Source organism: Manihot esculenta, chromosome 5 (genome assembly GCF_001659605.2).
Source record: "Manihot esculenta cultivar AM560-2 chromosome 5, M.esculenta_v8, whole genome shotgun sequence".
Lineage (NCBI taxonomy): Eukaryota > Viridiplantae > Streptophyta > Magnoliopsida > Malpighiales > Euphorbiaceae > Manihot > Manihot esculenta.
In genome coordinates, this window is record NC_035165.2 from 31,881,551 (window position 1) to 32,016,821 (window position 135,271).

General features: G+C 32.3%; 12 protein-coding genes across 21 annotated transcripts; 10 read left to right on the forward strand and 2 right to left on the reverse strand.

Annotated features, from left to right (window-relative positions):
- The first annotated feature begins 4,505 nt into the window (after nt 1-4,505).
- On the forward strand, nt 4,506-7,562 carry LOC110616211 (putative phosphatidylinositol 4-phosphate 5-kinase 11). 2 transcript variants are annotated; one of them, XM_021758560.2, is made up of 9 exons: nt 4,506-4,880; nt 5,227-5,382; nt 5,486-5,651; nt 5,921-6,031; nt 6,176-6,363; nt 6,528-6,619; nt 6,707-6,869; nt 6,959-7,249; nt 7,348-7,562. In XM_021758560.2, the coding sequence occupies exons 2-8, from the start codon at nt 5,234-5,236 to the stop codon at nt 7,242-7,244; spliced, it is 1,155 nt and encodes a 384-aa protein (XP_021614252.1). In that variant the 5' UTR covers nt 4,506-4,880; nt 5,227-5,233; the 3' UTR covers nt 7,245-7,249; nt 7,348-7,562. The 2 variants fall into 2 exon arrangements, with proteins under 2 accessions (XP_021614252.1, XP_043812997.1); XM_043957062.1 differs by lacking the exon at nt 5,227-5,382.
- A 4,980-nt stretch (nt 7,563-12,542) lies between these two features.
- LOC110615776 (probably inactive leucine-rich repeat receptor-like protein kinase At3g28040) lies at nt 12,543-16,015 on the forward strand. Its single transcript, XM_021757871.2, has 2 exons — nt 12,543-14,304; nt 14,391-16,015. The coding sequence occupies exons 1-2, from the start codon at nt 12,764-12,766 to the stop codon at nt 15,868-15,870; spliced, it is 3,021 nt and encodes a 1,006-aa protein (XP_021613563.1). The 5' UTR covers nt 12,543-12,763; the 3' UTR covers nt 15,871-16,015.
- A 10,299-nt stretch (nt 16,016-26,314) lies between these two features.
- On the forward strand, nt 26,315-29,288 carry LOC122723623 (ATP synthase subunit epsilon, mitochondrial). Its single transcript, XM_043956363.1, has 2 exons — nt 26,315-26,616; nt 29,042-29,288. The coding sequence occupies exons 1-2, from the start codon at nt 26,433-26,435 to the stop codon at nt 29,068-29,070; spliced, it is 213 nt and encodes a 70-aa protein (XP_043812298.1). The 5' UTR covers nt 26,315-26,432; the 3' UTR covers nt 29,071-29,288.
- Nucleotides 29,289-31,551: 2,263 nt separating this feature from the next.
- LOC110615493 (chitinase-like protein 1) lies at nt 31,552-34,120 on the forward strand. The gene is made up of 3 exons (XM_021757350.2): nt 31,552-32,069; nt 32,387-32,546; nt 33,423-34,120. Exons 1-3 carry the CDS (start codon nt 31,682-31,684, stop codon nt 33,838-33,840), a joined length of 966 nt encoding a protein of 321 aa, XP_021613042.1. The 5' UTR covers nt 31,552-31,681; the 3' UTR covers nt 33,841-34,120.
- Nucleotides 34,121-34,264: 144 nt separating this feature from the next.
- LOC122723722 lies at nt 34,265-37,300 on the forward strand. Of its 2 annotated transcripts, none has more exons than XM_043956886.1 (6): nt 34,265-34,942; nt 35,043-35,179; nt 35,271-35,368; nt 35,996-36,372; nt 36,991-37,102; nt 37,276-37,300. In XM_043956886.1, the coding sequence occupies exons 1-4, from the start codon at nt 34,684-34,686 to the stop codon at nt 36,210-36,212; spliced, it is 711 nt and encodes a 236-aa protein (XP_043812821.1). In that variant the 5' UTR covers nt 34,265-34,683; the 3' UTR covers nt 36,213-36,372; nt 36,991-37,102; nt 37,276-37,300. The 2 variants fall into 2 exon arrangements, with proteins under 2 accessions (XP_043812821.1, XP_043812822.1); XM_043956887.1 differs by having other exon boundaries at nt 34,265-34,915.
- On the reverse strand, nt 37,090-40,093 carry LOC110615492 (amino acid transporter AVT1H). Its single transcript, XM_021757349.2, has 3 exons — nt 39,765-40,093; nt 38,980-39,587; nt 37,090-37,811 (listed from the first exon to the last, which is right to left on the reverse strand). Exons 1-3 carry the CDS (start codon nt 40,009-40,011, stop codon nt 37,272-37,274), a joined length of 1,395 nt encoding a protein of 464 aa, XP_021613041.1. The 5' UTR covers nt 40,012-40,093; the 3' UTR covers nt 37,090-37,271.
- A 12,859-nt stretch (nt 40,094-52,952) lies between these two features.
- Nucleotides 52,953-56,339, reverse strand: LOC110614796. 2 transcript variants are annotated; one of them, XM_021756459.2, is made up of 6 exons: nt 55,838-56,339; nt 55,553-55,703; nt 54,681-54,785; nt 53,756-54,011; nt 53,589-53,666; nt 52,953-53,508 (listed from the first exon to the last, which is right to left on the reverse strand). In XM_021756459.2, exons 4-6 carry the CDS (start codon nt 53,943-53,945, stop codon nt 53,372-53,374), a joined length of 405 nt encoding a protein of 134 aa, XP_021612151.1. In that variant the 5' UTR covers nt 53,946-54,011; nt 54,681-54,785; nt 55,553-55,703; nt 55,838-56,339; the 3' UTR covers nt 52,953-53,371. The 2 variants fall into 2 exon arrangements, with proteins under 2 accessions (XP_021612151.1, XP_021612150.1); XM_021756458.2 differs by having other exon boundaries at nt 53,756-54,038.
- A 4,237-nt stretch (nt 56,340-60,576) lies between these two features.
- On the forward strand, nt 60,577-70,930 carry LOC110615488 (uncharacterized WD repeat-containing protein C2A9.03). Of its 2 annotated transcripts, XM_021757343.2 has the most exons (10): nt 60,577-60,827; nt 61,194-61,348; nt 61,466-61,633; nt 61,743-61,829; nt 62,043-62,177; nt 62,360-62,470; nt 63,247-63,338; nt 63,409-63,514; nt 64,450-64,536; nt 70,270-70,930. In XM_021757343.2, exons 2-10 carry the CDS (start codon nt 61,214-61,216, stop codon nt 70,681-70,683), a joined length of 1,335 nt encoding a protein of 444 aa, XP_021613035.1. In that variant the 5' UTR covers nt 60,577-60,827; nt 61,194-61,213; the 3' UTR covers nt 70,684-70,930. The 2 variants fall into 2 exon arrangements, with proteins under 2 accessions (XP_021613035.1, XP_021613034.1); XM_021757342.2 differs by lacking the exon at nt 60,577-60,827 and having other exon boundaries at nt 60,864-61,348.
- Nucleotides 70,931-79,385: 8,455 nt separating this feature from the next.
- LOC110614599 (la-related protein 1A) lies at nt 79,386-99,890 on the forward strand. 3 transcript variants are annotated; one of them, XM_021756164.2, is made up of 15 exons: nt 79,387-79,951; nt 83,681-84,212; nt 84,398-84,560; nt 85,108-85,198; nt 85,274-85,345; nt 87,068-87,633; nt 90,818-90,887; nt 94,136-94,240; nt 94,370-94,710; nt 94,944-95,087; nt 95,186-95,249; nt 95,816-95,857; nt 96,218-96,363; nt 96,558-96,662; nt 99,491-99,890. In XM_021756164.2, exons 1-15 carry the CDS (start codon nt 79,748-79,750, stop codon nt 99,633-99,635), a joined length of 2,790 nt encoding a protein of 929 aa, XP_021611856.1. In that variant the 5' UTR covers nt 79,387-79,747; the 3' UTR covers nt 99,636-99,890. The 3 variants fall into 3 exon arrangements, 2 of the variants coding, with proteins under 2 accessions (XP_021611856.1, XP_021611857.1); XM_021756165.2 differs by lacking the exon at nt 95,816-95,857 and having other exon boundaries at nt 79,390-79,951; XR_002487810.2 differs by lacking the exons at nt 95,816-95,857; nt 96,218-96,363 and having other exon boundaries at nt 79,386-79,951.
- A 3,005-nt stretch (nt 99,891-102,895) lies between these two features.
- On the forward strand, nt 102,896-105,488 carry LOC110615175. Of its 4 annotated transcripts, none has more exons than XR_006350726.1 (3): nt 102,896-103,070; nt 103,540-103,637; nt 104,904-105,488. XR_006350726.1 is itself a non-coding variant. In XM_043956765.1 (2 exons), the coding sequence occupies exon 2, from the start codon at nt 103,632-103,634 to the stop codon at nt 104,067-104,069; it is 438 nt and encodes a 145-aa protein (XP_043812700.1). In that variant the 5' UTR covers nt 102,898-103,070; nt 103,548-103,631; the 3' UTR covers nt 104,070-105,488. The 4 variants fall into 4 exon arrangements, 2 of the variants coding, with proteins under 2 accessions (XP_043812700.1, XP_021612595.1); XR_006350725.1 differs by having other exon boundaries at nt 102,898-103,070; nt 105,044-105,488; XM_043956765.1 differs by having other exon boundaries at nt 102,898-103,070; nt 103,548-105,488.
- Nucleotides 105,489-106,004: 516 nt separating this feature from the next.
- On the forward strand, nt 106,005-110,178 carry LOC110615173 (nascent polypeptide-associated complex subunit alpha-like protein 2). Its single transcript, XM_021756899.2, is given in 5 exon segments — nt 106,005-106,897; nt 106,899-106,949; nt 107,036-107,126; nt 109,430-109,548; nt 109,634-110,178. Coding segments are annotated over 5 exon segments (657 nt in total). The 5' UTR covers nt 106,005-106,852; the 3' UTR covers nt 109,985-110,178.
- Nucleotides 110,179-113,629: 3,451 nt separating this feature from the next.
- Nucleotides 113,630-121,814, forward strand: LOC110615810 (stomatin-like protein 2, mitochondrial). Its single transcript, XM_021757937.2, has 9 exons — nt 113,630-113,989; nt 114,077-114,320; nt 114,397-114,546; nt 114,794-114,851; nt 114,937-115,029; nt 115,159-115,257; nt 115,677-115,768; nt 121,051-121,110; nt 121,213-121,814. Exons 1-9 carry the CDS (start codon nt 113,772-113,774, stop codon nt 121,465-121,467), a joined length of 1,269 nt encoding a protein of 422 aa, XP_021613629.1. The 5' UTR covers nt 113,630-113,771; the 3' UTR covers nt 121,468-121,814.
- The last annotated feature ends 13,457 nt before the right edge of the window (nt 121,815-135,271 follow it).

A 135,271-nucleotide genomic window follows, 5' to 3' on the forward strand; every position in this document is an offset into this window, starting at 1 on the left:
TGTTAGTTATCATTCCAAAAATCTCATAGTTTGGATTCCTTCTAAACCTGTACATAAGTTCATTAGTTATCCAATCTGATGCAGTAAGCCTATTAGTTAGGGTCCTATAACAGTAATGATTGCCATTATAGGTCTTAATTTGCAATGTCTTTTTCCCTTTAGGTTGAGATGCATAAATCATCCACGGACATGAACCTTTGCAACTTGCTTCCACTCTCAGCTCATTCATTCTTGTCCATTTGATATTGTAGTAATTACTTATGGCATACTTTCTTATGCATTCTTTGAATTGCTTGACATTTTCAAATAATATTTCTACTTCAAAAGTAAGTGTACTGTGATTGTACTTAGGGTTATAAACTAACTTCTGTTTCTTTTTCTTTTTAATAGGGTCAGTATTATTTTTATCACTGTTGTATGGTATATCAAACCCCTCGTCTTCAACATCATCATCACTGCCACACACAAGTTTCCTACTCTCTGCTTCCCTATCATCAGCTTTAGCATTATACTCATCGTCTCTATATAATCCTTTATTAAAGTCATTCTTATTTTGCAATGCATCAAGAAATTCATCATCATTTGTGTAATAGTCAGATACTAAACTCTTATCTAATGATCTATCTTCCTCATATTGCTTAGTAGGTTCATATTCAACACCATCAGAATTATCATCACTTTCATCAACACATGGAGCGTCATTGATTTGGACCTCTACTACTGCAGCTTCAAACAACTGTGAATGACTAGCCTAAATACTAATGGGTACATCAACAGTCCTTTCTACATCATCACCAACCCCCCCACTCCCCAAATATATATGCATTCAATAAATAGCGTTAGAAAACCAAATTCAACACCCTCCGGCCACATCTATTTCACTTCATCATCATTAAATACCAAAATTTGATACTCTCAATCACCCCTAAACTTGTAATACCCTATTTTTGTCATTTTATATTAGTCTAACTCTTTACATTTATTCACAATATCAGTATAAGTCAAGTTCTCACATTCCATCTAATAATCTGGTATACAAGTCTCTCCAGCATACTTAATATATTCCCCTTCACTGAACTTACCACCTCCACAAATAGACTATTCCAAATATTAAATACACCAAATCAATGTTGTTCAATAATTAAATACAAACAAAGAAAGCAAAATTTGTAATACCCAAACACCCATGATAGAAAAAAGAAATAGAATTAGTCTACTGTAAATCCATTAACCCCAATCGAAAATCACATAACAGTATAAAAATACACAATGTAGTACAATTCATCAATAAAAAAATGCAATCCACACATTTGTAGAAAATTATCATTATAATATTTACGTTAATATTTTTTATGGCAAGTTGACCAAATATACCTTGTTTACTTCTCCTTCAAATAACTCTTTCAACTTTTTCGCTTGCCACTCATTATCGAACAAAAATGACAAAGACAATGGACTACAACAATGCTTTGTTGAACTCTCAGTCTTGCAGAATCACGCTTTCTCTCACTTTTCGGTATGGACCACGACTTGTTGCAGAATCTCGCTTTTTCTCACTTTTAGTATAGACCACGATGTATTGTGCATATATGCGATAGAAATAAAAATTAAGGATTTGAACTCTTTTAATTTGAAATTTTAGCTAATTAGAGATTTGTGGGTAGTTAATCATGAATTAGAGTAGGATTAAGTGGGTTAAATAAATATTTATGTGTATTTTAAATAAATTAAAAAATAAAAATTATTGCCACTTGGCATGCCATGTATCGAATTTTATTTTTTAGTCAAAATTAAATTGAGAAGAATTTGAAAATTGAGGTTTCGTAATCTAAAATTGAAACTTTAGACTATAATCATAAAAATACGTAAAGTTTATATCTTTTCTATCCAATAGACCTTTATAAAATTAAGATAATGTATAGAAGAAAAAAAATTTTATATCTTTTTATTGTTTTAAATTTTGTTATATCTATAATTTATAATCATATACAAAAGTATGAAGGAATGGAATCGATAATTGAACTTCCATTAATATTCAGATTTTGTAATTATAATTTATTATTTGATTTGATTTGTTAAAAGATAATACATATATTTGTTATTGTTTATAGATATTGAATATTATTGATTAAATAGATTCATATTTAAATTTAAATTAGTTAAAAAATAGATTCTTATTTAAATTTAAATTGGTCAAAGAATTCTTTAAGTACTTAGAATATATTTAATTAAATTTTTATTATAATAATTTTATGATGGCTAATAATAAATTTTAGTGACAATATCTTAAACATAAATACATATATATTAATTGCGAAATAATTTTTAACAGTATAAATAATTAACTTAATAGAAAAAACTATACTAATAAAGAAAATATATGAAAATAATTTTTATTCAAATTTTATTAAAAACATAATTTAAATAATTTTTATAATATATTATAAATATAATAATAAGATATAAAATTTTTCAAATTACATGAAATAAAATAATATTTTGAATATAATGTGTATATATAATTAATAGAATATAATTTTCATATAAATTAAATTATTAATTTTCTTTATTAATAATTTTCGCATGATTTATTACAAGAAAAAAATTTAAATAAATTATTGTGATATTTCTTTTAAAATAATTTTTTAAATTAAAAAAAATTAAATTCCTTTCTTTCAAATAAAAAAATTATTAAAAAAATATTAAATTGAATTTTTATAAAAGAAAATATTCCAAACGGTGGAAATATGATAAGAATAAAGTATTTCATTTTTAATAAATAACTTATTAAAATAATTATTTAGGATAATATGGAAACCAATCCATTAGCATATATTATTAATAAATTATTATTATTATAATAATTATAATTATTAGTATACAAATAGCAGTAAATTGTTAAAAATAAAGATTTTATTGTTTATAGTTACAAAATTAAGACTAAAATTAAAATTAATTAAATCCTAACAAAATCTGACGCCAGTAACTCTTTTTACTATGCATGCTTGCCCCAACAACCACAATTTAACAAACATGTTACTTGTTGTAATCAGTTCATAATAATAAACATACACACCAAACTTGAAACTAACAACACAGCTGCTAAACTCTTCATTCTTATATATATATTAACCGGTGTAAATAATTAAATGGTTCGTGAGATATTCGAGACTCAATTCAATAAAAAATTAAAATTAGCAACACAACTGTTAATTTTTTTATGTTAATATATATATTAACGATCAAAGTGTATATGAATTAAATTATTCGTGAATTATTCGAAATTTGATTCGATAAAAAAATTTGATCGGACTCGACTCAAGTTGAGTTTAAACTCCACATAATTCCATTTGTTAAAACTCGCGATTTCAATTTGTTTTTAGTACACGAACAAACTCGCGAGTGTGCTCACGAACAAACTCATTATAAGATCATGAATATATTTAACAATAAGCTCTTATTTATAAAATTAATAAATGGACTCATTTTTCTAAAAATTTATATTGTTGGTATATTTTATAAATTTGTAGTTATATTTATTTAAATTTTATTTTTTAAAAATAATATATTATTCAAAATTATAAAATAATATATTTATAAAATATTTTTATTTATAATTTAAATCTAAATTATAATATGAAAACAACTTAATGTTATTATAATATAAAAAATAAATTTAGAGTCAAATAGTAAATGTATTCTTAAAATAAAATAATAATTGTTATGTAATATTATAAATACTCTTTCAATCATGATATAAATAATATTAGGTGATAAATATTATCAATTTTTAATATATACTTACATTATTTTTATATTTTTTCAATGTTAAACTTCAAAAGATCAAGTCATAGCAAATTTTATAATTATTACTATTACTCTATATATCTCTCTTCTTTTTTAATAATTTCCATTAAATTTTAAAATAATTAAAAATTAAATTTTATTTAGTTTAATTTTTAAATATTAAAAAATAAATTTTTTATTAATGTATAAAACATTTATTTATTTTTTTAAATGAGATTGGAGACTAGAATATGAGATCTTTCGGATTTACTCAGATACACTTACTACTAGTTAAGCACGTGAGTATAAGATATTTATTTAAAATGCTTTAAAATTATTTATACATATAACTTTGAATTAAGATATTTTTAAAAAAAATAGTTTATTTATTTAAAAAGTCTTAAAATCATGAGATGCTCTTATAATTAAATATTTTTTAAGTAAAACTTTAAAAGTATATTTAAAAAAAATTAAAAATGTTAAATAAAATCCACTTTTTATTATAAAATTTTACTAATTTTAATTATATATAACATATTAAGAAAAAATAATTGATATAAAATAAATTAAATAAATATTCTTAAAAAAATAAAATCCAACATCGAAAAAAGAGAATGAAGGAGGGTTCCAACATCGAAAAAAGAGAATGAAGGAGGGTTCTCCTTTCCTATAAAATGGGAAGCCTCTCCCTATTTTTCATTATTACATGTCTTGTGACATGTTTTGAGACCCATAGTAGTTGTGGGTCTCAAAAGAATTTAAAACATTTTCATTGTAGTAAAAAGTATATTTATTTAAATTTATTTTTAAGTCACTTTTGAGTTTGAGTTGATAATTTGAGTTTGAGGTTGAACTTTTTTGATTGAGTTCAAATACTAGCTTATTATGAGCAGAGTATAAAGCTCGGTTCAGCTCAGCTCAATTACAGCCAAGTGTAAAGTTCAACTCAACTCAATTACACCCTTGTTGAGCTCAGCTCAGTTACACCTTAAGTGTAAAGTTCAACTCAACTCAATTACACACCCGTCTCACGGCACATGCAACTTCTTTTTTCTTCTCAAGATTTTGATATCAACTTCTATCAGCACCAAAAGGTATTACCCTTTACCAAATTATTATTGTTTTTGTTTGATTTGATTTTTTTACTCTGAATATTCCTACTTTTATTACTAATTGCAATTAGCTATTGATGTTCTTACAATTTGAGAAATTATCACATATTAGTAAATGAGACTAGAGATAGAATTAGAGACTTGTAAGAGATATTTTAAAAAAAGCTTTGTTAGTTTGGTTAGTATCACTTGATTAGCACCTTACTCAAGGTTTTGGTGATTCTTGGTGACTACATTGTGTATCTATTGCTACTTGTGATGCCAAATAATAACCTACAGGGATCTCATTTTCTAACTTTTAATTTTGTCCATTATTGGCTCTTTGCAGTCTGGACATGGCAGAATCATGGGAGATGATGGCCGTCACTGCATTCAAAGATATTCAAACTAGAAGGATACAATATCAGCTACATGAATCTAGTTATAATGTTCCAGGCAAAGTCACTGAGTTAGAATGGAAAGATTATTGTCCTAATGTTTTTAGGTTATGTCTACTTAGTTTCTATATTGACCCATGTTAAAACTAACAAAATTGTAATGTTTGAAGAGAAATAGTGCTGACATATGTGCTAATTTTTTTCTCTCAGGAACATACAAGAGGCAGACAATGTTGATCTTACTGATTACATGATGTTGCTTTGTGAAAAAAACTTCCTAAGAGAGGTCTCTTCACCAGGAAAAGCTGGTCGTACGATTGCTTTATCAAATAATGAGCAGATGTTGATAAAAATCCTGAAGAAATCTGAAGTGAAGGTGAGAACTTTAATTTATGGTGATGTCCTGCTGCTAACCATATGAAATTTACCTACTGCATGAAAACATGTCTCCTGCTGGATAATGTAACTTGTATGATTTCGTTTTTCATTTAATCATGATCCTAGATGGATTAGTTTACCAATATGACTTGGGTAATTAATAAGAGTACTTTATAGCTAGCAAGTGAGAAAGCTAAGTATTACTTGGATTGTATTTGTTGGTTTATAAATATAAGCAATCAGACAATCTGACTAACTTCCATGCAGGTACTATTGGATGTTCTTCCAAAATACTATTTTCATCGGACAAAAAATCCAGCTTCTGTAATCACCACATTGTATGGACTTCACTCTGTGAGACAAGTTGGAGGTCTTAAGGTAAATAATGCTTCAACTTTTAAAATCAAAACAACATTATCATGCTAATTATTTTTGCTTCTAGTTAATTTAATCTCAAATTTGGACATAATCAAAAGTAACATGCTTCAACTCTGTGTAATACTGATTATTCCTCATAAACAGGTTTACTTCGTTGTTTGTTCAAAACATATTCCGAAATATGTGAGCGTCCATAATGTTTTTCATCTCAAAGGCTCATCAAAAGGCAGAAAGACACACAAACTTGTAGTTGAGGAGCATGTCTTACATAAGGATTCTGATTTTAATTATTGTTTTTATCTAAAGCCATCAATCCGAGCAAAATTGTTAGCGTAAGTCAATTACTCATTCTTGCTCTTCATAGTACTTCAAAATAAATACAAGGAAGATTGCAAATAGGAAATTAGAAAGGAAAATGAAATTTTTTAAGAAAGTTTAAAATTTTTTGTCTTATGGTGTGTCGTTTTCTAGTCAATGTTCTTCTTTTACTTTACAGGCAAATCAATTTGGATTGTGAATTTTTACTAGCAGAAGGTGTAATTGAATATAGTCTTTTGCTTGGTGTATCCATGCAAACTACATCTCCAGGTAATTCCTACGATTCCTGAAAGAAAATTTCAGAATAAAATAAAAATAGTTATGAGTTTTGTTATTTGCTTGTTTGTTCTTGTACAGGTTCAGTTGATAGCCAAAGTTCTTGTAGGAATACTGGTTATAGCAGTTCTATAGATTCAGTTGACAGCAACTATTCAAATAGTGACACTTCGTCTAGTTGCTCTTCACAAGAATTTGATGATACACAATTGATTTCTTTTAACAACTGTGGACTTCCTAACTGGTAAATAATTGCCTTCTCACTAAAATATACATAAATTTGTTATTTTAGATGCAAACACAAATATCATTTACACTGTTTTTTTGTTTCAGTGGTGAATGCAAACTTGGAGTAGGAACACCAGCACGTGCTGTGCAGAAGAAAATGGCAGAAAATGAAAATGGCAAAAATCCAAAAAGCTTTAAAGTTGTCTTATATTTTGCAATAGTTGATTTCAATCGGAGATACACTATGAAGAAGGGCTTTAAGCATCTTTACAAGTCATTACAGTATGATTCAAAGCACATCTCTGCTGTAAATACCAAAGAATATACATCTTGCTTCCTAAATTATATTGAACGAATATTTCTAGCAGAAAACTCAGATTCATCACTTTGATACACGTAAGGTTTTCTTTTTTTATTATATTTTTTCCAAGCCTTTACGTATTTGTTGATATAATTGTATATTCTTCTCAATTTCATTTTTTTTTTTCTGACAGGGACATGGATCAATCCCATAAAAGTTTGTGATTGTTTTTTCATACAGTGAACAAAAAAGGTGAAAATTATGTGATTATTTAGAATCATTTGAGAAAATAAGAATGATGATTGTGTTTGGAGAACAAATGTAATTTTGCAAGCTTTATAATCTTGATAAGCTATTGTACTGATTGGATATGAATACAACATTAGCCTATCAAGGTGAGACTTTTGCATTTTTTTTTTTTATAAATTGAAAATTGAGAATCGAAGGAGTAGAATATTAAATCTCTCAGATTCTCTCCGTACTTATCACGAAACTAAACTTGTGAGTGCTTCACACTATTTCATAAGTCACATAGTTCAAAACTTAATTGCTAGATTATCTAATAGACAATTACTTGAATATTTTTTTATTAAATTGCTTTTTTACTATTTTATGTTATGGATTTTATTATATTAAATAATAATGATTTTAAAAATATTTTTTATTTTTTAGTAAATAATATAATTTAAATGAAATGATAATTTTGAGTTATTATATTTTTGTTATTTTAAAATAGTATTTTAATTTTATGAATTTTAATGAATCTATAAATTTTTGTATAATATATATTTATTGGATTATAATAGTATATCATAATATTTTGATTTAAATTAAAGAGCTTTAATATTTTTATAAGGTCGTAAGTGTAATTTTACATTAAAAAGTATAAAAATGTTAAAACATAAAAAATTCTTCCATACTTGAGTATATACACCCATTCAATATAATTTTGACATGTAATTTAAAATTTAAAAAAATAAAAATAAATTATTTAAAATATAGTGAAATCCAAATATTAATCTAAAATTTTAATTTTTCATTAATTAAATGTGTAAATCAATTTGTATACCAAAAGTAGCAACTACTTTCTTTAGGAGGCAGTTGCCTCTATCACTCCCACTCATCTCCCTTTCCCTCCCTTTTCTCCATGTTTCCCTCTAACTCACTTAGACCCATGGACATAGGCGACATGAAGGGGATTTAAGCGGTGGTAGACGACAACGACAACCACAACATCAATGCCAACAACAACAAGAAGTTTGCAAGAAGAGAGAAAGAACATGGCTAGAACTTCTAAGGCTATTTCAATGACTCAATCCAATGCTATTTCAACGACTCCTATTTCCATTATATATTTACATGTATGATTAATGGCTCATCGAGGTGACTAGAAAAGGTGGATCTTTAGAGGCATTTGAAGTTGTTTTCACTTGGATGATTTAAGACCATCAATAAATTTTTTTCATTACATGATTTAGTTGGACATCTAATATGATGATATTAGATAGATTGTCGAGATTAATCATATTAGATAGATTGTCGAGATTAAATCGGTCGATATAGACAATCATGGAGGATTTTTCATGAACCATCCTCATATTTGTGACCAACAAGTATTAGTTATTCTGGTAATGCATTCTAATAAGGAATAGCTAATTTTACAATCATTTTTACTATTTCATAGGCTTTAAATATAGTTTAGGTATTCATTTTTGTAAAAACTCACGTTGTATAATTTTGAAATAAAGTTAAGATTTAAAATTATTTTAATAAAATATTGTTATGATAAATAACTAGAATAAATTTCTTCACTTAATTAGAATAAATAACTAGAGTTTAGCTATCTAAATTGATATCCTGGAATTTAATAGTGGTTAGACTCAGGGTGTATTTCGGTAAGTTTGGTTTGGTTGGCTCATGCCTTTTTTTCTTTTATTTTTTTTTATTCTTCAGTCACTATAAAAAAAATTATCAGCGATGGATTTAGCGACGAAAATTCTTTCTGTCGGAAAAAAAATTTAGCGATGAAATTAGCGACGGATCAGTGACGAATACTTTATCCTTATATTTCCGACGGATTTTTAAAATATTAGCGACGGAATTTATTCCGTCGCTAATCTGTCAGAAATTATTTTTGTTTATGATCGAATTTTAACAGATTAGCAACGGATTTGTGAGAATATTCGTTAAAATGTGTTAATATTTCCGACGGAAATTTTTCGTCGCTAATTATTTCTGACAGATTAGCGACGGATTGTTAATATATAAATTTGGAATTTCCAACGGATTTAGCGACGAATAGGGTTCGTCGCAAAAATTTCCGACGGAATGCTAATCCGTCGGAAAAAATTAGCGACATGACTTTAAGCGACAGACTTGAGTCCGTCGGAAATTCGTCGCTGAAAGTTTTAGCGACAGATTTTTGACTATCAGCGACGGAAAAATCCGTCGCTGATAGCTTGTTTTTTTGTAGTGAGTGATGCATGACCGTCGTCCTGCATCTGTACATCCTGTTATTATCACGCGGGGTCGTACGTACGATCGTACTGTATCCTTTTCCATCGTCAAATGTCATTTAATTTCCTCTGGTGCCATGCTGATACGATCCTAGATGTCTAGGGGTTTGTTGCCCCACAAATCCATCAAGTCGATTGGGCTAGACTTTCTTCGCTTGGGCCTAATTTCTACCCTGTTCGGTCTGTCCGAGCGAGATCTGGGCTGCATACTGGAGAATATACATATGTTTTAGGTTTTGATGGGATTACAGCCTAGCCTTCCAATGTGGGCTCAGTCATAACATGGTATCCAAGACCCAGTAGTCATCAAATGCCCCTTTACTCGCTCATTAATTATACCATGATTAATGAGGGGGTAAATTCCAAAGTTTCAATTATTACTGCGCGGTTCTAGGAGTGTTTTTGTCAAATGTCTTCTCTTTTCCTTTATCCATTTCAAGTTCGTACTTTTGATTTCACTTACAGTTCTACCTTTTGTTTTGCTTCTGCTACTTTGCTCTCCTTCTTCTTTGTAATTCCTGCTTTCTCAATTCGAGGTACATCTTACTCTTCTCATGGCTTCCGTTAGAGTCCCTGATGTTGTAGGTTTGGTGTCTTCTATTACCCCTTCTTTCATTTATAATTACTTTTACAGCGAATACGCTAATACCACCATTTATAGGGTTAGGGTTTTCCTTCCTAATGAAAGGATTGTCCTTCCCAATCCACCTCCTGCGGGCTTAATAGGCGCTTAGCAGGGGTGCAACTTGGTCTTCTTTGTCAAGCAGCGCGATTTAGGACTGACATTTTCTTTTATCCCTTTCTTTATCAAAGTCTTCCGTTACTCCGAGGTGACTTCCCGTATGTTGTCTCCTAATTCCATCCTATTCATGTGCTGCTTTGAGTTCGTCTGTCTGTGCTGGGGTTTTGCCCCCTCTGTTGCATTATCTTGTACCTTCTTTCGCCTCATCAGGTTCAACCACGGGTTCTACTATTTTAGTTCTCGGACAAAGTTGTCCATTTTCACTAGGTATAAGGACTCAATAAAAAGGCTGAGTTGAGACCTTTGTGGTAGTTAAGCTGAAAGAGAGCTCGGGGATCAACTGGGATGTTGATCTCTCTAAGGGGGAAGTCCCTCAAGGCTGCAATGACTTCCCTAGGTTTACCCTTTTGGACCAAGTATGTCTTCTTCGACTGACCTCTATAAAAAAGAAGTATAACATTGAGAAATGCATGTTCTTGTCCAACTTTCGGGACTACCGGAAAGCTGATATTACTATTTTTCTGTTTCTATTTCTTGTTGTATTTTTCTCTTGTTCCTTTGAGTTTTAACTAGATTAGTATTTTCTTTTCAGCTTCTACCGCATTTATGGACACTATCAAGCTTCCAAAGAATTTCACCATGTCTCAAGAAAGCATAAAGGCAGCTCTAGCAGCCTTTAAGGCCAACAAGACGGTGGCCGACGTAACTCATGAGGTCTCTTAGGTAGTGAACTCAGCAACTGCGAACCGTTCTATTACCCCTACCCCTACTTTAGCATTGGTGCCTGCAGCAGGCGGTTCTCGGTCTGTAGTCTCGAGGACGTCCGTTTCTGCTAAAGCACCGGCTCCAGCCAAAACTCCGGTTGCTCCTAAACATACTTCCAAGTAGCTTATCGCACTCAGCGAGTCTACCAAGAGCAGTTCAGAGGAGAGTACTGGAGTTGCCCCTTTGGACGTCCCACCTCTCCAGGCTATAAACTATAAGGTCTTAAGTGTAATTTTACATGAAAAAAATATAAAAATGGTTAAAATATAGAAAAATCTTTCACATTCCAATATATATACCCATTCAATATAATCTTGATATAATTTAAATTTTAAAAAAATTTATTTAAAATATAATAAAATCCACATATTAATCTAAAATTCTAATTTTTTATTGATTGAAGGTACAAATCAATTTGTACTCCTGCCTCTATCACTCCCACTCATCTCCCTTTCCCTCCCTTTTCTCCATGTTTCCCTGTAACTCACTTAGACCCATTGACATAAGCAACATGAAGGAGATTTAAGCGGTGGTAGAAGACGACAACAACAACAAGAAGTTTGCAAGAAGAGACAAAGAACATGGCTAGAACTTCTAAGGCTATTCCAATGACTCCTCTTTCCATTATATATTTATATGTATGATTAATGGCTCATCTGGAGCTGACTAGAAAAGGTGGATCGATCGGATGAGATTAAATAGCATAATTACCAATATATATTAAATAATAATATTTGTTTTTGTTATTTTATTTTCAAACGTGAGGGCTAAAGTGATTGAGGGAATAATAAAAGGGATAGCATGGGAGAGGCAGGGCCTCACGGGCAGGAAGAGAGTGAGAGATGGGACAAATTACGTCCCAGCTAAGAACGTAAGGGTTGATGGGTTAGGACAAAAGAAAGTCCTTCATGTGCGGTGGGAATATGTCTCCTTAATACACTTTTAAATTTGTCTAATTATGAATCTACGTGATTTATTCTGGCCATGAGATTTATTAAATAAATATATTTTAATTATTGTAAATTTAAATATATAAAATTTATTTACTTAAAATGAGATTGTATGAGGAATTTAAAAAAAAATAATTTAGTTAGTCTCTTTTTAATATATATTTTTAAATTTAAAAATAATTTAGAAAATAATATTAATAGGGAGTACATTAAAAAATAATGTAAAATTTATTGATATAGTTATATTAATTATATTTTTTAATTTATATGAAAATAATTATATATTAATTTTTATGGGAAGGAGTGATTTGAAATTGTTTATGTAGTATGATTTTCTTTTAAAAAAAAAAATTCTTTTTTGTTTTCTGAAAAAGCAAATTAGAAAAAGGACAAAGAAAAGACAGAGGGTGCTATCCCTCTCGTGATTTCTCTTGCCCGTGATCACGATTATGCGACATCACTTTCCCTCTGAGCAGCGAAACATCCAACGCTGTCTTCACACACTCACATGGTTTTCCTTATCGATTCCAGAATGAGAATATCTTCTCCTTCATCACTCTCTTGCATGATTCCGCAGCTAAATTAATCAGCAGAAAGAAAAAAACGGAAAAGAAAGATACTTTGTGCCTGTTAATCATGGGCTTTGTTCAATTCCTCTTATATTTTCTTCTTTCAGCAGCTTCTCTCAAAGCTTGCATGGGCAATGATGATGTACCTATCCAGCTCAACGATGATGTTTTGGGTCTCATCGTTTTCAAGTCAGACCTCATCGACCCATCTTCCTTTCTCAGCTCATGGAACGAAGATGATAATTCCCCATGTTCATGGAAGTTCATAGAATGTAATCCGCTTACTGGTCGAGTTGCTCAGGTTTCCCTCGATGGCTTGGGCTTATCAGGAAAATTGGGCAAAGGACTTCAAAAGTTGCAGCATTTGAAGGTATTATCACTTTCGCACAACAACTTTAGTGGCGATATTAGTCCTGACTTTGCTTTCATTACCAGCCTTGAAAGGCTTAATCTCAGTCACAACAGTCTCTCAGGCCTCATTCCTTCTTCTATTGTCAATATGACTTCCATTAGATTTCTCGATCTCTCTGAAAATTCTTTCTCCGAACCACTCCCTGATAATTTCTTTCACAACTGTTTATCCCTCCGGTATCTTTCTCTAGCTGGAAATTCGCTTGCAGGCCCATTACCCAGTACTCTAGCAAGCTGCTCTTCTTTGAATACTCTCAATCTCTCCAACAATCATTTTTCTGGTAACCCAGATTTTTCTACTGGGATTTGGTCATTGAAACGTCTTAGAAATTTAGATCTTTCAAACAATGAGTTCTCAGGCTCCGTTCCACCAGGAGCGTCTACCCTCCACAACTTGAAAGATTTAAGACTTGCTGGCAACCAGTTCTCAGGATTAGTACCTGTAGATATCGGGCTATGCCCTCACTTGTCGAAATTGGATTTGAGCAATAATCTCTTCACTGGCGCATTGCCGGAGTCTTTCCGCCAGCTGAGCTCTTTGACTTATTTCAGTTTATTAAATAACATGTTCACCGGCGATTTCCCTCAGTGGATTGGGAACTTGACCAATCTTGAATACTTGGACTTTTCTAGTAATGGTTTTACTGGAAGCCTCCCTTCATCCATCAGTGATTTGAAATCTCTCAACTACATGAGTTTGTCCAATAACAAACTCAGTGGCAACGTTCCCACCTCAATGGTTGACTGTAGCAGGTTATCGGTGATTCGGTTGAGAGGCAACAGCTTTAACGGTAGCATACCAGAGGGCTTGTTTGATCTTGCGCTAGAGGAAGTAGATTTTTCAAACAATAAACTAACTGGTTCAATCCCTCCTGGGTCAAGTAAATTCTATGGATCTCTTCATACACTTGACCTTTCAAGAAACAATCTCTCAGGAAATATTACAGCAGAAATGGGTCTCTCTTCCAATTTGAGATACTTGAATTTATCATGGAATAATCTTCAATCAACAATGGCCCCAGAGCTTGGCTACTTCCAGAACCTAACAGTTCTGGATCTTCGAAACAGTGCCATATTTGGTTCAATCCCCGCGGATTTATGCGAGTCTGGAAAGTTGAGCATTCTTCAACTCGATGGAAATTCATTGATAGGCACGATTCCTGAAGAGATTGGAAATTGTTCGTCTCTGTACCTGCTGTGAGTCTTGCATTGGCTATTTTGATTTTTTCCCCCTTTTGATTTCTCAGTGTGTAATGTTTGTTTACATGTGCATACTTCTGCAGGAGCTTGTCTCACAATAAGTTAAGTGGTCCCATTCCCAAGTCCATTTCAATGCTAAGCAAGCTCAAGATCCTGAAATTGGAATTCAATGAACTCAGTGGAGAGATACCTCAGGAGCTTGGTAAATTGGAGAATCTGCTTGCTGTCAACATATCATATAACAAGCTCGTAGGTAGGCTTCCTTCAGGGGGCATATTTCCAAGCCTGGATCAAAGTTCTTTGCAGGGAAATTTGGGAATTTGCTCACCCTTGCTCAAGGGACCCTGTAAGATGAATGTCTCGAAGCCTCTAGTTCTTGATCCTTTTGCCTATGGTAACCCAATGGAAGGTCATCAGCCAAGGAATGCATCCTCTGATTCCACAGGGCCTCGTCACCACATGCTGCTTAGTGTTTCTGCTATAATTGCTATTTCAGCAGCTGTATTCATTGTGTTAGGAGTGATAGTCATAAGCCTTGCCAATATATCTGCACGGAAGAGGCTAGCTTTTGTAGACCATGCCTTGGAAAGCATGTTCTCTAGCTCTTCAAGGTCTGGAGCTATGGCCACAGGCAAGCTGGTTCTGTTCGATTCAAGATCTTCCCCAGATTGGATCAGCAATCCAGAATCACTCCTTAATAAGGCTAATGAAATTGGAGAAGGTGTATATGGAACAGTTTACAAGGTCTCGTTGGGAGGTGCAGAGGGAAGAATGGCAGCAATTAAAAAGCTGGTTACTTCCAATATAATCCAGTACCCAGAAGACTTTGATAGAGAAGTTCGAATATTAGGAAAAGCAAGTCACCCAAATCTCATATCACTTAGAGGATACTACTGGACACCTCAATTGCAGTTACTGGTATCAGAATTTGCACCCAATGGTAGCTTACAAGCGAAACTCCATGGCAGGCTACCTTCCACTCCACCACTTTCTTGGGCTAACAGATTCAAAATTGTACTTGGAACAGCCAAGGGTCTTGCTTACTTGCATCATTCCTTCCGTCCACCAATCATTCACTACAGCATAAAACCCAGCAATATCCTTCTTGATCAGAATAACGACCCAAAAATTTCAGATTTTGGACTGGCCAGGCTTTTGACAAAGCTTGACAAGCATGTGATAAGCAATAGATTCCAGAGCGCATTGGGATATGTGGCACCAGAACTAGCATGCCAGAGCTTGAGGGTGAATGAGAAATGTGATGTATATGGTTTTGGAATTTTAATCCTTGAGCTTGTGACTGGTAGAAGGCCAGTTGAATATAGTGAAGACAACGTGATGATACTAAACGATCATGTGAGAGTTTTGGTTGAGCAAGGGAAAGCCCTGGATTGTGTTGATCCTAGCATGGGTGATTATCCAGATTGTGAGGTTCTGCCAGTGCTGAAATTGGCCCTGGTTTGTACCTCTCAAATTCCATCAAGCAGGCCTTCAATGGCAGAAGTGGTGCAAATATTGCAGGTCATCAAGACCCCAGTTCAGCAGAGAATGGAAATCTTCTAGTTAAAGATGCCAATTATTTCCTTTTTCAGTTTCCTTTTGATTGATGATAATTTGGTAACCTGGCTTTCTGTTTGTTCATTTCTGTGATATTATAAGCAATTCTCTCCCCCCATCAAAATTTGGATGCTCATCATTCAGTTAATTAGTTTTCATTTTTGGTGTAGCGAACAAACAATGGTGTAGCACGTAGAAGAGGAAAGTTCTTGATTCCTTCTTCTCAATTTATCTTAATTACATTATTAACCCAAAATTTTTATTCATTTTCAAAAATATCCTTATTATTTGTTTGTCTTTACTAAAAATTTCGTTTAAAGTGATTTATTTTGTAAAAAGGATTATATCAATTTTTGTAGAATTATACATAATTTTAATTTATTTTAAAATAAATTTTTATACTAAAAGCCAATTTTTTATTATAAATAAAAAAAATAATTAAATTAAAATTTTCTGAAATTTTTTATTCTAAAGAGAAATGATTGTGTCCGTTCCGAATTAAGCTCTTTCTATATAAAGGAGCTCATGGTTACTGTTCACTCAATAATTTATACATGGCTTTATAATATTGGAAGTTACATTATTATGACCTTATGATATATTTGTAGAAAGAAGGCCCCACCACTTGCTTCCTACTAGCTGGTGGTCGGACCTATTTAGAAATTGAAATTCAACTAAAATTTAAGTTCTTTTAATTTTTATTTATTTTATTTTTTGTATATATTAAAAAATTAATTTTTTATTATACTTATTTTAAAATATTAAATTTTATTAAATATTTAAAATATTTTGAAAATTTTTTTAAAAATAAAATAAAATTATAATTATTAATTTATATATTATTATAATAAAAAAATTAATAATAATTTTGAAATTAAAAAAGGATAAACTGCAATTTAGTCCCCCTAGTTTAGTGAAATATAACTTTTCGTCCCTCTATTTTAAAAAATCGTCAATTTAGTCACTCTGATTTTTAAAAATTATGTCATTAGTCCCTCTCGTTAGATTTTCAGTTAAATCACTGTTAATCTTAGTTAAAAGACTAAAATACCCATTTTCTCACCCATTCACTCATTTCTATTCGACAAATTTGGATATTTGAATCTCCGGCAAGGTCCTTCGTCGCCAACGCCACCGCAACCGCAGCGAGTTCTCAGATACAGATCCTTTAATTTACTTTGATTTGTATGTAATATATGTGCGATTTGTTTACGATTACAACACTCTCCGTTGAGCTATGGATTGAGTTTTTCTGGTGGGTGGATCATCAAAGGACGATTCGTTTGAGGGTTGGATGATTAGATCATGCATCTATCCTTTGAAAGAAAAAAAACAAAGAATAAAAAATTCAGGAATTTTGTATCAGGGTTCACAACTACGAGATTTGCAGAATTTCAAGTCATGCCGTAAGTTTTTTCCTTTCGTTTCTTTTTTTACATATGTAAAAAAGGCAGTAGATGTAGATCTACATGATCTAAATGGGTTTGCATTATTCCACCAAATCCCTTCATTTTCGTCCCATTTTCTCATCCATTTAATGGTTATTGTTACCATTGCTTGATTTGTCGCTTAAAACACTCTCTACTGCCATTGTTGACGATGAGGTGGGTTAGATAATGAGTATTTTAGTCTTTTAACTAAAACTAACAGTGATTTAACTGAAAATCTAACGAGAGGGACCAATTGCATAATTTTTAAAAATCACAGTGACTAAATTGATGATTTTTTAAAATATAAGGACGAAAGGTTATATTTTACTAAACTAGAGGGACTAAATTGTAGTTTACCTAAAAAAAATATGATTTTAATCAAATTTTTTATTGTTTTGATTTTAATTTTTTAATTGGCCAATTTTAATTTAGTTTGATAGAATTTTCGTTCCATTATTAATTTTTTAAAATAAATTTATACAAATTTTTCATTAAAATTCAAGCTTAAATTATACTTTAAATATATTATAATACAGTAACATGTACTTAAAAATAATAAAGCAATTTAGTATTTTTATAATTAAAATTACTAAGAAAAAGTGGATGAATAAAAAATAACAATAGCATTTAAATGTCTATAATTATACTTTCATTTCATAATTTTTATATATTTTTTAACTGGCTATTAAAATTATATTTAATTTTATCCTATTTTCAATATAATTCTTTATATAATTTTCTCAAAATAAAAATTCAAACTATCTTTTAATATTTAATTCAAATCATATGCGATTAATAATAATTTTATTGTTTAAAAAAAAGTTAAACTAACTAACTTAAATAATTTAAATATTTTCATATTTATATTTTACACTTTTAAATTTAAATAATTAAGTCAAACTTTTAAAATTTGTTATACTATTAATGACGAGCTCAAATCAAATTTGAGTAGAATTTGAGATTTCCACCAATCATCTTATTTTGCATTCTTATTGTTTTTTAATTAATTATATTTTTTTAAAAAATAATTCAAATCAATTTATAAATTCACATTTATATTTTAACCTTTTTAATATATTAATTAAAATAATTTAATATTTTTTTGCAAATTCCTGTTTATATTTCAATTATTCAAGAATATAGTTATCAACACGCCCAAAATATTAGGCACATATTCTTGACCAAAATACCGATATATAGAAAAAAAAAGTTCCAAATTGATTAGCAGTTTTCTTTGCAAATCTGGTTGATTTCCTTTGCAAATCTGGTTGCTAGAGGGATAATAGAATTTAAATGAATAGAATGACAATCAACGAAAAAGTAATAGGTAAGGGAGGTTAGTTTGGAAAAGAAAATAATTTTATTTTTTTTTTTTTCTGGCGGTGCCTAGGCTAAGAATATAATCAATTATTAAAAAATAGAATAAAAATAATAAAATCTGAATAAATATTGGACACTGTTTTTAAGGATTTATTTTATAATTTATAGAATTAAATAGATTTTTTTAAAATTTAATTTTTAAAATTAAAATAACAAAAATTTATCTCTAATTTATAATTTAGAAAACATAGAGAAGAAAAATAATAAAGTAGAATTTAGGAAATATAGAGAAGAGAAATAATAAAGTAGAAAAAATGAAAGTGTTTCTCTTTATAATGATGAAAGCTATTTATAGTGAAAAAAATAATTATTATAAATCATTATAAATATTTTGAGATAATATAATAAAATCATAATAATCAGATTTAATATTAGATTTAAATGTTAAATTTACAATAATAAAAAAATCTCATATTTTTTATGTATTTTGATAATTTTATTTTTAATTATCTAAAAATTGAAATATAAACTGTAAAAAAATTTAAATTATTATATTCAATAGATAAAAATATTCGATGTAAATATAAATTTATAAAAGATTTAAATTATTTTATTTAATAAATTAAAAATACAAATAAAAATAATAAAAATACAACTAGGATGACAAGTAGTAGATCTCTCGTTTTAGTTAAAATTATAACAAATTTTAACTTTTTAAACTTGAAAATTTAGAATATTAACGTAAATTAGACAAAATTTTAGATTATTCGGATTAATAATAGGACTAAAACTTAATATTTTTGTATTAAAAATGAGTATAATTAAAAAGTCAATGAAAAAAAATTATTTTTCAACTAAAATGTATATTTATGTGAAAAATAAAATGAAAAAAAAATTATAAATAGAAAGAGCAATGCATAATATAATAATTAAAATATAAATATATTATAATGGTAGTGCGTATAAATATATATAAGTACATTGAAAGTATATAATATAAAATTATAAAAAACCATGAAAAAAAAATGACCGATTTGAGATATTTTAGTTAGGCTTTTAGTAAAAATCAAAAATTAAAATTCAAACAGTAAAATAAGTTAATATGTAGGGGTGAGCATTCGGTCGGTTCGGTTCAAAACTGAACCGAACCGAATAAACCGAAAACCGAAATTTTAGTGTTTATGAAAACCGAACCGAACCGAACCGATTTTGGTCAGAAACCGAGTCGAACCGAACCGGTCTGATTCGGTTCGATTCGGTTCGGTTTGATCGGTTTCGATTTTTAATAATTTTTTTATTTTTTATCCTTTATTTTTAATATTTTAAAATTTAATTAAAATATTTTAATTTTAATATGATTTAATTTCTCTATATTATTAAAAAAATATATTATTATCACTAATCGGTTCGGTTTGGTTTTTTCAGTTTTTTTCTGATCAAAACCGAACCGAACCGAAATAACCGAAATTTCTAAAATTAAAAACTGAACCGAATCGAAATATATAAAAAATCGAACTAAATTTTTAAATCAATTCGGTTCGATTAATTTTTTCGATTTCAACCGAGTACTGCTTACCCTATTAATATGGCTTTTGGTTGGGTATGGGACCTCAAACAGTAGCAATCATGTACCCATTATCATGCCTTCATCACCCATTACGGTGGATGGATTATCTACATCCCTATCCAGAATATCAGGTTCTGAGTAAAATGGATCCCACTTCATTTGAAAGTTTTAATTTCTTTTCAGTAGTATTCTCCAGCATCTACCATTTTAGTTTATTCACCTATTAGTCTAAAAGATTGATAAGCTAGGTGAGGTGAACATGCAAAAGTTGTTGTCCCATCATGAAATTTGAACATGCTTTAGCTATGGACAAAGAAAGATGCCTATGTTAAATAACCCAATGTCTCTAGTTTGTGGAAAAAGTGTGTGATTCCATGTAAATATAGAAAAAAAATAACATGTGATGAGCCATTCTGTCTTTCTCTAAGTTTTAGAAAAAGACTTTTCTCCTTCTTGTTTTGTTTTTTCAGTGACGTTTCATACCTTTGTTTTGCGGATTTTCCGGAATGAGTTTTTCTCTCCTACTCTTGAGGGTGTAAATAGTTTTCATTGTTTAGTTTAACCAATTATTTTTTAAATGTGAGGGAATTTTTTTAAATTTTGTCTTACTTTTATTGGTTATCTTTGTCTTTTTTTTTATTATTTTCATAGATGGAGTTTTTCAAATTCACCGTTGAAATTTCTTCATTGGCACGGAAATTTTTTTTTTTTTTGACATGAAAATTAAAGATAGAAGAATAAAATCTATTCAAATACACTTATCGCTGGACTATATCTATGATTGTAGATTTATCTTTTTATTATTCAGTTTACTTGTTAGCTTATATATATATATATATATATATAAAGTCAAAATAATGTTATTTTCATTACGTTTGAGTGTTTGAGTGATATAAATTAAGTTTAATTTACATGATATTAATTATAAAATTACTTAATTAAATTAAAATTAATTTATTTTATGTCAATTATAAAGTAAATTAATTAAATTAAGATAAATTTATTTTATGTACACTATATATATATGATTAAGTTGAATTAAAAATAATTATTTTATGTACATCATATATGTTAAGATTAAAATCATCAAACATAAATATTAATTTAATTAAATTAAAATTAAAATAATATTGCATCACAATTTTTTTTTTGTTTCTCTATAAATCAACATAATTGTTTTAAGTAATTGAAGAGGATTTTTCAAATAATTCAAAATTATATTTCAATCTTCAAATATTTCCATCAATAAATATGGACAAAAAAAATATTAAAATAAAATAATAACATGATAATCCTAAAGTAATTACATTAGCCTCACATATAATATATATTAAATAAAGTTAATTTAATTTAAAAACATATGTCATGTGATCATAAATTAATTATTATCTATATTATATAATGCATATTATGTAATAATTTAATTTATAAGTATGATATAAAAAATAAGACATAAACTAAGGTTTACATATAGTATATACAAGTAATTTACTTGCATAATTTATAGAGTTAATTTAATTTAAAAATATATAGCTTAGAATAAATAATCAATTTATGATTGTTAAGTCTCAGTGAAGTTTCTCTTTGTGGTTCTTTTGTGACTCCATACTCTCGCTTTTTTCTCTTTCTTAAACCTAACTTTTTATTTCTCATTTCACATGAAAGACGATCTGCATCAATTGATTATGGATGAAAAAAAAGATGTTGTTATCCCTATTAAGAACTTCAGAGATATTATGATCATCACTTATGATTTCTGTATGATGGGGATGTTTCTCACATATAATCCAATCAATTTTCAGAATATGCAGACCTCTTTGGTAAATTTATGGCGGCAATCCTCGGACAGTTAATGCATTGAAGGATTTGATTTCTAGTTACAAGCCGTACATTTTATTTTTGATGGAAACAAAAGCTATTAGTTCTCGTATAAAATTTTTTCGTAATTTTTTACATTTTAATGGTTGCTTCTCAGTTAATAGATAAGGATTGGGAGGAGGCTTTTCGTTAATATGGAAGAGTTATGGATCTGTTTCTGTGGTTGGCTTTTCTTCAAATTTTATTGATTCGGTTATTTCGGAAGGTAATATTCAATGGAGGTTTACTAGTTATTATGGGTTTCCGGAATCGCAACGACGACGTCAGTCTTAGAATTTTATTCGAGTTTTATCTCGTAGAAGCTCTCTTCCGTAACTTTGTTCGGAAAACTTTAATGATTTATGCTCGAGAGATGAGAAAGAATGATGAATATCTTTGCCAAATTATCTTATGCAAGGGTTTACACATGCACTTGAGGAGTATTTTTGCCAAATTATCTTATGTAGGAGTTTGATTTTGAATGATTATAAATCTTTATTAGACTTTAGAACTAATATTTCTGTTAAATGGGTTTGTCGTAATGCTACTCTAACTGCTCATATTTTGGCCAGAGAATCTATCACGCATAATTGTCTCTTGTTTGGAATGATATTCCTCTTTATTTGATAGAATTTTAGCTTTGCTTTCGAAAAAAAAAAATCTCATATATAGTGTATAATGCATTCCATTTCTTGCAATTTTATTATGAATTAGACTGAATCAAAATTTTGTTTTAGATAAATTAATCTAACCGGTTGGTTTGAATTGACTGATCAATTTAATTTGAGTGGACAATCTAATTTGATGGATGAGTAAACGATTAGATCTGATATATAAATGTGATTTAATTCAATTTAGTTGACTGATCTTATTTGAGAGAACAGTTTTAGAGGTGAACATTCGGTCAGTTTGGTTTAAAATCGAATTGAATTGAATAAACTGAAAACTAAAATTTTAGTATTTATGAAATCGAATCGATTTTGATCAAAAATTGAATCGAACTAATATGATTCAATTCGATTCAGTTCGATTTGATCAGTTTAAATTTTTAATAAATTTTTTACTTTTTACACTTTATTTTTAATATTTTAAAATTTAATTAAAATATTTTAATTTTAATAGGATCTAATCTCTTTATATTATTATAAATAATATACTATTATCACTAATCGGTTCGGTTCGATTTTTTATTTTTTTAATCAAAACTGAACTGAATCGAAATAATTAAAATTTTTCAAATTAAAAATTCAATCGAGCCGAAATGAATAAAACAGAATTTTCAAATTAATTCAGTTTGGTCGATTTTTTCGATTTAAATAAAATAATGCTGATCCTAAACAGTTTAATATGATTTATCGATCTGATTCGAGTGAATTGAGCTATTTGATATAATTGTTTGATATAATTCAAATAAAGACCCGATTTGAATTTTAGATTATAATCTTTTTAAAAACTATTGTAGATAAAAGTTAATTATAAAAAAAATATGGTATGCATAAATTAATTAATATGAACATAAAAAAAGTAGTTTGTAATGTTTAATAAATTAGAGAGAATTTGTAATCTAAATTTAAATTTTACATATTATTTAAAAAATCTTAAAAAGAAATAATGTAAAGTATAACATTTTTAATAAATAAAATTATATAAATAACTGTATTGATCCGCAATGAATGCAGATGAAATTCATCCTCAAGTCCTTTCCTTATAAATCTAACCTTGTACATCAAGATAAGAAAGCGGCACTGAAATTTTTCCAATATTTACATTTCCAACTAAGAATTTATTGCTTTTCCTTTTTTAAAAAGAAATAAAATTTTTTATTTTTTAATAAAAATAAAATAAAAAAATATTTTCTCTATCTCATAATTTTTATTTATCTTTTCTTTAAATTATTATTTAATTTCTTTTTTAAATTATAATAATATATAAATTGACATTAAAATTATGGGTATGGTGATGTGAGTTTTCTTCCATGTTTTCCATACAATGGAAGCTCTAAGATGGTGATGGTGATGTTGTGGTGGAAAGAGGGGAGGACGGTGGTTGTCAGATGTGCTTATTGCAATGACAATTAGGGAGGGAGGAGAAGGCGAGGTTTATTGTTAATTAAAAGTAATTTGGGTATAAAAATTTTTATGAAAATAAATTTAATTAAACTTTTATACTTTGAATATTGTTATTTAATTTTTAGCCAATTAAATTTTTATATTTTTTATACGGACTAAAATAAATTACGATCTAATATAATATTATTTTTTATAATTTAAAATATTAAAAATAAAGTATTTTATTTAATATAAAATTTTAAAAATACATAAAAATAGTAAATGATTTTTAAAATTATAAAAATAAAATTTATTATTAAAAAATATTTTATTTTATTAAAAAATAATATTATATTAAATCAATACTTGTAATTTAAAAAGTGGTCAATTGATATAAAAAAAAATCCGAAATTTTTTATTATTTTACTATTTAATTCAAAATTTTAACGTTGATAAACTTATAAAAAAAATTATAAAATTTATTGTAATTATATTTAATCTCATAATTTAAAATGAGGCAATATCACTTGAATTATTTTATCATATTCATATAATATATCGATAAAAGTTATTAATAAAAATTTACTATTTGAGTACTCACAGTTTTAGTCTGATGATAAATATATCCGAGTAAATTTGAAAAATATAAGATTTTACATTTAACAAATTTTCGATCTTATTGAAAAAAAAAATTACTATTTGAATTAAACGTCTCTAAAATTATTATTCTTCTTCACCACTAAACTCTAGGGGTGAGCATTCAGTCGGTTCGGTTCAAAATCGAATCGAACCAAATAAATCGAAAACTGAAATTTTAGTGTTTATAAAAATCGAATCGAACTGATTTTGATCAGAAACCAAACCGAACTGAATCGGTCTGATTCGGTTCGGTTTGATCGGTTTCGAATTTTAATAATTTTTTTATTTTTTACACTTTATTTTTGGTATTTTAAAATTTAATTAAAATATTTTAATTTTAATATGATTTAATTTCTCTATATTATTGAAAAAATATATTATTATTACTAATCGGTTCGGTTCGGTTTTTTTGGTTTTTTTCTGATCAAAACCGAACTGAACCAAAATCACCGAAATTTTTAAAACTAAAAACCGAACCGAACCAAAATATATAAAAAACCGAACCAAAATTTTAAATCGATTCAGTTTGATTAATTTTTTCGATTTGAACCAAATACTGCTCACCCCTATTAAACTCTGCAAACTCCATTATTATCCTTGAACTCAATCTGGTTTGGTGCAAGAGACTAAAGCATGGTTTAAATATTTTGAGTGAAATTATATATATTAATTTTTAAAAATTTAAATTAAATTATAAAATAGGAAAAAATTTAGAGCATATTTAGTTATTGAAAATACTCTTTTTATTAAATATTTCATTGTTTTTCAAAAAATTTAAAAAGTGAACATTTTAATTTTTTTTCTTAAATTGGAAAAAAATAAAATTTTATATTTTTAAATTTTATAAAAAAATTAAAAAACACTGAAATTATTTTTTTATTTTTTTCATTATATTAAAAAATTAAAAAAAAATATTAATTTTCAAAATAAAAAATATGAAACTCAGTCTACGGATATATTTTATATAAAGAAAACACAGTTTTTAATATTATATTTATATATGCATAAAGTTTTTTTTATTTTAAATTAACATAAAAATTAAAACAGAAATATTATGAAAATATACATATTTTCTAAAAAAATGATAATTAAATATATTTTTTTAACATTTTAAATTGAAAATAATTTTTAATATTACTTAAAATAAACACATTTTTTTTCCAATTTTTCATAGGAAATAAAATAAAAAAAAAATTTATGTAACTAAACACATTTTTAAATTTTTTATATAAATAACTATCAAGTCATATAGAATTACTAAATCTATAAAATATATTTCTCTTAGTTTAATTTTTAAAATTGAATAAAATTTATAATTTTCAACCATTTAATTAATTTTTAATTATTTGAATTAAATAATAAAATAGTAAAAAAATTTAGAATTTTAGTGTAAATAAACCTTATAAAATACATCAACCTATAGCAGCCCTACAGTAATTGCATCAATAAAAAATCGAAATAAAGCAATTTAGATTTTTGTTTTTCAATTATAACTATTTTTTATTCTTAATATCGACTTAAATTTCCTACTGGGCCGGATGGAGGATAAATTGATATTCGCCCAGAGCCCTGCAGCCCATTTGTAACTCTTCAGTCCCAATACGCTGAAAAACTAGGTTTCACATCTAAAACTCACTTTTGTCGCAGGTTGTTCCAGAGCCGAATAGCACTAGGGAAGGAGATCGCCGAGAACTAGAGTGTTGGAAAATGGCCTCCAATGCAGCAGTGCCGTTCTGGAGAGCAGCGGGTATGACATACATAACTTACTCAAACATATGTGCAAATCTGGTGAGGAACTGTCTCAAAGAGCCTTATAAGACCGAAGCCCTCACTCGCGAGAAGGTCCATTTTTCCGTCTCCAAGTGGGTCGATAGCAAGCCCCAGAAACCCAGTATGATTCGGATCTTACTCTCTCGATCTGGGATTTTTTATATGTGTTTTGATTCTTCGGTTATTTTGTTTAGTTGATCATCTGCTAGTCTTTGTTGATTGATTTCTGGCATCTTGATCGTTTTTGTTTATAGCTGTGTGATTGATTTTTGGATTGATCGTATTTTTCCTCGATTGAAAATTTATACTCATCTCGTAACTCCCAAGGAGAGAACTAATTTTCTTAATTATAGGGAGGATATATTTTTAGATTAATTTTGGATCTTTTAATTATAATATCTCTATTGTTGTGTGTTCATCGAATGGTTTTTGAAGTTTTTGGGAGAGCTGATATATAACATGTTCAGTTGAAATCTGTTAAACTTATATTGCTAATGTTTTTTAAGTCCATGTTAGAAACTTACAGTCCGGTTCCATTACATTGCAACTGTCATTACTGACAATGTCATTACTTTTATTTAAAACTCTATTTAGGAGAAAAAGAGAACTAGAGTTGTGCATAAATGCTATGTAGTTGACAGTTTTCCTGTAGTTTATTTGGTTTAACGATTTGAATTGATTAATGACATGCCTAATCATGACAATCACCAAAGATTTATTTGCATGAGATCAAAGTTATAGAAATATTTCTAGAATCAGATCTACAGGTTGTGTAGTTATATTTATCAGACTACTTATAGTTAGGGAGAATAGCAATTTGATACGTAGTTGATAAATGACATCATATTCTTTTTTGGTCCTATCTTCCTCCTATTATATACATGTTGCTTTGAATGATGTCTGTATTGGTATAAGGCTTTAAGCCTCTTCTCCTCCTATCATCCCCATCCTACCCCCTCTCCCATTTTCTTCTTCTTTTTTTCTTTTTCCCTGAAGTTCTTTGACAACTCCTATTGGACTCAGTCCCTTCAATTAGAAGATTTTACAAATATGCTCTATAATACATCCTTTCTTTTCCAATCACCTTGTAGGATATGTGATTTTGGGTAGGTCATTTTGAGTTTCGAGAAGATTCCACTTGCCGCTTGGTGTTAATCGTCACACTGTAGTTTGCATTGTCTTTGCTTAATTGGTAACACTAATGTAGAGAGGAACCAATTGCTGCTTGGTGTTAATTCCCACACTGTAGTTAACTTTGTCTTGGCTTAATTAGTAACACTAGTCTAGGGAGTATCTACATTTTAAAGTTTCAGGATTTGGATATCATACACATGAAGGATTTCTTGTGACTAGGAAAGAAGAAAACCAGCTAAAAGAATTCTAGAATAAAAGGAAAAGAAAAGCAAAGGTGCTACATTATTCCTGTATGTATTTAGACAGAATACTTTGATCTAAATTTAAAATTAAATTATTGATAAAGTTATACATGACTTGGCCTGTGAACTTATGCACAAACCTACTCATAGTCCAAATGAATTGAACTTTATGCAACTCAAACTTGGGTCATTGGTTAAATGAATCTTAAAAGTAAGCGTCCAGCTTGTTAATTATAATGAATGATTTGGACTAAGCTTTTAACAACTCAAGCTCTTATTGATGAGCAATTACTTATTTACAAGACTAGAAAGATTCTAGTTTTCCTTCTTGTGTTGGGGCCTAAAATTACAAGACTTTACCTGTATTTGGGGGTTAAGAAATAGAACAGAGAGGAGAACATGAGAAACAAAATTAGAGAAGGGGAGGAGAGAATGGAGTGTTTAGATAAAGATAATTTTATGTAGTGATAATGATTACAATTTACTATTTGCTATTTATGCTAGCTAGCTCTTAGAAAATAATAATTCGTGGGAGTCTGGGAATATTAATATTATCATTAGGATTTGCCATTATTTATCGCCTACTCCCCTGTAGTTTAATCTCATTAATCAAATGGTTCTTCCATTCAAATTTTGGGCAACTAACTGCTATTGCTAGAAGAAAAGATTAATATCCTTGTTTAAACTAGGGCAAAAATGGGACCACAGTGTAAAGAGTGCTTTGACTTCAATCTTCTAAAGTATAAACCTTGGTTGCTGGGAGTTTCTCTCATGTTTTACTTGACTTTTCTCCATTGGCTAATTGCAAATTTTGGATTGGTTGACCATTTGGTTAATAGAATACCTTCAATTAGCTTACTTCCAGCTGAGCTTGTTTGGCAGCCTGGATTCCAACTCACCTTGATCTAGTGTGGCAACTATTAGTGATAATGATTTCAGTCCTAACATTATAAAATAACATCCTTGGGGAGCAACTATTCATGCAATGCTTTGTTGAATTGTTTCTGGTGTATTTGTATGAAATAGAGAGTACCTTCTTGTCAGTGGCATCCTAGCTTCCTCAATGTATTGGTTATTACATATAAATAATACATTCATGCATTCTGAGCTTACTGTTGTGACTTCTGAACATGATTCCTTCTGATGAAATTTTCTCTTGGCTTGTAACAGCTCTTCGTTCAGATACACCTGAAGCATGATTGCTGATGTTTCATATTTTTAATGCATAAATGTGGAATGGTCTTCTGCAATAGTGTTCTCATCTGCTTGTCTATTTTGACAGATTGAAATTTGTTGGGCATGTAACTTAATTAAGACAATGATTAGGTTTCAGGGTATTGATCTTGTAATAATGGGAGCGCTATTGGTCTACTCTTGATCTGTTGCTCAATCTACAGTGGTCATTTCTCTTTCTCAATTGTTGATTGTTCATGGTTTTGCAATGGCTCTCTCTTTCCCATGGAAAATCACACGCACACATCTTATGTGTTCATATGAGAAGCTCTCATTTTATCTGTCTTCAGATAATGTTTTCTTTCCCATCTCCTTTTCTGTATGTTTGCGTTTCACAAATCCTCTTTTCTTTCTTTTTTTTACCCTTTTCTTTTTCTCGTTATACTTTAAATTTAGATATTCAAATTTCTCGTTATACTTAAAAAGAAATATTCAAATACTCAAAATTAGAGCATACATTATTTTCCAACAAGTAGAACTACATCAATATTTTATTCCTACCATAACCAATAAAATATGTAAATATAACCAAATAAAGTATTTAAATAAAACTTATATATCATTTAAATTAAATTTATTTACAGATTCATAAAAACTTAAACGTGTATATGAGAGAGACCAAATTTATCAAAGGATCTTTGCTGCTAACACACCTTTACTATTCATACAAGTATACAGCCAAAGAATCAAGAAGAGGAAAATGAGTTTGGAACTTTAGTAGAATAGTAGGTGGACCTTAAAAATAAAGGTGAAAGTGTGCTGCAAGTCACAATACCTGTTGTAAGAACACAAAGCTAGAACTATCCAACAGGAACTTTTACAAGGAGTATCTACATTTGGAAAACACCAGGTAAAGAAAAATGGAACTTATCAAATTCTCTTTTTCTTTTTCAGATAAAATACCCATTTACTTCAAGAAACCAACCTCCTATATATTGCAAATGTAGGCTAATTTTTTAGCCATTATTCCCACTGCAATTTCTTCAAATTAAAGAGTTTTTTTACGGTATTTTTTTTTATGGATAATTAAATCCTTCTTTTTCTTGTTTTTAACTGAGAATTTCTAGTTATTTTCGTAAGTTATGGTTGTGATAATTAATTATTTATTTGTGATTTGGGAGACGAAATTGAAATTGAATGAGAAAAAAAATTAGAAATAAGAGATGAGAGGATATTATCAAAATTAAAAAATATTCTTTCTTTTAATCATATTCAAACGATTGTCTAATAAATTTTATGGGTAAAAGGATTTTTAATTTGAATGAATATAAAATTTATAATTAAAGTGTTTGATTTTGAAAATAAATCGATTGATCCGATTATTATGTTGAAATTTATAAATTAATGTATAATTTAATTTAATAATAAAATTATTTTTGAAAAAATAAAAATAGGTAAATAAAATATAATTAAAGAAATACAAAGGAACAATTAATTAATTAAAGAGAGAAAGAATTAAAACACAAAAAAAAAAAAAAAGTATTTCTGTGCCTTTACCCATTTGCAATCAAAATTCTAGTTTCGCTGCATATGTGGGCTAATGTGTAGATCAAGGAAAAGATTAAAGAGAATCTCAGGATTTCTTGAGCAAAACCCAACATAGTCCTCAAGAATCCTGGAAAATTCGATAGTGATACTCTAATTAAGGAGTGCAGCAGGAATCAGAATCAAAACTAGAATTAGAACCGAAAATCAATTTTTTTGAAGTTTTTCCAACTGTAAATGAAATTCGATACAATTTTAATATAATTTTATGTATTATAAATTCTAGTTTGATTATAATATAGATTCTCATTTCAATTTCTATTTTGATATGTTTTTTGATTTTTATAAATTTAAATTTTATTGAAATAATTAAATATTTTTAATATAACATTAATATTATTTATATTTATAAATAATATTAATAAGTCTTACATTTCAATTTTAAAATAATTTTAAATATTTACAATATCATGTATTATAGTATTTTCATTTAAAATATATTAAATAATTAAATATAAAATAATAATTTTTTTAAATAAAAATTAAAGATTAAAAATTAAGGAGTAAAATCTAAGATGTTTTGAATCTATTTATTATCATACTCAATTTGTGAGTGAGAGATAATAAGTTAAAAGTTATAATTATTTTAGGACTATAAAAATTAATTTAATTTAATTAAATTTCGTTTAGAAACTAAGGGAAAACTATACTTTCAAGTCGGAAAATGAAAAATATTTTGACGGATTTCTGCGATTACATTCTACACACAAGTAAAAACGCGAATATCAGTTGTCGGTGGAAGACTTGGGTGGGTCCTGCTCAATGCTTGCACTCCAGCCTGTATATGCGTAATTATCGAGCATCTATTCCACCAACGACAAATAATCGTCGTTGATCTTTGACATAGTTGCACGCCATTTAAGCATACATGACATTACTGGTTTACGAGAACTGAAAAGGACGGTCGATCTGCCACTCGTAAGTTCTCTTTTAGTTTCGGCAGTCTGTTGCTCGATTCCTTTCTCCTCCAGCCCAAGGAAAACTGCAACCAGATCTAGAAACCCTCATTCTCCTGTGGCGGAAGATTGAAGAATGGAGAAGAAGAGTAGGCGCATTTTGGTAGTTGGAGCTCTGTTGTTGGCGATTTGGGCGCTGTCAGTGAATGCCGATGATTCTGAGAAGACTATTGTGAAGACGGTGAAGGGGAAGAAGATGTGTACCAGAGGATGGGAGTGCAAAGATTGGTCTATATACTGTTGCAATCAGACAATATCAGATTTCTTCCAGACTTACCAGTTTGAGAATCTCTTCTCAAAGAGAAATTCCCCAGTTGCTCACGCTGTCGGTTTTTGGGATTACCAATCTTTCATTATGGCTTCAGCCCTTTTCCAGCCTCTCGGATTTGGCACCACCGGTGGAAAGCTTATGCAGATGAAGGAAATAGCTGCCTTCTTCGGTCATGTTGGAAGCAAAACCACTTGTTAGTACTTGATTTCTCCTCTTTTGCATTCTTTCTTTCTATGGTATCAATGAATATGAATGTGGATATATGATGATGGCTTTTGTGGTTTCTTATGGTTGAATGAAAATCTTATTTGAGCATATTTATTTATTTTTGAATTTTTATTTTTATTTTTTGAGTCCCTCTTATTGAAAATTGATAACAAATCGGATGTTTGTTAATTTTGTTTTTAATTCCTCCACAGGTTAATTAGACTTGTTTATTTGTTTAATTATTTTTTGGGGGCTTTGGGAAGGTTGGGTTGTTGATATCTAACGTTGCTGTTGATAGTTCAGGTGGTTATGGAGTGGCCACAGGAGGACCATTGGCCTGGGGTCTTTGCTACAACAAGGAAATGAGTCCTAGCCAGTCATACTGTGATGACTTTTACAAGTACACTTATCCTTGTTCTCCTGGTGCTGAATATTACGGCCGTGGAGCCTTGCCAATCTACTGGTATGTTTTGTGCTATTTAAATATCTATGATTGAACCATTTTTCTTGAATTTTTCTTATCTCTGTTAGACTTGATTCTATTGGTATACATGACTCAGAAGAGAAGTAATAGTGCAAAAGTTACATTGATGTTGTTTCATTAATTCATGATAGAAAAGACGAATGATAACTATAATATACAAGAGGAAAGACCTGCAACTAATTGATTACACCATGGAGAAGGACTTGCAGCTAATTTTAAAATGAAAAATACTCCATGATCATTTTAAATTAAAGGAAAAAATGATTTTAGTGAAGGAATTGCAAGTGATTTTAACTGGCTTTAGGGTATATTTTAACCTCTGAGCTTTGCCTGAAAATTAGAAAGTCTAATTGCACCCTGACTTTTAAAAACTGTCGAATCTCACACATTGACTTCTAAAAAATGAAACTAATTGAAACTTGTGATCTTAGTGAGAATCAAAATTCAATGAGAAATTAGACTAGTTTGAGGGTGCCACTAGGCTTTGTGATTGAAGTCAAGGGTTAAGTTATGCGTTCAACTTCTTAAATTTGTAAAAGTATGAATTTCAGGGGTGATGGGAGATGTCTTTGTAGTTGAGGTTGCTATTAGCCTCTTGTAATTAAGTCCAGGGTTAATTTATGTGTTCTACCATTTTTTACTATTAATTTTATTCAAATTAGTAATAAAATATTATTTTTTATATTGCAAGTTTGCAACTATGTATATTAAAAGGTTCGAGTTCATATGATGAATTTCACATGGTGGAGTTTGTTGAACTATGTAGCAGGAAATAGAGATCACAATTTTGTTGTGTTGTTATGAACATCTTATCTATGACGATGCGGAGGATGATGTTTCCTTATATTGTGATAGGAACTATAACTATGGAGCTATTGGAGAAGGTATAAAGGCAGATTTGTTGAACCATCCTGAATACATAGAGCAAAATGCCACCCTTGCATTCCAGGCTGCAATTTGGAGGTGGATGACCCCAATAAAGAAATCACAGCCCTCAGCCCATGATGCCTTTGTTGGCAATTGGAAACCCACCAAGAACGATACTTTGGCTAAGCGGGTTCCTGGCTTTGGTGCGACAATGAATATTCTCTATGGTGATCTTGTTTGTGGCCAGGGCGATATTGATGCCATGAACAACATCATTTCACATTATCAATATTACCTGGACTTGATGGGAGTAGGTCGAGAAGAGGCAGGGCCCCATGATGTTCTTACTTGTGCTGAGCAGATCCCATTCAATCCATCCAATTCCAATCCTACTGCATCTTCTTGAGCTTTTGCATGCTGCTGTAGACAGCCCGTGGCATCCATATAGTAGTGCTCTAAATAAAATGTGCGTCAGCTAAGATCATAATGTTGTTTTCAACTTCGTGTCGTTTGTGATAGCTAAATTGTTTGGAGTAATTACAATATGGATTGGATGTATGATTCTTGTAGATTTTCATATTCATTTAATCCATAATTTGCTTTGTAAGTGGTTTTGCATCTGTCATAAGACGATATTATACCATTTGTTGTTCTGTATTTAATTGAATACATTCTGTTTCCTGTAAGCTCTATTGGTTTCTATATTTGCAGAATCTTTAGTTCAGACTCTTCTTTGGAGCATTAGCATTGCAATTTTCGCCAGTGAAGGCTCTCCCACCCTTCTTTTCCACAAATTTTCAATCTATTTTTTATTTTGTCGCGTTTGGAAACGACAATATGCGGCACGAAAATGCAATTTCAGGCATGTTTTGTGAGCATCTTGAAGGTATCGGCCAGGCCAATGACTCAAGTTTACCCAATTATCTCTTATACAGACTGGCCATCTTATTTCTTGTATTTGAACACTACTATGCTTATCCATTCTTGTAATCACCATCCAATGCTAAGTTTCCATACTAGATATTTCCAATAACAATGAGATGGCTCCTATTATTTATAAGTAACAAGGTCCTGCAGACAACTTCTCCCCTTTCGTTCTTTCTGAACTTTGAGATCTTTCTCCTCATCTCCTCCTGAGCCAGCCCTCCCCCTCAACCTCGCACGCACAACAAAGTATACATAGGCTGCGTGCGTTCGTGGCCATACACAAACAATAATTTTGTATCCTAAGATCTTTTAGAGGCAGGAAATGATTGTTTGTATTAGAGGAGAAGAAGGTGAGAGTGACACAACAACACGAAGGATTTCCACTGCAAACAATACTTTGGCCGAGGTGTTTGTACCACAGGGATCACCCAACTCAGTCAACATGGTTAAGCACGTGGTGATAGTAATGGATGCACTCAAGGGGTTCTCCCGAGAGCCACTCCAGTGGGCACTTGATCATGTCATTCGAACTCGCTGCAGCCTCACCCTCCTTGGTGTGATGCCGTGGCTCCCACTCCCTTGTAATTTTGCTATTCTTCTTCTTATACCATCAACTACTACTGCTACTGTGCTTATTAATTTCTTATTCTTTATTTTTTTTTCCTTTCTTCTTTGGGCTAGTGTCTTGCAAGACAATGTTAGATGTCTGGACATCTGATATTGAGGATTTATCAGCACTGAAAAGCAGAAGTGACTGGAAGAATGAATACAAGTATCAGAAGTTTCGGGGGATAATAGAACTCTGCGAGCAAAAAGGGGTTGTTAATCTCTCTTCAAATCTTATTACAAATTCTTCACTAGAGAAAATATTTGCATGACAATACCAACAGCTATATGGACTGCTTGTAGGTGTTTCCTTGCATTAAAGTGGCAATGGGGCATCCTTTGAGGCTAGTCGTTCTTGAGCAGACCACAAATCTTCATGCTACCTTTGTAGTTCTTGATAGGTACAGACACATTTCTACCGAGGAAATATATTTCAAGAAGAATTAGTTTTGGAGAGGCAAATGCTTCTTTTTTATTCATAACCGAGGTTTCTTTTTGCTTTGCCTAACTAGAGTGTGAAATAGAATTTTAAAAAGAAAAAATTACTATTTGGTCATATGTAAAACTATTAATTAATTTATCGATTTTAAAAAATATAATAAAATACTTTTAAAATTTTAAAAAATTTACTAATTAATTGTTTTGTTAATTTTACTCGTTAAATATTTTATTATTTAGTTTTTATAGTATAAAAAATTTTATTAATTAATTTTTTAGTTTTATAAAAATATTTATTAATTAATCGTTTGAGGATGATTTAATTTTTTATAGAACATTTAAGATTTAAAATTAATGAAAAGATTAGTTAGTAAATTTTTTAAAATTTTTAAAATTTTTTATGTATTTTTTAAAATCCAATCATTGGCCAATGAATTTGCTGTGGAACAAAATAATAAATTTTCCTTTTAGAACCGCTTCTTTTAATTCAAAACCAACTTTCTTTTTGCATTGTAAAAGTAGACTTTTAATTATCCAATCTATTTAGCTGCAAGATGAAGGCTATTGAAAAGGATTGGTTTGAATTATAGGCATCTGAGAAAGAACAAAGCATTCTTTGCGGAGAGATTGCCGAGCAGTGTGGTGATAATGAAGAGTGATGGAGAAGTTGACATGCTCAGAGTCCAATCAAACATCAATCATTCTGATCTTACGCCTCAAGAATCTCCGATAACTGTAATACCAACTCCTGAGGTTATCCTTTCTGAAGCTTTGTCGTCTAAGATGAAAATCCCTAAACCAGGCTAAGAAGGTTGCAAGTATGAGGATGACGGCGAATCTTTTTCTGAAAGCGGATGCACATAATTTTTTATATTTACTTGCTAGTTGTGTGGATGAAAAAGTCTTGTTCTATTTACTGCTCCATCAATTGCCTAATAAGAAGAAAAGAATACCAATTTCTGAATTGGTATTTTTTTTTGTTTCGATTTATTTTATTTAATAGAGTGAAATTTCATTCATGAAAGTCTTTGAATAGGTTAATTTTATTTTCTTTAATATATTTTCATTCATCTTAATTTTTTACGCATCGTATACATAAAAGCCAAGTAAAATAGCATGTGGATCATGTCTTCCAAAGCAAGGTTGAAATCCAAACACATCAATTGGGAAAGGGGAGGAGCAGAGCATGGAGTAAGAAGCAAAACAGGAGGAGAGATTTTGGTTTCTAAATGAACCACACTGTTTAAAACAAAAACCAAAACTTCCTGTTTTTTGAAACTCTGTTTTTTTATTTCTTTTGTGAATTGAAGTCTAATTGTCCTTCCCATTCCGATTGACTGGATGTACTGTGTTGATCTCTCTTAGTCGACGGAAGCACAGGCTTTGGTTGCTGAAGTTTGTGGTTGACTGGATGTATTGTGTTGATCTTTCCCAGTTGATTGAGTCATGAATTTTTGTCCTTTGGTTGCTCTGTTTTGATTGATTGGGTTTCATGATTTTCTTCTGCACATACTGCAGTATGATCTCCAAGTATTCTGATTGCTCTGATTTGGTTATGCGTTTTTTTTTTTTTGGTACTCTTCAGGTTGTTTTACTTGGGCATACTATTGTGTTTACATCAAGTGTAAAGATGTTACAGTGAACTTCTAACATCACAAGAAAATTTTTAGATGCCATACGCCTTGATTTAATTTAGGGTAAGTTATGAACATTCATCATTTTCAAAGTAAGCTTCGAACATGAGCACCCACTCCTTATCATACACGCCTTGCTAAAATTTATTTGTGCATTACATATGGTATAAGATGAAATGGGGAAGGTAAAAATCTATAAAATTACAATCACTAATACAACTTGGCTTCATCTTCAGGTTGAGTGAGCTCTGATTAGAGTTGCTATGAGCAACTTTGAAGAGGATATGGTGCCAACTGTTCCAAGAAGAAATCCAAATGCAATAAGTGTAATATTAAGGATTAAGAGACGTTTAGATATGTGAGGCCAGCAAATCTTGGTGTAAAACGCACAAGGGAAGACTATGCAAATGCTGATACTGACTAGTGACCCAGTAAGTCCAAGAACATGCTCGAAATATGGCACACACAGTGCAAGGGCTAGTATGAGAAGTAACACAATTGAACCCACAACTCCTCGTATGATCATCTTCATCCTTGGACTCATCGAATTGGGAAGGCTGTGCTCAAGCTGGATTGCAAATGGTGCAAATTCTAGGGCATACTTTGTCATGGGTGTTAAGATTGTAGCCCATAGAGCAATCTTTGTGACAATAAGATGTGGAGGCATGCTGAGTGTTATCTGAGAACTAACTTCTGGGCCAAACAATTTTGCACCCATAAATGCTAGAGCTGTATAAAGTGTGGTTACTGAGGCAAAGCTCACGATAGATGCCTGAAATCAAACAATTGATGTTAGATTATATCTAATGCATATATTAATTCATCTCAGGGTATATGCAAAAATAATTGAAGTATATTCATATCATGCGTGCAAGAATTTATGTACAAATATTTGATATAGATATGCTTGATTTTCTTTGTTTCAGTATTACTCATTTGCTATCCGGAGCCTATTAATCTAACTCAAATTCATGTCGATCAATCCCACAATGAATGGCAATACCTTTCTCCAAATATTTTAAAGGTGGAGTATGTTAAGATTTGAACTCAAAACCATTGGTTAAAAGTGAAAACTCTACCCTTACTTCTTACCTCTTATCGATAATAGCTTGAATTTTTAAATGTGAAACTTTACGCATCCACGTCCATTCAAAGGGCTGTGGACTACTAAAATACAAGTTTAAAATAAGGGTATAAATTATTATTTTAAATACTTTAATTGTAATTATAGATTAATCGTAGCGTTCAGTTTAAAATAGCGATTTAATTATTTTTTATAACGGACAAAAAATATTATAAAAATTATAATTATATTAAATATAAAAATATATTATTATATATAATAAAAAATGTAAATTTTTTTATAACATTTTTAAAAATAACAGTTTTAATTTGTTGTCAAATTATTGTCTTAATAATATTAAAATTACAATTTTATAACCGTTGCGAGAACACTGTTATCTAAACCATAAAATGTAGCATTTGATAAACAACACTCCATCCAATCAAAATTTAAGATACTCCAGTTAGCCAACACCATGATTCTAAGATTAAATGTAGGTTTGTTTGCAGAAAATAATTGAAAAAGTTATTTTTAATAAATTAATTTTAATTTAAAAATAAAAAATATTATTAAATTTATCTGTAATGATATTAATAAAATTTTTAAATATGAGAAATGACTTCCAGAGAGTTATTTTATTTAAAATTGGATTAATTTTTTTTTTTAATGAGAATAATATTTTTCCTTAATCAGTTTTCTTGAATTTCCTAGACATAAAAAAATTATGCATATTCCTATGGGAGAATAATTTTTTTTTTTTTTTAATGAAAATACCCTTTTTTTTTTAACTCCAAATGCATATGCAGACAAGTCTTTTTCATATTTAATGATTTATCTACTTTAAAAACCAAATCAACATTGGAGAAATGAGAAGTACCTTGGTAAACTTGGATGGATCTTTCATGGATTTATACAAGTTGGGGAAAACAATATGGCCGGCGTAACTGAAGATATAGAGGCCAGAAATGGCAGGAATCTTGCGGAGGCGAAGCACTGGTATACTATGATTAGCTTTGATACCTTCAAAGACAGGAGTGCAAGCCACAGAAATGAAAATAACAAGAGACATTAGGATGCCGCCGGTTGAAAGGAAAGAGATAGACGAGAGATTTCTAATCCACAAGCTGGGAAGTGCTACAAGCACAGCCATTATCGTCAGCAACTGGGAAGTAGATAATTTAAGGCATGGTAAACTGAGTCTAGCCCCTGAAAATACAATGGTAATGTTATCATGGAGAGAGATAGTGTAGGAGACGAGGGCCATGAAAATCTCCATGTAGATGAAGGTTAAAACTAAAACTCTTCCTTTGCTTCCAAATGATTCTTGTCCAATATCAGCATAGCTTCTTGACTTGGGATTCTTGTCAAGACATTTTCCAAGCAGATGAGAACTATATGCACAGATTATCCCTAGCCCAATAAGCAACACTGCAGAACTCCACCCCCCATTTTCTAATGCGTATGGCGTTGATAACTGCCCAAGACCTGTAATATTAATTTAGGAAATTTAGAACAATGAAATATTAATAGTGCTTGATAGAAGCCAGTATTCACTAACAAAACCCTTGACCTATAGTGCAAACATTCATTCCAACAACCATGGCTACTAGTTTAGTTATAAAGGTTATATCCATGGATATTAGAAAGAGGGACGTTGTTTACCTATTAGCATTCCGATCATGTTGATGACTGCATGAGCAAAAGAATCATTACCCTCAGCCTGGACGCCATCAACTGGGCTTTTTACATCTCCTAGTCGATGACAGTTACAGTCTTTATTTTCCTCTACACATGCATCACATGAAGTAATCCATTTCGCGGCCAAGTTCTTACCATGCACCGACTCACTAGCCACTTGATTCCGACGTGATTCAAAGCATAGTAACTTCTTGATGGACTTTCCCGACATAACTCAAAACTGATTTGGTTTAGGCAAACAAAAATATCCGTAATATTCTAACCTAGCTAGCCACTCAACCTTGCAGTTAAGAATGCAAGAGAACTAACATATTTATAGCCGGAGAAAAGGGCTACATGCAATGATGCTGGCCAAGGTTGTCAGAATCTTTCTGTAAGAGTGGAGATTCTTTATTAGGCAATGTAAGAAAAAAGAGAGAGGTAGGTACTTCTACAAGAGCAAAAGGAAATAGATGCACGTAATTCTATCTACCATTTGAAAGAATAATCTACTACTCCGGCCCCAGATGTGAATATTGATTTGTGGTATCCACAAGTTCCTATGAAATTTGCCTCAAGTTCCTGCTGGGGCATTTGGCAAATGGCACAAGTTGCTTTCCGTCTAGTGTCTCAGGGAATTGTCATTTTAGACATACATTCTGTCCGGTTCCATACAAAATGGGAATCAATTGGTGACGTCAAAATGTGGAAACTGCTAACATACAAATATAATTATTATACTGGACTTAACTAAATTCAAAAGTAACTTCGTATATATATGGAGAATTGCCCAAATTTTAAATATTCCAAGATGGGTTATCATAACGTTCAAATTTGCAGGATTGGTTTTTTATTTTATATTTATTAATAAGAAAAAAAAAAGAAAAAAAGAAAAAGAAAAGGTAAACTGAGATGATAATGAGAAGATCCAATTTGGAATGCATGAATGTGAAGGCGAGCATGCAGAAAAGAATGCTTCAGGCACACGAATTGTCTATACCCTTACTGATATGATATGAAATTATCTTTTGGGTATCTTTGGGAGAATTGCCTTAACTAGATTTTGGAGGAAAGTGATTCCAAACGAACCCAACAGCCCACTGCTGACTTATTGGAGATACCCATGCAGCCAAATATTATAGATTGAAAATGTGACGTACCACTGTATCAACCAGGGAAACATATGCCAAAAGAATATGTGAACAAATCGTCATACGCACCTCATTCTCATTTGATTTGTGAACTGATACGCATTCCAATCTTGTGGGTAGAATTTATTCTATTTTGCATTAAATAATAATATGACATCCACATTTTTAGGAGATGAAAAGGATGACACAGATAGCTTCTCCTTTAAAAATAAATTATGAGTTTGAATTTTAAATACGAAACAACTTTTGAAAGAAAGTTTTCTCGTCGTAAATTTAAATTAATCGAATGCTATATAAAAAAAAATAAAAATATGGTATACACTCGCGGATTGAGTTTGATGCAAATAGCTTGCATGATTTTTCAATACTAATAAAAGGATTTTTTTAAGGTAGTCGGGGTTTTTAAGAGAAAATACTCTCAATCTATCATTTTTTTGTCCAAATATACATATACCGGAATCATCGGATCTAAGTTATAATTTTAAAAAGACATTCGGTGGTATATAAATTCATACACACAACCCACCAATTTACTCTATAGTTAGTGATACCGTAAATAACGAATAGATCTATTTAAAAAAATAAAAGTAATACAGTAAATAATAAATAGATCTATTTAAAAAAAATAAGAGTATGGAGTATAATTGTAAAATTATAATTTTGATTTTTTCTGTTATTTTTCTTAAAGTCATAAACTTACTATAATTTTTATATTTCATTTATTTTCAATATTTTTTTTAAAAATAATTTTATTATTATTATAAAAAAAGAATATATTTGAAATGAAATGTTTAAATAAATATTAAAATAAAATCAAATGATAAAAATTTATGAACCAACTTTTTAATAACATACCATAATTTGTTATTAATCTATAGATAAATTTTTTACCAACGAATTGTTATTGAATTACCAATGGAAAAATATGTTAATAATTCAAAAAATTTTTGTAGTAAATAAATTGCTACTACATTATATGTCTAGCAATTCAGTATTATTTTCAATACAATATTTGTATTGGAATTAAGACAATCTTTAAAGTTTACTATATGTTCATAAATTTTCTATTCAATTTATTTGTACCTTGGACGTATGATGCAGCGTAAACGCGTTTAAAAGTAAATTCTAAATAGATTTGGAGAAAAGTGTATAATTCTAAATAAAAAGCAAACTCTCACAAAATATGATGTTTGCCTTAAATAGGTGTACAAAAAAAATCAAAAAACTCTAAAATACTGGAAAAAAAAAACTTTAGAGAGCATTTTGAGGCCATAAATAGTGTTTTTAGGACTTGTGATGGGTCGTTACATAGCCAAAGGCAGGTAATAAATATCTCTGAATGAGCTTTCCAAATTGGAGTCTTAATAGCAATTCTGACACCTATAGCAAAAGTTATGGTCAAAATGCTTTTTACCGCTCAGTGGGCGCGTTTGGGCCGATCTGTCCATTCTAAATATTTCAGCCTATCTCGTCCACATCATTCTCCTCCACTGAAAAAAAACTCGATGTCGAGTAAAGCAGAAGATTTGGATACAAAGGAGCATCAAAGTCGTAGTACATGGATATGTTTGCCACATTAAATATCTTGAAAATATCTATGGTGTCTCGAAGATCTATCACATAAGCATTGTTATTGATGCACCTAAGTACTGAATAGGGCCTATACTTCTTGAGCTGTAACTTGTTGTATGTACCAACCAGGAGTAGGAACACCTTCATTGAATCTCTAACCTACAAGACTTCTTGTCGCCTATGCTTATCTGCAGCTTGCTTGTACTTTAAGTTCGCTTGCTCCAACTTTTGCTTGATTTCCTTCTGCACATCCACAATTTGCTAAGCCATCTGCTTTGCTGGAACACTAGTATCTGTATCTTTTGGCAGCTTGATCAAATCTAACGTATGTTGTGGCACCTTGGTGTAGACAACAGAAAAAGGTGAGCGAGTAAGGGCACTACGGACCGCACTATTGTAAGCAAATTCAGCTTGAGGAAGAACAAGGTCCCACTACTGCGATTTATCTCCACAAAGATTGCGAATCAGGTTGCCCAAGGTTCGGTTGTCTGCTTTTGTTTGCCCATCAGTCTGCGGGTGAGCAGTACTGCTAAACTGCAAGGAAGAATCAAACAGGTTCCATAGTGCCCTTTAGAAATAGCTAAGGAACTTGCTGTCACAATTTGAGGTAAATAGATTTTGAAACCCCATGAAGATGGACAACCTCTTTGAAGAATAGCCTAGCAACAATGGCTACATTATAGGTTTTCCTGTAAGAAATAAAGTGTGACATCTTAAAAAACCTATCAACCATAAAAACAAAATCAACGCTCTTTGTGTGCGAGGCAGTCCCAGCACAAAGTCCATAGATATATCTTCCCAAATATTTTTTGAAACTAGCAAAGGCATAGCCTAGTGTTCTTGGACTGGCCCTTATCTCTTTAGTAAGTGTAACACTTCTCTACAAATCTGCAGACATTCCTTCTTAGGTGTAGCCAATAAAACCTTTCCTTGACGGTTGCCAGAGTCTTACCTCTCCTAAAGTGACTTGCTAATCCGCCTCCATATAAGTCACTAATCACCTTCTCTCTTAAGGAGGTCTTCGGAATGCATAACGGGTTCTCATGCATCAAGTAACCGTCAAATAAATAAAATAAAGAAACTAGGTGATTAGTAGATACCTGCGATCATATCTCTGCAAAATCATCATCCTGTGCATACTCCCCTTTCAACTGCTCAAACCCAATTATCTCTTGGCTCAAGGTCGACAGTAGTGTCACCCTCCGGCTTAAAGCATCAGTTACTCGATTTCGTACACCCGATTTATGCTTCAAAATAAAATGAAACTTCTACAGGTATTGACACCATCGTGCATGCTTATTAGTATTAATCCGTTTCTAACTGTTCAAGTACTTCAAGACCTCATGGTCTGAATAAAGCACAAAGTCCTTTGCAAATAGGTAATGTTCCCATGTTTTAAGAGCATGAAATACAGAATAGAATTCCTTATCATAAGTGCTACATTTGTGTCTTGCATCACTGAGCTTCTCGCTGAAAAATGCAACTGACCTCTTTTCTTGAGACAAAACAGCTTCTATACCCACTCTACTAACATCACAATCTACTTTGAATAGCTTGTCAAAATCTGGGAGTGCAAGTACTGGTGCTATGCAGAGCTTATCTTTAAGGATGGCAAAGCTATTGGCTCCCTCTTCTCCCCACTGGAACTTCTCTTTCTTCAGACACTCTATCATTAGGGCAGCAATAGTACTGAAGTTTTTTATTAACCTCCTGTAAAATGTAGCTAACCCATGGAAGATACTTAATTCAAAAACATTTTTGGATGGGGCTAGTCTCTGATTGCTGTAATCTTTGTCTCATCAACATGAACACCCTCATCCGAAATCACAAATCTCAAGAACACTAATCTTTGGGTCAGAAAACTGCACTTCTTGAGATTAACATACAAAATATTATCTTTCAATGCAACTAGTATAGCTCTCAAGTGGGACATATAGTCCTCTTCACTACTACTATATATGAAAATATCATCAAAATAAATCACAACAAATTTGTCAATAAATAGTTTAAGTACCTGATTCATCAGTCTCATGAATGTACTAGGAGCATTTGACAACTTGAAGGGCATAACTAGCCACTCATAAAGTCCCTCTTTGGTTTTGAACATTGTCTTCCATTCGTCATCTAGTTTGATTCGAATTTGATAATACCCATTCTTGAAAACCACTTCGCCCCATGCAATTTGTCCAGCGTATCATCCAACCTTGAAATTGGAAACGTATAGTCCATTGTAATTCAGTTGATTGTCCGACTGTTAACACACATTCTCCAGTTTCTATCCTTCTTCGGTGTCAACAAAGTTGGCACTACGTAAGGATTCAAACTTTCTCAAATCAACCCCTTCCGCAGTAGTTCTTCTACCTTTCCCTTCAGAATATCGCTCTCCCTCGGATTCATCCTGTAGTGAGGTAAATTAGGAAGGCTAGCACCAGGAATAGATCAATTTGGTGCTGAATGTCTCTCATAGGTGGTAATCCATCTGGTGCGTCCTCTCCTATTAATTCTTTGAACTCTTGTAATAGAGGACAGACCAATTCTGGTTACTCCTCCACTTACTTTTCAGGCTTATTCATTAAAATTCGCTTCACAATCAAAACATACACCTACCTTATTTTCTTAACTTCGGCAACAAAATTTTCTATCAAAGTCAAGAACGTGCTCTTATTTGGGATGTCAGGTTTGCTCTTCAAAGGAAGCAGTGAAAACTTCACACCATCTTTCTCTACTTTGTAAACGTAACTTCTTCCAGAATGTTGCGCATCAACATCATAGTGCCAAGGCCTGCCAAACAAAAGTTGACACACATTCATGTTTACCACATCACAATACACAGTATCGTGGTATTTGCCTGTAGAGAAAGGCACTTTATAGCGTTTTGTCACGTTTGTTTTTCCAATATTAGATTTAATCCACTCTAACGAATAAGGCTCTGGGTGCTTCTCAACAGGCAGCTTTAACTTCTTCACAGTCTTCTTCCCGATGATATTTTCGCAGCTTCCACTATCAATGATAACACCAAACACCTTATCGCCAATTGTACAGCGAGTTCTGAACAACTGATATCGTTGTATTTCCTTTATACGCTTAAGGACCAACATCATCCTCCGTACAATATAAGTTTGTCCTTCATCTAATTTATATTCCTTCCCTTCTCTGTCAGACCCATCTGATTTACAGTTTATCTCATCTTCTTCCTCTCGATCTAATACGTTAACTGTCTTCTGATTAGGATACTCATTTGATTTATGACCTTTTTTATTAAACCGAAAACACTTTTCAACATAAGGTCTTGCATAGGGATTATCGGCCTTCTTCGCTTCTTTATCTCAGCCCACATTCAAAGGTTCCTTGTCTGCCGCTTTATCAACCACAGGCTGCTTGTTAAAGTTTCTAAAATTACTATGCTCTGGCTGATTTGTAGTAGTTTTATTCACACCCTCTGATCCCGTACTATCTCTGAATCTACCAAAATTCCTCTCGACTCTCTCCTGTTGCATTAATTTAGCCTTTAGAGCTAAATTCTTTGCTTCACTCAAGGATCGAATTACCTGCACTCCAATCCTATCCTTCAAATTCACCCGCAACCCTTCTAAATATTGAGCCACTTGTTGCCCTTCAAAATCTAGCAAATTATTTCGCTCAGCCAGCCGCATAAATTCAGCTGTATACTCATGAACTGTCCTGTAACGATCCGAAAATCGGACCGCTACCGGCGCTAGGATCCAGGTCAACTTAAGGTCGCCGGGACCCATAGCAAGCCTGCTATACTCTCTGTGCACCTGTAAAATCCCATACATGATCATACTTTTTCTGTAAAAACATAAAACTGATGCTCTGAACCAAGGCTCAACCTGTGCATGCACTATCTCTGTACTATAAAACCCCTTCCGAGAGCTTGCTCTAGACGGGTTCAACTCATACTCTGTTAAGCCTGGTCTTTCACATACTGATAAAAACAGTCACAGCACATAAAGAGACCATGTATACAAAAAGGATTTACAACATAGGTCAAGCACAATACGCTACACTATACAATACTAAACCATTTCTTTACAATATTACATGTCCACACTATGCTATTACAAAATTCTTTACTCTTCCTGTACCCTGCTGACTTCCCTCTGACTTTGATCCTGCAAGACTGGGGTTAAAGGAGAGGGATGAGCTATACTAGTCCAGTGAGTAGAACAATAAAAACATGTTAATAAAACATGCTCACATGGAATGCATCACATCACAAGTAAATCACCCATCTCAGACGGACAGATTCAAAATTCCCTCTGTTCTGTGCCCGGCCCGCGAAGGAGCTACTCAAGACTTCTCTACGCACCCTATGGTGCTCTGTGCCCGGCCCTCTCAGGGCTCCTCAGGACTTTACTCGGAGGGCTAGTGAATCCAAAACTATGTCTGATCCGTACAAGCATAGAATAATGCAATGCGTCACATTAGTGTATTCTAGTGCACTCAACCTATTACATATCATGATGCATGGAACATGCTAAAAGCATTTAATTTCTCAATTTACAACATTAAGTTTAGTTCCACTCACCTCTGGCTGACTCTGAGCTGACTCTGACTACTCTGAAGCAGTGCTCACTGTTGCTCTCTTCGGTTCCTCTGGTCTGTTCCTACATAAATGGACTCAAATGAGGGACCAAACTAGCTCAAGAACAACTCTAAAATACTCCCCAAAACCCCCCTAAAACATCCTAAAAGAATCAAGAAAAACATGCAAAAGAAGGCTGGACAGGGCACTTTCGGCGGCAGGTTCGGCGGCCGAAAGTCCCTTCCAGAGCCGAACCTCAAGCACTTTCGGCGGCACTTCGGCTGCCGAAAGTCCTCTCCAGAGATGAAAGTCCTTAATCTTCGGCGGCCGAAACCCTCCTCCAGAGCCGAAAGTCCAAACTTTCGAGGGCAAGCTTGGGCAAGCGATGCCGGACTCTAGCCGGGTATTACATGTCCTACTACCTTGTTGACACCTCTGATACTATTGAAATAGAATCTGTTCATAATTAGGTGGCAAAAATTCTAACTTCAGCAGATGTTTCATCCTATACCAGGTTCGGATAGGAAATTTTTGTTCTCTCTCGCGTAGATTGTACTTGCTCCCACCAAGCCAAAGCCATCCCTTTCAAATGATAGGCAACTAGTTTTACTCCTTTCTGCTAGAGTCTCCGTATATTCGAAGTACCTTTCTATCTCAACAATCTAATCTAAAAACTCCTCAATCTCCAAGCTACCATTAAAGTAAGAAACATCTACCTTTAATCGAAAATCTTCACTATCTCAAGCTTTGTACCACCTCTGTTCATAGCTAGCCCTTCGTTGATTTCGATCGAACCGAGATAGTTTTGGATCAAATTCTTCTTTCGAATCATCCTCCTTGTAAGTAGGTTGCCTACATGTTGGGTTTAGTCTGTTGATAGGTTCACCACGAGTCGCATATCTTGGCTATCTGCTATCATAATTCCTTCCCCTGTTTGGTTTGACTCTCAAAGCATCCACACGATATTCAAGCTCCTAGAAGCATTCCTCGGAATGCCTAGACAAGTGCTCTATCTATTGCTCAAAGCATTGCTCCAATTATTGCAACATCCTATCCCCCCTGTGGGGCTCCATCCTCCTTATCACTGTCACGGAGAGCACCACCATTGCCGCTGGTCACCATGCTCTGATACCACCTGACGCAGCGTAAACGCATTTAAAAGTAAACCCTAGATAGGTTTAGAGAAAAGTGTATAATTCTGAATAGAAAATAAGTTGTCTCACAAAATATGATGTGTGCCTTAAATAGGCGTACAAAAAAATTTGAAAAACCCTAAAATACTAATTAAAAAAAACTTCAAAGGCCATTTTAAGGCCATAAACAGCGTTTTTGGGCCTCGTGATGGGCCGTTACATAGCCAAAGGTAGGTAATAAACGTAGATATTTGAATGAGCTTTCTGAATTAGAGTCTTAATACTGATTTTGACATCCGTAGTAAAAGTTATGGCCAAAACGCTTTTTGCCACTCAATAGGCACATTTGAGCTGGTCTGTCCATTCAAAATATTTCGGTCCATCTCGTCCACATCAATGCAACTTTGGTTGGTTAATCCCCTCAGTTAATTGATGGTAGGCAAGTATAATGGTTTTAATGATGATCCTGCTCGTATTTCATGTGTATCTCACTGGTGGCTTTAAAAAACCTCGTGAATTGACTTGGATTACGGGCGTGGTTCTTGGTGTATTGACTACATCTTTTGGTGTAAATGGTTATTCCTTATCTTGAGACCAAATTTGTAACGACCCCAAAATGGACCGTCACCGGCGCTAGGATTCAGGTCAGCTTAAGGCCGCCAAAACCCGTAGCAAGCCTACTATACTCTCTGTGTACCTGTAAATCTCATACATGATCATACATTTTCTGTGAAAATAAAAACTCTTTTCTCTGTACCAAGGCTTAACCTGTGCATGCACTATCTCTGTACTCTGTACTCTGTACTCTGTACCCCTGACTAGAGCTTGCTCTAGATGGGTTAACTCATACCTGTTAAGCCTGGTAGTAAAACATATATACATATACAGATTATGTACATAACAAAAGATTGACAACATAAAATAACTAAGTCAAGCACAACTCTAACTTTATACACAACTATTACATCTCTTTAAAATGTACATGTCCACTCTATACTATTACAAGCTCTTTTATTCTTTCTGTACTCTGCTGGACTGTCCCTGTACACTGTATACTGAACCTGCAAAACTGGGGTTAAGGGAGTGGGATGAGCTCTATAGCCCAGTGAGTAGAACAGGAAAACATCTCAGTAAAATATGATCTCATGGAATGCATCATAACACAGACAATCCACATCAAGAGTAAACTTGTCACCACATAGTCCCAGTAACTCTGTGCCAGGGCGTAGAATCGAGCACCTGGTCTTCCTGTCATATATGTATATGTGTATATAACACCTCTGTACTTACCATTGCCAGGGCGTAGTCAAAGGCTCCTGGTCTTTACTATAACTGCCAGGGCGTAGTCAAAGGCTCCTGGACTTCTCTATACCTGCCAGGGCGTAGTCAAAGGCTCCTGGACTTCCTGTCTGAGACTATTGGATCATTCAGCATTCACTCACATCACCAAATAACTATGCAATGCAACATATTCGTGAATGCTAATGCACACAACCTGCTGTATATTCATGATGCATGAATTATGCTGAAAGCAGTTTATATCTCAATTAAAAAGTATTCAGTTTAGTTCCACTCACCTCTGGCTAACTGGACTGACTCTGCAGGCTCTGACAAACTCTAGAGCAGGACTCACTGCTGCTCTCTCTGGTTCCTCTGGTCTGTACCTATACAGATAGACTTAAATGAGGGACCAAACTAGCGTATGAACAACTCTATGAAACTCTCCAAGAATCCCCTTAATCTCACTCTACTATCCATGCAAAGCATGCAAAGAAAAGCTGGACAGGACACTTTCGGCGGCAGGTTCGGCGGCCGAAAGTCCTCTCCAGAGACGAAACTCAAGCACCTTCGGTGGCCGAATCTCTACTTTCGGCAGCCGAACCCTTTCGGAGGCCAAAAGGCACTCCAGAGACGAAAGTCTCTAACCTTCGGCAGCACCTTCGGCGGCCGAACTTCCCTCCAGAGCCGAAAGTCCAAAAGCTCGGGGGCAAGCTTGGGCAGCCGAAGCCACCTCCTCATGGGTTCGGCGGCCAAATGTACCTTCGGCGGCCGAACCTGAGTTCATCAGCAGGGCAAAAACTTGCCCTGCTTCTCGCCAAAAGCACCAAAACCCTCTCAAGCTCAACCACCTCAATTCCTCAACTTGCATACACTCATGTATATGCTCAAAGGGGTCAAAAACTACCTAAAAACCCCAACAACACATAACATACAACACATATACAAGCTTTTCTTCCAAAATCATCAAAAACTCTCTTTTTAACCTTATTCATGCAACTCTCCCCCAAAACCCCATAAAACCTTCAGAAAACATAAAAACAAACTCAGGATCTTCACTTACCTCTTGAAACCAAGAAGATGAACGATCCTAACGTGGAGTTTTGGAGCAACTCTCTTTCAAACTCTCTAAACTTCACAACTTTGAGTTTTTTGCTTAAAACCTTCAAAATACCATCAAAACTAATCAAATCTGTGCATGATTTAATGAAAACATGAAGAAAACTCTACTAAGGATAGGGTCTCACCTCAGAAGACAAAAGAAACGGTGATCTTACCGCTTCAACCGACTGAGGGCCGTTTTATAGGTGGCTGGCCAGACCACCTTCGGCGGCCTATCGTGAAACCGAAAGCCATGCATGTTCGGCGGCCGAACCTCAACTTCGGCGGCCGAACCTGGCTTTTCTGTCTTGGTTCAATTCATTCAAAAACTCATTTTCTTAGGCTTTAAAACTATAAAACATACCAAAACATGTTAGAAAAACATCACTCTCACCCTTCTAGAGACTTCCGACATCCGAAACTCCATCGGAAAGTAGAATTCCGATGCCGGACTCTAGCCGGGTATTACAAAATTGGTTATTGGACGGTAAAAATTATAGCAGGCATGTCGGAAGCTATTCCTGTAATAGGATCACATTTAGTAGAGTTATTATACAACAATATATATTTATGCTAAATTCTTCCATTCGTTGCCCCTTCAATCAAGGAACTAGAAAGCATGTAGTCCTAAACACATTGTATGTGTTTAAGTTTAAAATATCTTTTTAAACTTATAGCCAATTTAGAAATTAATGTTTAGTAAACTTATATAACTTTTAGCTTATTAGTATGAATAATGGTTGATGACTGTTTTATTAAAGGAGAAAGTAAGTGTTGTTAGTGTAATATGATTTATAATCTTAAAAAAATATAATTATGTTCTTTTAATTTTATATACCTTTCACTATTATTTCTTTGGATCTTATACATCTAGATAGGAAATGGAAATCTTAGTTGGATGGATTTTTAATAGGCGATTGAATTCCTATAAGCTACCACGAACTTTCAAGTACATCTAACATTGGATCCATGATACTTATGAGTAAGCATTTCCTTGCTCATCACATTTTATGCGAGGCTCAGTCAATAAACTTAGCTCCCAATACTCAAGACCTCCTCATAGTGTAATATGATTTATAATCTTAAAAAAATATAATTATGGTATTTTAATTATATATACCTTTCACTATTATTTCTTTGGATCTTATACATCTAGATAGGAAATGGAAATCCTAGTTTGATGGATTTTTAATGGGCGATTGAATTTTTATAAGCTACCACGAACTTTCAAGTACATCTAACATTGGACCCATGATACTTATAAGTAAGCATTACCTTGCTCATCACATTTTATGCGAGGCTCAATCAATAAATTTAGCTCCCAATACTCAAGACCTCAAGTACATCTAATAGTGGTATATCTTGAATTTGGATCAAGCCCATTGAGCCCGTAAAGGTGTCAAGTTACTTAATGAACTCAAGTGCATTCAATATTAACCATTAAGTCCCTTGCACATCCACAATATTATATACTTTACAATTATCTCAAGAGGAGACTAAATCAATTATGTCACCCCTATATAATCATAGCCAGAAATATAAATACTAAAGCTCCTTAGTCAATTGCCTAAGTAGAAAGCCATAGATTTAATCATTTGATTAGAAGATTTTTTTGATCGGCCTAATTACTATAAGGTCTCACTTTAGATATTAGCTTATTTAAATCCATACATATTATATATGTATCCATCTATGAATGTAAATATTCATGCATACAATGGTTAATAAAAATAAAAGATATTATCATGGACTATGCTAAAAGACACTCAATCTGAGCCACAAAAATTAATGTCCTTTGATTACAAATTATTTTTATTCCATTTTTCTATAACTTCAGTTTGATTTTGATTAAAAACGATCTTATAATTTGATTTTGATTTAAATCTGAAAATTGTTTTTGTTTTTCAAATTTGTTGTTAAAGAATATTAAGGTCAAGCGATATTAAATTATTTGGGCCAGTTCACATTTCTGGATTTTATTTAAAAAAATTTCGTATCACATTAACCTAAAAATGTAATATAGACGCTTTAAATAAATTAAATTAATTTTACATTTTAATTCAAAGCAACATTAATTACTAATGCTCTCATATATATCCACAAGGTTCAATTTACTACATAATTTCATTATTAATAGTCCACTATATGTTAATTTTACTTTGTAATGGAGTGATTTTAAAATTGAGGGTGTTAGGAGATTTTTTTGGATAAACTATTCTATCTTTTCAATCTTATTCAAGTTTTAAACAGAGAGGAACCAACATCATGATCGACTCTTTAAGACTTTCCAACCCCTAATTTAAACCAAATTGATTCCAATTAAATTTCAAGTTCAGCTTGGATAGTCGCCAGTCTACTTGCATCATCATACGTTGCCATACCAGTTACCAAGTAAATGGGAAAAAGCAGTTTTGTTTTAATTGCATTATGTGCTACAAGGCCACACAGCAAAAATGAGGAAAAACTTGTTAATTAGATTTTTGGGTTCTCTTAAATAAATCAAAGGGATCATCAGGTTCACCGCATCCAAAAACTCCTCTACGCATCTCATAGAATTTCTCAGTAATTAAATCCTCTTCTTTTTTTTCTTCAATGGAAAAACCTGGATACTAAAAAATAAACCGACAAAAACTGCTAAGATATAGTGAATGTTGTAGCCTTATTTCATTCTCTTATGCGCCACTGGCTAACCGAAGAAAAAGAAGCAGGTGCTTGGCCAACCTATCCAACCTTTAATGCTAACACAACTTTCTCCTCTCAAAAAATCTCTATGGGATCCAAGAGGTTATGCCACAAAATTAAGATTGTTTACTAGGCTTTCAAGCTCCCTTCAAGCCTCTCGATAGCAGCGCCAACACCACTCTTTACTTCTCCCCTTCCATCTAAATCAGGATTAAGGGCCGGATTACCTTCATTTGCTTTCTCTATAAGCTTCAAGTGAATCCAACCTATCACAAGATGCACAATTTTGTTAGAAGTAGCTCTTCTTTAAAACGACTAGTATTCATTTTCCAACAGGGTTCATTACCAAGAGGGAAGCAGAATGCTGCACCCAGAATTGATCCCAGCATCACATTCCTTGCACGCCATCTGAGAGATCCAGGCACTAAAATGCAAATTTAGTCAAGGAAACGAAAAGTTGGATACATCCAGCAACAAAAAAAAAAGCATGATGAATGGGTTATGAATTATTACAAATTAAACCAAATGTAGCAGAAGTAGCGGAACCAGCTCCCACAACATTGAAAACATCATGTACACCACGTTTCTCAGCCAGCAAATTTTGTAAACCATAAAATGCAGCAGTGAACATTCCAAGGCGCATTCCACCAACTATTGAACCCCGAGTAACTCGGATAAACCTTTTCTCCATTGCATCTCTCATTAATCAATACTGTTCACGCTTGTCTAGAGTGCTCCCAAGCTTCAACATTACTTCTGCATCCTTGCTCTGACATCATAGTGAAGTCCTCACAAGCTTCAAAACATATACACACGGGACATCTATTCTCATAACCAAACAAATGGCACTCAACATGCAGCAAGAATGTTCCTTTCTTCTTAAATTTTTTTTATTTGATTTTTTTCCCAGTAATACAGAACAGAGGTTTGGCTTACATAATAATATGCGTGCAATATTCAAGTCTTGATAAAAATCTCAACATTCATGCGCAAACTGTCAAAAGAACATGCAGAATTTCCAGCATAACGAGGCAAAAACCAAGCACATTAACCATGCATGAGGCAAGTGTTCATCTTGCCTCTTCAATTTCTATTCATTACACCAAGTCTATTAGACTTCAAAGTTTCAGCTGCACTGTTTAACAAAAAAACCATCTATTTCTTTCCATCTCATTACTGATGTACCAGTGAGCTCCAACAAGTAATTGAGGTAAATAAGAGTGAAACTCATCTCCATTTAATATAATATAGATAGCTTAAAGTACCACATTCTTCTTTTCCTTTTTGTTATAAATGACCAATCCTCATCTTTATATCCGTCTCAATTTTAGCATTCCTGTTAGATTAGGAGAATGACAATGAATGGATTTCACAATGAATACTGCCCGAGTCAACATGATAAAGAAATGCAGTGGTGCTTTCTTCAGCATAAACTTACAACTGACACAGCTGCCTCCTTACTACCTCCGTATAGCATACCCGCAAACACTCCAATGACTGTTGTTGTGCCCCAGTTAACAGTTCCAGCCAATTTTGGACTTGCCTGATTGGAGAAGGAAAAAGGAGATGAATTTAGCTTACCAGATAGGCCTTATATTAGATTTATGTGCATACAAGTTAGGAATAGCTGCTGGACAAGGACAACCAAGGAAATTGTTTTAAAAAATTGCATGCTTAAAGAACTTGGCACTTAGTGCAGAAGTTGTCGTAAGCCTGGAGATGCTTAGCAAACATCTAATATACCAATTACATTGACATGACAAACTTGAAGTCAGCAATCCCACACCCAGTAATTTCCATCAAAACAGCTGCAATGGACGCAACTTTGGACATTGCACTTAATTTTACTGCTAATAACAGATATTATAACAGACGAAATGATATGAACTCTTGATCTTCTTGAGATTCTATAAGATATAAATTAGCTCTCATCAATCTACTAAGAACACAACTCACAAGGTCTCAAATTCAGTTGAGACAGCATTGCGGCAACCAAAAAACCTCCGATAACAACATAAATAATTAAACCTTTTAGTCGAGTGAAATCATCTTATTGATGTGTTACCTGCACTGAACCTTACCAAAAAAATTTTGTTTCTACTTCATTCCATTAGTGAAACCTATACACTGATAACCATACCATCATCCTCAATCTTTGTTTAGAAAGGTATCTCTAATGCTTACTAACGGATATACAAACATATCTGTTTAGAAAGTTGCTTTAACATTCATAAACAGTTATTTTAATATTTATATATATTTTTTTATTCTCTTTTAAATTTTTAAATAAATATTTGTACACCCACTTACTACAAAAAGTTGATTGAATGGCGATTTGAGAGCGAGAACAGGTGTTGAGACGCCATCCGCGACGTGTGAGAAAGCGTGGGCGATGGTGCCAACAATACTGGAGGATCAGTGGTTTTCAAGTGGTGCAGGGCTTCCATCCCGACTTTGCATCCTGAATTTGATCGATCGGGTTAGAGATTAAGGCTTTAGCCTCTGATTCCCTTTCGTGGGAGTTTGTTTTTTCCAAGAGATAAAGATCAATTGTATTTAAAAAAGGCCCAAGGCCTAATAGAATATTAGGCTAACCTTAATAACAATACGCCCAAATCTTAAAAACCTAAAGGTTTGATTCAGATCCAATCCGGTAGCAAAGAAATAGCCAAAAACAGCAGCATCGCTTTCTTAGAGTCCTCATCTTTAGCGAGAAAACTCCATCAACAGCAAGCAAAAGCCGTCTAAACACATATTGAGGCGTAGGGAGGATGGGATATAACAAAGTTTAGAAAGCCCCATAAAAAACGGTAGATCCAGCACAAAAAACGTGACTTTAACCACCACCGAGTCCATTGATACCCACAACCATACTCAGCACTGAGACAAGGCCATACACAGATTGATAGAAGTATCAACGAAGGTGAGCAAAGTGTGCTTTTTAGCGATCTAAATTGTGCTATCTAAGTCTCTAGTTAACGAACCACCATTGTTGACCAATGTCAGACTTAGAAATCAGAGGAAAGAAACCTACACTAGGCTATCAGAGAAAAGGAAGGAAAACGAGAGAGAGAACGAGAGATGTCCAAAGAGCTAAGAGTCAGAAATCTCGTGGGAGGTTTATGGGGGTGTAAATGTAAATAAAAATAATTACTTGGTTAATTTGTTAGTGTTAACAAATAAGTTTTTCCTGCTCTATCCCTTGGGAGATCGAAGCTTTTATTTAAGATGTTTACATGATGGAAAAATTACTTTTTAATCTCTGAGGTTTAACGTAATTAATATTTTTATCTCTCTATTTTGACGATCAATACTTAAGTCCCTCACTTTCTCTTCCGTCCATATTTGTAGTCCTTCCGTCCATTTAAACCGTTTGGTCAAAGAGTCAAATGTGAGAGATGATAATTTTTTTTAAAAATACTCTTCTTTTAATGTGAAATCTTTATTTTTTTTTCTTTCATATTTTCTCCAGTTGCAGAAAGGGTAAAAAGAAGAAGAAGTTGAAGAAGAAGAAGAAGAAGAAAGAAGAAGAAGAAGAAGAAAGAAGAAGAAGAAGAAGTTGCAGAAAGAGTAGGAAGAAGAAGAAGAAGAAAAAGAAAGAAGAAGAAAAAGTTGCAGAAAGGATAGAAAGAAGAAGAAGAGGTATTTGAGTTTGGATTTAATGAGGGTTAATTTTGTCAATTCACGTGTCCCAAACGGTTATTTTGGGCGAAAGGACTATGAATTTGAACAGAAAATAAAGTGAGAGACTTAAGTATTGGGTAGTCAAAATAGAAGGACAGAAATATTAATTACGTTAAACTTCAGAAACTAAAAAATAATTTTTCCTTACAGGATTGTTATTCATGTTCATAGGTCAGCTAATAGTTGTGCAGACTAGATTCGAGAAATGCTAGAAGTGGACTTCTAATCCCCTTCTCCTTCTTAAGGATTGTATGACTGCTCCTCTTCATAAATAATAACTATTTTTTCTTATTAAAAAAAATATCAATAAAGGGAAATATCTATGCGCCTTTTTTTAGATTAAATGTTAAAATTACCCAGAATTATATAGCAAAGTGTAAAAATATCAAATTTCAATTTTTATTTAAATTTACTTTTAAATTATTATTAAAAAGTTAAGTAAATTCAAATAAAATTAAATATACTAAATAGAGTATTGCTAATATTTTAAAACTATGATAAATAATCAAGTGATAATTCATCGTCTTATATGATCTTTTAATAATAATAATAATAATAATAATAATAGATAAATTTGTATTAAAAATGAAATTTGATACTTTTGACTATAGTTTAAAGATAAATTAGAATTTTTTGTCTTATATATATATTTTTATTTTATAAATATGATTGTGGTTTTATTTTGTAAGTTTTAATTGCTAGATTATATTCGTGGAACAATGTTTTTTGTAACGTTTAGAAATTATTAATAGTGTAATTTGAAAAAATTGGAATTTGAAACTAGGATTTTGAGGAACAAAAGAAGAGAGAAAACAAGATTGTGTGAGGTTTGACTCTATGGAGGCTGTTGCTTCATATCAGTAACACTTCTATTTGTGATTTTTTGTTGTATGGTTTTATTTTATGATTATTGGACGGTTGTTGAAGTTTTGAATTGGACAATGATATGCTATTGTTGTGATTTAAGTAGCTGGTTGCTTTGTCATTAGATGTTGTTTGCAAGTAGGTTCTTGCTTTCGACTCAGTCAAGCTTGTTGCATGCAAGTGATGGTGATGGCTAGCTTCTCCTAAGCTGCAAAAATTTCAGTCAATGAGTGTCCCTATCACTCATATGAGTTATGCTTTCTAATTTTCTTGACCGATATTTACACAACTTTGCTTTAATGTTTGTATTTTTCCTTGTCCTTTTAGGTGTTTCTAATTTTCTATTATAAGTTGCCCTCTATTTGAATAATGAAATGCACTATTACAGTTAAAAAAAATAGAGTAATTTGATTTTTAAAAGCTCAAAAAAATAAATTATTTTTTAAGTTTATAAGATTTTTTTAAAAAAATCTTTTATATATTTTCCCATATTTTTACTAAAAAATATCACTTAAAAAAATCTCAACTTATTTTTCCAAAACAGTATTTTTGTTATAGAGTATTCAGATTGAGCTAAAAAGAAAACTTTTGAATGCATTTTGTTTTTTACTGCTTTCATTTAGTAATATAATTAAAATAAATAAATGACGAATGTAGAAAGCTAATTTATTTCCTGATTTACTATGATATAAAGTTGTGATTTCAAATAAAATTATAGTCATGCCGCCAATATATTAACATTATGAAAATGTAGCAGTTATCCTCTGAGATGAAAATGTTGGAAGGACTGCGTAGAGAGAGGAAAGAGTTTTAAAGTGACAAGTTTGCTGCTGGATACTTTGGGCGCAAAAGTTGCATTTTAGCTGGGGGCGGCGCTATTCAAATAGAAAAAATCGATCGAATTAAATTAATTTAAAAAATTTGTTTGGTTTTTATTTATTTCGATTCGATTTAATTTAATTTTTAATTTTTAAAATTTTAATTATTTTAATTCAGTTTAATTTTAATAAAAAAAAATCAAATCAAACTGATTAGTGATAATAATATATTATTTTCAATAATATAAAGAGATTAGATCGTATTAAGATTAAAATATTTCAATTAAATTTTAAAATACTAAAAATAAAGTATAGAAAATAAAAAAAAATATTAAAAATTCAAATTAATCAAATTGAATTGAATCAAATCGATTTGATTCAATTTAGTTTCTAATTAAAATCAATTCGGTTTGATTTTTATAAATATTAAAATTTTGATTTTTAATTTATTCAGTTCGGTTTAATTTTAAATCGAACCGACTGAAAGCTTATCTTAAAATAAGGGAGCCCAAAGACAAATATAAGATATGGTTCAATAAAATTTAAAAGCATACAAGTCTTCCATTACTCAACTCAACTTAAACCCAATTCATATCCCATAAACCACAACCCCTAGTCTACTAGACAATCTAAGTGCTTCATCTGTCTCTCAGGACCACCAACCTTGTCGACAAGCAACACCACCGACCTTTGTCATCTCCAGCGGTAACGGCACCGAATTAGAAGGCCATTTACCATCAATTCCGAGAAGTTTTTCAAACAATGAAGAACATAGGCCAAAAGATGCAAAAATGTCTAACCAATTGCTTGCAAGTTGGGCTCAACATAGTTGAAGTATAGTTACTAGTGGTAGTTTCTGGCATCTCAATCTCCTATTGTATTAGGGAAGCTAAATTATTAAATGTGTGGCTATAAAGTTCTTGAAACTCCAACCATCAAATGACTGCACCATCTCTACCAAGCACCACCAGCTTAGAACCATACGCCCTAACCAATTGAAGGAAACCCTCAAAAAGCAAGCTTAGACATATAGACTAAACTGAAAAATTAGACAGCGTCATAAACAAAAAATCAAAGTTAAATAGGCACCAACAAAATAAACCAACACCGAAAAATTATTCAAAATCAAAACAAAATAAATTTTTTGGACCAGAGAAAGCAACACATACTCTCATACACATTTTTTTTCTTTTTTCTCTAGAGCTTTCTCTTTCTCTTCTCTATTATTTTTCCCTCACTGTCTCTTCTCTACTATTTTTCTCTAAAAGTTGTAAATTTAACTTCAATATTGAAAAGTCTCCACCCACCGGAACATATTCGATAGATTCCGACTATTTTCTCATATTTTATAGACTCTTTCCTCAATAATCATAAAAGTATTTAATTTTTATCAAACTAATCACATTTTATTGATCTATCCATTGAATTAATTCACGATTCAAATGTACACGTTTAGTAAACCTACTAAATCCTTCATCAATTATAAATTATAAAAATTATTGTAAAATTTTTAAATTTTAAAAAATTTATTAATTTATCTATATTTTAAAAATTCAATTAAAATATTATTATATTTCATAAAATCACTCTTTAATCCTTTTGCCTAAGAAACTATTAATTAATCTATTTTAAATTTAAATAAAAAACACTAAAATAATAAATATAAAATTAAAGAAATAAAATAAAATATATAATTAAAATTATAAAAATTAAATAATATAAATATTTGAAACAACTGATAATTAATTTTAATAAAATAATTAAATATTTATATTTTATAAAATATAAACACTAGAGTGATTTTAAAATAAATCCAATTAAAAATTCCCTAAAAACTCACAAATCTGATAGTAATTTACTTTTATAAATTAAATTTAATATATTTAATCATAAAAATATAACATAATTTAAACAATTTTTTAAATAGTATAAAAAAAGGATTATCTGGTCCTCCAGCACAACCTCGATCCCAATCTGATTAGTCCACCTTTTTGCCATGCTGTTGGTATTATCCAGTGGGATGGTCGTCCTCCTTTTTCTCTCTGCCCTCTTTGGTTCTCCCATAAAACGAATAAAACACATAAAAAGATGGTTGGTTGCGTGCGCTCGTAATCAATAAAAGAGGCGGTTTTTGCCGACAGAACTCCTTAAACCCCAGCTCTTTTACTCATTACTTCCTCTTTTTTCTCACCTTTTCTTCTTTGACTACGCAGTTATCGGTATGTATTTCCCTTCTTTCTTATCGTGTGTTTAATGGGATGCTCCATCATAATTGTTAATTTATTTTCTATTACCTGATTTTGGGAAAGTTGGATTTGGCCTTAATTGAACACTTGTTTGTGTTTTTTCCCCCTAAATTCCTTATGATGTTGCACAGATTTCATGCATAGTTTTGGGAATTCTTTACCTTTTCCAGTTTTGTTTATTTTGTCTTGTGGGATTTTTGTTTATTTTCTTTTTTCCTCTCATGAATGTTTTGTTTCATGCAAAAATGGCAGAAATTTCTGCTTGAGGGATGATATTATGTTTAGTTATTTCTAGGCCTAATTATTGTGTCTTGATGTTTGTGCACTTTTTCTCTCTAGTACTATATTGCAGATATAGCATGTCCTACCAGCAGTTGGGCGAATTCAATTACATGGCAGAAGAGGGCGAAATGGCTGATTTGGTAGACGAATTAGACCAGGATAACTATGGTGGAGAAGGCAATATAGAAATAGAAGCAGATGAATATGACATGGTTTCGTCTCTTTCTTTCTTCTTTCATTAGTTTCTCCCCCTTTTTTTTAAAGAATCACTTTCTGAGTCTATTTTTGATGATTTTAATCTGTTGATCCTGATGGCAATAATGAAACAGCTTACGAAGGTGACTGATACATCTTCTGCTCAAGCTAGGAAGGGCAAAGACATACAGGGTATTCCGTGGGAAAGATTGAACATAACAAGGGATAAGTACAGGTTGACAAGGCTTGAACATTACAAGAATTATGAGAATATCCCTTTATCTGGTCAAGCTGTAGATAAGGTCTGTTAGTTTGTTCAATGATTGTATGATCATTTATTGTTTTCGTTTAATTTGTTGGAGAATTTGTCGAGGGAATCTTTATAGATGCATAATACTTTTCTTATTTTAGGAGTGCAAACAAATGGAGAAGGGCGGCAACTACTATGAATTCTTCTACAATACTAGGCTAGTTAAACCCACAATTCTTCATTTTCAGGTTTGTGGTCTTTTAATGCTATATCTGATTATCATTTATATCTACTTTGTTTTCTTACATGTTTTTCCTTAGAACCTTCTTTTTTCTTCCTTGCAACAAACATATGGGAATTATCTTTTCTTAGGGTTACTTGGTTTTTGATGACTGAATTGATATAATTTGCAAGTTCTGTTACCTGATTAATGATCCTTATCTTGAATTGCCCATATGCAGCTCAGGAACTTGGTTTGGGCTACCTCGAAACATGATGTTTATCTCATGTCTAATTATTCAGTCATGCACTGGTCATCTTTGTCTCGTAATTTGTCTGAAGTCATCAATTTTGCAGGACATGTTGCACCTAATGAGGTATTGTGGCAACTTCTATGCTAAGTTTACAGTTTACAGGACAGTCTAGTGAACCATGCTTTTTTTTTTTTAATTGGTCTCTCTTTCTATCTGGCACACACACACACACGCGCGCGAATGGTATAAATATAAGCATATGCACATACTTTGTTTTCTAACTCTTAATCTCTTGGTAATAATAGAAACATGCTGATAGTTTGCTGGAAGGTTTCACACAAACTCAAATTAGCACATTAGCAGTCAAGGATAACTTTCTTGTTGCTGGGGGTTTCCAAGGAGAGCTTACTTGTAAAGTGAGTATATGCAACTCTTTATAGTTTCACTTTAATTATTAAGATCTCTCTAGTTATGCTGTTAACAAGTGCAATTTTCCAGCAACTATTTTTTCCCCATAAACTACAAATCAACCTCTCTATCTCTCTCTCTCTCTCTCTCTCCTTTTTTTTTTTTTTTTTGTGAGAAGCAATTTAGTTTTTGAGGTTTGATTCATTAACAGAGGCAAAGGATCAATTGAAAGACTTTCTGTCATTTTCATTGAAACATCATTTACAATTCTTCACTCCATTCTTCTTATATATTAATAATTATTCCTAACTCTATCAGAAACAAACACTACCTAAATATCTTCAGCTTTTGATTTATTGGAGTAATTTGTTCCCTACATGCTGGCTATGTGTATGCTTCAGGGTTGCTACCAATATTGTTGTTAAGAAGGATATCTTTTCATTACCAAAACAAACTAATGAGATTAATCGTCACAAGGATTAGGGCTGCTGTATGGTTCCTGGTTGTGAAAGTGATGGTACTTAATAAATAATTATTTCCTTCTCTGCTAGATTTCATTTCAGGTTGTTTTTCTATGACATGCTCAATTATTTGCTGAATTTTCTGTGCCAAATTCATAGAAACTAAAGGGAGCTGTGTTTTGCTTGCTCAGGAATTGGGATTTTTGGATTTGTGAACTTGTGTTTGTCTACATAAACACCCCTGTAAATTGTAATCTTTTGGTGTCTGCATATTGTTCTGAAATTATATTTTCTGAAGAAACCCCATTTTACTGATGTTGCAGCGTTTAGATAAAGAAGGCATTAGCTTTTGTGCCCGCACCACATATGATGATAATGCCATAACAAATGCTGTTGAGATATATGACAGTATAAGGTAGTTTTATTATTTAGCACAATTAATTATTTTCCAACGAACACAGATAGTAATGAAATCTGTTTTGCAGGGGTGGAGTTCATTTTATGGCGTCTAACAATGATTGCAGTGTGAGAGAATACGACATGGAGAGGTTTCAGCTTCTGAATCACTTCCAGTTCTCTTGGCCAGTTAATGTGAGCCCTTGTTGGAACTTACGATGACTAACAAGATGCTTGATAATTCACTTTTCTTTTAGATTTGCTTTCTGTTTTCCTTATGCATGAGAACCATCTGGACTTTCAGTTTTCTTGAATGGACATCTGAAAGTGCTTTTGACTGAGGAGGTTTAATCTTCAACATGCTTTCCTTCATATTGATTAACTGGGAAGAAGAAAACCATGCAATGCAGCAACTGGAAACGGGGGTTGGGAAGAAACAACAAATAATTGGAAATTCCTCAGTGGTCTATTTTGAACCAAGAATTAATGAATTACATCCCTTTACTTGCGGAATTTCAGTTCAAATTCACATGCAATTTGTTTAGTTTTTTGGAAGAAGACAAGGTAAATGATGTAACATTGAATAGGCTTTTCACATTGCATCTAATATGGAATGTGAGAAAATAATAACAATAAAAATAAAGCTTTAGTTCTGAACTAGTTTGGGTTGGCTATATGTATCATTTTTTCGTCATTAGCTTTTTTAGACACCAAGTCCACACTAATATCTAAAACTTGTAAATCCTTTGGTAATAGTTTCATCCATGACATCTTAGCTCTCTGATCGCACTCCTGTGCTAGCTTATTTGATGCTTTATATTTTATATGACTAGACCATAGTAATCGACCTTCTCTTATGTTGTTTTCAATATGCGCTACCTCCAGTTTAGACGAATGTGGTCATTCCTGATCCTATCCCTTATTGTGTTACTGGATATCCATCTTATCCACATAATGAGAAAAGAAATTATAAAAATAATTGAAGTAAAGACCACTTGGATCTGCTTAGAGCAAGTGAATTGAAATTCTAGATTAATGATGTCTCTTTGTCTCGGTTGTCATCCCTTGGCTTCATTGCTACTATGATGTAATTTCCAACTTTATAACTAAACTAGTTTATTTTGATGCAGCATACATCACTAAGCCCTGACCGTAGGCTAATTGTTGTCGTTGGAGATCACCAGGATGGATTGCTGGTTGATGCACATAATGGAAAGGTATGAAAAATATTATTGATTTTAATTATCTTCTATTTCTCATTTTAGAAATTCTTTCATTATGTTTCATGTGTATATACTACAACTATAAAAGCTGTTTAATATTTTGGTCTCTAGGAAGTCTCAAAAGGGGTTTGCAAGGTAAAATTTAATCTATACAACACCTCAATTTTCGAAATAGGCTAGCTAAAATTCGATTTGTTCATTTTTTAATAAGATTATTTCTTGACCAATGATGTTGCCTAATGGTTGCCAACAACAATAGTCACGCTTGAAAGGTCCTTTGGACGCTTAAACTCCTTTGCTTGTCTATTTTTCATCTGATAGCATTGTTGACAAAGAATGCCTTTTTTGACGTTCCTTCTGATACTGATTAAGGAGTAGGTTCTGTTGTTCAATCCTTTTGAGATGGCAAATCTAGGTTGTCTGGTTCCTTCTCTAGCCTATCATCTTGTTGTAGAGATTTTCAATTGATTGCTTTGTTTTGCCTTTATTTCTTGATGTTTTAAAGTTCCTCTAGATGCCCTAAAGCTTAAAGTTGCAGGTTTTGAATGACCAACACTTCACAACACTCGGCAATTGACTTGTTGCTCCCTTTAGAAGTATACACCCTTTGGTGCATCTTTTTCAATTAATAGAGTGCAAACATTGCTTTTGGGGTTTAACTTTCATCTCTTGCTATATATTAATTGATGGCTGCCTCAATCTTGCTGTGCCTTGCTCAACACCATACCATCACATTTTAGCCTACCTAACCAAGCTAACCAAACTTCATGTAAAATTAACACCAGACCAAATCAAACTTCATAGAGAACCAAACCGAATCAAGCCAAAACAAATCTGTGCTGTTTGGTTAGAATATTCTGTTCTTTCATATCTCCATTTTTCTCCAACCATACTCACCGATATCAAAGAAGCATCTGAATCCAAAACAAGTTTTGCACACTCCTAAATCCTAATAATCAGCTTCATCTTTAAAAACCTTACTCCATGATCTTCCCTTATGCTATACTTATCAAAGTATGTGATCTAACTGAATTCTGCTAAATCACAAAATAGTATAAGATTTAACAAAACTTCAAAATTCAAAAGCTATAGCTTGCCTCTTATATCAATGTTACCTGTTGTATCTTTTGGATGAATTTGCCCTCTATCACATTGGTACTTTTAGACATGAGCTTGTAGGGATTTTGACTCAAAGTAAACCTTAACTGTCAAGTAATTCCAAAAATGAATATTTATTCAATAAGGACTGATGATGGTGAGATTCGGTGGGGCATCCAAATGAGGATACTTAGGTAGAAGTCTGATTCGTTGGATTGATCATCGATTTGTGATCGATCCATTGGGTCTCTCCATGCTTGGCTTTGACGAAGGGGACGTGTAAGATGAAAAAGCGGTCAGGGTTCTACTGAAAAAATTCCCAGTGGAGATCCTCCGATGCTCAAGTCATATTTGGGAACTTAGTGGAGTTAAGATAAGTAAAACTGAGAAGAGAAGAGAAGAGAACAGTGGTTTTTGGTTCCCTTCAGGTGATCGAGAGATAGAGAGAGAGATCCTTTTTCCCGAGGAGAGATCCCTCTTTTAGGGTTAGTTCAGCATATAAATACCTTTCAATAAAGTTGATGCTCTTAGTGTTGTGTCCCCTTCCGATGGGGCAGGGATGCTTTTGTGCAGGTATGTCAGGAGTACATTAATGAGGGGCTATAGGACAATAAATGCGGAGTTGGTACACTCTGCATGCGCACTTATGATCCTTGTGTTGTACAAAAAGTCGAGTTGGTACACTTATGCTTTTTGTCTTTTTAGCCTTGATTTTACGCCCGAGCTCTTTTGGCTCTTTATATGATACTTTGGGCTTTTCAGCATTAATTTTTTTTCTTTTGAGCTCTTTGGCTCTTCGTAACTTTCGGACATTTTTGCTCTCAAGCGCTTTCCGGACTACTCTTGCCCCTATTCGCTTTCCAGACTAACTCAAGCTTCTTCCGAGCGCTTTTGCTCCTCATGGCTATCTGCCCTTAAGCATTTTGGGGCACAAAGCGATTCTTCATTCCGGGATATTTGCTCTTAAGGAGATTGTGAGTTATTTGCCCCAGACCTTAGTTTGAACATTTTGGACTTTTCCTTGTGTTTCTTGTGGGGCATGCTTAGCCATGTCATTTGTATGAAATCTTAATGTTTTGTTAGGTCGGCATGCCATTTGCTACTTGTTTTAGCTATGATGGCCTTGTCATTGTGTGTTGTCCATCTGTGCTCTTTTTGGAGAAGGACCTTCTAGTACTTGGCATTAGATCTCATCCGAGCGATTTTGTTCTTTGTCATTCGAGCTCTTTGGCTCCTTGGTATGCTTCCAGACTTCTTTTTTCTCAATTTGGTTTTTTGATGCTGGGTCAATTTACGAGATCGGTCACCTGTCTCATTGGGTTTTTTAATTTTCTCAACTCGACTTTTTGGTACCGGCGATCTATTTTCGAGGCCGGTCACCTACCTCAATTGAGTTTGTGGTGCCGGTGGTCTTATTTTCGGGACCGGTCAACCAAAAGTCTACATCTCCTCAACCGGTTTTGTGGTACTGGCGGTCTTATTTTCAAGACTGGTCACCCACCTCATTGAGATTTTCATTTCTCCAACCGATTTTGTGGTGCCAGCAGTCTTATTTTCGAGACTGATCACCCACCTCATTGAGGTTTTCATCTCCTCAATTGATTTTATGGTGCTGATGGTCTTATTTTCGAGATCGATCACCCACTTTATTGAGGTCTTCATCTCCTCATTCGGTTTTGTGGTCAGAGTTTCCAGGTCTATTAGCTTTGTTCTTACTTTTAAAATTTATCTACAAAATTAAAACTTTCACGGAGTATATGTAACAAGAATGCTCGTGTTAATTTGAACAGCTAGATATTTAGCTTCATATATCAACTAAATACAAAATATTAATTTTGTCCAACTATATTACCTCCTATAATTCGCTTTTAATTCTATAGCACCATGCTTAAGCAAATAATACCCTTTTTAAGGAATTCATACCAATATTAATCACCGACGAAAGCTTTTAAAGCTATTTCTAAAATACTATCTTGCCCAAGCATATATTCAGAAGGATTACTATTTGAAGCTAGTGATGATGACAAAAATATTTTGAACTAAGGAGATAACTATGTAATTTGGTTAACTCGCGCATGTCACTTTTCTTTCACGCTGGGTGGATTGCCCTGTCGCATTCCCTTCTCACATCGAGTTTGGCCTTTTTCGGGCTTTCACCGTGTGATTTTTAGATGTTGTTAGCGATTCTTGGATCATTTCTCCATCTCTTTTCCTCCTCATATAAGCATTTTCCTCTAAATGATTTTTACCGTATGGATTTTTTTTATGTAGCGAGTGATTCTCATGTCTTTCACCATCTCTCTTCCTTTTGGTCCTTTTGTGCTGTTTTGCTATTAGTTTTTCTTGATTTTCCATGTGGATCTCAACGGGTTTTGTTTGGAAACTCCAGCGCCAATATAGTTTCCTTCATTTCCCACAGACGGCGCCACTTGATGATGGAGAGATCCAACGAGGCATCCAATTGAGGACACATAGACAGAGATTCGCCGGGTTGATCGTCGATCTGTGATTGATCCATTGGGTCTCTTCATGCTTGGTTTTGAGGAAGGGGACCTGGAAGATGAAGAAGACAGTTAGGGGTCCATCGGAAACGGTTCCAGTGGAGACCCGTCGACGCTCAAATTAGATCGAGAACTTAGTGGAGTTAAAGGAAAGTAAAACAGAGAAGAGAATGGAATAGTGGTTTTTGGTTTTCTCAGGGTGACTGAGAGAGAGAGAGATGTAGATCTTTTTTCCCGAGGAGAGATCTCTCTTTTAGGGTTAGTTCGGTTTATAAATACTTTTAAATAGAGTTAATGTCTTGGTGCCGTGTCCCCTTTTGATGGGGCAGGGATGTTTTTGTGCAGGTTTTTTGTGCAGGTGTCAGACAGTATATTAATGATGGGTTTTAGGACAATAAATGCGGAGCTGGCTGGTTCGTACTCTCTACATGCGTATTTACTATGCTATATTAAGGAGGCGATTTGCTCGTAGGAGGTCGACATCTTTATCTTGGTTTCGTCAGATCATGCCGGGTTCATTCTTCCTACATAGAAATGAGCTCCTTTTCGTAGGCCACATCGGCGTTTAAAGCCTTGTTGTAGTACGGGCTTTTGATGAGGTAGGTCTATCCGTCCTCTCTAATCTTTGAAGAGGTCGGTCTGTCTATTTTGGGATTTGATAAACTCAGGGGTGTTACTGGTCTGATTTTTTATATTCAATAGGTTGGGCTTCTTATTGTCCGGTCCGACTAGATGAAAAGGTTTTCGATTCACGTGTACATATGTTACGATCTTTATCAAGGACTATAAATAATGTTTCCTATTGGAATCTAGATCTTTCCACGGAATATATAATGCAAAAAAAAAATCCCTAAACAAATATATTAAATAGATGTGTAACAGGAAATAAAAAAAATAGTAAATACTCTGCAGTTTCCTCGAAAAACTATATATTGAAACTAAACTATAACACTATTCTTCTCGAGTATTTGAAAGTGAATTTTCTTTAGTTTCTTGCTTGAATCATTATCAAATTTGGAATATTAAAATGAGGAAAGTAGAGTTAGGAGGAGAATGGATAAAAAGAAGATAGACTAGAGAAAGAACCACAGCTTTGGGAAAGTTTGATGACATAGATTAAGGAATTTGATCCTTGATTCACAATCGGCATTCAATCATAAAATTGAAACTTCAAATCAATAAATACAAATTCAACAAACACAAAATCATGAAATCCAAAATTCCACAACTCAGATTGACAAGTCAAAATCAAGGAAAAAAAAATTTCCAATCCAAATTGAAGAAAATCTTCACAGTCCAGAGACAGTAAGTGTCTTGGCTAGGCACCTGTCTCTCCTCTCTCAGTTGGGCACCTTCCCATAACCTTCCTTCTCTGTTTGGCACCTCCTCGGACCAACACTAGCAATGGGTAAGAGGAGAAAAAAGAAAGGGGTGAGGGGAGTTGGGGAGCACTCAATTTCCAATTAAAGCTTGAAGAGCTTGACAAAACCAATGAGGCAAAGGTTCATCACAAGGATGCCAATGGGGAGATCTTAGGGCCTAGACTATCATAAATGCTAAAGCATGTTATTGCTTCTTCCTTCCGAGTCCCTCACCTCCTCTTGTGAGACTATTCCTGCCATGGCTGGCTTGTTTCACCACCATGGATCAAGGAGAGTAATAAGCAGCAAGTGGAATTAGAAAACGAGATTAAAGAGGGTGTAACAGAGTTAAAAAATGGAAGAGAATAAAGTTGAGAGACAGAGTAGAGAGAGAGGAGCAAGGATGGTGGGAGATAACTGATAGTGAGTGAGAGAGAGGAGGGAAAAGGAGAAAGAATAGAGGTGGTTAAAACCCCAATTCTCAAACAAAATTATTAAAAGAGAGAGAGAGAGAGAGAAAAAACATAAAGGAAATTTTCATTTCCTCTTGATTATCAGGGACTACTTTGGGCTTTTATCCTTTGTAATGCGCAACTGCGATGCATAAATGTTGTATGTTACTTTTGAAATTACTTCTAGAATCATATAGTTTAAAGAACTTACTTCTGTGTATCGAAAATACAATTGTATTTTTACATACTAAAACATTTGTTTCAAGCGAGAAATGTGTATATTACTGTTATGAAGCTTGTTTGACGGCTTTGCAGGTTGCAGCCTCAGTTAGAGGTCATCAGGATTACTCTTTTGCCTCTGCTTGGCACCCAGATGGACATGTTTTTGCCACTGGTAATCAGGATAAAACTTGTCGGGTATGGGATGTAAGAAACTTGTCCTCACCCATTGCAATTCTGAAGGGAAACTTGGGTGCTGTCCGATCTATTCGTTTTTCATCAGATGGCCAGTTCATGGCCGTAGCTGAACCTGCAGATTTTGTTCATGTATATAGTACCAAGGCAGACTACAGGAGGCGACAAGAGATAGATTTCTTTGGTGAGATTTCAGGAGTGGCTTTAAGTCCAGATGATGAGTCCTTGTACATAGGAATCTGGGACCGCACCTATGCAAGCTTGCTACAGTATAACAGAAGGCATACATATGGATATCTTGATTCATACTTGTGATGAATCACAAGTATTATGCTGATGATTCCGCTTTTCTGTATCCTGTTTTTTGAACTAGTTGGTGAGTTGAAGTTAAAAGACAATTACACAATAGGGTTATGCGAGATATTTTACTTCAATCGTGTACAGGCTAGTATTTGATCTTTACAATGAATTCTATCTTTGCAAGTGCCTGTTTTATTTCAATACACCAACTCGTTGGTGGGTGCTGGTAATTGATTGCTCCAGTACCTCTAGTCTTTGCTGCTTTGAGAGGCATTGAAAAATCTTTTACTGCTAAGTGGTTTAAACGGTAGGGTCTTCAAGGGGTATTATTAGGAGATGGTTAAGACGTTATGTACATGTTCACACAAGTGTGAAGGAGGGGAATATTGATGTTGAAATTTTATTTGCTAAGTTAAATTAGTGTTAAATTTTTTTGTTAATATTATGATAACTAAAATAAAAATATTATTATGTAGTATTTTTACTATTGATATGATTTAAAGTTATTCAAATTTTTAATGGTTTTACATTTTTATGACCAATTTAACATATTAATTTAATTTTTTAATTTAAAATTTATAAAAAAAAAATTATACTGTGGTTTTAGTTATTTTCACTATAGATTTATAGTTTAATTTATATTAAAATAGTGTTTAATTTATATTAAAGTAGTATTTATAATATTATGTAATTATAATATAGTAGTAATTATTTAATGTAATAAAAAAATATTGTTAATAAATAGCAATAATTGTTTAATGCTATAAAAAAAACTGATATAATGATTAAAATATAATTATTAATTAAAAAATAAAAATATAATTATTAATTAAAAAGTAAAAATATAAAAAATATATTGTAGTTTATATAATTATTAATTAAAAAAATGAAAATATAAAAAAATGGAAGTATAAAAAAAATATTATAATTTTAATTGACGGAAAATATAATTATTAATTAAAAAATAAAAATATAAAAAAATTATAATTTTACTTGACAATATTAATATAATAATTAAAATATAATTATTAATTAAAAAGTAAAATTATAAAATAATATATTATAATTTTATTTATTTTTATTTCAAAATATTTAATTTAATTTATGTTAAATCAATATATTATAATATAATTTTTATATTATTATTTTTTACCGCATTTAAAAATTATCGATTTTTATTAATTATGTGATATTAAATGTATTACTTTAAAATAAATTGTAATATAAATTCTGAAATAAAAAATTTATAAAGTTGTAGGATGTCTTTTCATATTTTTCCAAAGAAATGTTATTCCACGGCATGGCGAATTATATAAAAAATTAACAAAAAATGATATATACTCGTGCCACATTAATGTGACCACACTTTTTTCAATTTTGATTTTGAAATTAGGTAAAATTACCAAAACATTAGAAAATTTACCCTGTGATATCAAAAATTAAAAATTTAAATTACATCACCAAAATTCATAAAAAAATTATATTATTTTTTATAATTATTCCTAATATTTTTATCTAAATATATAATAATACTAAATAATCATACATAAAATAGAAAATTATCATTATTATAATTTTCAAACTTTTAAAAAATGATTGGAGATGGATTTTTGAGTGTCTAGGGCAACAATAAGGAGATTCTTTTATTTAGTTTGTTTTTTGTTCTATAGAGCAGAACTATGTAATATAAACTATATAATTTTATTGAAAATATTATATTATTTTTTAAAAGAAAATACATTATTAAATGATAACATTTATATCAAATTATTAATATAATATAATATAATATTATTTAGTTATTAGTATATTGTCATTTAATTTTAATTCAAAAGATAGAAAATTATTATTTATATTAAAATCAATATTAAATATAATCAATTTGATTATATATGTAATTATGTGTAATTAAAATTGATTTTATTAATACAAATTCTATTAATATAAATATAGTGAATATATAATTTATTTAGATAAAATAAATTGTTTAAATTTTTTTTTCAGAAAGGTCATCGAATTCTTTTCAAATTATTTCAAAATATATTTCTAGTGGAAACAAACCAATAAATTTTCAGTCCTTCGAAAATATCTCCTTTTGAATTTGAAAATTTGTATTCCTCAATGAAAAATGACATTATGGTCCCTATAATTAAAAATTTTCAAAAAATCACAGGAAATTTTGCAGAAACAATAAAATCTAAATAAAATCACAGGATTCTAATTGTAGCCTTAAGGAGTTGCATATAGGCAGGAGCAGCAATTAGGCTTAACATAAATAGTGTGGCAGTATCGAGCTACATGAAGGCTTAATTCTCTATCACAAAAAGATACATAGGAAGGTTTAGCTTTGTTCAAATCTAAATCCTAAAAAATCAAATCATCTCATATCATATCATGTATATTCTTTTCAAATACGGAAGAGTTTGAGTCTCTTTATAACATGATATGTAGGAATTTTAAGTTTCATTCAAATTTTATTTCTAAAAAAATACTATCATATTATATGTTTTTATTGAATTATGAGAGAGTCTAATTCTCCTTCAAAAGGAGATACATAGAAAGTTTGAGTTTTTCTCAAATTCGAACCCTCAAAACCATCTCATGTTATATTTTAACAAAGTAGAAAAAGATTTGATTCTCTCTTAAAAAGAGATAAGTAGGAAGCTTAAAATCCTGCCTCCAAAGCCTCAAAATATCAAAATCATTGAATAAAACATGCATTAAGTTCTAATCTAATTCAAGCGAGTCATGAAAGTTGGTAAGCTCAAACCTCATTCCATCCATGCATTTTGGTGAACATTGGGAGAAGTTCAACCTTCAACAAAGTGGGAAGCAAACTGTAGCTCCTAATTTTGGTGCCCTTGTGTCCTTGCACATTTGAGGCAAGTGATGAGCCAATGATGTGAAGCTTACGTAACTCCAAAGTCCATAAGATGGATTAGAGGAAGTTTTGAGAAGTGTTTTATGCCATAAGAAACTAAATAAAAAGTTAAATAGCTAGAAAAACTCAAAAATAAAAAATAACATGAGGCTTATGAGGCCTAGTTAACCCAATTATAAGGCATGGAGCCTTATTGCATGTTTTAGGGTATTTTCTTAAGTGCTTTAGAGCCTAGTGGGCCTAAACATTGGAGGAATGGGTTGTTGAAAGTGCAAGGCTTAATAGATGTCTCATGATTAGGCCCATTTGACCAAGTAAAGAAGATGGATCCCTTTTCTAAATTTTCTTAAAGTCTTAAGGTGTTTTTACCAATTCAGATAAGATTAAATGAGATGATGATCTCCTTGTTTAAACATGAGTCGGCTGTTAAAGGGGTAAGAGAGGGAGAGTTTGAATTCAAGTGGGTCAAGGTTAACAATCTCCCCATATATAAGCTTGCTTTTTTCGGCTAACACACGACACTTGCCTCTCTTACACCAAATAGTAGCCATTCACTTTATAGTAGCTAAAAGCTCTCAAATGTACCTAAAAATAAAACGCATTGAGGAGCATAATTCAACATGGAATGAAACATATCTCTTTTTATCTTTTCTTTTCCATTTTGTTATACCCTTAATTTCGCTACCCTGTGACCATGTACGTTCAAGACATTGAAGAGCTTGATAATGCCAGATGTGTACTTTTAATTTCCATGTTAATTTTTTTTGCCTTAAGTCTTTCAAACATAATTCTAACATTCATATTATACAATTATGCAATCAAGCAACATTTTTAATAAAAAAAAATTAATTTCTAATTTCATATATTCATAAGAAAATCAAAGGAAAATAGAAAATCATATAAACATTAAACATTTTTTGAATTTCTCTTTCATTTTCACTTCTATTCTCTAACTATCTCATTTTTCTTTGGTATTCCTTCATTTAGGTCAATATCATTCTTAGAGAAGAATTAAATAACTTGAAAAATTAAAATTTTATAATTCAAATTCATGCATGAAAAAGTGAGAGAATGTTATTTCCTATATATTTCTATGCTCACCTTTGATTTTCAAGTTAATGCATATGGAATCATAATCTTTCTTTCTTCAATTTTTTCAATTTATGACTTTTTTTTTAGCTCTTGATCTTAGAGTGAATTTTAGTTAAAGAAATAAGTTGATTTGGTGGAAAATTAGCTTGGATTTAGTGGAAGAAAGAAAAGCAAAACTTTTATTTTTTTAATGAAGCTTCGGCCATAAGAAGAAAAAAAAAGAAGACAACTCATTTTTATTTTAATTTATTATCTTCCTTATATTTATTTAGGTGACACGTGGAGGGCTAAGTTGAATATGTGAAAAAATGAAGGACTAAATTGAATTTTACTTTTAAACTTTCTATATTAATACTTTAACCAATTAAACTCTTTATTATGTTACAATTTAGTTTTTAAACTTTCAGTATTCATATATTAACCTACTAAATTATTCTTTTAGCCTTTATAAGTCCATTTCACCTAGGCAGACACGTTGGATTTAACAAGTACCTCAAGATAGCACGTCGGAAAACCCTAAGCAATCCCTGAAAGTGACTCATTTTTAACCCGCTGATCACACTTTATGCTCCCCTTGTGTGTCCAACTGGTAGGGCTTAGGGATACTTTTGATTCATTTTGGAGCTATGATGATAGATGGATGAACTAATAGTATATATGAATGGGTGATCATTATAATATATGTTATTAAGCTTGCTTATTCATAGCCATTAGGCCTATGTTGATGGGCTTGTAAAAAAATTGAACTCTAAAAGAAAAGGAAATAAATAATAAAATGGAAACTTTTATGGATAAAGAAAAATGGTATTAATAGTCTTATTACATTCAACTTACCTTTTTTCCTTTCCCTAATTATATTGCTTATTATCCCACCAAGTAGGCCTAATGTCCTCAAGAGGAGTGTTAGCATAAAGAGGTTTAAAGTATAACACCTTATAGTCAAACTCTCTAGGGGGTGGCCCAACAGGTCCTTAACTGTGTCCTTCGTATTGTAGCTTGCAACCTACTTATATTAGCCTCAAAATGGTCACAAGAGTTCCTTTTGTGCTTTCTTTAGTCAGGCATAGATTCACTTCTCCTTCAAGGTCTGCCTACGAAAATGTTTATAATCCTCCTCATTTAGCAAGTTTTCAAACATTTGTAACTCTTGGATCAATGTGTGCCACTTGGATAAGGACTGGCCCACCTTTCAACTTAGCTCCTTAATATTCCTCGTCAGTCGAGAATTTTCCTCAAATGGAACATATATGCATAACAATATATACTCTTTTAAGCTAAGAAGTAATGAAGAAATGATGCATGAATGCAAACTTATAGAGGTTTTTTTTACACCATTATAAAGAAACCAATTAAATTAAAAGTAGAACCGTTACAGTTGAAATTAATAAATTGCCTTCCTCGTCCCTCTAAACTCTCACGTATAAATGGTAGGTCTTTCATATACCTAAACTTTAGATCTTAGGGACTTGAAACATTAAGTTTATATCAATAGGGGGATTATAGCCCTGAATAGTTCCTTGCCATTCAGCAAACAATGATTATCAAATGCAAAATTCAAATATTCAAATAGGTTTCCACATGCCCCTTAGGAGATATAATGGATTTGGGCTTAAATTGCCATGGTTATATGGCCATACATTCCACTTTTCGATCCACATCCATCCTACTTTTTTTTAGACTTACAAATATGATGTGAAATCCATGATCAATTTGTGACCAGTAACTCCATCACACAACTTTGATAATAAACGAGACTAAGATAATTTCTAAGAGTTGCTCTACCCCATCCCTAATTAATAAATATGACTAGAAAATAAGACAATCAAGCATGATTCCAGTTAAAGAATGCCACAAGAAATTCTTAATAAGTTAACTAAGCTTGAAGAAATATAAAAAATTAATCATCTTTACAAACGATAGAAGATGAACATAAGTTCAACTAAGAAATATCTCATTATGAATAAAATTTTATAGGACATGCATGTGGTAAGAACCATAATCATATAGGGAATATATAAATTAAATGCCTCAAGAGTTTGTCGCTACACTCGACAACCATTTTTAGTAAAAAATAATATAAGGATGTTTTAAACTGGCATTATAATCTGTCATTACACTCAATATTTTTGGCAGCAAATACTATAAAGGCAGTTCAGACCCCTATATATTGCCTACATTTTCAAAAGAAAGAGAAACATAATTATGTAGGAGCAGTTTCTGCCACAACAGTTTATTGTGTATCCCAACAGTCTACAAAATTGTTGCTACAACATAGAGACCCTATTAAAAGAGACGGTCTTGATGTGGTGTGGAGAACTGCCCTAACACTGTGTAGGAGTGGTTAAAACCACCTTGTAGGAAAAAAAATCAATGTCATATATGTCTTCTTCTATCGTGGATGTTCTCCTTCTAATCTCCAAATCATTGATGGATAAAAATTCCAAATAAGTTATTAGTTTTATGATAATTTGGTTTTGGTATTGTATGGGAATGCTCATTGTGTTTATTGGATTAAAACATGAAGATTGTTAATTTCTCTCGCCTTTCCCTTTATCACACCTTCAAAGACACATACACAATAATTTTAATAAAGCCTTAGCATTAAAAATGCTAAACTTTTTATATGTTTTTGATAATTTAATCAATTGTTTAAATCTTGACACAGTAGTCTATATTTTTAAAATCATGTAATTTTATTAAGTTTTGAAATCAATTTGAGGAAAGTATACACACCTCTATCAAATTTAATTTTAGAATTGGTAAAATATAACTAATTAAAAAGTTAAATATTATACTAAGATTTAAATAATTAAATTAAATTGTAAAAAATTGATTTTATAATATTTATAGATGGTATTTTTGATACGCGATCTAATCGAATTTTAATAAAACGAATTTGAATAGTTATAATTGAATTTGAAATGAGTTAGAATTTGAAGAATAATACTCATTGCGGATTCGGATCGAATTCGAGTTTTATTTATAAGATATCCATTATCCGAATCCGTTTATATAAATAATTAATTTAATATAAAAAATATATTTTGTAATAATATTTTTATTTTTTATATATTTTATTTAAAAATTAAAAATAAAATATTTTTAAAATATTAAATTTTTAAATGAAAATTATTAATGAAAAATAATTTTTTATATAAATTATTAATATATAAATTTAAATGAATTCAAATTTTATTCGGATAATAATAGAGATTGGTATAAATTTCAATAATTTAAATTAATTTTTAAAAAATTTGAGACGGGTTATAATATTATTAATATAAATTGAGTTCAGATCGAGATAGTTTAATTTTATAAGTACCATATTTATTTATGTCTTTATTTAAATTTTTTATTAAAATAAAATTAAAAATTTATATAATATTAAGGGAAATTTACTTTTTAGTCCCTGAGGTTTAACGTAATTAACACTTCTGTCCCTCTATTTTGGCGACCCAACACTTAAGTTCCTCACTTTCTCTTCCGTCCAAATTCGTAGTCCTTCCGTCCATTTAAACCGTTTGGTCAAAGAGTCAAAAGTGAGAGGTGATAATTTTTTCCAGAAATACCCTTCTCTTAATGTGAAATTTCTTTTTTTTTTTTTCTCTTTCATGCTTTCTCTCTCCAGTTGCAGAAGAAGAAGAAGAAGAAGAAGAAGAAGAAGAAGAAGAAGAAGAAGAAGAAGAAGAAGAAGAAGAAGAAGAAAGAAGAAGAAGAAGCTGCTGCAGAAAGAGTAGGAAGAAGAAGAAGAAGAAGAAAGAAGAAGAAGAAGAAGAAGAAGAAGAAGAAGAAGAAGAAGAAGAAGAAGAAGAAGAAGAAAAAGAAGAAGAAGAAGAAGCTGCTGTAGAAAGAGTAGGAAGAAGAAGAAGGAAGAAGAAAGAAGAAGAAGGAAGAAGAAAGAAGAAGAAGAAGAAGGAAGAAGAAAGAAGAAGAAGAAGAAAGAAGAAGAAGAAGAAGAAGAAGAAGTTGCAGAAAAAGGAGGAAGAAGAAGAAGAAGAAGGTTAATTTTGTCAATTCACGTGTCCCAAACGGCTATTTTGGAAGGAAGGACTACGAAGTTGGACAGAAAAGAAAGTGAGGAACTTAAGTGTTGGGTCGCCAAAATAGAGGGACAGAAGTGTTAATTACGTTAAACCTCAGGGACTACAAAGTAATTTTCCCTAATATTAATAATTTCACAATATAAAATAAAATTACAAATTTATATTTATATATTTAATTTGATAGTAAATACATCTAAGTAAATTTGAGAGGTCTCAAGTTCTACTTCCCGATACTCGGTTCCATTTCAAAAAAAAAAAATTACAAACTTATATAATCCTCGGTTCCATTTCATAAAAATAAAATTACAAACTTATATAATCCAGTTGCACAATATATGGGTTATTAGATGATATATGTCTTAAAGTAAATTAAATGGAATAAAAATAGAAGTTAATTTTCTCCTATTGGAAATAATTATATAAAAAATAAAGTTAATAATTTCCTTAAAAAAATTAATTATTTTAAAGACCACTCTGAATTGGACTTAACACATTGAGACGTTGTTATGGGCCCAAGAATAAGCCCAAAGTACAGCCATTGCAGACCTAGGGTTTTATGCGGCAATAAAACTTCTTGTTTTTTAGTTGCTAGACAAACTAGAATACAAATTTGCTATGGAGACGCTGCAGTTTTTGCTTCCAGGCCAATACACGGCCTGAAACGGAGTGGAAACAGCATAAAAGGCTAATTAATTTCACTTGCTCTCCTCACACTCGCCACTATAAAAAGGAGGCAAATTACAGAGTACAGAGGCTTGCGGCTGCTCAGCCTTTTTCAACAGTGTTCCAGCACTTCTTTGGCGTTCTGGAACTGTCAAATACTATTTACTCTTCACTCTTTTGTCCTAAACTTAGCGAAACCCAACACCTCTTTCTCTATCTTCCTTTCTCTTTTAATCAGTATAAGGGACGATCTTGCTTTGATAAACCTGATATTGGATCCTTAATTTACATATCTGCCACTGGGCATTCAACATCTTAAATCAAACCGTTGTTTTTCTCTTGCCAATTTCTCTACTTGAATCTGTCAGCCACTGTAATTGGTGTAATCGGGGGTGTGTTTATGTTGATGGCGGAGAGTGAAGGTGGGGATGATCAGAAGGATGTAAATAGCGGGCCTAAGTCCCCCTGGAAGACTCCGGTGGTGGCCGATGCTCCTGTGATGGGCGCTGAGTCTTGGCCTGCTCTCGCCGACGCCCATCACCAACAACGCTCCAAGAGTTCCGATTCTGCCACGAAGCCGGCTTCTGTTCCTTCTCCAACGCAGGTACTCTTTTTTTAGGTTATGCTTCCGTTTCGCGATTGATATTCTAGACCAGTTCTAAATTTTTATGGTGCTTTTCTGTGCTATTTTTCTAAACTTGTCGATCATTTAGTTCGCAGTTGCTAATTGATTGATGTTCAAGTTACCCCGACTTCTTGTTTGCTACTTAGAATATTTCCATGCCATGTAATTTTAGCCATGTTTCTTATTGTGCTATCGCATTGCTTTAGGTTGTTTATCCTTCTTGAGGTATTTTAGCAAATGTGTCATATTCTATCCGAAAGGATTTGAAAGATGAATTGATAAATTATGCAATTTGTGTGGGCCCTAAATCTTTGAATATTAGAAGACAGATGAGCCAACGAATTGTTGGAAGAGGATGCATGGTCCTATTAAATTTGCATGAAGTTAATCCAAGGCAAATAAAGGATCTCCATAGCATAGGGTCTTAATACTTATAGTTCTTATTAGGATTTGGTCGACTTGGGCTGTTAAAAAGGAAGATTTCAAAATAATATTTTAGAATCCCTAAATAATAAAGTCTACTGTGTCTGACATAGGAAATTAATTCTAGCCACTAAGTGAAATAGGAAAGAAAGAAAACCCCTAAGCTGCAAAAATTAATATTTACATTAGTGATATGTACACGATTTTTCACTCCCTGCTCTGCACCATTAAGTCAGAAGCCTGAAGATTGAGTAGTAGATGCTATTAAGAAAAATGGGTCAGCAGGGCTGATATTAAACAAAAAAGAACAACATAAACAGAAACTTCATAGGCTTGTAGTTTTGGAAATTTACTCATAAGAATAAAGCACAATGAATAAAGTTTTGAAATGATGTGGGAAAGCTAACATATTGGAGTTTCTAGGCTGGTTAGTTGTTGAAAGCTTGAAAAAATAGCAATTGATGTATACAACTAGGGGTTGTAATGGGTATGATTGTGAAGCACAATAAAGCTAGAAAGGAACGGATTTAGGTCTGTCTGCACTGTGGTTTAGTACCATGATTATGAACAATATTCACGGCTAGTGCTTTAGGAAACTTGATATTATTTGATGTGGAGCTGTTTAGGGTGTGATAATAGTGATCTTAAAATTAATTATGCTGAAATTTATTTGTGAAATTATGAAGTAAGAGGATCAGTTTAGGATTAAAGCTTAATTGTTATTTATCTAGAGCTACGCTGGCTTGGGCTCCAAAAATTGCAGTGAAAATGTAATGAAGAAATAAAACTAATTGAAATGGCAAATTTCTGTTCTCTGCCGTTCGGTCTGATTCTGGATTATTCAGATACGGAATTTTAGTCAATATAAAATCTTTGAAATGAAAAATGATTTGATAATAACAAATTCAATATAGCTGCAGGGGTGTAAACAAAACAAGTGTATGGTTTGTGTAGGCTTGATTTATTCTCTTATACTATGCTTGAGCTTAATTGAGCTCCAACCCTTTTTCTTCAAGCTGATTTAGGCCGAGCCTCAACTGGTTTGAGCTTGGCTTGACAAGCCAACAAGGTGGAAGTGAGGGGAAGAAAATTCCTGATTTAGAGAGAGTGATTTAACTAAAATTTGACACCTCAACTGTAGATGTATATAAAGCCATGTGTGCAGTTACTCTTTCATGATGCTATACATACAAGTGGTTATTACTCCTAATACAATTTAGCAGTGGTAAATGTATTAAACTAAAGACAACAATTGAATACATATTTAAATTCAACCATTGTGAAAAGGTATTACTTATTTCCAAAAAAAAAAAACTCCAAAAATAATTTGGTTCTCTCGTCAATTTGATGGTGTTTTCTTGAAATGCTCAAATTAAAAGGGGTGTGTGTGTTACAACAGGTCATGGTTTGTAGTCTTTTTTCATTTGTAATTTTGTTTATGCCTAATTACAAAAAGAATCCAAAGTTCCAAACATTTGTGGGCAATTGCATTTTAATCCAATGCTTTTAATTTTTTGGCAATTTAGGCCAAATTTCTCAAATTTAGTGCAATCTATCCCAGTCCAAGATTAATTTTGGGGAGTCTGTTATTGCTATTTTATTTGGTAGGAGTGGACATGTCATAGTGATGTGTGATGTGAGTCCCACTCATAGCAAATAAAATATTTGTTAATGTGGTATGTGTGGATTCCACTTATAAGAAACAAAATATTTCACATGGGCGTCTCATGTTAGAAATAACACACTTCCCCTAAATCAATTTCAGCCTTCTGATAAAATTGCACTAAATTCGAGAAACTGGGCTTAAATTGCTAAACTTAAAAGCATTGATTGAGTGCTAATATTTTTTTAAATAACCCTTTGATATGATTTTCTATTTCTCATAAATTATTTCTTGCTATTTTTATATAATCTATTTTCCTTATATCTTTGTCATAAAATTAAGTTACATTTACCAGAATATTGCCAAATGAAAATCCTTAATCCCTTTCTATAATCTTTCACAACTTTCAAACTTCATTTATTTAATTTGAATTTTCAAATGACACCATGCTACATCAAGAAATAATATCCTCTCTAGTTGAGCTGAGTGCCCAATAAATATTAAATTTTAGGGAAATATATTATTTAGTCCATATATTATGAGAAACTTTATTAGTTGATCCCTTAGTTTTGAAAAATACATTAGAACATCTTTTACGTTTTAAAAAGTTTACTAATTAGTATCTCTGTTAATTTTAGTCATTAAGTATTGTAAAAAAGTTTAAAATACTCTCAATGGGGAAGGGGAAGGACTAATTAGTAGACTTTTACAAAATTGAGGGACCAACTAATGATTTTTTCAAAATACAAGGACTAAATAGTAAAAATACTTAATGGCTAAAATTAATGAAAAGACTAGTTAGTAGGTTTTTTAAAACGTTATGGACGTTTTAATGGATTTTTCAAAACCGAGAGATCAATTAATGAGTTTCTCTATAACATAGGGGCTAAAACAGTAAATTTTCCTAAGTTTTAACCCCATGAGATTTGGAGCCTAAATGAGAAGTCTTTTTGATTACTGGACTATAAGGGCTTTGTTTTGACTTAAAACACAAACAGACTTAACTTTAGACTGAAAATGTCAGAACGTGTGCTAGTGAAGCTGTATCTTATTAAATTAAATACCCTTTAACTTCTCAAATCAAATATTAAACCATAGGTAATGAACCATAATCCAACTTAATAAACATGAGTAGAATCTAGAACAAAAGTCTGAATTACTCACTTGATTTTGATATTGTTTCTCCTGAAGCTTCCTTTTGTCTGGATCATGATGTTAAGGTGATATTGATGAATATTACATCATTGGAGCTTTGGTTAGAGTGGATTAGTTGGTGAAATATTTTGTTACAGGACCTCCAGGTCTGTGTTTGCTGCTTTGGTAGTCCTAATTAGAGAACTGTCTATTATTTTTGAATATTGTTGCCTGCTAGTAGATTTGAAACATGTTAGGAGATAGTTGAGACAAGGCAGACTAGTAGTTGCTGTTTTATTATCATGAATATCTTGTTTGTCTTGCAAGAGCATAGGTAGGAGGTAGCCTTGCTTTTGGATCATGCAATATGGAAGAGTTTCAATAATGGATGAGTGCAGCTTGTTTGAGAAATTTGCTTTATTTCACATCATTGCCTTTCCCCCTCTTCCACTTGTAATGGATGTAATGATTAGCTTAGCTTGATATGGATATATATATATATATATATATATATATATATTTGCTAAAATCTTTAGTGGGTTGTTCAGGGATCAGTTGCGCACAAGTTGAATGGTTCTGGAAACCCTAATTCTTCGCATAAGTATTCATCATCAAGACATCAAAAATTAGGCACTAAGCGCAACCAAAATGGTGCACCTCCTTTTCCTGTACCCTTTCCTTACCAGCAACCAACTCTGCCACCTGTTTTTCATGCTATGGTGCCGCCACCGCACATTGCTGTTTCTGGATATGCTTACCAGCCCAGCCCTGCACCTTTTCCTGGTGTTGAAACTCATCTAGTAAAGTCTGGATCTGATTCTTCCACTGTCCAACCTTTTGTTCCACCTGTTAATGTTCAGACTCCACCAAGAGGGGATCCCAATGCTTTTGCTGTCAATTTTTCAAATAGAAGACCCAGTGTGCAAGAACCTGGTGGCCATTTGAATCATGCTTGGCATCAGCGAGCATTTAGTCCCAGAGATAATATGGCTTTGCAACAGGGCATGGGACCAAGGCCTCTAGTCAGGCCTCCGTTATTTGCTCCTGCTCCAGGCTTCATGGTTGCTCCAACCTTCCCAGGTAATTTTTCTACTCTCTTTGTCTGTTTGGAATTTAGTTGTCTTTTGTGTACAGCTGTACATACACCTCTTTCTCTGCTGGGCTTATCATCATTATTCCTCGCAGTTCTCCTTTTTTTATGTGTTATTTTATATGAAAAAATCAAAATCTATCTTTGATGATCTGTCTAATTATATATCATACAGGACCACCCATATGTTATGTGCCTGTAGCGCCTACAGGTTCTTTCAGGGGAGGCCATCCTCCTCGCTTTATGCCATATCCTACTAGTCCAGGAGTTCCTTTCCTTCCCCAAGAAACACCATCTTTGAGAGATAGCATAATAAGACAAATAGATTATTATTTCAGGTAAGTTAAGAAAGGTACTATGTATGTTTGTATTTATTGAAAACTGCATGAATGGCACAAACAATCCTACTTTTCCCCTATAGATGTTGTTAGGAGTTAGGACTTTTCTATGAAGCTTTATCCTTTAATTCTGGTTGAATTTTAGATGGAAACTATTCTCCTGCTTCATTTTTTTTAATCTTTTTCTCATTGATGCATCATGATTATTAACCTACACTACTGTTAGAGGCACTTTATAAAAATGTGATTAATTTGGTGTAAGCTTTGTTGCTAATGAAGGAACTCCAAAGGAGGACTGCTTTGACTAGGAGTTGTAACTCCAATTGATTGCACAATCTTTTTAGAGATATGATTCTTTGGCTCATTAATTCTCTGTATTTGTTGAATGTTCAATTTATGTTAGATTTAAGTAGTACCGTCTAGATTTCCTATTATTTGTGGGCTTCTGTTTGTGAATTTATAAGCAAGTATTTTTAATATATAGAAGCGCTGCTATGTTTATACTGTATATATATTTTCTATTAACTTCATTACTTCTTTATGGCAGTGATGAAAATCTGAAGACTGATCATTACCTAATATCCTTGATGGATGGCCAAGGATGGGTTCCTATTTCCATCATCGCTGACTTTAACAGGGTATGTTTGATATCCTACACTGTTTTCATTGTAGCTTGAGGTAATTGAGCTTATTAAAATATAATGGAATCACAGGTGAAGAAAATGACTACAGATATACTGTTTATTCTTGATGCGCTACAAAGTTCAAGTATGGTGGAAGTTCAGGTAACTTGAATTGTTTTTCAGGTTCCTTAATTTCTATATATATTAGCTAAGATTTGGGGAACAACTTTAAGCTGATTTCCACTATTTTTTCTTTACAGCAATGTTTCTGTTTTCTAATTGTTTTCCAAATAAAAAACAATGACTCTTCTATAACAAAAATTATGTTATAGCATTTTCATAATTAAAATTAAATAATTATTTAAAAATATTTATTTATAATTCTAAATTAATTATATTATTATAAATAAAAATAAATAATACAAGGTAAAAATTTTTAAATATAAAAAATGAAGTTTTTTGAATACATCTTTAAATGATTATTTTTCAATTATAAAAGTTATGATTTTTTGGATTAGAAAATGATTTTTTTTATTATTGCAAATGAACTCATTTTCCATGTTTTTCCTTATTTTCTGTGAAAAATGAAAACTAGTTTTGTTAGAAAATGGAAAATAGAAAATGTAAAACAGAAAACTGTTTTCCATAAGAAAACACACCCTTGGCTGTTTGAATTTTTAGCTTGTGCAGGATAATAGTATGAAGTATTACTTCGGATTTATATTCTCTTATAGTGCCCTTACTTGAGCAATAATAATGGAAGATAAATAGATTTATTGAACATACAATATTTTTCAAGAAATTTTAGCCTATTATAGTGGAATTTAAATTTTAAAGTTTAAGTGGTAGAATGCAACTTAAACAGGCAAACAAGAAACCTATTCTAATTAATTAAACTTTGTGGATAAAGATGGCATGTTTTGGCTATTTCATGTTCTGAGATGTGAATGTACCACTTTTTGGACCATGTGTTTTGGAATGCCATTTGGAGGGCGTGGGGGGGCCAACAAATTAGGTAACACTGAGCTGGACGTGTTCAATATTAGCCAAATTTGCAAATGTGTACAACCTGTTTCTTGCTTCTGTCCCACTATCACACTATTTGAACCTCTCTTTTCAATTTCAATATGGGTAATTGTTACTTAATAAATGTATAAAACAAGTAATACGTTGATATGTTATAAATATTGTAATTTTTAGCTTAGCTGTAGAACAATCATAGTTACGGTTCAGTCAAGAAACTGTTATAAATGAAGATTAGTCATTCATCTGTTGATGTCATTATTGATGTAAGATTGAAGGTGTAGAAAAATTTCACTTATTGAGCCATTGTTGCTGGTGTTTCATTTTCCAGGTTACAAAATGAAGCTGTCATCATCTTTTAGTCTCTTTGTTCCTTCTTTTCAGTATTCTCTTATTTTCTGTATGTCCTAATTAATTAGGCTTATGATTTTTAGCTTTGTCCATTATGCATTAAATAAATTTTAAGGTATTTTGGTTATTAAGGTCTATGGTATCATTTCATTTTTTTCCTTTATATGATGCTATGGCTTGTATTTGTAATTTATTAATTGTTCATTGCTACTTCCATGTTGAGTCTTCTTTTATTGAAAATGTTGAACCTAAATTCAACAATTATGTATCATTTGCATTTAAATATTCTTCGAAATGATTTACCTTAAATGTTGACTTTCACTTGCTTCAAATCTTAGAGATGAGATGACTACAGAAATTGACTATCGAAATGAAGCTACTTGCTTTACTCTTATGGGTGTCTCTAGTGATGATAGCATACTTTATCTTATGGATATGTTGACAAGTTATGTCTTTATTTATTTATTTATTTTTAGTAGCCATCACCGTGGTTTTCTTTTCTAATGATAGGGTGACAAGATTCGGAGACGTGATGAGTGGTCAAAGTGGATTCCAGCTTCTACTGAACATACATCAACATCAAAAACTCAAACTTCTGAATCGCATATTGTAAATCGTACTAAACAAGACAATGCAAGGGGTTTCTCCAAAGAAAATGTGGAATTTTCATCATATAATCATGCAGATGGTGAGGAGGAGCAAAGATTGACAAATGGAGAGGCTCCAGAAGCAATGCAAGTAGGTACAAATGAAGGTGAAAGTGCATCTTTTCATGCTGTAAAACAGGCAATGGGTGGTGTAAATGCAGATCCAAATGGCAAGTCAGTTACTGACTTGAACGCTAAGCTTTCATATCTTGACAACAGCTGCAATGCTGCATATGTGGCCCATTCTGATGGAAATGAGCCTGCGGTTTCCAAGTATCATGCGACTGATGGCATGGAAATCTCATCAGACATGACTTCGCATAATCTTGGTGATCTGTCTAATGATTTTGCAAACACATTTATGCTTGATGAAGAGCTGGAGCTTGAGCAGAAAACACTGAAGAATGATTCTGAATGTCCAGTTAGAAGGTATTACATTTTTTAACTACTTTTTTTGCCTGCTTTTCATTGGTCATTTCGTATTAATATTATTTGATCAGTTTAGTTTATGTTTTAGTCATCAATGAACCCTTCAGTGGGTTAGTCTAACCTTTCATACTTGTGGATCAGCGTTATTCACCCATCCTTCCTCAAATGGGTCTGGACATTGGTTTTGTCTTTAATCCTAGCTTGAAAACTGCAATATGAGAAATTACCACTTACCAATCACCTTAGTGCATTTTGACAATTCGATAGAACATGGGTTCTGAAGATACCAGTCCTTTTGCAATCATCTTCATTATTTTCTCGTCTGGTAGGGACGCGGTGTATGCATTGCCTAGACAGTATTCTAGTTTATTTGTCACTAAATTCTGACCATCAATGTCTTATTTAGCTCCTAGTTATATCCCCTCTGCACTTCTTTGAACATTTTACTCGACTAGAGTTTTCAATCTGTTTGGATGAATTATGAAGCATGTAAAAACCTGATTATTGGATTCAGTGTTGTTTAAAGGCGGCGAGGTGAGGATCCCTGCACAGTGGTGCTGGTTTGGACCACTAAGGCACTAGGCAGCAAAGGCTATGCCTCACTGAAGCGAGGGTAGCTCCTTTTTTTTTTTTCCTCTATTTCATTTAAATGTTTTAAACAGCAAAAGAGAAACCCTAGCCTCTCTCCATCTCTTTCAAACAGCGGATAACACTCTTACAGCAGCCAAAACGCAATCTCTTTCTTGCTCTTAATACCAGCAACTAGGTATGTCTCCCCTCTTCTCCTCTCTCTCTCTTTGGCTCTTCTCTCTCTGCTGGACCTAGCACAGCAGCATGTTTTTTTTCTTTTCCCTCTCTGCTCCCTCTTTGTCTCCTCTTCTCCTTTTTGCTTTCTCTTTCTCTTCTCTCATCTCTCTCCTGGACCTGGCACAACAGCAGATCCTCTTTTTTAAATTTTTTTCACTCTTCTTCTATTGTTTCCTTGTAACAGCAGCAAGTTTTTTTTTATTGCTTTGTCGCTTATTGCAATTATAAATTGGTGTTGCTTTGTATTTTTTTTCTTATTGCTTATTGCAACTAAGATGATTGTTGCTTTTTTTTTAATTTCCTTTAATATATTTTTTTAATACTTAAGCTAGTTATATACGTGTATAAGTATAACACACACACACACAGAGACTATGGTGCCTTGCTTCAAAAAGACCCTTGTCTCACCTCTCGCCTAAGGCCATATGGTACTATGTCATCTTAGTGTTGCCTTAATAACACTGGTTGGATTAGTCTAGGCGTTTGATGCACAAAACATGTCCACTAGGCTTCAATTGTTCAAGGCTTGTTACTTGACTTGGCACCACCTTGTGAGCCAAGTGATAGATGAGAATTAAGAATGTGTAAGTTGATCATTTTAAGAAGTGGATCCATTACTTTTGCTTGACATGCATCTTTACCTTCCATTACTTGCCTTAATCTTTATTGAAACCAGTGGCAACATATACTTTATAGCTCTTATACTACTTGAGACTTGAGAGGCAACTTTTATCACATTATCAGTCTTCTTATGCTTGAAGGGTCTCTCATCTTGTAAATTTGAAGATCTAGACTTTGTTGTTATGCGAAAATAGTTTCATTTTATTTGTTTTGTTATCAAAGACATAACAATTTGCTAGGTATACTCTTGAATGAACATGTTGTCTCACCAATTGCATAAATTGCATGGAGTCTGTGGCTTGTAGTTTAGTGATATAAAGTAATGGGACACAACATTCATGTCTGCTCATATTCTACAGCAATGAAGTAATTGTTGATTTTGTTCTCATTAAATTCTAGCCATCTAGTTTACATTTTTCTAGGAGATGGAGGTTTGTTTTATCATTCACACTATCACCAAAGAAACACTATAAGCTATGTGTCCAACTAGGAAGCTCCTTTGCACGCTTATTTTCTATCAGATTCTCCTGCTAATTTTTCAACTCGGTCCATGTCAACTTATGAATTGTTTTATTGAAATTGAACTTGAGTAGGAAATTAGGCTGACTATGGAGTGAAATCTGTTGAATTTGTTTTTGAGTGGCTGGAAATTGCTAGTGTGAATCACTTAAGGGAAATGCTGGGCAGAACTAGGATCATAAGCAGCTAGCAGCTTCTTTATCATTCCTTGCCTTTCCTCCTACAAAGTAATTCTGTTGTTTCAATAATTTCTAACAACACTTCTCAAATCTTGTCATTATGTCTCAAGTAGTCAAACTGTAATAATCATGGAGAATTTCATGAAATTGAAAATTGCTTGAATTTCCTGGATCTAGAGACTTTTTATACCTTTACATGCCTCTCATACTTAAAACAGTCAACTCAAAGATCCATGACCCGTTTGATGGTAATGGGAAAAGCTTTGAGACTTGAGTTTGATTGTGTGTGTTGGGGGGGGGGGGGGCTATTCTGGTATTTACCTCATTAATTTATAAAAAAACTTCTGTGGGATGTTGAGGAGGGGGAGTGAAGATATTACCGCTTTGTAAATCATTTTAAAGAATAAATTCCACCCTACATGGAGGTTCCTTGATATACTGGTTTATGCATCATGTGCTTCACTGTATTATCACGCTAATGATAAATTGTTCCACTGTAAAGGAGGTTCCTTAATCTACTGGTTTATGCATCATATGCGTTACTGTATTTGGTTGCTATAACTATAATTTCCCTTTTTGACTATCAATCTTCATAACCACTCTCCTACAAAGCTAGGAGATCAATGTCCCTGAAGAAATTGGAAGAGCAACCTTTGGTGTTTTTAACAATTGATGCTAGAAATCATATAGACATATTTTTCATTAACCTAAACTAATCTTCTATTAATGCCTTTTGTGACTTAACAAGGCATCGGAAGATAAGAGTAAATGGATAAATTTGGAAATGTGTTCTTTACTGTATGTTAAGTCTCCCCATAATGGATATGGATTCCTATGTTTCCTTCTCATTCTGTCTCCTCCATGGAAAAGGACAGGGGTGGTTGAAATTGCTATTCTTACAATTTTCAAACACATACAGAAGCTTTTGTAACCATCTCATTCTATTCTCATACCAATCCATGAGGAATATAGTGTTGATTGTTTCTTGCAATCTCTATTAATATGGTTACTATTTGTTGTTTCTTATGCTCTCTATTAAATGGTTACCATTTGTCCAGGATTGATGATGAAGAAGATGAGATGTTGGTCAATGATCAGGATGTTCAAAGACTTGTGATTGTCACCCAGGTATAGTTGTTTGGCAGCAAATTATGTTTTTGTGAGAGCAACCTATTATCATTATTATTTTGTAATTTATAACATAGTCCTGAGATTTAATGGAACCCATAGTTTAGTGCCTACCATTTTAATAAAGATCAATTTAGTCCCTAAGGTTCCATTCTATTAACAAAATAATTCTATTAAAATTCACTATTAGACTATGACAGTTTAGTTATTTGAATTTTACTTTTTATAATAATTTATTTCCTTTAATTTTTATAATTTATAATAATCTAGTCCTTATAGTTTTGCTATGTAATAATTTAGTTTCTTTAGTTTGAGTCGACTTCTTCAATTAACAGTTTGACTAACGTAAATTAATAGGACTACTTTGTTAATAAAATAAAAACTCAGAGACTAAATTATTTATTACTAAAAAGGCAGGGACTAAGTTGTGGGTTTTGCTAAACCTAAGTGATTATAGTGTAAAATACCCTTATTTTTTTGTATTTATTTAATTATCTATCAATAATCATATATCAATATAATGGTGTTCACAATTATCTTGTACCATGACAATATGCAAAAATATGTGTGAACACATTGGCATGTGTAAAAGTTGCTTGATAGTTTTTTATTCTTCTCTATATGCCCATTATTCAGAGTTGCTTTGGGGTCATTGGGCCCTCCTCTCTCTCTTTAAAGCTCAATATGCCCATCATTCAAAAGTGCTAGCCAGTTGCTTTTGGAGTCATTGGACCTAAAGAGCTTTGTCCTCTTTGTTATTAATGTTGGATATGGATATGAGATACTAAACCATGTATATCTCAATGTCTCATATTGTATGGCAAAAAATTTGTGCCTAAAGCTGTCAAGCTTGAGGGTGACGACATCAAATTACAATGCATCATGTTGAGGTCCTAGGTCATCATTGACTATGAACAGGGAAGGAGCTCGTTGGAAGGAGTTTTTAAAACCTCAGACTCGTGAGTGAGAGTCTTAAATCTCAAACTTATAATTAATCTGCTTGCTTATCGAATAAATAGAAATCCCTTATATAATGGAAGTTTATACAATCATTGTACTTCCAATTAAAGCAGAAGTCCAATACAATTGACCATTAGATGAAATATTACTGAGTTAAGATAATAGATATCTGATAAGAAACTAATAGATAATTGCAATCTGCTTGTTATTGATAAAATATAATCTGCTACAGCCGATAGACTTCTTTAATACTTGGACTCCGTTGAAGAATGGATTTGATAGCATTACTCTCCTCATAGAGAATGAGCTTGTCCTTAAGTTGAAAGGTAGGATATGCAATCTGAAGATGATTGATGGGGTCCCATGTGACTTCGGATTTAGGACAATTTTGCCAACTAACTAATACTTTCTAAATCTAGGTGCTTGGTTCAAAAGCAGCATCTTTATGCCTCTTATTGTAATCTGTTTTCATGTGTTCTTATGCTTGCTGTTAGTGTTTCCATGTTACACTAGAAACTGAATCACGTACTTTCAAAGCGTTATCTACTGTCTCCGTTCTTGTAGATCCTAGAATGTACAATAACAATGGATCATTTGCGCTTAGGGCTGTAATCGAATCGAGCCGAGCCGAACTTTGATAAGCTCAGGCTCAATTAAAAAATAAATTTAAAAGCTCGAGTTCGAACTCGAGCTCGACTCGAGCTTCGTTTATAAGCTCGATCTCGATTCATAAAATAAATATTAAACTCGAGCTCGGTTCGAGCTCGATTCGTAATAAGCTCGTTTATCACATTAACGAGCCAACTCAAACTCCACTCAAAAAGCTCGAATTTGAGCTTGATTATGTTGTAAACAAACTCAATATAATTCAAATTCATTTAAATTATAAACAAATTTAAATTAAAAATAAAATTTAAATTATAAATCATTAAGAGACTTTTAAATTAAATTTTTTTATTTAATTGAAATCTCTCAAACCCAAAACTAATAAAAAAGAATGTAGAAGGGTTGTTAATAAAAAAGAATGTAGAAGAGTTGTCATTTTATAGAGAAGTCACAATCCTCCATATCCTTCAACTTTCGATGTGGGATTGATATTGGCGAAGGAGCCTGAGCCTGAAAATGAGCCGAGCTCACGAGCCTAAACGAGCCGAATACTGCTAAGCTCAAGCTCGGCTCGTTTATTAAACGAGCCTAAAAAGTGAGCTCGAGCTCGGCTCGTTTAGAAAACAAGCCAAGCCCAATCGGGCTTTTATCGAGCTGAGCCTCGAATAGCTCACGAACAGTTTGGTTCGTTTACACTCCTATTTGCGCTATCAAACATTGAAAAATCCAACTTCTAATATTTTGATACCATGCCTATTCTTGGTGTTTTTCGTTCCCTACCTCCATTATTGTTTATGGTGGAATTTTATTATTGCTCTCAAATGTGTTTGTAACTAATTTGCTTGCCTTATTGGATAAAGAGAAACCCCTTATATAATAGAGGTTCATACAATCACAGTATTTCTGATTAAAGTATAAGTCCAATACAACTAATCATTAGATAAGGAACTACTAAATAAGATAATAGAAATCTGATAACAAGCTGCTATATAAATGCAATCTTTTTGTCATTGATAAAATAAAACTTTTTATAACTGATAGACTTCTTTAATATTTGAACTCTGTTGAAGAATGGATTTGGTTCTATTCGGCATGCGTAACACATCATTGCTGCCATTAGATCAACTGGAGTGGAGTTTGTTATTGCCACTAGAATCTAACATGGTCCTACGTGAAGCTGGATTTTTCTTACCAAATTGAAGCCTGATATCAAATTCCCAAATTGAAGTCTAAAATGGATTTCTCCTACAGTTTATGATCTCCTGGTGTAACAATATTGAAGTTGAATGATAAAAAGTTGACCAGTTTTCTTACCAAATTGAAGTCTGACATTGGTGTAACTAATCATTTTTTATGGAACCAATTATGAAAGTTCCATTTTGAGAAGTTGGTTAAGGTAGAATATTGTAACATCAAGAATTATCTTTCCTTTTTTACATGTATAAGGGATAGGCTTGTTGTTAATCTCCTTATCCTTTTTTACGGCAGCATCAATTTTTAATTAAAGTTCATGTGCTTGTAGTTTTAGCCCTTTTCTGCTTATTAATTAATTGTTCCCTCTCTTGTTTTCCTTCTTGGCTGTGCTTTCACATGATCGATCACATCTGTTTATTTGCTTTGGCAAATTTCTTCATCTAGTCTTCAATTTTTTCTGCATCTTATTTTCACTCTTGGCTTTACAGAATAGCAGAGCAAGTGAAGCATTCAAAACTGGTGGTAAAGATGCAAAATCGATTTCCAAGGAGCTTGCTTCTGCAATTAATGATGGTCTCTATTTCTATGAACAGGTTGAGTTTTCTGTTGTGCTATCAGAAGAATTATGTAGTTGATTTGGTTTGATTTTACTTCCCTGTGGACTTCCTTGATATCTTCTTCTATTGATCCTTTAACTTGATTAACTTGATTTTTATTGGCAGGAGCTTAAAACAAAAAAATCTAATCGCAGAAAGAATAATTCTGCTTTTGAGAACAGAGATGGGAACTCGAGGTTTACAAATAGTTCTCCGGGAGTATCACATTCAAAGACTGGTGAAATTTCCACTGGAAGTGTTGGCCAAGAAGAGTCCGGAACCACTGCTAATTTAAGGAAACAGAGTAAAAGTTTTTCTAAGCAGCAGTCATCTCATAAGCAGCGCTTCTTCTCCTGCAACTTCAGAAATCATGGAACTGGCCGTAATTCTTTTGGGATCATATCAGAAAGTCCACCCAGTAATTCGGTTGGATTTTTCTTTAGTTCTACACCTCCTGAAAATCATGGGTCAGTAGAAAGTTATTGTTGCCTGAGATCTGGATTTTGTTTTTGAAGCTCAAGTCTTTTGCTAGTTAGTTTTTACTGCTATAGTTACAAGTACAATAAATCAAGTAAGAGTACCCCAGTAATGATTATCTTCAGCAATTCTGTTTTCAAGTTTCCAGTTGAATATATGTTGGTCTATCTGTTTCTTGTTTAAGTTTTGCTAGCTAATAGGCATCTGAATCTCAGTTTTATAGTCCTAGGTCTTCAAAGTTGAGTGCTTCGCCACATAGCCCTCTATCAGGCAGTAGTCCACCAGTGGGTTCCATGCCAAAGTCATTTCCCCCATTCCAGCATCCAAGCCATCAACTGTTAGAAGAAAATGGCTTTAAACAGCAGAAGTAAGCAAATTATTTATGGATGGGTGGGTATTTGGGTGTGACGTGATTTTTTGTGTGCCTGCATTCTGAAAGTTGATTACCTGTGTGGTTATCTTTAGGTACCTGAAGTTTCACAAGCGGTGCCTAAGTGACAGAAAGAAAATGGGAGTAGGTTGCAGTGAGGTTTGTCTCTGGACATTCTTTCTTGACATGTTAAAAGGAGGAAAAGAACTAAGCTGCAGCTTGATGCGATGTCTTGTGCTTTTTCTAGGCTAAATTTCATGTTTCCTGTTTCACTTGGTGAATTTTTTTGGTTGTCATTCAACCTTTCTTGCATGAGTACTTCATGATCATCTCTCTCTCTCTTTTTAACATTATACAAGCAGCTGAAAGAATCTGATATCTTTTGGCAGTGAGAACCTGCTTATTTGATGCTTGTTTCTGATGCATAATCATTCAGTATGAGTATGCATTGCATGTAACTTCTGTTTAGGGTGTGTTAGGTTAAAAATTAGGAGTTAAAAAGTTACAGGAGTAATATTTAAGTGATGTGCAGTGTAAAGAAGGGGAATAAAAATTATCAGAGTAATAATTAACTGTATTTGGTACATGTTTAAAAAAAAATGGAGTGCATATTGTAATTATCTATTTTATTATCTTAGTATTGTATTATCAATTCTAATTACGATATGCTAATAGAGTTAAATTTTATTTTTATCCCTCTCCATTCTTTCACTCCTTGAACCTAGGGGGAGGGATTTTCCAACATACAACATAAGCTCCAAAACAAGGTAAAAAGGTGAAAAACCCTCAACTATTTTTTACCTGTTTAACCTACGGCACCATGTACAAAAATACATTACAAGCCTTTAGAAAAAGAAACAAAATAAGGTTAAAATAGGGAAGGCGTTAAACTTAACTCTTTAAGTCATTTATTCTTCTATTCCCAAAAGAAACACACCCTTATCAATAATCTTGTTGATTTAAGGTTATGGCATTTTTGCATAAGCTAATCAAACTTTGCCAACTATACAGCTTCTAAGAACATCCAAACATTTCTTTTATTTTTTTTTCTGATTTTTGGAATTGCAGTATATTTTTCTATGTCTAGTTGTCTATTTTAGCGTAACACTCTGTTGATTTTCCTGCAGGAAATGAATACGCTGTATAGGTTTTGGTCATATTTCCTTAGAGATATGTTTGTTCCTTCCATGTATAATGAGTTCCGGAAATTAGCTCTGGAAGATGCATCTGCTAATTACAATTATGGGATAGAGTGCCTTTTCAGGTTCTATAGGTATTAATGATATTTTGTGCTTCTTTCATTCTGTTTGCGTGTTGGATCTACCATATAATTCTTTTTCATATGTTTCCAGGCATTGTTTGTCAATATTTAGTGGACAGAATAGATACAAATTATGCTTGCTCGTCGTTACGTATGCTATTTTCTGGTTGCTTGATGTTATTATTTTCCCCCTTTTCCTTTTCCAGTTATGGTTTGGAGAACATATTCAGAGAGGACTTGTACAAGGATTTTGAAGATCTTACTCTTGAGTTCTATCATAAGGGAAATATTTATGGCCTCGAGAAATACTGGTAAAATTATCTGAATTTTTTCTCTCACTGGCTTGATGTGGATTAAAATTCCATCCTTGTATTTGACGGCACACATTGATGCACACATGCACATGGATGCTTGAAGACCAATGTTTTCACGCACACAACCAGACACGCAATTGTTTCGTATTGAAATAATTCATTAAGATGTGAAAAGAAACAATCAAGCAAAGGAAAGTGACTTTATGCATAGAAACCTCTTTTGCCCTTTGATTAGTTGATCAACGTAATAGAGGTAGCCCACATTTTGGTCCCTCATGAATTTATTCAGATAAGTGGGGATCCTAGTAATGAAGAAAGAAGAGATTCAAATGGAGGTAAGATACCCTCCTCTCTAAGAAACCAAAAATATCAGAAAAGTAAAACTAGTGGAGCAGGATCCTCTCTGATTGCAGAATTCTCACTCCACTAAAACTGCTTGAAGTGAATATCAATGCAGTGAGTAAAGCTGCTCTGTTTTTCGGCAGTGCAGAACAAACATCAATCTTTAAAGACCCAAGCATTTTTCTCCAATTATATGGTCCAAATTGCAGAAAAAACTGCAAAATACTATAGTTTTCTGAGCATGATTCCCTGTGTAAATCAGCATTCATTTTTCAGAAAAATTCTAGGGCCTATTCTGTAGTGCAAAACTGGAGCAATTATCTAGAGAATTTCTCTAAGGAAATCGGAAAATAAAATTAAGTGCTCATATGTGCTAATGTTCCAAATGGAGAATTGAAAAACTAGCTTTCCAGTTTTGCAAAATATAACGAAGATTTGGAAGCAACTGTATTGTTTTCCACAGTTTTTATTTATAATAAAAACTTTGTTTTCCAAATAAAAAAAGTTTTTTCTATAACCAAAATAATAGTATAAGCTTTTGATAACTAAAATTGGTATTTATTTAGGAAAATGTTTATTTACTGTGATAAAAAAAAAAGTTATATATTATAAAATAAGTGAATAATACATTTTACAAACTTTAGAAGCAAAGTAAATGTTTAAATATATTTTATAATGCTATACTTTCTAATTATGAAGGGATGCGAATGGTTTTTTATTTTTTTAAACTGAAAAACCGTTTTCAATTATTGACTGATGTGTATTTGTTGTGTTTTCCCTTGTTTTCTATAGAAAATCAAAAATAGAAAACAGAACATTGTTTTTACATAATTAAACAGGCCTCTAGTATTTTTGGATGTACACAAGTAACACAACTTTTCTTCAAAAATACAAATAAAGAATTCAAAATATACTCAACTGGCAGTGTAAGAAAAAATTTAGATGAGTGTTAAATATGCTCTAGGTGATTTGATCACATTTGTTTCCAGGACAAAACTTTGTTTGGTCTATATCTGGGACAAGTCGGTCTTGAATTTATTGGAAATCACAGACCAAATAGAAGCCCTCCCCTTTAGCCTTCTAATACAAACACAAACACACACTTCTCCAAAGAAAACAATAGCTAGAACCTGTTATGCTATCAGAACCAAAGAGTTTATTTGACAAGAAAAGATCCATAATACCTATATTATATTTAGATGTCTGGAAATATGAGAATTTCAATAAAAGGAGTGGTTAGGGGAAGCTAGAAACTGTTCATTACGGGAAGCAGAGGGGTTTTTCTGGGTGAAGTTCATTTTATCACCATTGTTTATGCTAGCTCTGGTGTTGCATTATGGACAGCTGGAATGCTCATCCATAGTGATTCTTATAGGGCAAAGTGTAAGCAGTTATGCCAGTAAGGTTGTCAATGAATATAATCTGGCTTGCCATCAATAACTACTTTTTATGGGGGTAAAGTTGGTGAAATTGGTGGCAGTAATGCTTCAATATCGAGTGTCGATTTATTCTAGGGGTGTGCACCGTTCCTGGGCGTCACAAACCGAACCAAAGAACTGTACTGAACCAAATTTATTTTACTGTTGTGGCTCGGTTCTGGTTCTTTACTAAGAATCAAACTGGAATCATCTAAGCGCCGAACCGTACTAGAATCAAATTGAGAACCAATTTTATACACATGTTTTTCTATAATTTTTTAGGTATGTTAATAACTTTAATATAATTATATATAAATATATCCACCAATAGTATAATGTGTATATTATAATTATTGTGTTATGTCTATTATAATTATGGTATTTACAAATTATGATTATCTGTTTACTCAACCTACATTTTCTTAATAACTTTAGTTATAGATATACAATATCACTTCATGATTCTTAATTACAACTGTATTACTTATTTATAACAGTTTATTACATATATATCCTAGCTATAATTAGAAAGTAACTAAAATGTATATTAAATGGTATATGCTTATACTACTTTTTTCATGCTTAATATATTATATACACACAGACACTATAATTGAAGATTATTTAATTAGTAAATAGTTTAAATGTGTATTATATATGATATAATTTATACGAATAACTGTCTTTAAATCTTAAATGGTAATTCAAATACGAGTTACCATGAAACTTCCCTATTGAACCTGAAACTCTGTAAGGCTGATGAAGGTTGAAGGGAAAACTTCCCCATTGAACGTTATTAGCTTGTCTAGAAACAAAAAACTATGGCCCCAAGAAATTTGAATGCCTGTAGCATACGTGTTCATTTGGAAAATTGATGTTTGGCTTTGGATGTGTCTAATTCCTAGAATTGTTGGGAGTGTGTTGATATTCATTGTATCTCCTATTAAGACCCGAGTAAAAGGAGTGCAATTAGCAATGCATGACCCTTTTTTCCCTACAATTTAGATCCTGCTGAATGCACAAATCTGTGTTTGATTTTGTAATTAGCATTGTTCTCTATATCAGGGCATTCCACCATTATCGCGGGCTGCGTGAGCACAAAGAAGCGCTAAAGAAACATCCGGAATTGGATAGATTGCTCAGGCAAGAGTACTGCAGCTTGGAGGACTTTCGCACCAAAGAGAAGAATGTAAAAGAGGGAAGTCATTAGCGGGTGATAATGCTCATTTCCCTGAGGGTGACATCCTCCCAATTTTGAAATCAATTCTGATAAGCAGGGAGAGAGACTTGGCTTATATTTTGTTGAATGAGAATTGTATATTGTATTTGGGGGAGTTGTCATTTGCATCTGTAATGTATATTGTTTTGTTTTGTTTTTTTTTTGTTTTTTTTTGTTTTTTTTTTGTTTCTTTTAAAGAATATAATTTTAGTCTGATTATTGTTTATTCTTATTATCTTTCCTGTATTCTGCCTTTACCAGTCCCATTTTCTGCAGTTGTCAACATTTGTGCTTTTGAATTGCCCGCATTCCAGGAACCTTGATTTGGATACTGACGAAAGAGTGATTTCATTGAATTGAATGGACATGTTTGCATCAGAGGACTGCAACCAAATTATAGGGGATTCGAACTTCATAACTTGCTAGGTTAAATCGCGCGGCACTGCGGGGATAATTTCCTTTTTGTTTTTTCAACTATTGTTCTAAAAGGATAATAATAATAATAAAGTATATATAAGCTGGTAATAGGCATACTTGTAGTATTAAACTAGAACCTTACAAATTCAAAATCCTCTAAGCATTAAGGATTGTAATAGCTAAGCATAAGAAATGCGAACTGTCAACATCTTCCTTAATGATTCAAACTACAAATTAAAAGTTTAGGACTAACTTAAGAATGTGTATTGACAATCATATTATTAATAAAAATCTGAAATCTCTTAAACAGTATGGACTGCACCCGGCTTTTCATATACCAGTACTTTGCGTATAAAGCAGCATGAGATTGCTATAGGGTTCCAAATTTGTTTGGGTCAATAGTAGACTTGGTGTTGAGCTTAGCTAATGCCTCAAAGTAACTAGCTTTGTGCATAGTCATATTATTGTAGTTTATGATCCTCTAATTCAAAATTATAGATCATTCTTAAATAGTCAATGATTTATGAAGCTGCATGGTGCTTTACATCAATTAAATTTACCAAGCTAATTGCGGTCTGTTCTGTAATAAATCTATTCCATTGGGCCTTAGTATAAAGCAAAACAATTTTCCAGTAAAATGTCAATAAACATTTTCCAGTAAAAACTACTTGCAAGAGTGATTGAGGTTTTTTCTTTTTAAAAAAAATGCATAAAGGAAAAGAATGAAACAGATAGAATTACTGACCTTTGAGATGTGGCTAATGTTGGTTTGTCTGGCTATATATAGAAATCAATAAGAAATAGTAAGAGTTATTGGTATCTCAGGAGGTAACATCGAATCTCAATATTACTGAAAGTAAGTCAAGTAGTCAGTTGAGTACTCATAAACGTTGGCATAGTACATATTTATAAATCAATTTGAATCTTTTTAAACAAGTACGTAAGTAAAGTAAATTGGCATAAACATAACTATTAGACTTCAATTGTCTTTTTTTTTTTTAAAAAAAAAAAAATTCTTTTATTTCAATTGGCATATTTAATATCTCAAGTGTTCTTTAAACTTAACAATTTAACCGTCTTTCTGGGTAAAGGGAGACAAAACTATTATGCATTTTACATCCATAAATTTAGCTAAACTACCAAATTAATACGAGAATTCTCTTTTCAAAGCAAACAATCATTATATATTCGAGTATTCTACATATTTAAAAAGCAACAATCACTATATATTTGAGTATTCTACATGTTTAATAAATTTTTATATAAAAAAACAAGCACACACCTTAAAATTAAGTTATGTATATTCAACCATGATATAAAAAAATAGCCTAACTATCCTATCCAATTTAACATATTACTACACAATTAAGCCTTCATCATGTTTAGTAAATTTTTAGTATAAAAGGAGTAAGTATACATGTCATAAAAGCTTTATGCCTATTCAGTCAACAACGTAGGATTTTTATGCCAAAGTTTTATTTTATCCATTTTATCCACCATAAATTCATCAAATCATTCAACTAACACAATCAAATTTTAATTTAGCTCAACTATTTAAATTACAAGTAAATCTTAATTTCATATTATAATACATCTTACTCTATTCAGGTGTAAACTAAACGAAAACTACCACAAATTATATTTTTTCAGATATTTCAAAATTAAACTATTTATTTAATATGTGTATTATCAAGTTATTAAATAGTTCATACACATTTTACGATACGAATAAAAAAATAAAGATTTTAAACTAAAAGTTTTGGCAGAATTTTTTTTATTTTATCAACATCTCAATCTGTGATACATATGAAAAACACATCTATAATTATGTTTGATATCATATGATTCATTAGTTAATCAAATATTATAAAATAAAATTATTTGTCATCCTTCCAAAGTTATCATTATTAGATTTTCTTTAGATATATGCATAATTATTTGTTAATTTACATCAGTTTTATCACAACCTTCACTTAATATATACATGTTAAAATATAAATGTACAATTATTTAAAAGACTTAAAATAATAAGTTATGATCAATTTGTTAAAACAACATTTAATTATGTGTAAATATTATTATGATAAATTTATATTATGACATGAATGATTAAGTTTATTTAGTTGTCGAAATCAATTCTTTTTTTATATATATGAAAATTGATAAAAAATAAAATAAAATACAACTATATTTCTATATAAAAAATTGATTGATTTTAAAATTTTTATTTATTGGTAGAAAATAATCTATATTTGAAAAGTATTTTTATAAAAAATATTTTTTAAAAAGTAATTTATTTTTTATTATTTAGTTGTAATATTAAAAACAAATGATATTAAGAAATTTATATATAATAAAGTTAATAAGATTTTAAAGTATAAAAAATAGTTTTTTGTTTCTAGAAAAATATGAATTTTTTAAAATGATAAATCATGGGAAAAATATTTATATTAATTAAATAATTTTTTTGAAGGTTAGAAATATTAGAAAATGTTTCCATGAAATAATCAGAACCTAAATGTTTTCATTGATCGAGTGTCTTTAAGAAAAAAGAAAAAGAAAAAAGAGCAAGAAAAAAGGAAAAAGGCACATGGAAGAGAACAGAGAGAGCCGTTAGGCATGTCAGAAGTCAAAGCAAGAGTTTCCGCATATTATCCACATTTATAGCAACAAACACTGAGATATGACTTCAATTTTGTCCACATTCTCAAAACCCGATGGCATTTCCGTAAATATGCCATTTTCATATGATGTTTTTGTCTTCTTACTTGTTCGTACGTGCAACGGCAACAACTCCACCCATACCCTCTTCCCTCTATAAATACCTTTATCCCCTCTCACCTTGTGCCTCAATTTCATTTTTTTCTTTTGTTTCTTTAAATTTCACATATATAGATAGAGAGAGCGTAGGCTGGGAGGAAGGAAGATAAGGGTGTTGCAGGTCAACCATTTTCTAGGTTTTTCGTTTCAGAGCTGCATTTACTACTACTTAGCCTATTTGGTGATCAAGTGAGTTAATCTTGATTTGATTCTCTCTCTCTCTCTCTAATTTTCAGTTCTTTCCAATTTGTTATCCTTTTATATGTTAGTATAGAGATTTTTTTTTTTAATTCTAGTTTCTAATTGCACTTTTAGGTTTTGGTTGTCTGCTGATTTTCTTTTATAGCTCAGATCTAGTACTCATTACTTTATATTATTAAGTTTTTTTTTGTCTCATTTTTTGAGACCAAATCTTTTCTTTAAATGTCAAAATATATCCATTTATCCATGTCCTCGGATCTTTCATTATTATAATACCTTTACTTCATATATATATATATATATATATATATATATTAAACAAGAAGAATGGCAAATGAATTGTTGATTATGCGGAGAATGAATTTCATTACGAATCGATTTGTGAAGAATAGGGAAGTGTGGCTTTGGAAGCTGAGGTGCCTCTCTGTGTGACCCTGATCATTTATTCTATTATTAGCTTTGCAGAACTACTGGGGCAGAAGAGGCCTTTAGGAAGAGAGAAGCTATTAAGTTGAAAGTTGCTGAACTTGCCAAAATTCAACCCGAGCAATGGAGGTATATGACAAATCCATGGTATCAGGTCATGGCAACGTTATTTTTCTGTCCACTATTCTGGGCAGGGATGGGCCAATTCCTGCACACAAATGCGATTGGAAATGTAAAAATGAACATGTGTGTGGGAATATGTATCTCTGCAAACTAACTGGTCTCACTCATATCTGCGACCAGAACTGTAATCAGAGAATTTTGTACGATAACCATAGTTCTCTTTGCCGAGCAAGCGGTCAAATTTTCCCCCTTTCGCCAGCTGAGGAGCAGGCAATAAGAGGGGTTCGCAGGAAGATTGATGCTGACAATTCCACCTCCGAGAGCTGTGCTTTTAAGCGCAGGCGGGATGCCCAGATTCATCCTTTTGCTTTTGAGAGATCTTTCTCCACTGTCAGTCCAATCTGTAGCCAAGTTGGGGATGGCATGGATATGAACTAGATATATCTCTCCTATAATTTGAAATGACTCATCCTCATTTTGATGTTCCTTTGAAATTTTCCCTGTTTCCTGGAAAAAGTATGGATAAAAACTCGATGTGGGCACATTAATGGTTAACCTAATGTGCCCTCCTGTCTGTCAGAACTTAATATTTCCTTTAATGTTTAATGTTATTTAGCTCTTACCTTAGCATAATTTGGCTTTCAGTAGGATATTAAGTAGCCCCTATTTTTTTTATGAAATTTCAATTGGATTTACTTTAATCTAGTCTTAAAGTTCATTTTTGAACTTTAATATCAAATGATGCTTTCAGGTCATGAGTCATGAATATGATGCATTTGTAGTAATAATTTTTAGTGATGTAATTATTTCATTAATTGACTTCTTTACTACCTCATTGTGGTTTGCTATTGCAAGTATGCTTTTTCAATGCGTATTTTATTTGTAGAATATGTGATGATTTATTTGTTATACTAATTGTTTTTGTTCTTTGCTTTCAGTCATACTGTTTTATCATTATGCTTTCTTGTATTTGTCTTTATACATTATTTCTCCATGCAATTTTCTGGGGCCCTCGATTGTTGATGGCTTTTATTTTTTTCATTTATTGGCTATGTGGCACAGGGTTATTTGAAGTTCTTCAACTGGGGGCCTTTTTATTTTGATACCTCCTATCTGGTAGAATGTTAACATTGTCTTTTTTGCTTTGCTTTTGTTCCGTTTATTACAGGTTGAAGAGGAATAGTAGCCATCTATTACTTTTGCCTTTTGTGTTGTTTGCTCTATTTTCATTTTTTCCTGAGTTCATTTTCCTGAAATGTGTTATTTTTGCAGGGATCGAAGTGTGCGCAATTCAGCAGGATTTTAACATGCTTTATGCAATGATGAATAGACGTTTATGTCTTATGATGTTTTTGAAATAATAAGACTTGTCTATTCTTCTCTAATGTTTTCAATTTTCTTCTTTCTTGCAGTGAATAAAATGATGATGCATAGAATGATGGAATATTCAAAATTGTGTTGATGAATCAAGGAAAAATGGAGCATGTTGTTTCACCTTTCTTCTATTGAGGAAGTACCTAGAAATGATAAATGTTAGAGGTGTTTCAAGGTCAAAATCCCTAGTCTTCCAATGATGTTGGGCAGGAGGTAACAATGGCCCTAAGAGCCAAAAGTCGTTGGTATCTTTTTTGTTGGATTAATTGTAAAGCAAAGATAAGCTTTTGTGATGTATTTTAGCCACGTAAAGCATTCTCATGTAGCTTATTTTTTCTGAGATGAACTTTAATTGGTGAGATCACTGAAAGTGTCAACTATAACTCAATGATGATCTTCCAGTTCAGATGGTGATCCCCTATTGTAATCTTAAACAAAGGTGTTTAATTAAACCTTATTGCAGGCCATGTTTGTTAGCTGCCAGATTTTGTCTGCTTAAATTGTATTCTAGTCTGTTTTTTGTGTAGCTGCTCAAAAGTTTGCTTTCAATTTGTGAAAGCTGGTGTCTGCGCTTGAGTGTAGACTGGTGTCAAATTGTTGCTAGCTTTTCATCTGGATCTATAGTATATATCCAGGTTTATGCTTTCAGATATGCAATGAGTTGGGTATCGGGATAGTGGGTAAAGAAAGGAGATGTTACACTCAGTTTGCTTACCCAATCTCCGATAGTGATTTCATTTTGTCTTATTCTTTCCTTTATTACTTAACATAATTATATTAGCTCAATTATGTAATTGAGTATCTAAAAATACAATGCAGGGTGAGAATCCTAGAGTGAATTTTGAAGGGGAAAAAGAGAGAGAAGGAGAAAAAGGAGAAAAGGTACGCCATCGGCAGACAAGGGTTAGGTGTCGGTAGCTCGCTCATCGTGCTATTTTTCGGCATCTTCCCCTGCCTTTGGACAGGGGAAGGGCAGGAAGAGCAGGTTATATAATTTTAATGAGCCCCCTGTTTTGGTTTCCCTTGCCATCTCTACAAGTTGGCATTTGTTTGATTTGTGTTTGTTTCTTTAGTTACGCTTCATTTCTAGATTGTGGGGTTGACAAGGGGAGGGAATTTTTCTTGATCCGGTTGATGGAGTAGTGTCTGGGATATTGAGATCCAATTTTTTTTATTGATGGGAGGTCTTGCATGTTAGCGATGGTATATTAGAAAGTCACCACTATGTTCGATAATCCAACCCTTTTTAGTTACTATCGCCATGAGCTCTTTCATGTCGCATGCTTGAATCTGGTTATTTCCTGAAGCTGAGAGATCTTCATATTGCACACTTGTGCAAATGTTTTGGTTTCTTAGTATGTTTTGTTCGATATTGTTGAGTTGGTTTAAAGGGTTGTCGGTTTAATTTGAATTTGGTTTCAATAGATTTAATTTGGTTTGAAAACGTTCATGTACACAATAAATTAAGAAGTAGGTATCTTTACTGAAAATATTTTCGATAGACTTTTTACTCTCGTTTTTTTTCTATTTTATAAGTCTCTTTCAAAGATCATGTAGGATCTAAGAAACTCTACTTATCTGGGTGAAGTAAGGTCTCAAGAAGTTCGTAATTATATATAAAACTCCTTTTTACGCTTCCAATAAATTTTCACTTCCCTAGCCAACTTTCCAAAACAAGCCTTAATCTTTGTGGGCCGAATGATTGGGACTATTATCAGAAAAATGAGGCCCGGTTTACGAGTGATCCTCGCCTTCAGAAACCCCACAATACAGCCGATGCTTGGAAACGGTGAAGCAAAGACAGCCCGCTTAATCGTGATTCCTCATTATCCCATACGAAGGCAACTATGGCGCCAGGTCCTGTTGTTGAGGCTGAGGCCGCCAATCCTGAACTTAGCTGAGCAGATCTCTTCCATTGAAGAGCAGACCCAGCAGAAGTTCAAAGTATTCATTTTTCACCTGTTCTCTGCATTTCTTCGGTTTTGTGTCGTACATCATGTGTGATTGATTTATTTATTCTGTATCTTTAGCTCGACGATGAGCCTATTGTAGAGGACGTGAAGGAGGACGACGAAGACGACGAGGACGACGAGAACGATGATAAGGATGATGGAACCCCAGGTGCAACCTTTTGTTTTTCTCCTTCCTTTTCGAGGATGTTCAGTCCTTCCCTAATTGATTCCGATAATAATGTTAATTCTGTGTCTTTAAATTTGGTAATTTTCTAATCATTGCTTATTGATGAATCTGGGTGTTCTTGCATCCTTTTGAATTTGGAGTAGCTTCACTGTTTGACAGTTTTATGTCTTTGTGTCTTTGTATACTATTAGTTCTGCATTATAAATATGGTTAATGATTGGCAGAAAGAAAATTGAGAATTCCTTTTTTCTATTTTACAAAATGTTGAGACTTTAAATATGAATTTGGTTTCCTCACCATTGGTGGGTCATGTGTACCAAAAGAATGGTTCATTATACGCTTATTTGATTTTATTTTTACTCTTTTTTGTGCCTCTCCTCTTTACTCATATCTCTGCTTGTTGCATTTTCGCTCCATTGCCTCTTTGTGATCTAGTGCACTTTGAGCCTTTACTAGTACAAGAGGGAATAAATTGTATTAGATTTTATGGTATTGAAAAAATGAATATGTGAATATTGATATCTGAAAATGATAGAATACCTGATTTTAATGTAGTTAAATAAAACTGCACTGCTTTATCACAAATCCTACCTCATTAATTTTGTTGACTTGTTGACATCATCAATAAGCTTATGTTTCCTAAGCATCAGCTGGTTTCAAAGCTTTTTGTGTAGGGTCTGTTTGTGTGGTTGTTCACTGCTATGGTAGGGAGACTTAGGGCCTGTTTGGCATTGCTGTTAAAATTGTTGCTGAGAAAAACACTTTCTTAAAAATACTATTTAGAAAATATTAGAAAATAATTTAAATTTATTTTTGACATAATTTAGTAATGAGAACACCAAAATAAAAAATAGCTTTTCTCAAACTGCCTTTTTTAACAGCATCTAAAAGGATGCTTTTTCAAAAGAAAGTACATTTTCAGCCCTCAAACTCAATGTCAAACAACCCTTTAGTAGTTTCTTAAATTTATTGATTAGATGGTGTCAAAAATTGATATAAAATTAAATTTTTCATGTTTTGGCCGTAAAAACATTCAAACAACAACTGTTTTTTTTTTTCCAAACAGCATTTAGAATTGTGTTTTTTTTCTGGGAAACAGTTTCATGATACTGATATTGGGTAAATTATATTTACATCTCTCAACTTTAAGGGTAATTTCATGTTCATCTCTCAACTTTAATTTTATCTCAACAAAAGTCCCACTACTTGCAATAGCAGGTTTTTAGGTTAAAAATAATAAAATTATTTTTTCTCCTCCTTTTATTTTTTCTCTTTTATAATTAAATTAATAAATGTTGTATTATATTTTATTATGCTTACCAATAAAATTAATTATTGTTATTTATTGCTTCTATTATTAAATAAAATGTTATAACTTTTATATTATTCTATTATTATTTTGCAATATTATTAGAATTCTCAATATTTATTTATTTATATAATATTTTAATTAAGGTTCTTAACATTTTAAATAAATTATTATTAATATTTTAATAAATTAATGTTAATATTCTTAATTAAAATATTACGTAAATAAATAAATATTATAAAGCATGAGAGAAATAAAATGAAAGAGGGAAAAAAAGAATGTAATTTCATTATTTTTATCCTATAAACCTGCTATTGCAGGTGAGAGGGACTTTGTTGAGATAAATTAAAGTTGAGGGATCTTTTGGTAACAAAATGAAGTTGAGGGGCGAATATGAAACTACTTTTAAAATTGAGGGATGGATGAATGGGGCAATATTTATCATCACATCTTGAAACTTTTCTTGGAGGCATATCACTGGTTTTTGCAATTACAGAAATTTTTTAATTTAAGTTTTTCCTTGTAGCTTTTGTGGAAAAATGTTTTCTATTTCCATTGTTTTCATGCAAGTACTTTCATTTCTTGCTTATTTTTCAGTAGGCAATGTTTCAATGCTCATCTCGTTGTTTTTTCTTTCCGCTCCTCTGTTGATGCTATTTCCATCTGTTACAAGTCATGGAAGACTTGTGGCTGTTCTTACCCCTCTATTTGGTATTGTTCATTTCGCAAGAAAAAAATTTAAATGGATTCTAACAAAATCATGCATGATTTCATTTTTTTTAAAAATGAAATTTTGTAATTTAAAAAAGAAACAAATTCTTCCATTCCAAACAATAAATTTATTTAATAGAAAAGAAATAAATTGAATTGAATTGTTGTGAAATTTTTTATATAATTTCTGTTTCATGTTGGTTATTTTCATTTGAAAGGCGCAATCCTCTTTTATTCAGCTTAATTATTGGAAATCAACATGCAGGGGAATATGGGAGTTCTAAACAGAGCAGAAGTGAAAAGAAGAGTCGCAAGGCAATGTTAAAGCTGGGAATGAAACCTGTTACTGGTGTTAGTCGGATAACCATCAAGAGAACAAAAAATGTAAGACTTCTCTTATTCTATTCTCATGTTGTTTTTCTCATTATATGATTTGTCTCAATTAACTAAAATTTTCTTGGCATTTCAGATACTATTTTTTATATCAAAACCAGATGTTTTTAAGAGCCCCAACTCTGAGACGTATGTCATATTTGGGGAGGCTAAGATAGAGGATTTGAGTTCTCAGCTGCAGACACAAGCTGCCCAACAGTTTAGGATGCCAGACATGGCATCTGTGCTTCCAAAATCAGATATTTCTGGTGCAGCTGCTGCTTCACAGGCAGACGAAGAAGAGGAAGAAGTTGATGAGACTGGGGTTGAGCCTCGAGATATTGATCTAGTTATGACACAAGCAGGAGTATCAAGGAGTAGGGCTGTGAAGGCTCTCAAGTCGCATAATGGAGACATTGTTAGTGCTATTATGGAGCTCACTACTTGAGTGGTTTCTGGCAGGTTCATGTTTTATTTTACCAAGTAGGTTTAAGTTGATGAGATATTGAGTTAATTCAGATCGCTTCACCAATCTTCAGGTGGTTGAATTGTCTGCTGTCTATGTCAAAGTTGAGAATTCTATTGCAGTGCAGTTATTGAGCGGTAAAATAGCATTTTTTAAAAAAATTTCTTTTTATAACATTTGAATTCTGCATTCTTATATATATGTATATAAATAGCATAATATATTTGTATTTTTTTAATTTGTATCGTATATTTAATATATTTTTATAATATTAGCATCTTTTTTCCTGTTTAGTTGCACTTTATTATGATATTTTTTAAATACATGAGATTGATTGTCTCAAAATTTATGAGCAATCAGTATAATTAATTTTTTTAAAATTAATTTTATAAACATTAATTTAAAAAAAAATATTTTATGAGATTATATATATATATATATCACAATTAAAATTTGAAATATTTATAAATAATAAATTAATTTAAAAAAAAGTAATCAAGATATTTTTCCATTGTTTCTTAGTCCGTTATATTAAAAAAATAATTACAAAGTAGGAGTATTTACTTATATGCTACATACAAGATTTTAAACATAAAAAAATAATTTTATATAGATCTCAAATTGTTATATATCATTAAAATATTACAAGCAAAATTTTATAAATAAAAAGTTAATTTTTTGTAAAAATAAATTATATAGTTATTTTTCACTTTAAATAATAAATAATATGCAACTCTATTAATTTGTTGACCCTTCAAGAATAATTTTCTTCCGCTCGTCTGTGCTTCAATAACAACTTCTACTGCCTTTTTGTCAATAACAACTTCTACCATCTTTTTCTCAGGAGATTTTTAATTTGTGTATTTAAAATTGGAATAAAAATATTTATGAATTTAATGTTGAATTATCAAGTGGCAGTCGAAAAGAATATTGGTTATTTGTCGGGCAACACAGACCATTATTTATTTTATTCATTTTATTTTATTTTTTAATTATTAAAATATTAAAATTATATTAATTAATTAATATATTATTTTATATTATATTAATTTAATAATTATATTTATATTATATTTTTTATTATAATAAATTTTTATAATATATTTTATTAATTTTAATATATTTTTATAATAATATTATAATTAAATAATACTAATTATAAATTTATTTACCTATTATTAAATATATATATAAGAACATTGAATTAAATAATTAATAAAAAATTAATTAATTAATTAATTAATATGAATATTTAAAATTATAAAAATTAAATTTATTTTTATAAAAATATTATTATGCAGTCATACATAATTATTATTGTATAATATTAATCGTTCTAATATTTTAGAAAGATATGAAATACATTATTATATAATTAAAAATATATAAAATTACTGATATTATTTAATTATAGTATTATTATATTAATTTATTAAAATTTAAAATTTATTATAATAAAAAATATAATATAAATAAAATTATTAAATTAATATTATATAAAAATAATATATTAATTAATTAATATCATAGGATTTGAAATGGGTTGGAATATTACTAATATAAATCGAATTTGAAATCGGGTAGTTTAATAATATAAATTAAATTCAAAGTCGGGTAGTTTAATTTTTGCAGATACCCGACCCGTTTACGTACCTAAACCAGCTCACTACCCTTTATGCTTCAAGCTTAAGAACACAACAAGTGCAACAATTTTACTAGTAGCTAATTTTCTGTTTGGATGTGTGGAAAAAAGCATGTATTCAATTTTTTTGATGAAATATTATTACAATTTTAATTATATAAAATAAAAATAAATAAAATAAATAAACAATTTTACTCATGGTTTTTTTTATAATGCTAGCCGTATGTAAGTTTTTCTTTGCTCCAGAAACATAATTTACATAATAATTTACATATAATTGTAGGGTGGGGATTTGCCTCACTAGAGGCCCAAAATGCTGACTATAGCATGAAAGTTACATTTTTGGACCTGCTGAGGCCATTCCACGAGCAGTTCGGCAAATTTTTGATACACTAGAGGCCCAAAATGCTGACTACAGCATGAAAGTTACATTTTTGGAACTTTACAGTGAAGAAATCACTGATTTACTAGCTTCAGAAGACACTTTGAGGTACACAGACGATGGGCAAAAGAAACCCATTTCTTTGATGGAGGATGGGAAGGGTTGTGTAGTTGTAAGAGGCCTTGAAGAAGAAGCTGTATACAGTGCAAATGAAATTTATACTCTTTAGAAAGAGGAGCAGCCAAAACAAGCGCAGCAGGTTCTTTTTTAGTCAGTAATTATTTAATTTTACCAATGATGTGGAAACATGGATAGAAAAAAGGTTTTTCTAAATAGAACCTATTAATAGCATCAATATAATTATATATCACGAAACTAATTGTATAAAAATACTAATAATATAAATATAATGAATAAAAATTTAAACTCATAATCCTAAAATTATTTATATCATAATAATGATAAAATCTTTCTCCATTATATAATATTTTATTATTTCTATGTCCGCCGAAAAAAGAAATTCACAAATATTTTTTTTTTCATTATGATCCTAAATATATAAAAATTTTACTACTTATCCCTCAACACAATTAAATCTGTTATTTTTTAATAAATTTTTATATTTTAAAATATTAATCAATACTCTAAATGTTTGTGGTCCATTCATATAATATTATGAAAATTTTTATTTATATCTATTTTCCATATTAATTATTGTCTAACATTATATTTATCATAATTACAAATAATCAATTATCTCTCAATATAATAATAAAGACAAAACAAAAAATACTAAATATTCAGCCTATGCAATTAAAGCTGTTAATGCATTTTTATCGATATTAAAATTAAACCTATAAACTAATGCAAAGCAATAAAATTCAAATTCAAATTATTATCTAAATAGAGAATATTTAAAAATAATATTATAATAATTTTGCATATAACCATTAATCAGATTATATATAAATAATATTATAATAATTTTGCATATTCGATATAAAACCTAGTTTAAAATGTCAACTCTGATCCGAGAGTTAAAAGACCTCTTCAATAAGCCGTTAGACATCACTAGTCAATAAAAAAAAAAAATAAAAGAGAGAAGCTCTCTTTTTTTATGAAAAAAGTTGATTAAATTATTGTAAACTCTTTTTTTTGAATATCAGATTATCAAAATTAAATTAATGAAAGATTGTATATAAATATGAAAAGAGAAAATGATGTGATAAAATCTCTTAACTTGTAAGAACTATTTCAGAGAGACTGAAAATTATTATGACACTTAATTTTTTAAAAATTCAATAAATAACTTCATTAATTATTAGTTGATGAGATTGTTAAACTATTTAGTGAGAATTCATTATTCTTTGTGAGAAGTCATTTCGGTTTTACTCCTTAAGCGCCGAAAATACTTCGAGAATTCATTAATATTCTTATTCATTAATATTACTTTGAGCATTCATTCATCGTGTAGAGTAGTTAGCTAAGCATCATGCAGAGTAGGTGGCTGCTTAGCAGTTGAAAACACCTTTTCAATAAATTCAATTAAAAAAGTTTAAAAATTATATTGTTATAATAGTTTAAGTTCAGGGACCATTGTTGAAATTTTCCAGCTCCAGCTCCAGCTCAGAAGAAAAAGCCAGATGGAAATTGGAAAGGTTTAACTAGGGTTTTGCTTTTCCATTTATTTTTTCCCCTCATCTTCAGATTTCTGGGTTTGACAATTTGCACTGTAAACACAAGAAATGTGGAGAAGCAATTCGCTTGTTAGCAAGGGAATGAGATCCTACAGTTATCTTCTCAATCCATTGGTCTCCAGAACCATCGCAACTCTCTCCTCCTCTCCTTTGAATCGGGTCCAACACCTATCCTCCTCCAACGACAATCTTCACCGTCCTCTTTCTTCTCCGCTCTTCACCACCGCTGTGCGTTTTATCCGTGCTGGCCGGGATTCCAACATCAGGTATACTATAAAGCTCTCAAACAGCTTTTTGTTATTGGGTCGGTTGATTAATTGATTAAATTCTTTGTTGAATCCCAATGTGTTAAGTTATGAGATTACCCCGCCTGTGAACTGGGGCATACGGATTGTGCCGGAGAAGAAGGCCTACGTAATTGAGCGATTTGGAAAATACGTTAAGACACTTCCATCGGGAATCCATTTCTTGATCCCATTTGTGGATAGAATTGCTTATGTTCATTCCTTGAAGGAAGAGGCCATTCCCATTCCTGATCAATCTGCTATCACCAAGGATAATGTCAGCATTCTCATCGACGGTGTCCTTTATGTCAAGGTTTCTCTTCTTCTCTTTCCTTTTCTTTTCTTAGTCAGTCAACAATAAAATAGGTAACCAGTTGCTTGCTTCCTAGATTGTGGACCCTAAGCTGGCCTCTTATGGTGTGGAGAATCCCATCTATGCTGTTATTCAGCTTGCACAGACCACCATGCGCAGTGAGCTTGGGAAGATTACTCTTGACAAGACCTTTGAGGAAAGGGACACTCTCAATGAAAAGATTGTGGTATGTGGGTTCTTAATTAATTGAATGAATGATATTGTAAGCTTTCTCACTTGTATAGTGCCATTGTTTGCAATATTTCAACCATTGTTGTTTTCTTCATAATGACTGTTATGCTGCAAGTTTGTTTGTCCCTTTTTTTTTTGTCACTGTGCTAATAGAGAAGTGGGTCAATTTTAGTTTTTCTGCTATACAATAAGTAAGCACTTAGGAAAAGAAAAGCTGTGCTGAGATTTTCTCACTTTTGCAGGAGGCCATAAATGTGGCTGCAAAGGACTGGGGCCTCCAGTGTCTCCGTTATGAAATAAGTGAGACACGCATATCTAATTTGATTCCCTAGCTTTGGTTCCTAGTCTCTGCATTTTACATGCTTCGCTAAAACTTCTTTTCTAGGGGATATTTCTCCACCTCGTGGAGTGAGAGCTGCTATGGAGATGCAGGCAGAAGCAGAACGTAAAAAGAGAGCTCAGGTTCTTGAATCTGAAGGTAGTAAAGTTGGATTGCTGGATAGTCTTTTTTTCTTGATAGGAATTTACTTAATATCACAATTTTTCACAAGATTTATTATTTACAACTATATTATTCTTTTTGCCCGTTGAACTTCAATATTAATAGGAGAGAGGCAAGCCAACATTAACATTGCTGATGGTAGAAAAAGTGCTGTGATCTTGGCATCGGAAGCTGCAAAGATGGATCAGGTTAACAGAGCATTAGGTTAGTACTATGTGCTTACATTTCATATGCCTGGATTTTGAACAAATTTTAGTAACATATAATTTTTTGGTATGAAGTTTGAAAATAAACATATGTTGCATTATGTTTGAACATTTTTCCTGTTATAAGATGGCTTTGATATTGAAAATTGCAACTGGTTGAAGCATTATTTTATTGTGGCTATGTGAACTAGTATAATGCATGGTGCTCTTCCCTTGTCCTCTGTATCATGTTTCTTTCCTAATTTATTTGCTCTATACTTCATAGTGCTTTAAGCTTTCATTTTCTAGACTTGTCAGCCATGTTAAGTTAATCATGCAATATTTTGGCTGATATTGATGTTGACCCTTCTGCAGTAGGCATTTAGATTTCACTCCATGGTAAATCTTTATTAAATGTTCACCAAAATTTTTCCTCAGGTGAGGCAGAAGCAATCCTTGCTAAAGCACAAGCAACGGCCAAAGGACTTGGACTAGTGTCAAAGGCTCTTAAGGAAACGGGGGGAGTAGAGGTGATCTTTTTTAATCCCCATGATTTCATTTGAATAGTAAACCTTATGCTGTCATTAGTGGAAGTTTTTACAACATAGTTTATGTTTCAGTTAAGAAAATGATAAAAAATTTATAGGGAGAGGAGGAAGGATCTTAAGTTCTTAACATGGTATTCATTGATAATGAAAATGCATGATAGAATATTAGGAGAAGTTTATGGCCGATTGTAGGGATGAAATGAGTCCATCTGAATAAATGTCATTAAGGATGCATACAATAGAGTGGTCAACCAGTCATGTGTAATAATAGTATGAATTGCTACAAAAAATCAATTGGATGGAATAGAGGTGAGGTTTGATTGGATGGAATTTTGGTGTCGCAATGCAATCAATTCAAGTATTAGATTTTATCATCTAGAGAATAGAGATCATAGATGAGTGTGTAACTCAAAGGATGAAAACAAAATGGATGATATGGAGGAGTGCTACCATGGGAATTAAAGGCTCATAAGTGCACCAAGACGTCAAAGGGTCTTGGAATGCTCTAATTAATCATGTTTATATGCTCATTTTATGTCATTGACCAATTTACACCAAAGAGAGAACCTAATCATGCATAATTTCTAAGTTGATATTTAGCACATAGTAAAAAAAGTCCCACCAGGTTTCTAGCATGCATCATTGAAGTCTAATTTTATGATCATCTTATCTTAAGGTCATTACTATTTAGTCATTTTCATGCCAAAGCGTAAATCATCCTCTAAGTATACATAACCATGTCTCTATCATGCCAAAATTATTGAGTTAACTAACCTTTTAAGTTAATTATATGCATATTAGTTGAGGTGCATAAAACCATCCAAAGCAAGTTAAGGAGAAATGAATTAGCCAAGTCCAAATCCTAAGTTAAAGAAAGAGGGAGGAGAATAAAATTGATCGCAACGACCATTAGAAAGTAGGGAGGAGAAAAGAATTAATTTACAAACCTATAAAAAATATTAGAATTCACTAACTAAACCTAAACTATTACAATGCCCTTGGCCTATTACTCTTTGCAAAGGCTTTCAAGATACTCCAATGGGCCTCCATATCCAAATGGGCTTTCTCCATATGCTACATAAGTCCAACAAAGAAAGAAATTTGCTCACCAAAAGGAGAAGTGCTATTCGGCCGAGGTAGAAAAAAAAAAGAGGAGATCTCCTTTCCTTCTCCAAGCTTTCATAGTCTAACTTATCATAATTGAAAAAGACAAAAGAGATAAGGAAAGAAAATAATTCAAAAAGGGAAAGAAAATAATTCAAATATGGAAAGAAATAAATTATGAAAAGAAATATTTTTAATTGATTTAAGAAATAAATAAAAAAGTAAGAAATATTTTGATTTTTTTTATTTAGGTAAGAAATTTATTGTAACATGGAAAAAGATATTCACAAACATGGTAAGCAATAAAACTAGATAAGGAAGGAAACTATGCAAACATGGAAAGATGATGCATGGCCTCCACTACATGTCTATTCTTGAAGGAAAAACAAAGCACGTGATAGAGGTGAAGATTAGTTTAGTTTCAATTGTTTGTTTTAGCTAGACCCATTCTTCGCGGATGACGAGGAAAGTGGACTAGTTGAGATAGTGGAAGCCTGATGCCATAGTGGTGGGAACATTCGCCTATATCTTAGTTTTTAATTATGATAATAATTGGTATATATAGACCAGTAACTTTTCATTTCTGCTTCTGATTTGTTTGTCAATTGTCGAAAGACTTGAAATTGGAGAGTGGGTCCTTTTCGAATTGGACTATTATTCTGCAATAAATTATCTCAGTGGAAAGGAAAACACTGAAAAGACATTTTTTTAGTAATTCCAATTGCAATAGGGCTGTCATAGAACAGGTTCTAATCTGCACACCAATTTTATTTGCGGTATGGCACTATGTTAGAGGCAGAAACATGAAAAACTCAAAACACAAAAATTATAGTGCACTTCTTAACTTAATTTTAGACTCAAGAATCACCTTATTTGGTGATCTGAAGGTCAAGTTACTGGTGCTTGAAGTTTCAGATACTGCACTATAACTGACTCAAATTCCACTATTCTCATAGCTGTTGTTATACCACTATTTTCCTAACCCTATCCACTTGCTCCAAGAATGTGGTTGCTTGAAACAGACATACCTTAGATATCCCTCCAAACTCTGATCAAGTCTTTCTGATTGCCCATTAGATTATGGGTGATAGGCTGTGATATATGCTGCTTAGTGCCATCAACTTAAACAATTCTCTCCAAAATGCACTTGTAAAAATTGTCTCTATTTGACACGATAGGTTGTGCCACACACATGCAGCTTAACTACCACTAATAACTTGCAACCATTGAGGCTGAAAAAGGATGATGCAGAGTGAGAAAATGGGCACACTTAGTGAACTTGCGAATGACTACCACTATGGTGTTTTTGCCTTTAGGTTTCGGAGGCTTCTTTATAAACCCATAGCAACATGTTGCCATGCCTGAGCAGGGACAAGTAATGGTTGCAGCTAGCCAGATGTGGCTATATGCTCAAGTTTACGTCTTGCACATACTTCACATGCCTTCACCCATTCTACTACACTCTTAAGTGTGGTAGACCAATAAAAGTGCCATAAGAAGAAGTAATCTATTGACCCCCTTGCCATGAGTTATGATACAACTCCAATAGTAACTTCCTCAAGTTACCATTTCTTTCCACATTCAACTTGTCCTTATATAGTGTTGTTAAAGGCGTTAGGCGAGGTGAGGCAGAGAGAGGCGCCAGGCAAATGAGGATACAGAACAAAAGAAGAAGAAGAAGAGGAAGAGATGGATGGAGATGGTGGTCACGTTGGAATTTGAAAGAAAAAAGTAGTTTTAGTAATATTTAATTGACACTTTTTTCTCTTGGAAAAAGAAAAAACATGAGAATCTTTTGACTTTTCTTCACTTTATTACTTTTTCCTTCATATTAGTAATAACATAATAAATTATCTTGGTATTAATAATATGGAAATAAGATATTAATATTGGTATTAGTCATAAATAATAAATAATGTTTATTTATAAAAAGTTAAAATTAATTTCTTTATTTATATTTATATATTTTATTACAATTTCATTTTTTAATAATTTTTATTATATATTATATTATTATTCTGTATTATATATTATAACTATATTCTATATTTATATTTTATATCAAATAATATTACTAATTATTATATATATTCTATCATATTCCATTATATAGTCTATGTAATTGATATAATTTAGAAATTTATATATGATTTTATTATTAGTTAATATTATTATTATTTAATTAATTGTTAATTTTATTATTCTTTAATTATTTATATATTAATTTATTTATATATTTTAAAAAATTAATATTAATTTTCTATACATTATATAGATATAGTTTATCGCTAACTATATTTTATACATTTTAATCTAACTAAAGAAATTAATATTTAGTTAGATTAAAATATATAAACTATAATTGGTGATGCATTTAATGTATATATATATGTATATGTAAAGTATATAAAAAAAAATGGCTTTGTCGCTTTTTTCAAAAAGGCGTCGCCTCGCTATCGCCTTAGTGTCTCACCTTACTGTTGCCTCTTCCTTAATAACACTGTCCTTATTGTATACAACTCTTTCTTGAGAGAGTACCCTAGATGAGCACTCCCATCAATAGACAAATGGGTTAACAATTCTGTTGCTTGCTGGTCCCCTTCATAGCTGCTTATTTTTTGAGACATCCATATAGGTTGGATGGATGACTGAGTCATCATCAACTCCCCTGACTCTTCTGCCAAACGTGTCTGTCTAGAAAAGGCATTTGTTGCTCTATTTTCAATTCATTTTCTGTAAAGAATTTTGTAGTCAAGCCCAAGCAGCTTGGAGACTTCTTTAAGCTGCAAATTTGTGTCCAGCTGCTCTAGCAAGTGCTTTATACTTTCATGATCTGTCTTGATGAAGAATTGCCCATTCTCCAACCACTATCTCCATTCGATGACAATAAATGTAATTGCTATTCATTCCCTCTCATGCACAGACAAGGCCCTTGTTTTGGGTCCAAATGCCTTGGAGATATATGCTATAGGTTGTCCTCCCTGCTATAAAATGGCTCCCATACCACTTCCACTAACATTTGTCTCAACAATGAAAAGCTTTGTAAAATCAGGGAGTGTGAGGACTGGAGCATTAGACATAGCAGTCTTCAAAGTGTCATAAGTTTCCTGTGCTGCTGCAAATTGATATTTTGAGGTGCAAAATATCCATAGGAAAATTGGCAGAAATGTAGTTGTTAAGATGTATGTTTCATGGACAATGATGAAAAAGGTCAAGAACTATCACATTTGTCAGAGAATGCATGCAGCACACATTGGGGTGAAAATGAGAAAGTATTAGTTAAGATGATTTTACTCATTTACAACATAGAACATTGAATATTCCAGTATGAAAGTTGATCAGTTGGTCAAAAGAGTGACAAGGGAAATGGAGAGATTTAAAATGTGTGGATTGAATTGTTTCCAAAAGATTTATGATTTTTGGAAATTGATGTGCAATTCTTTCCAAGTAAAGTTGAATGGCGAAAGATTATTCATACAAGTAACTCCCAACTATTTTGGAACTAAAGTTTTGTTTGTTGTATTATCATTGTAATTTTGTTTTCACAACCAATTGTAGATAGCTGGTTTTTTCCATAAGGTAGTCAGGCATGCTCCAAGCTGTTACATTCCGCATCTAGTGTAATGCAATTGGAAAATTGCATAATTTATTTTTTGCATGTGAACGTCTGACAAAATAAATAACGAGTATAAAATGCAGATGCCGAAAAGATTGTACTGTTGCATTGTGTAGCATTTGACATCTTGCTGCCGATTGTTGTGGCCTGTTTTGTGTTAGGACCTAAAAGAAAGTCTAAAACAAAATGCATGTATGATCTCTTGTTATCTGTTCATCTCTAGTTTGAAATGGTGATTGCATGCATCAACATTCAAGTGCATGCTGCTCCAAAGTTTAACATGTACATTGTGGAGAGTTTACTTGCAGATTTGAACAGTGTTTCTCTCTATCTTTGAGATCCCACTGTGCAGAGGTGTTGCAGTCATTTTTTTTCATTAGAAATTACAAAATAGAGGTGGATTTTCTTTTTAACAAGCAAAACATATTTTTTTGTTAAATTAATGTTTGTATGGATTTCGTGTACTGTGTAATGCTTAATTTGTACTTTTTAACATACAGAAGAACAAATTAATTATCCTAATCTGTGGCATGATTTGTTGCAGGCAGCGAGTTTGAAAATTGCTGAGCAATATATTCAAGCGTTCGGTAATATTGCCAAGGAGGTAAGAGGACAACTATTACCTTTCTGAATGTGTGGTTTCATGTGCAATTAATTTACATTCTGCTAAGTATTTGTCCTTTTTTGTGCTCCATTGTTTTATTAGGGGACAACAATGTTGCTTCCTAGTGCTACTGCCAATCCTGCTAATATAATGGCTCAAGCTCTGACTATGTACAAAAGCCTCCTCGGAAATGTTTCAAGTAATACTTCTCATGAGCCATCATCCCCAGAGTTGACTGAAGGCATAAAGGACTCTGGAGAAGCTATAGGTAAGAGTACAACATTCTCAAGTACAGTTGATTCCAGTCAACTGAACGAACCAAGATTTTCACTTCAGAGCCCCAGGAAAGGAGATTAGCCTTGTTTTGAAACGTGAAAGGATAATGGGGTTAATTGCACCGCACCTGTCTACAAACTGAAATAGAATGTTACTTTTAGGTTTCATCAGTTGTCCGGAAATTTATTGCATTGGTTCCATTTTAAATTCTCGACTCCCTCAAAGAGGACAATTGATAGATAGACATTGATTTGAAGATTTATTTTTGCTACAACCTTAGACGTTCAGTGTCATTTTTGGTAACAGTGACAGGGGAGGGAAGTGATGAAAAATTATACGGTATTTATCATGGCTACCCACTTAAAATGGTGAGCATGTTTTATATATTTTTAGAATTTTCAAATGAAGTTAGAAATGTTCCAATCTCACAGGGCAGAAATTAAGACTCTTTGCTTTCATTTGTAAGCATCTCAAAGCAACATTGCATTTATATGCTACTAGAGTTTTAAGTGTGTTAATCTGATTATATTTATGTAATAGCGCAATAACTGGATTCTCCTATAAATGGAATTCCCTTTCTATTGGGGAGGGGGTTCACTGTAGTCTTTAGGAAACTGAAAATTAAATTAAATTGAAATCAAGGATTTATCCCTTTATTTTAATTCCCTTGGCCTTCCCACTTGAAATGGCTTTAAACATTTGGGAGAAATTTTACAAGCACTCGGTGCATGTGCACATGTTAATAAATAGGAAAAATTATTATTTAGTTACTCTGATATAAAAATTTATTAGTTTATTTATTGATTTTAAAAAATATATAAAATATTAAGAATATTTTAAAAAATTTATCGGTCTTTATGTTAATTTTAACTATTAAATATTTATTATTTTAAAAAATTTATTAATTCATCACTTAAATTTTTAAATATTTATTAATTAGTTTTTTTTTATTAGAGGTATTTTAAAAATTAATAGAGAGTCTAATTAGTAGATGTTTTAAAATATCAAGAAATTTTTAATTTATTTTTTAAGGTAAAGAGATTAATTAATGTATTTTTTTATAACATAAATATTAAATAATAAATTCTTTTTATAAATATAATTGACCGTGGGATTTATCATGATTTTGTTATTTACATATTGGTAGAGTGTATGCATATGTAAGAATTTTTCAAATGGCTTATTGGGCAAAAATTATTTAAATTTTTTTAGAAATTTATATTTATATTAATCTTTTAATTTTAAACAATTAGACTATAACTTTGACATTAGTCACAATTTAAATTATGAACTCAAATTAATTTTGATCAAAACTTAAAACTTAAATTTATCACATGTCATCTGTCTTTTTTAATTTTTTAATTAACTATAGTTTTGGGCCTAATATCCGAATTGAAATCTCTAAATAAATTAAAATTCATAATTCACCAATTCACTCACTTCCTCAATAATCAAAAATTAAAATTCCATTTATAAACTTGTAATTCCACTTAGCTTGCATGAGAATTTATGGTTGGCTCCAGATAAGTTTTACCACGTCCTTTTCTATCTCTTTCTAACTTTCTTATTTTTCAAATTAGCCTCTCTCGTCCGTTAATCCTCCCTCTGTTGCTATTCTGTTTGATTAGATTCTATCAATCCTCAGCACTTATAGCTGCGAAGAAAGTGCTGACTAGTTTACATTTTCTCCTTTGCCAGTACCTCAACTAAAGATTAATCATTGATTTTCTGAATGTCTTGAAAACTGCGTTCGCACTGTCCAAAATTTAAAGGTAGAGAGTTATGAATGTGATTTTACTAAAATATTTGGATTATTTTATCAAATAATTTAAAGGTTGAGATATTAACGTAATATAATGAAAAAGATTTAAATTATTTTTTCAAATAGATCAAAGTATATAAATTAAAAAAAATGATAAAAATAGCTATTAGGATGATAGGCGGCCCAAATTGAGTCTTGATCAAAATTAATTTTAATTAATGGCTAAAATTCTGATTTAATTGTTAAAAATTGAAAAATTAGATATAAAAACGTGAATTCACTTAGATTATTTTATTCAATGAGTCTTCTTAAAACATTTATATGTTTATTGTAAAAAATTTTAAGTTAAGATTTTTAATTAATAATTATTGCATCCATAAGAGTAAATTGAATTGGAAAGTAGAGAATGTCATATGTTGGCACTTGAAAATAAAAACACGTGGTAAGAGTTTGATAAGATGATATTCGGTTCTATTGAAGGAAAAGAATACCCAAATGCTTTAGGCCACCCTCAATTCAACTTTTCGTTAAGACTTATTCTCTCATGAAGAGATCGGATTTTCACGAGAAGTTACTGTTAGCGGCTATAATCCAGAAGACTTCCTTTACACCTATAATTACGTAATTTCTAATCAATTAGCTGACAAAATTTCTTATTAACGAGCTAGTCACATCATTACCGGATTTTCAGAAAATACTATAATTAATTAGATAATTATATTTATTGTCAATATATTTAGAATCTAATCGGACACACACATAAAGAATAATATGAGAAAATAAAATGAGAAATTAAATCAAGTATAACTATATTACATTAAATTTTATGATATTATGATAAAACTGTAATTTGAAAGGATTATTATTTTGATCTAATTAATTAAGTAGGAATTTAATTAAAATTATCTAAAATTTATATGACTTGTTTATTAAAATTCTCGACCATAATTATAATTTATTTATTTAATTAGTTAAATAAATAAATATTATTATATTGAAATTCTAGAGTTTTAGTATAAAATGACCTCTTATGAGAGCCAGTTGACACACTTTTGAGAGTCTTCAGAATTCGTAAGAAAAGATAGAGAGCTAACACCCAAAACTTTTCTTCTTCTCAACCATTAGAATTGTCCTAGTATTTTTCAATCGTTATTCTGTATGGATATTGTTACAATGGTTTGTGATTTATAATAACTCAATCGAGACGAATGGTCTCACGTTTTACTGTAAAGAAAATAAAAAATATTTATTTTCTCCTCTTTTATTGCTTTATTCATTTAAACGTGATCAATGTTGGTGAAATTTTTTTTTTAATTTTCTAGTGTTTTCACTACATTTAATCCAATTAAGACCAAATAATTAGATGATTTAGCTAAATCACATAATGTAATTAAAGTGTATGTGAAATATTTTAAACCAAAATTTTAACATGGTCTCCTTTACTTTATTATTATCCCAACTTGTGTAATATATATATATATATATAACACATTTATAGCCGTACTCTCATCTGTTATTTGATATCACATGTTTCATTAGTAATTCAAACATTATAAAATAACAATATTTCTTATTCTTCCAAGATTATCATTGTATGCTTATGTTTTAGCGCTTTTTGATTGCATGCATGATTACAACTCTTTAACTTACATAATTTTTATAACCATCTCTACTTAATATGTACATGTTAAAATATAACTGTGCAATGATTCATAAACTCTAAACAATCAGCTATAATAAAGGCATTGATATTTGATGCTGATCTCTAATTACTTATATATCGATTACTTTATCTCTGACCTGCATGATATAAAAAACAACATCCTGAGCTTATACTCAGTGAATGATTGCAAACAAATAACAATATAGAGCAAATATATTCATGTATACACATTTAATAAAACAATTATAAACATATAAAAATGCATTTAATATAGAACATAACATACCATATCAGAACTCTAATATTAAGTATAAGTGCAAGTGTGCATATCTCTGTGTATATTCAGAATTCTTTCCTAATTAGTAACAATTGTCTTTTAATGTATTTACACATATCATGTCTATAATAAGTTATCATGACTAAAGATATGCATTAGATACAAATATGTTAATAAATACTATAAAATTCATAAAATCAAGTATTAAGAATTTAATTAGCCCTATAAACACATAGTATGATCGACTAAGTAGATAAGAAATTATAATAGTAAGCATAAGGTGCCAAATGATAGGTTCAAAGACCGAAACTGTAATAGCAGAATTCTGTGGTCATACCTAAAAGGTATCTGATATGTAACCTCAGATATAGATCAAGTAACGATAGTAGTATTGCAAACTCTATATATGTATATGGTATGCCATATCCTTAAACTCACCTCGACTCCTACTATGTTATCAACGTTAAATATCTTTAATTTAATGTATCAAATTAATTTAATTCAATGTATTAAATTATTTAAAGTAAATACACATATTATTTGAATTCATTTCTCAAATAATGTTTGTAAAATGAGAAATTCATAGCAAATAGTGTATAACTTTATTGACTTTGCATTCTAAATAATATATCAAATCAATTCAGCTTTTGCATTTTATATTACTAACAAGTATAGAATGATAAGTTTTACTCACCTCATAATACAAAATAAGTATGGTTGAGAAGCAAGCATATGTGTAATTCCTTCCAAACATGTCAATTTTTATGTATTCTAGTTCAATAAAAGCTATATTTTGCCTAATTTTGTACTAAATTTTCAAGCATCTCATGAATAGTATTAGATTTAGATTTCTTCAAGAAAATTATGTATTTATATTTTACCAACAAGATATGATTCATACCATTCTGGTCATACTGGCTCAATTTATGAATTTTTCTTTGCAAACTGCTTAAAAGTAATGTTACCAGTCTATCTCAGATTTTTAGTTTTTAAGTACTTCAAAGAATTGATTATGCATAGATATACATGTAGAATTAGATTTTGCATTCTTATAAGAAGTTTTAATTTTAACTCTCATGGTTAATTTCGCATTGGTATTATCTCATTTCATTAAGCACACAATTAATTATGGCTTAGTCACTACAGGCGACTTTGAATAAACCTATTCTGCATCAGTTTTAATTTTACTCAAATTGTACAGTAATTTAAGTTAAGAATCATAATTTAGTCTCTTTATAGAAGTGTTTAAATTATGTTTTATCTTTTTCTAGCATTGATTACACTTTATTGGGATTACTACAACTAAAGTTATAGTTTTAGGAACACATACCGCTTATGTAGGATTTCAATATGCCAAGTTAAGTTTCATACTTTTATGGCTATTAACCTTACTTAAAACCTTTCATTTATTAATTTAGCATGCATATAATATATTTATACATTCAAATGAGCAATTCCAATATTAAAACTAAGCTCTAATTGAACATAATCATAAGAAAATTAAGATAAAATAGAAAACAAAGCAAACGCTAAACCTTTCTTGAAATTTCCTTTCTTTCCATTTCTATTCTTTAGCTATCTCCTTTTCATTTGACTTTCAGCTAGGTCAATATAAATCTTTGGAAAGGATTGAATAACTTGAAAATTAAAGTTTTATAATTCAAATTTATGCATGAATTATTGAAAGGATAATGTTTCCTACTTATTTCTATGATTACCTTTGATTATCTAGTTTTAGCAACTTGAAATACTAACATTTTCTTTTTCAAATCTTTTAATATATGGCTAGTTCTCTTGATCTTGGTATTATAATGTATTTTGATTGAATAAAGGAATAGATTTGATGGAGAAATTGGCTTGAAAATGGAAGGAAAGATGAAAACAAAGTTAAGTTTTTCATAGGTGAAATTCGACCATCAATGTTTTCTATGGAGGAAGATATGTTTATTTCTTCCTTTAAGGTTATTTTGCCTTTATTTCTTTACTGTATATATGGCTGTGATGAGAGGGTAGAAAAATGAAGGGGTAGGACCAAATTTGCCTTTTAAACTTTAGTTATTTATGCTTTAACCTACTTAACTCTATAATATATTTCAATTTAGTTTTTAAACTTTCAGTATTCATAGATTGACTTAGCAAAGTTATATTTTTAACCTTTACAAATCTATTTCATATAGGTAAGCGCATCGAATTTAACAAGTATCTCAAGCTAGTATATTGAAAAATCCATAAACACCTCCCGAAAGTGACTTATCTCTGACTCGATGATCACACTATCGATTTTATTTTTAGATATATTCAATTTTTTATTTGAATATTTAATTTTTTATTTGAGTTTTCTATGATTTTGATATTAAGTCTTAAAAAATGTTAAAATATTATTATGTTGTTTTTATTAGAACTACATCTTAACATATTTAACTCTATATATGATGCAAGATGGACTTTTAACTACAAGTTTTGATACTTTATTTATAGGTAAATTGTATATCAAGTAGCTTGAGATCTAGCACCTTTCTGTTGCCACTTGCCCTAACTGTAAAAAAGGCTTAACTAAGATATAAAAGTGTCTTCATTTCCACTCTATCAGATTACAAATATTCTAAGGGTAGAGAATGACTCGACCGTCTAATTTGGCTAGTTTATAAGACCCTGGACAAATAACCTTCAAGACCTTAAATGATCTTTTCTAGTTTTCGGCCAACTTACCTAACTCGGCATCTGTTGTATCTGTTCTTTTAAGGACTAAGTTCCCCACATTAAAAGCATGTGGCTTGACCTTACTATTGAACATTCTAAATATTTTGCTTCTGTGAATCGCCATTCTGATTGCAAACTTTTCTCGTAAACACTCAGCTTGATTCAAATTGAATTGCATTTCTTCAGGATTTTCTGAAATCTCAGGATGCTTGTATGCGCTTAACATCGATGACAATTCTGGACAAGCTCTTTTGCATCTTTTATTATCATTGGCCAGTAGTATCATTGTCTAAATGCTTTCTGCACAATCGTAGCCATGGTTGATTTGAGAATCTCCTGGACAACCGACCATTAATTAGTACCTATTTAGAGGGGTTCTTTATTACATGTTTAGCCGACCATTCATTGGTTGGCAGTTCATCCTGTGTCAAAAATGTAATACCCGGCTAGACTCCGGTATCGGAATTTCTACCGTCCGGTGGAATCTCGGATGTCGGAAGCCTCTAGTAGGGTAGAAACCATGTTTTCATAAAATGTTTTAATGTTTTTGATGATTTTAAGTAAAGAGGAAATGAGTTTTTGAATAAAAACACCCTTGGAGGAAACTCAGGTTCGGCCGCCGAAACTCAAAGTTCGGCCGCCGAACATGCATGCACTTCGGGAGTGCTTTAGGCCCCCGAAGGCATAAGTGAGGAAAGTCTAGGTTCGGCCGCCGAACCTCAAGTTCGGTCGCCGAACATGGCATGCATGCGGAGGCACTTTCGGCCCCCGAATGTGGACTGGCCAGCCACTATAAAAGGGTCCCTTAGCTGAAAACGGGCGAGCTTTTTCCCCATTTTCGGCCAAGGTAAGCCCTTCCGCCATTCCTCACCATCTTTGAGTTCTTCCCTTCAAATCTTTCGAGTTTTTCACAAGTTTTTACGTTGTTTTGAAGATTTTCGAGTTTAAAGCAAGTTTTGGAGCTTTGAGGTTCAAGAACTCAAAATCTTCCACCTTCGAGTTTAGGACGTCTCTCCCTCGATCTTCAAGAGGTAAGAGCCGATCTTAAGCTCATTTCATGTTTAAAGTAAATTTTATGCAAGATCTATGGGGTAGAATGCATGTTTAGCTCATAGTTAGGTTTTTTGAGTTTATGTTGTGTTTTTGAGCAATGTGTTGTTGTTGTGTGTTGTAGTTGGGGTTTAAGTTAGTTTGAAGCCCCTAGGAGCCAATGTATGTATATTTGCATGTTTTGGTTGAGCTAAATGCATGATTGGAAGTTTTGGGTGGCAAATGTGCATAAAGGAGCCAAGTTTCTGCCCTTTGGCAGAAACCAGGTTCGGCAGCCGAACATGGCTGGGGAGGCAGGCCTTTCGGCTGCCGAAGTTGCCCCCGAAAAGAGACTTTCGTCTCTGTCTGGGACTTTCGGCCGCCGAAGATGCCGTCGAACCTGCCTGGGTTTCGGCTCTGGAGGGACTTTCGGCCGCCGAAGGTGCCGCCGAACCTGCCCTGTTCAGCCTTCCTTTGCATGTTTTTGCATGATTGTTTGAGATGTTTTAGGGGGTCTTTGGGGGATGTTTTTAGAGTTATGTTCTAGTTGTTTGGTCCCTCATGTGAGTCCACCTGTGTAGGTTCGGACCCGAGGAACCGAGGACCCCAGCAGTGAGTTCAGCTGCTTCTGAGTCAGTAGAGCTTCGGCCAGAGGTGAGTAGAATAAACCTTTATGTTTTTAAAGCAAATGAATTATAAAGTTAAGCATGTTCATGCATCATGAATACCATGTGATGAATTAGGTTGTTTGCATTAGAATTCACGAATATGTTGCATTGCATTTATGATGTTGATGTGGATTGGTCATTGAATGATCCTTTAGTCCTCATATGGTATGATGATGCTACGGCATGAGATGGTATGGAAGTCCAGGTTGTACCCATTCTACGTCCCTGGCACTATGTAAGAGAAAGTCCAGGTTGTACCCATTCTACGTCCCTGGCACATTGGTATGTTATGATATGTTATGTTAAGAGAAAGACCGGTTGTACCCATTCTACGTCCCGGCACTTTGGAATGTAGAGGACTATTGGTGACAATACCATCCGAGATGTGATTAGTTGTGATGTGTTGCATTACATAATGGCATGAGATTTAAATGTTGTTTTCTATTATTCTGCTCACTGGGCTCTTGTAACTCACCCCTTTCCCTAATCCCCCAGGATTGCAGGTACGGGCTAGACAGAGAAGTCAAGAAGAGTAAAGTCTTATGTTTGTAATAGTTAGAAAGTGGACATGATAAATTGTAAGATGATGTATAACTGAATAGTTATGATATGTACAATGATATTGAGGATTAGAAGTTGTGCTTGACCCTATGGATGTTGTAATCCCTTTTTATTACATGATCCTAGAGCTTTATTGATGACTATGTTTAGCCAACTCAACACATGTTATGCCACCCATTGGGGGCATTGATGAGATCCCACAGAGGGGTCAAGATATGATTATGTATATGTTCAGTGCATACACAGGTTGAGTTTGGCGTATGATAGAATGTATGAAAGAAAGTTTTATTTTTTTATGTATGATTGTTGATCATGTATGGGATTAAACAGGTTTACAGGTTTCATGTCAGGCTTGCTACAGGTCCCGGCGGCCTTAAGCCGATCTGGATCCTAGCGCCGGTAGCGGTCCGATTTTCGGGTCGTTACAAAAAACTTGTACACGAGTATCATCCACGTTTCTCCTTCCTCTACTGTAGCTATTTTGGCCAGAAAATCGGGCTTTTTGTTATCACTTCTAGCCACCTGGTGAAGCTTGCAGTTGCCCTCATTGGTAGTAACTTTAGCAGCGGCTCATGAATCATTGGCCATTTCGAGATAGAAAAGAGAGATTTCTTTTTAAGAGAAAATGGGATAAGAGACCAATTTTAATCCAAATGAACAGAGAGAATTCAATGAATTTGAGGTGGTTGACACCTACAACAGTCACTCTGACACTCAAGTCAATAAACTGGAGAGAAGGGTGAATGAAATGTAATACTCTAAACTTAAGAGTAGTTGTGTAAGAATGCGTATCTTTGTCTCTATGATCATTGACTTTTATACTGTAAGAGGTAGGGTTCATTATAGTATTTTCTGGGAATCTGGCAATATTGTAATCGGTTATTTGATTATGGATCTCATCGGCTAATCAATCAAAAATTCCATAATTACAAGTATAATGAGAATCTGCTGTCTTGTACCTGGTAACAGTAACTTTATATGAAAACTTGACCTCTTCAGGGGAGGGCGAGTCTTCACGGACCCGCATTTTGACACTCAATTGGGACCATGCGGCACTTGACTTGAACACCTTCAAGCCAAGTCAGCCTTGAGAAACACCCAATTCCCTGTGAACATGAATATCCTAATTAGTCAAGGTTTGACTCGCGAACAACGAAGCCAATAGGCAACATTCAATCAGAAGCCTCACAGTAGGCACAAAGATAAAAACTGAACATGAGAATTCATGAATAGACTACTTATTTTATTCCAAGGGAAAAATAGTAATTATACATTATCACCGATACCATCGTTACAATAATTCTCACCTCCCTTGTAGACAGGGGGGACGGTCTACAAGGAGTGAAGGCATAGCTCAAGATCTCCGTAGGCCTACGGTAGCCAACTGGGCCCAGCCCCTGCTGGTGGGCGACTAGTCACTCCCCCCTAAAGAGCTTTAGGAACAACTTGGCTTGTGGCAGGAGGAGACATCAATATGTCTCATATGACACACCCCTCTAAATAAATAATCTAAAGTGAATTACAGAAATCTGACACGGCACTTAGCTTACTTCTATTTTACACTAATTTATCCTAATTTTATTTATCAAAAACTCTACTATTGAAAAATTAGAATTTTGGTCCCTGAGATTCTAGGACCCTAACACACCGGGCCCGGGATGGGCCCCACAGGATCCACCACGCCCGAGAATTTTTTCGATGTTGAATCGAGAGGTAGAGGTGGAGAGGGGGCTAACAAGCTTATTTGCAGGCTATACCGATGCCCACATATGGCCTAGCGCATGCCCAAGCCCCGGGTTTCACTCGCGAACAACGAAGCCAATAGGCAGCATTCAATCAGAAGCCTCACAGTAGGCACAAAGATAAAAACTGAACATGAGAATTCATGAACAGACTACTTATTTTATTCCAAGGGTAAAATAGTAATTATACATTATCACCGATACCATCGTTACAATAATTCTCACATCCCTTGTAGACAGGGGGATGGTCTACAAGGAGGGAAGGCACAACTCAAGATCTTCGTAGGCCTACGGTAGCCAACTGGGCCTAGCCCCTGCTGGTGGGCGATTAGTCACTCCCTCCTAAAAAGCCTTAGGAACAACTTGGCTTGTGGCAGGAGGAGACATCAATATGTCTCATATGACACACCCCTCTAAATAAATAATCTAAAGGGAATTACAGAAATCTGACACGACACTTAGCTTACTTCTATTTTACACTTATTTATTCCAATATTATTTCTCGAAAACTCTACTATTGAAAAATTACAATTTTGATCCCTGAGATTCTAGGACCCTAACATACCGGGTGTAACGACCCGAAAACCGGACCGCTACCGGCGCTAGGATCCAGATCGGCTTAAGGCCGTCGGGACCCGTAGCAAGCCTCCTATACCTGCCATAAACCTGATAACATCCCATACATGATCATACATTTTCATAAAAATTTAAAAACCTTCCTTATTCCAAGCCTGACCTGTGCATGCACTAAAATCATAAACATAAAACCCCAAACTAGAGCCCTCATCAAATGCTCTAGCGGGTTAACATAACATACATCAAGCTTGGACTATCATTTTTCATCATAAAAACATTTCATTAAAAGATCATGTACAAGGGAACTAACATTACCATTCGGATCAAGCACAATACTAAACCATAAAACATTCTCTACATTACATTGCATAAAATCATTTTACAATATATGTCCACTCTAACTATTACACTTAACTTGACTTCAACCTTGAAGACTCCCCGGTCTATCCTGAACCTGCAAGCCTAGGGGTTAAGGGAAAGGGGGTGAGCTGAAAAGCCCAGTGAGCAGAACAAAAGAATATATACGTAAATTATGCTTTCGTGGAATGCATCACAACACATACAATTCACATTACGGATGGACTTGTCACCAATAACGCTCTACATATCCAATGTGCCCGGCCCTCGACGGAGCTCCGCAGGACTTCCTCTTAATCATCACACAATGCCAAGACGCGTGGACATGGGCAGCCCTGGACTTTCATAAATCATACATAACAAATGCCAGGACGCGTGGACATGGGCAGCCTTGGACTTTCATTAATCATCATATCATATTGAGGGCTAATGGTTCATCCATCCACATCAACAACATAGAATGCAATGCATCATATTCGTGAGATTCTAATGCAACAACCTAAAATATATCATGGCATTCGTGATGTATGAACATGCTCAAAACTTTATTATTTTAAAACATAGTTCAGTTCTACTCACCTCTGGCTGACTCTGATCTAACTCTGAAGCAGCTAACTCACTGCTGGGCTCCTCGGGTCTGATCTTACATAGGTGGACTCGAATGAGGTGCCAAACATACACTAACATGACTCTAAACAACTCCCCAAAAACCCCCTAAAACATCATAAAACAATCATAGAAAACATGCAAAGGAAGGCTGAACAGGGCACTTTCGGCGGCAGGTTTGGTGGCCAAAAGTCCCTCCAGAGCCGAAACTCAACCATTTTCGGCGGCAGGTTCGGCGGCCGAAAGTGGTTCTAGAGCTGAAACTCGCCAACCTTCGGGGGCAGGTTCGGTGCCCGAAACTCCCCTCCAGAGCCGAAAGTCCAAACTTTCGAGGGCAGGGTTCGGCAGCCAGAACTGCCTCCCCAGGCAGGTTCGGCGGCCGAACATGGTTTCGGCTGCCGAACCTGAGTTCTTCCAGAATGGCAGAACTCAGCCTCTCATGTACATTTTGCCTCCCAAACCTTCCAAACTCATACCAACTCATACAACAACATGCATAAACACATATACAAGCATATAGGGGTCCCAAACTAGCCTAAACCCCAACAACATCACATCTAGTAACACAAACAACATACATTAACCATAAAACTTACATAAACCCTAACATATACATATACTCTAATCATGCAACAAACCCTCTTAAAACCCCTCAAAACTTTCATAAAACATAAAAGAAGGGTAGGATCTATGCTTACCTCTTGAAGATCGAGAGGAGATACGATCCCTAACTTGGAGATGGGAGAAATTTAGCTCCTTTGGTCTCCAAGCTCCAAAACTTGGTCTTAAGCTCAAAAACTTCAAAAACCAAGTTAAAACTTGTTAAAACTTGAAAGACTTGAAGAAAAACATCAAAACTAACCATGGGAGGGCATGGACTCACCTTGGACCGAAAATGGAGAAGAAAACTCGCCCATTTTCGAACACGGGGTCTTTTATAGGTGGTTGGCCAGGCCACATTCGGAGGCCAAAGGTGCTCTCTAAACTGCACCATGTTCAGCGGCCGAACATGAGGTTCGGTGGCCGAACTTGGATTTCCTTCCATTGTTTTTTTCTTTCAAAACTCAATTTCTTTCTTACTGAAAACCATAAAGTATATGAAAACATTTCATAAAAACATGATTTTACCCTTCTAGAGGGTTCCGACATCCGAGATTCTACCGGACGGTAGGAATTCCGATACCGGAGTCTAGCCGATATTACACCGGGCCTGGGATGGGCCCCACCGGGCCCACCACGCCCGGGAATTTTTTCGATGTTGAATCGAGAGGTAGAGGTGGAGAGGGGGCTAACAAACTTATTTGCAGACTATACCGATGCCCACATATGACCTAGCGCATGCTCAGGCCCTGGCCTTGCTGGCCCCTCAGGGGGTGACAAACTAAACTAAACTGAGGCCGACTTGAAGCATTCAAGTCTTCTTTTCTCTCAGTTGAACCGAATATTATCTCATTAGACTTTTATCACGTGGCTCTGTTTTCGGGTCTCAGCACATTACCTTTTTTGAGCGATTATTATATAATATCAGTAAGAGATGATGAAAATTATAAAATTAGTTTTCTATTTATTTACTATTATTATATCTGTACAATTATATAATATATTTTCTTTTTTTATAATCCTTTTAGTTTTGAGGGTAGTTTAGAAAATGAAATTAATGCATTTTAATTATGAAATTATATAAAATTCAATTAAATTGTGGATTTTAAATTGTGTTACACTAAATATTGAATTTTATTTTCGACTGAATTCTATTGCATTTTTTACTGAATTCTATTTGTAATTCAATTGAATTTTAATTAATTTTATAAAAATAAAATAGAACAAAACACTCTGTAAAGATAGTAAAAGTGATACCCATGAGAGTACTTAATATGAAACTTTTGTGGTATTTTTTTTTCTGGGTTGTGTTTTTAAGTTTTAATTTTTCAAAGTCTTTTTGAG

What these genes read in the sequence shown, in the direction of transcription:
- LOC110614796 (XM_021756459.2), bottom strand. Translation starts at nt 53,945, where the DNA reads ATGAGAGATGCAATGGAGAAAAGGTTTATCCGAGTTACTCGGGGTTCA. An exon ending in TGCTACATTTGGTTTAATTT is followed by an intron (nt 53,667 to 53,755) that starts GTAATAATTCAT and finishes TTTGCATTTTAG; the next exon opens with TGCCTGGATCTCTCAGATGG. An exon ending in AGCATTCTGCTTCCCTCTTG is followed by an intron (nt 53,509 to 53,588) that starts GTAATGAACCCT and finishes ATCTTGTGATAG; the next exon opens with GTTGGATTCACTTGAAGCTT.
- LOC110614599 (XM_021756164.2), top strand. Translation starts at nt 79,748, where the DNA reads ATGTTGATGGCGGAGAGTGAAGGTGGGGATGATCAGAAGGATGTAAAT. An exon ending in AATGGCTTTAAACAGCAGAA is followed by an intron (nt 95,088 to 95,185) that starts GTAAGCAAATTA and finishes GGTTATCTTTAG; the next exon opens with GTACCTGAAGTTTCACAAGC. An exon ending in AACATAAGCTCCAAAACAAG is followed by an intron (nt 95,858 to 96,217) that starts GTAAAAAGGTGA and finishes ATTTTCCTGCAG; the next exon opens with GAAATGAATACGCTGTATAG.
- LOC110615488 (XM_021757342.2), top strand. Translation starts at nt 61,124, where the DNA reads ATGATATTATGTTTAGTTATTTCTAGGCCTAATTATTGTGTCTTGATG. An exon ending in AGTTCTCTTGGCCAGTTAAT is followed by an intron (nt 63,515 to 64,449) that starts GTGAGCCCTTGT and finishes ATTTTGATGCAG; the next exon opens with CATACATCACTAAGCCCTGA. An exon ending in TTGATGCACATAATGGAAAG is followed by an intron (nt 64,537 to 70,269) that starts GTATGAAAAATA and finishes ACGGCTTTGCAG; the next exon opens with GTTGCAGCCTCAGTTAGAGG.
- LOC110615776 (XM_021757871.2), top strand. Translation starts at nt 12,764, where the DNA reads ATGGGCTTTGTTCAATTCCTCTTATATTTTCTTCTTTCAGCAGCTTCT. An exon ending in TGTTCGTCTCTGTACCTGCT is followed by an intron (nt 14,305 to 14,390) that starts GTGAGTCTTGCA and finishes ATACTTCTGCAG; the next exon opens with GAGCTTGTCTCACAATAAGT.
- LOC110615175 (XM_043956765.1), top strand. Translation starts at nt 103,632, where the DNA reads ATGGAGGTATATGACAAATCCATGGTATCAGGTCATGGCAACGTTATT.
- LOC122723722 (XM_043956886.1), top strand. Translation starts at nt 34,684, where the DNA reads ATGATTGTTTGTATTAGAGGAGAAGAAGGTGAGAGTGACACAACAACA. An exon ending in GCCGTGGCTCCCACTCCCTT is followed by an intron (nt 34,943 to 35,042) that starts GTAATTTTGCTA and finishes TCTTTGGGCTAG; the next exon opens with TGTCTTGCAAGACAATGTTA. An exon ending in ACCTTTGTAGTTCTTGATAG is followed by an intron (nt 35,369 to 35,995) that starts GTACAGACACAT and finishes TTTGAATTATAG; the next exon opens with GCATCTGAGAAAGAACAAAG.
- LOC122723623 (XM_043956363.1), top strand. Translation starts at nt 26,433, where the DNA reads ATGGCCTCCAATGCAGCAGTGCCGTTCTGGAGAGCAGCGGGTATGACA. An exon ending in TAGCAAGCCCCAGAAACCCA is followed by an intron (nt 26,617 to 29,041) that starts GTATGATTCGGA and finishes GGCTTGTAACAG; the next exon opens with CTCTTCGTTCAGATACACCT.
- LOC110615492 (XM_021757349.2), bottom strand. Translation starts at nt 40,011, where the DNA reads ATGTCGGGAAAGTCCATCAAGAAGTTACTATGCTTTGAATCACGTCGG. An exon ending in CATGATCGGAATGCTAATAG is followed by an intron (nt 39,588 to 39,764) that starts GTAAACAACGTC and finishes TTAATATTACAG; the next exon opens with GTCTTGGGCAGTTATCAACG. An exon ending in ATCCATCCAAGTTTACCAAG is followed by an intron (nt 37,812 to 38,979) that starts GTACTTCTCATT and finishes GTTTGATTTCAG; the next exon opens with GCATCTATCGTGAGCTTTGC.
- LOC110615493 (XM_021757350.2), top strand. Translation starts at nt 31,682, where the DNA reads ATGGAGAAGAAGAGTAGGCGCATTTTGGTAGTTGGAGCTCTGTTGTTG. An exon ending in TGTTGGAAGCAAAACCACTT is followed by an intron (nt 32,070 to 32,386) that starts GTTAGTACTTGA and finishes TTGATAGTTCAG; the next exon opens with GTGGTTATGGAGTGGCCACA. An exon ending in GGAGCCTTGCCAATCTACTG is followed by an intron (nt 32,547 to 33,422) that starts GTATGTTTTGTG and finishes ATATTGTGATAG; the next exon opens with GAACTATAACTATGGAGCTA.
- LOC110615810 (XM_021757937.2), top strand. Translation starts at nt 113,772, where the DNA reads ATGTGGAGAAGCAATTCGCTTGTTAGCAAGGGAATGAGATCCTACAGT. An exon ending in ACGGTGTCCTTTATGTCAAG is followed by an intron (nt 114,321 to 114,396) that starts GTTTCTCTTCTT and finishes CTTGCTTCCTAG; the next exon opens with ATTGTGGACCCTAAGCTGGC. An exon ending in TCAGGTTCTTGAATCTGAAG is followed by an intron (nt 115,030 to 115,158) that starts GTAGTAAAGTTG and finishes CAATATTAATAG; the next exon opens with GAGAGAGGCAAGCCAACATT.
- LOC110616211 (XM_021758560.2), top strand. Translation starts at nt 5,234, where the DNA reads ATGGCAGAATCATGGGAGATGATGGCCGTCACTGCATTCAAAGATATT. An exon ending in TATTGTCCTAATGTTTTTAG is followed by an intron (nt 5,383 to 5,485) that starts GTTATGTCTACT and finishes TTTTTCTCTCAG; the next exon opens with GAACATACAAGAGGCAGACA. An exon ending in AACTGTGGACTTCCTAACTG is followed by an intron (nt 6,870 to 6,958) that starts GTAAATAATTGC and finishes TTTTTGTTTCAG; the next exon opens with TGGTGAATGCAAACTTGGAG.